General features: G+C 43.5%; 1 long non-coding RNA gene across 3 annotated transcripts; it reads right to left on the bottom strand.

The window, feature by feature from the left end:
* Positions 1-32,675: 32,675 nt before the first annotated feature.
* Positions 32,676-129,544, bottom strand: LOC149870784 (uncharacterized). Of its 3 annotated transcripts, XR_016440492.1 has the most exons (6): positions 129,316-129,544; positions 128,987-129,070; positions 126,751-126,999; positions 103,211-103,405; positions 92,971-93,129; positions 79,924-81,581 (listed from the first exon to the last, which is right to left on the bottom strand). It is a non-coding gene; the product is annotated as an uncharacterized LOC149870784 (long non-coding RNA). The 3 variants fall into 3 exon arrangements; XR_016440494.1 differs by lacking the exons at positions 79,924-81,581; positions 92,971-93,129; positions 128,987-129,070 and adding exons at positions 32,676-34,212; positions 35,475-35,530; XR_016440493.1 differs by lacking the exons at positions 79,924-81,581; positions 92,971-93,129; positions 126,751-126,999; positions 128,987-129,070; positions 129,316-129,544 and adding exons at positions 32,676-34,212; positions 35,475-35,530; positions 114,514-114,796.
* Between the last annotated feature and the right edge of the window lie 14,635 nt (positions 129,545-144,179).

The following is a 144,179-nucleotide window of genomic DNA, read 5'->3' as shown; positions in this document are numbered from 1 at the left end:
TAGTTTGCTTTGATCTTGATTAATTTAAACTATGCTGAACATTTTGTGCTGTTACTGTCACACAAATAAAGAGGAAGTGAGCTTCTCCTAGCAAAATATGGCAAGCTCAGCTGACCACCACCCCCCTCTGGATGCGACACCATTGCCTAGGTTAAACTCTTGATAGGTGGGAGAGATTGCAGTGTGTGTCCACAGAGCACATGTTATAGGATGGCAAAACTGTTCATAATTGCCAAAAATGGCATTTACACAGCTAGGTAAGTGTCATTTGGGTGCATAAAGTGAAGTATGCCTCTTTCCTTAGTGCCCCCAATGAGTTCCAACTGCTTATTAGCTAGAATTATACAAAAACAGTGTGAGCACATCTGGACCTTATGACTACCAGTCTGAAGAGGGAAGGTTCATGGAGCATGGGAGAAAGGGAGCCATGCTATTTTAACTTTACCAATAGAGAGTTTAGGAACTGAGATACTGAGATATGTGCCTGACGTCACACAGGAAGCCTGTGTAAGAGAGAAGTATCTAACCCAGATCTCTTGTACTCAGGCCACAACCTTCACTGGATAACTGTTTCCTCTCCTGAACAATGCCTGGACATTTTATATCAGCTTAGGGGAGAATCCAGATTTCTGTTGACCTCAGGGCCAGACAGGATCATTACAGTTATCTAGTCTGACTTTCTGTGTAATATAGGGCTTACACCCAGTAGTTCTTGTGTCAGGCCCTATCTCTTGTGGGTAGGTGGGAATTCCATTTGTGGAAAAAACCTCTGGTTTGGATTTAAACACATCAAGTCATGCAGAAATCAGGAAATCCTATCTCTGATCAATGAAGGGACAGGCACCACTTGCTTCTAAATGTGTACCCTGTATTTGGAGAACACAGTACAGTAGCAGAATAAGACATAGTGACTTGTTACTAAACATTTATGGGGAATATATGAAGGCTCCTTCACCATGAATCATCTAGTAAATTTGAACAGAAGAAAGAAATCCCTCTGAAAACCCATTTAAGGAAATAATTTTGTCCTTTCAGTGTGTGGAAACTGTAGCACCACTGCAGAGACCTGACATAATTGAAGGGATTTGATACTCAGAGTACAGTATGATCAAATAAAAGATGCAGAAATGAAATACAGCCTTAGGCTTGCTTCAATTTAAACAAACAAATAAGAAATTGTAAGAGCTGATTAGGGAGCTGGATGGGAAAAGCCAAGGAAATGGCCTGGAGAAAAAGGCAAATAGTTGCAAAGGGAATTATAAGGAGCAAAAAGCAGCACAAACTGCATGAACGCAGAGCTCACTGGGAAAGGAACTGCCATTTGCTCTATGTTCATAAAATACATACTGCAATGATGCCCACCCTGTGCATGGCCTCCAAATGCTACTGCAGTATACATAAATAATAATAATAATAATAATAATAATAATAATAATAATAGCTGGCTTGGCTTACACTCTGATCCTATGGATCAGTCCATGAAGGGAACCCCTGCAGAGTCTCAGTTACTTTGCGGTTGCCCATGTGTAATCAGCTATGGATGGGGCAGTCTTCAAATAACTGCAGGGCTGCCAAAAACAGGGAGAATACCCTTTTTCTTCACTGGTAAAACAGTGAGGCAGTGGAATAGAGTGCCTGAAAAAGTTGCAGACTCTTTATCGCTAGCATTTTTCAAGATGAGATGGGATAAGCATTGGGCAGGGATCATCCAGGAGCAGCTATGCATGAAATATGCTGTGAAGAACAAAAATTGGAAGCCTGGGCACTCCATCTTTTCCCTATTTCTGGGAAACAGGAAGAACAACTCTGCAGCCTGTAACAGATGGATATTGGAGAGGACTATGCTCAGCAGCAGGAGAATAAAGCAAAGTTCTACAGCTGGCTTGGTTATGAAAGAACATTAAAGCAACTGGGATAAGCTTATGGAGTGGAAGTTCTGGCCATTCATTTAGAGGATGTGACATAGTATCATTGAATCATAGAACGTTAGGGTTAGAAGGGACCTCAGGAGGTCATGTAGTCCAACCCCCTGCTCAAAGCAGGACCAGCCCCAACTAGATCATCCCAGCCAAAGCCTTGTCTAGCTGGGTCTTGAAAACCTCCAAAGATGGAGATTCCAACACCTCTCTGGGTAACCTGTTCCAGTGTTTACTACCTTCCTAGAGAGGAAATTATTCTTCATATCTCACCTAAAATTCCCTTGCTGCAACTTGAGACCATTCTTCCTTGTTCTGTCATCTGCCACCACAGAGAACAGTCTAGCACTGTTAGAAATATTGTTAGAACTGCATAATGAATAGAGTGTTGTTAGAACTGCACAGTTTGCATCTCATACCTGATAAGCAGAAACACTACCAAGGACCTTTTGTGCTAAGAATCATTCCCTTTTCTTCTCTCCCCCTGACTATTCACATGCAGATTACAGAAGCTGGAATTCAACTGACTGTGTCCTTGAAAGGGGGGGGATTTCAACTCTTGGTGACCTAGAGAGCTTTCTGAGCGTGCGTAATTAGCTGATGCATATATGCCTACCCGCCCCGCATACTTAAGTAGTTAATTATAATATACATGCGACGAATGAAGTGACGTGATCACATATGTGTTTGTATGAACTGGAAATGAGCTGTAAGAGTTCCTGTTTCTGCACACCTGCCCAGGAGGGAGAGCATATAGTATCTGCTGCAGATTTCCTCAGGGGGCGGAGCAATTTGAGATTTTCTGTCTCTGCTCTGACCCGATTTGTAAATACACCTTTTGTGCTGCTAATAGTGTGTGCCTGAGAATTATTTGCGAGCCTCCAAAAGAAACGAACCGCTTTTTGCATCAGCACCATTGTCTTTTGAACCCCTCTTCAGGTAGCTGAAGGCTGCTATTAAGCCCCCTTTCAGTCTCCTTCTCTCTAGACTAAATTAGCCCAGTTCCCTTACTTTTTCCTCATAAGTCATGTCCCCCAACTCCCTCACCATGTCTGTCACTCTCTGCTGGACTCTCTACAATTTGTTCACATCTTTTCTGTAGTGGGGGGACCCACAGTGAACACAGTATTCCAAATGTGGCCTCACCAGTGCGGAATAAACACGAATAATCATACTTACTAGTCTTCCTGCACATCAAGATGGTTTGTTCCTGCACTCTCAGTAAGGATTCCTTAAGGTACAAGTGAGGAGTTATCCTTGTGGTCCTGAGGTTGTACAGAAGAATGGGGTGTTTGATTATTTTTCCCATGCTTCTGCACTTTCCTAATTGCCACATGGAGTGAGGAAGGAATTCCCTCCCTGCCCTGCCCCGTTCTTATAGGGGTCAGGAGTTTTGTTGGCTTCTTTAGAAGCACTGGGGTGTGCCATGCTCTTGCTAGGAATAAAACCTGGAGATTCTATGTTAGGGGATCCTGCTCCTCTCCTTAGGCCAATCACCACATGTGCAATCAGGAAGAAATGTTACCCCATGGTCAGATTGATACTGACTGAGGTGTATTTGGCCTTCATTTGACAAAGGAAAGGGGGAGAAGGGTGGAGGGTAGGCCCTTTTCCTTGCATCTCTTGAATGCATTTAAAAAAATCCTTTTAGTGGTGGAATACTGACAGTCCTTGTCCCCTGCTTTACCTATACCAGGTTAAGGTACACTTGGTGTCTTTGGCCAATATGCTTCGTTGTGGAGCAGGGTTGTAGCAAACCCCCAGTTTTTATTTTTATTTTTTATTATTTATCTTAAAATGCATTCCCTCCCCTTCCCCAACCATTTCTGACCCATCTATAGGGAACAGAGAGGGAGAGAAAATATAAGTGAGCTCAAAATTAGGATAAGCTTTAAACATTTTTATTTTTGGTAGCAAATTTTTGGGTTTGGATATCCATTGTTTTATAATTTTTAGGTTTGTATTAATTTTTACTGTTGTATATTGTATTATTATCATTTTTGTAATGACTTTTATTATTTCATATGGATATTGTATGGTTTAGGCCTGTGTTTCTAAGTGAACCAAAGTCATGTTAAGTTTCCATTTTATATGTCAAGCCTCCATCTTCTGTCCCCTGCCTGGGCATCCCATGTTGCAGCAATATGATTCACTGTACCCCTCCCATGTAAACTGGTTCCTGGATGAATAAGAATGATTGGGCATGATTGAAATACAATGGTAGCAGGCCTCTACTGAATGGCCTGTAATGACTGGGCCATCACCTCACATTGATTCATCCAGGAACTACGGGCCTCACCAAGGAAAAGAGACAAGACCAACATTTGAAAAACAAAAGACCCTGAAGAACCAACAACTCTACCATTGTACCCCACCATTACAGACACTTGAAACTGCACATCCCTGCATAAAGCACACATGCTTAGTACGCTAGGGCTGACCCTTGCCTGGGCATGCCTCTTGTCACTAGGGTCACACATGGTCTGCCCCTATAAAAAGGGGCAGTGAAAACACACCCAGTGGGAACACCATTTCCACCCAGACCAAACCAGCTTCATGTCACCCATCCACCCCAGAGGCCCTGCCAGTGACCCCCTCTGGACAACACTGAGGTGAAGGAGACCCTGACTGGCCATTGAGGATTAACGTCCAGCCCGGGATAGGTAGATATTACCTGCATACCTCCTCCTACAATTTGGACTGTCTCTCCTCCTGGACTTCAGTGGACTTCAACCCCTTCACTAAGCCTCTTTAACCCCTGCTGTCATTGAGGGTGTGGGTGTGGGTGCAAGGGAACCAATTTGGCATTGTGTTACCATCTCCCCTGTTCAATAAAACTACTGTCATTTGCAACCCCGAGTTGGGTCATGTTTCAATGAATCCCAGTCCCTTCCCTGTCTTAAATTCCAGCCTTGTTCTCTCTGTCTCTCTCAGCTCCAGTTCCCAACCTGTCTTCTAGTTTCCCCATCTCCTCCCAATTCCATCTCCCCTTTTCTGCCACCTCTCAGCCTCTCCTTGCTTTCTTGCTGTCCCTGCTGCTTTTCCTGTGATTTTCTGCTGCCCCTCTCTGTTTTCAGGCTTCCCCCCACCCCTGTAATTCTGTAATCTTCCCCACACACACACCTCCTGCAGCTTCTCAGCTCCTATTAGCTGTCCTGCAGTTCTCTCCAGCTTCCAGCACCTACTGCCACTCTCTGCAAGTTCTCTAGCTGCCCCAGAGCCATCCTCTGGCTCCCCACTCCCAGAGCCCCTCTTTAACACCCACACTTTCCTTTAGTCCCATTTTCCCCTCCTTTCCTCATCTGCCTTTTCAGCTCCCCCGTAGCTCTGGCTCCAGTCCCAGACTCTGTGCCGACATGCTTCCCTGTTCTGCAGGCTTTGGGCATTGTCTTTTAACCAATTAAGATCAGTTAACCTAAAGTTACCCCCAAGCCTCAGTTCTTCAGCCCAGGCCCCTGTAGTCTACTGGTTCTAATCCCAGTCCTGGTAACCTTAACCCCTACACTTCTACTTTCTTACCTTAACCTTTCTCCAGGTATCGCAAGTACACCAAGCATATACATACATACATACATATCACAATACCCAACTTAGGAACTCACTTGTGTGTATGTGTTGGTGGGTGGTATGTGTGTAAATTAGCAAATACACACACACATATATAGATATAGATATTGTGTGTGTGTAGTATATAAATTAGTAATGCACATGTGTGTATTGAATGTGCAGGTGTTGGTAACTGGTAACTGATTCTGTCTAAATTTGGTGTGTGTAGTGTGTGTGAACCCAGACTAGTTAGTTTGAATGTGTGTGTATCTGAGTTGCTAGTGTGAGAGCGTGAGTGTATATATATGGCATTGTGTGCATGATATATGAATTAGTGATTTGTGTCTAACTTTTGGGGTGTGTAGTGTATGTGCCTGAGCTGGTAGTGTGAGTGTGTATACCCAATAGGGGTGTATGCACCTAGTGAGTGTGTGCTTAATTGATTTTTATGTGTGCATGTGCAATTGTACACCATACCCTCCTGTCTAACAGTGCACTATTGAGATCCTGAGCTTTGGCCTGACCCCTCAGGACAATAGGGTTGATTTGTACATTTGTAGGAATAGGTTAGACAAGGACTTCTATGTGATCATTTGGATAGGGATCATCATGCCCTGAGCAGGGTATTGGAGTACATGACTTTTGGAGGTCCCTTTTAGACCTATTTTTCCCTGATTCTTAGAGTGTGGTAGATTCTGACGGCATGTCCCAGAACTAAGGCAGAGCTAAACCTCTCACTGCCTTGCTCATGCACAAAAAAGCTGTTGTGCCTTAGAGGGGCACACCTGTACTGGAAGTTCCCTGGTGCATGAGGGAAGCATGCCCCTCGGGCCAGGTGTGATCACCTGCTGCTAGGCCTGGACAGAGCTATCCCCATTAGGATGACTCTTGTTTAAGAGAAATAGAACAGAGTGCCAGGGGCTGGGGATGGAGATTGGGAGGGATCCCACACTAGGCATAAACCAGTCTTATATTTTGTTAAGGTAATAGTTGAAAATTTGGCTCATCTCTGCTATTCCTTTTCTTTACCTTCCTGTGATGACTTTCCTTGCCCACCAACCAGTCTGCAGCAGAATTTCTTTGAGCATAGACAGGAGCTGCATTGTTGAATTAACATCCCAAAACAAACAGTCCCATTCCCTATCCTCCTTCTACCCCACACATGCACATTTTTTTGCAGTTTTTGCTTAAGTCAATTACTCGGAGCGTTTCCAGGAATGGAGAGAAGGCAAAAACTCCTTCAGCTGCTAAATCCCTTCTTTATGCTAGTCAACACTTTCTGTCTTTGTTGTGTAGAGACACGTAAGGCTGGGAATAACAGAAGATTGTTCTCATCAGTTTCTATTTGATCGTTTCTTTTCCATGAAGCCATTAAAGGACTCTCTCTCTCTCTCTCTTTCTCTAGTCTGACTGAATATACAGTTACTGTGCTGTATGTCAGACCTTCCCTTCCATTCCCCACACCTCCTGGAACCTTGCTGCTGGAAACCTGGTTCTTTTAAAGAACCAGACATACCCATTAGTGGATATGTTGTCTGACTGCCAATACCACTCTCCATTTATTTTCCTCAACACCTTGTAATCTGCCCTGACCAAGGAAAAGCCAAGAAGTGATATAGCTCAGAAGCTAGCAAAGACACCCATTTACAACTCACCATATGCTGTAAAGTGAGGCACATGTAGAAGCAGTTGTGAGACGAGGCTCACAAACTATAATTGGATTCATTTTTTTAGTGGCATCTGGGAGGCCTTGGGTGAGAGTAAGCAGTTGTCTACATCATAGCAGATCCTGGCACCAAGAGGCCTGAGTACACCTTCTCACTTGAGTCTGTAAGCACACTCCAAACTTGGAAGTTTGCCACTGAGGATGCTCTCAGGTGTCTACTATGCCTGAGAATTGGCCCTGGGGCTGATCCCAGAGCAAGCTCACCAGTAGGCTTCTGGTTTTGGAGCTTTCTGACAGGCAGAGATGGGCATGGGGAGGCATTGTTGGTTGGGTGTCTCCTGCTCAGAAAATGCTTCTTATGTGAAGTAGACAAGAATTCGATGGCCTCTAAAATGCTGGGAAAGAGCCACACAAAAGGAGGGGCTCTGGTCAGACTCCATGCCAACGAGCTGGTGAACTCAGAGCTCATGGCATGTGCAGAGATCCTGAGGATCTGCATTGACATTTCAGTGAGGTTAGAGGGCTCACTGGCAGCCAGGATTGGGGCTTGTGGCCACCACTCACTTTTCATTATCCTGGATCCACCCGTGCCGCTGCTTCTCCCTGGATTTGAAAAGCTGACCTCTTATTTTTGGTGACTATAGATGCTGAGTGCGTGTTCCAGCAGTGCTTAGCACTGGCCTATCTCTGTCTGCTCTGGGGACAATGGAAGTTTTAACAATGGGAGGAGAGTTACAGGAGTGCTGAGCACCTTTGAAAAACCCACCCAGAGCTGTCTGATTTCAGTCTCCTTGTTTTGCAAATCAGGGCTTTTCACTCCTTGCTATTGTTCTATAAAGCCACATAGTAAATAGAGTTGCACTTTAATTAAGAAGTACTGTGTGAAACAATAAGGCAATTAGCACCGAAGCTTTACTCATATTTTGGAACTTACCTTTTTTTTTGGTCAAATTATCATAATAATGACAATCTACTTACTGTATTGTCATCACAATAATGATTAGCTTTACCCTGTATATTTTTACAAACAAGCTGTTAATCTGGAAAGATGACAAAGCACAATAAATAATTATAACACTGAAAAAAAGAATGCCATTTTATGCATGGTGCCATTTATGTTTTGTATTTCATTTTGCACAAATGGTAAAGGAAGTGGTTTATAGCACTAATTATGCTATGAGATTCAAAATCCCTGAGAAACACCCTAACTCCTTGTGGAGATTTAGTTGAGAGTGAAATATTTACCAGCAGTGCCATGCAATATTGAAAACCATGGTGACTCTTCTTTTGTAATGTATTGCTTCTGGGTGGGTTGTCAGCACTGGGACAAGGATATGCATCCTCCAGATCTAAAAGCCTGAGGTTTTACTATTTGACCTAAAGGACTGTATATTCTTATCCAGGTGCATCAACCTCTGTATATGGACCATCCACCAGCAAGGAGCGAAGCACCACAGAGGGTTGGTTTAGGTTATGTTCAGCTGCTTCCAGAACAGGAAAGAGTGGTACTCTGAGTGGGTGCAAGTTGCATTACTCCTTTAAGGATATCTTGGATCCAGCCCTTCCTGCTGCTAATTCAACATTTGTAAATTCCCCTGGATGACAATAAAAAATGTAATGTAGTGGATGAAATAACTATTTCTTATTTCAGGTACTGAGTTATGCCTCCTCTGAAGACAATACAACAACATTTAAAAAGAGGAGTAAAAAAAAAATCCCTGCCAAGTCCAAAGACCACTGGAAAAAAAATTAGTAAGGAGGCAACACAAAGGATGGCTAAAGACACAGCAAAGAATGGTGAGGTGTGCCCCAAAATAAATGAAACATCTTTTAAAATTGGTCAGAAACTATGTAGCTGGTAACCTGATAAAACCTTATAAAACTTTTAGGGAACTTTAATGCTTGAACCTTAGCTTTATCTTTTCCATTAAGCTTCCCTTACTGAGAGTGGATGATTCACACTGGGACTTCTGCTCTAGAAAACTCATGACCACCGTTGCATAATTTTGCATAATTACTGTTGCAAAAAAATGAGAGTACCAGTCTTCTGCTCAGACTCCAGTTAGAATTGAGAAGCAAAAATCAAGAATTCCAATTCAGATTTGAGCAGGACACTCTTTTATCATTATTTATTATTTCTGATCAATAAAAGCTGTGCTTTTGCCAGACAGCAAAGCAAGCCAAATCCTCAGCTGGTATAAATGAACATAGCTCTACAAACTTCAATAGAGTTATGTCAGTTTGCCCCAGCTGTGGATCTGATCCCTGGTGTCCATCAGAAAAGTTTAGAGTATACACTTCAGATGTGTCCTAATAGGGTGGTGGGAGTGAAGAACAATAGACAGAGGACAGAAAGTAAGAATTCAAGTAAGAACAATGCAATTATCATGTCATATCGTATCAGGCATTGTAAAGGAAGTGTGTTGCTAGTTTGGTGAGATAAAACAGACATGTCATTCTGTATGTAAGGGGCACAGAGATGCTTGTGGGAAAAACGGGGAAGTGGGGCACTAATGCTGATGGTATCAAGTAAGCTGGGTGATGGCACAGGATCCAATCCAGAAGAGACTCAGTGGCAAGTTTGTACTCCCCTGTTTGGCTCACCACACAGAAGCAGCAGCTAGGAACTAATCCTTGAAAAAGGTAGGAAATTCTTCTCTCTGCCCTTGGCAGCCCCTAACCCTCTCTCGCCCTCTTGTCCCATTCCCCCACCCTCACTCACTGCTGCCACCGTCCTTCACTAACCCAGGGACAGAAGGGCTCCACAGCTGCTCCTATCTTGCTCCAGCTGGGCTGCTTGGGGAACTGGACTCAACCACAGACAGCAACAGCAATGGCAACAGCAATGGCAGCAGTGTCAGCAGCAGTAAGCATGTTCCCCTACTTTGCCTACTCCCCCTGAATGTTTCCTGCTAGCCCAGGAATAGGCTCAGAGCTGGGGAACCCACCTGCCACTATTGCCATTATCTCCAGTTGAGTCCAGTTCCTTGGACGGTTGCTCTGTACAGCCCTGACTAGAACAGGGAAGGAGTAGCCAGGACAGTGGTAGTGGTGGTTGGGTCTCTCCAACCCTTTCCTGTGCCTACAGACATAAATAGAAAGGGCAAAAGTGGAAAGAGGAGAGGGCATGCCTCTGAGCATGGGGAGCAGGGGAAAGGATGCTGAAAAAGCAAGGGAAGAAAGAGCAGGTTTTTACCTACACTGGGGACTTTTTAAAATCTGTGCCCATGTTGTGGTCTGCTTCCCCATTACGGTGGAGGCTGGGGGATGTAGTCTCCCCTGCAGCACTGGTTGCTACTTCCATATGCCCCTTTTTTAAAGTCTGTGGGGAAAGCAGAATTATGACAAGCTTTGCAAGTGAGGACAAGATGTTTAAATTTGATGCAATGGAGGAATGGAAGCTCATGAAACAATTTAAACAGGGAGTGAGGTAATATGAATGACAGCAGGCTAAGAAGATCATTTCAGGAGCTGCAGTTTGGATGGATTGGATATCCACCATTTTATAGTGGATATCCAGGAATATGAATAAGAGCATTTACGGTAATTAAAATGGATGTGGAGAAGGGCTTTTTTTTTTCCATTGGGTCAGGAAGGAAGGATCAGATCTGTAAGGAAAGAATGCAGGGAGCCATGTACCGTTTGAATGAGGAGACAGGGGTAATGAGCTAAGGCCCAGCTGGAGCTGATCAGGTCCCAGGCTCAAGCTTGAGGTAATCATCAGATTCAGGGAGAGGCCCCACCTACACTGGCTAGATAAGCTGAGAGGGCTTTTTGGGCAATAGATTGCCTTATTGTTCCTCCTAACCTTTGGGGGCTGTTTCACTAAAACAGGGGCTAGTTGCTTGACCAACTCTAGGGTCAGCAAGTTTCCATTTCTGTTGCTTGCACAACAATTTACAGGATCTTTTGGAATCAGACATTTTTAGGAGCTTGGTTTTAAATCTCATTTGAAACATGATGACTACACAGACTCAATTTCCTCTTGGTACCATCCTATAAAAATGGGAGACATCAGATTGAGTGTTAAAACAATGTGAGAATGCTGACATTTTCATTTGGTTCCAACTGTCTTGTTGAACTAAAGCAAGTACTGTACAGTCAATATTTTATATTTTGCTCTTGTCCTTATTAATTGCACTTTAGAAGAGGTAAGACTGCTACATGTTCTCTGAATCTTTTCTACTCTAATGACACTGCTTCAGAAGAAGGTTTCCCAGAACAGGGAAGTGTTTTAACTAAAAAGGAGAATAATCAATGACAAGAGGCTCTAGAGATTGTAAGAAGCTGTTAAAAAAAGAAAGAAAAAAAAGAAAGAACCGAGATTGAGAAAAGTGACAGCGACTGCGAAGCGAAGGTCTCTGCAATATTTCAAAAGGCAGAAGTCTGCAATTCTCATTCAGAAAGCAAAGCCTGAAGATCCTTTGACTGTGGGAAATAAAGGCAATCAAAGATGACAGTGAATGAAGACAGTGCCTGCCTTTAGTGTAACACAGTCTAATGCAGTGTGTCCCTCTGTCTCCCTCTAGTGATTCCTGCATTTGTTGAGGCTTTAAGAATTGATGCTTTTAAGCCAGGGTTGTCATACTTATGAACTGCAGGGTTCCCTTTAGGTTGGATCTGGACCCTGTGGCAGAGGCATGAGTGGTGAATGGTGCTTTATTGGCACAGCCATCATTTGCTTCCCTGCAACCAAAGGCTGCCCCCAGTTTCATAGTTTCATAGTAGCTAGAGTCGGAAGGGACCTAGGTAGATCATCTAGTCCGACCCCCTGCCTTAGCAGGAAAGAGCACCGGGGTCAGATGACCCCGGCAAGGTGCTCATCTAACTTCCTTTTAAAAATCCCCAGGCTAGGAGCCTGCACCACTTCCCCTGGAAGCTGGTTCCAGGCCCTAGCCGCCCTGACTGTGAAGTAGCGCCTCCTAATATCTAATCTAAACTTACCCTCCGCCAGTTTGTGACCGTTATTCCTGGTCACTCCTGGCAGCGCACGGGGGAACAGGGACTCCCCCAATACCTGCTGATCCCCCCTGACCAGTTTGTAGCAGGCCACAAGGTCCCCCCTTAACCTTCTCTTGTGGAGGCTAAACAGGTTCAGGTCCCGTAGCCTATCCTCATAAGGCCTGCCCTGCTGACCCCTGATCATACGAGTGGCCCTCCTCTGAACTCTTTCCATATTGTCCACGTCCCTCTTGAAGTGTGGCGCCCAGAACTGGACGCAGTACTCCAGCTGCGGCCTGACCAGTGCCGCATAGAGGGGGAGGATCACCTCCCTGGACCTGCTCGAGATGCATCTGTGGATGCATGACAGGGTACGATTGGCCTTCTTGACTGCCTCCCCACACTGCCGGCCCATGTTCATCGTGGAGTCAATGACGACTCCAAGATCCTTTTCCGTCTCCGTGCTGGCAAGAGGGGAGTTCCCCAACCTGTAAGTGTGGTGCCGGTTCTTCCTCCCCATGTGCAACACCTTGCACTTATCAGTGTTAAACCCCATCCTATTCTCATCCGCCCACCGTTGCAACCTGTCAAGGTCAGTTTGTAGCCTATTGCACCCTTCTAGTGCACCCACATCCCCCCACATCTTAGTGTCATCAGCAAACTTGAACAGGGTGCTTTCTACCCCCTCATCCAAGTCACTGATGAAGATGTTGAACAATGCAGGCCCGAGGACCGAGCCCTGCGGAACCCCACTGCCCACATCCTTCCAGGTCGAGAAGAACCCATCCACTACCACCCTCTGGGTGCGGCCCTCCAACCAGTTGGCGACCCATTTGACCGTGTGGGCATCGACACCACAGTCTCCCAGCTTTCTGATGAGGACAGGGTGAGAGACAGTGTCGAAAGCCTTCCGGAAGTCCAAAAAGACTACATCCACAGCAACCCCTGCGTCTAATGATTTGGTGACCTGATCGTAAAAGGCCACCAGGTTGGTCTGACAAGACCTGCCACTGATGAACCCATGTTGGTTGCCCCTGAGCATGCATTCCCCCGCAAGGCCCTCCTGGATGTGTGCCAGGATAATTTTTTCAAAGAGCTTACCCGGGATTGAGGTCAGACTAACTGGCCTGTAATTTCCCGGGTCCTCTTTTTTTCCCTTTTTGAAGATAGGGACCACATTGGCCCTCTTCCAGTCCTCCGGCACCTCACCAGAGCACCACGAGTGCTCATAGAGCCGCGCCAGGGGTCCCGCAATGACCTCGGCCAGTTCCTGTAGAACCCTAGGGTGAAGATCGTCCGGACCAGCGGACTTGAACACGTCCAGCCTCTCCAGAAGTACCCTAACTAACTCCTCGCTAACCCTTGGCCCAGGCGGGTCTCTCTCGGGGCCCGAGGGGGGCCCAGCAGGGAGGTGGCTGAACTGGTCCCTACTTAGGAAGACAGAGGCAAAGAAATCGTTAAATATGTTAGCTTTGTCATCTGGCGTGATGACTAAGTTGCCCATCGTGTCCTGCAGGGGCCCCACATTACCCGGGACCCTCTTTTTACCCCCTATGTATTTGAAGAAGGACTTCTTATTGTCCTTAATCCGGGAAGCTAGTCCTATCTCCAACTCTGCCTTGGCCCTCCTGACTGCCCCCCTACATCCTCGGGCGACTATAACATATAACATATAACATATAACAGTGAGGCACCATAGCCCTGAATTGTGTGGCAGGCCTCACCCCCTGAATTCCTGACACAACCAGGGTCCCCATGGGCCAGAAGGAATGGCTCTGTGGGCTAGATACACCCTGTTGTCCATAGGTTTGACATCCCAACTTCAAGCTAATAAGCCTGCTTACTGAGTTCTAGCAATAGAGGATCATGCTTTTATACCTAAAGGTCTTGTAGTCATTTCACAGAGATGATTCATTCAAATGATAGAATCTTATCTGGATTCTAATATAATAAATAATGTTGAAAAATTAGTTGGTTTTACTTTTTGTGTAACTGATGTTGAATCCCCCCAAAATGTTCTTGCTCTTGGGGTTATTTTTACTTTTTTTTATCTGCTGAATATCTAATGTAAAATATATGAACAGTCCAGGAAAAACGGACTGGAACTCAGGATTCTGCATTGCAAGACATGCTCAAACCATTAGACTATAAAACCATCCTCTCTCTCTCATTTGCACTGTCTCCATGACACTTGCATCCCTGGGTGCTTGGTGACCCAGCTTCACCAGGAAGGGTGGAGGTGCCACATCCACACTATTTTAGGAAGTAAAAGTTCTACCATTGAATCCTATCTGGCTGAAGAGGGTGATAAAGCTCAAGTCTCCCACTTCCTGGGGAAGTGCTGCAATCACTAAGTTATTATGCCAAAGGTGGGCACTAGCACCTCACCGATGAGGTTGAACTGCTATAAACTACTACAAGAGTGTTTCAGGATGAACATAAGGAAGAATTTCTTTAACGTCCGAGCCCCCAAGGTCTGGAACAGCCTGCCATTGAAGGTCGTTCAAGCACCTACATTGAACACCTTCAAGAGTAAATTGGATGCTTATCTTGCTAGGATCCTATGACCCCAGCTGACTTCCTGCCCTTTGGGTGGGGGGCTGGACTCGATCTTCTGAGGTCCCTTCCAGCCCTAATGTCTATGAAATCTATGAAAACCATACCCATGTGGACCCTGATCATTTAGGGGCCTATCCTCAACTGAGAATCTGGAGTAGATGAAATTCCAAAGAGGGGAAGATGGTGGAAACACATTACTATGCTTCATGTTTCATATTGGCTACCACTAGGCAGCTTCCTGCTGACTGCCTGGGTTCTCAAACTGGCCCTTTGACTACATAGGGAGCTGGTACACATCTCCATCCAGCTGTATGGGACACTAGTAAGAGCCAAGTGATCTGGGAAGTGGCATCCTTTGAAATAAAAGCCACAGCAAACAGCCGAGTAGCTTGTTTTTAATCCAGCAACTTGCCACAAGCCAAATGGCTCCCAAACCACCTGGACACAAAAAACATGGGGCTCTACTGTAGAATTGAGGATGTTGTCAGAACAGTCGTGCATGGATGCCACATGAAGAGGTGTTAGACATTTTGAAAAATCAGCTCTTATCAGAGCATGAAGCTGAGTATTAGAAAAGACAAGTGCTTTCCACCTTTGTCTCCTTATGTGTCACTTGGCAAACTGAGAGGTAAGTAGGAAGAAGGACATATAGGGCACATCCACACAAGTAAGCACTTGTGCTTAGCAGCACCTCAAAGGCTTGAATGCATCCTGTGCATATGATTTGGTTCTCCATGCCACATATTTGTAGTGTGGAGTCAAATTTAGATACTGGGAGATCCTGTTATTGAAAAAATGTGTGCTGAAAAAAGCAGGGCAGTGTACATGGTGGCAGTATGTGCTACCTAAAACCAGAGCCTGGCCAGCCAGAGCACCACTCCAGTTGTTTGGCCAGGCTCTGTGTGCACTGATTGCCCCTGCTGCAGGCCTGGAAGGCCCCCAGACCCCAAGGAAGGCTCTTAGAGCAGCCCAGGTGCTGGCCCCAGCCTCCCCTACCACACCCAGGGCAACTTGCCACATGCCAAAGTATGCATGCAGAGGCATTCTCCAGGGACAAGTAGCAGTGGCACAAATATGTACCTCTTGTAGCTGTCCCTGGGGAACACATATTCCCGCTCATGGGGATGCCTTCATAGATGTTAATTGCTCTCACTGGTTGTAGGCAGAACTTCTAACCTGGTTTATAATAAAATGAAATACTGGGAAAGAGTAGGGGTGGGGGGGGCATAAATATTTTCACACATTAAATTATTTTCCCCTATCATAGCTAGCTAAATGGATACAATGGAAACGGAGGCAATTAGTGTAGTGCAGAAGTCCAGGGCTGTAAGCAGTGTTATTAGAGTCAGGTCTGTGAATGCTTTTATGAACCAACCAGGGCACTAAGTTTCTTCCATTTATTTGATCAGTTATGTATCCAGGCAAAGAATAAGGAAGGCAGAATGCCCCACAGCAGCATTTAATTAATACTTTAAAAAAAGTTAATGAAGGAAAATCCCAACTAATTATTATACAAAATAGCTATCAAATTCAGATCCCACTTACAAAAGCACAACCCCATTGGAATCAATAGGGGTTGAATCAACAGCGGTGATAGGAAACCTTACCATTACTTATTTTTAAGCACAGCTAGAGCAGAATCAAATGGTGAAGAGCTAGAAGGGTCTTGGGGTTAAGATGTAGATCAGGAGCTCTAGGTTCAATTCCTAGCACTGTTTGAGACTGGCCATGTGAACTTCTAATTGATCCTTCTGTGCCCCTGTTCTCCCATCATAAAACAGAGGATACAACCAAAAAAAAACCCTTTCTCCATCTTTCCCTTTGTATTATATCAGTTCCTAGACTCTCCAGCCCAGATGAGGGCTTCATAATTCTGGGTACCATGGGAGAGGCTGTGGCAGCTCTGAAAAGTCCATACACAGGTCAGATGAAGGGCAAGAAGAAAAACAGAATCACAGAGATGGGAATGAAATGCCAGAGGCCCTGAGCACAAGCTCTTTCGGGCAGGACCTATTCCCCAGAATGTACCTATATAGCAGTTTGTGAATGGAGTCTTGCATTTTGATGGAGCCTCAAGTCACTTCTTTAGTTTGAATAATAGTAGCTTAAAAGTATTGGCTCTGGGGCATTGTTATTGAAGGGAAAAGAAAGAAGGTATTGGTTAGGGGCCAATGTATATGATGTTTATGTGGGTTGAAAAATTAGCAGGTTTTTACTTGAGTATCTGGTAGAACTGAATAATAATCCATGTAAAAATGATCTTAATATAAAAGGAAAGAAGGGTAGGAAACACCTTATAGATAAGGAGGTGTGTGGGGGTCCTATGATATCTTGCTCAGAAAGATCAAGTTTACTGCCATGAGATAGGGCAGGCAAGACCAGGTAGCCCACGAAGATACTGTGATCTGAATACAGGTAAATGTTTTACTACAGGAAAAAACAGGATTGATATAAACAACTTTCAGATCTTCCAGATTAACCCTCTAAATGCCTGTCAATACAGCCACTGCTTTGAATCCAGCCTGGGCTGTCATTGATCAAAAGGCATCAATAAAGACATGTCTATATGCCTGTCTCTATGCTATCTCTGAGAGCATTGCCAGTCCCTGTCCACTTGCTCCTCTTGGCTTTGTGCATGCCAGCTCCTGGCAATCAAGCTGCCTTACAGCAGTTTTAAGTATGTGCCTGAGACAGAGAGTGACCAAGGGATGCTGAGTGTGCTCAAGGCTGCTCTAAGTTACCTGCATTGTTTCATTTTCAGGAGCTGGCAAGAGTGAGTGGCTGGATCATTTTTCATGTCTGCACTCCTGGATGAGGCATGGAGGCAGTGCTGACATGCCCCAAATATCTGGTGTATGTAAAATGAATTGAAGGTTTATAAAGGACTGTGTGCCTCCATAATAGACACTGCTTTACCAATCAATGCCAGTTGACACCATTTCTTGGCACTTGTATATCACAGCTGGCAATTTTTAGCAAATGCCCCTTTGACTTCTGGACTTCTGAAAGGAGCCATCCCCGTTTGGGTTGCAGATGCATGAAAAGGATTGCCATGGAGAGAAGATGCGTTACCATACTGAAGATACACTAAGGACTTGGGGAAGAAACATTTAAGACTCCCAGTGGTTATCCTGACAAAAGGAGACAGGCTGAGTTGTGTCCTTTAGACAAACTCACCCTTTCTCTCCAGAAGTCACCAAAGAACCTTCCATATATTTTCATTAACTTCTTTTTTCCTTTTAATTAAAAAAATCACAGTTCTCTTGCTTATAGTTTTGGAGAAGGGCTGTTCTGCTCCTTGAATCTTCCCATCATGCATTGTATCTGCTGAGTTTGTTCTCAACCCTACCTATTAGGAATGAAACCCTCATCTCTTGATGCATCCTCCATCTGGTTAAGTGTGTCCCATAAATAACAACATAATACAAAATTGCCTCCTCGACAACACACAGATTGTTTATGTGTCATTTCCTCCATCTTTTGTGTTGCTATAATTTTCTCTGGAAGGAGGATTTATTGGTATAACAACACTTGGGAATGAAAGCAAATCCTACAGGGATATGAAATAAATTTAGCCACACATTTTTGGAATGATATTTTTATTTGCTTTTTACAAAATGTCTCCTTTCTGTGACTGTTTCTTATCTTACAGGAGGGCACACCTTATTTTGCCATACCCTGGGTCTATGTTTCCAAAAACCCTCAGTGTTTTCACTTAGGCACATTAACAAGAAATGGCCAGATTTCTAACTGTGCTCAACACCCAGCGGGTCTTAACGGGTTGTGGAAAATGAAGCAGACAAATTCAAGTAGGAAATAAGCCATGCATTTTTAAGACGTAGGGTGCTTTACCATTGAGGAGGAAAATAAAACATATATTGTGCAAAATAGTGAAATTTCCCTTTTCTTAATGCCTTCTTGAAGATCTGCTCCCGTCAGATGCAAGTTACCAGGGACAAGACAAAGGTAACATGGGGGAAATCCTATGGCCTTCAACAGAGGCCATGCTTGCACATGGTCACTTCTAGCTGCAAGATAGCTGAATCTATTGGCTGCTGGGTGCTGAGCTCTAGATAAAATCTGACTAATGAACTAAGTACATACACGGGAGCTAAGCTGACTTGAGATTCAGGCCCTTGAGATTGTGGGTACCTTAAAATTAATTTCTTTATATTTGTTTTGCATAAAGGGGCAGTAGCATAATTAGGGGGGGGAGGGGGGAGGGAACAGGGCGCCATCTCCAGGCACAGCCCTGCACCCATTAGCATATTGAGGATGGGTGGCAGGGGGACAAATGAACAGGGCAACAGTAGTAGCTCTCAGAGATCTGTGCCATACGGCTACTGCTGCTTGATCTGATATAGCTATAGCACAGCAGCAGCTACAGTACCGCTGCTTTTGGTATGCAGAGAGATGGGACAGTTAGGATTTCCCTTTCCCTGAACACCACCTTTCCCCACCCTGTTTGCAATGGTTTGCATACACAACCTGCCCCAGGCACTGGATAAGCTTGCTAGACCTCTGCAAAGGAGAATAGACCTGCTATTATTTTTTGGAGTGGGGAAGCACATCAGGATTTTTGTCTTAGGTAAAGACAATATAATGCCATTAGCAGTAAAATATAACATAGATGTACCCAGTCAGACTATGGCCAGTTGAGGTAGGTTCTATACGTACATGGTTAAGGGCTAGCCCCTCTGCTGGATAATTTTACTGCAAATTGACAAGACAGATAAGGGACGGGGAAAGAAGCATGTTATTATCCCCAGGTTAAAGATGGAGATCTGAAGCAATGAGTGATTAAGGGATCCATTCAGCTTGGCCTTGGAGGCACCAACACTTAATTGTCCCAATGCATAATCTAGAACCCAGAGTCAAAAAGTCACCTCATAGTGGCAATACTGTACATTGCTTTGCTTAAAACGTGGGTGTGTATGCCTGCAAATGGAATCCAGAAAGGGACAGTATGCTTCGTGTCTTTATACCTGGGATGGAGACACTTAAGCACCTTTGTGTAGGATTCCTTGTTTTCTATGTTATGGGGATGTAGGGACCAATTAATAGGAAGTTCAGAATCCCACGTATCTCCTGGAGCAAGGCTATCTTTATGCTATTCCTTTCTTCCCCAAGCTGTACCTGGAAGTATAGGATTCACAATCTGACACCCTCCCCTCCCTTCCCCTTACAGATAAGTTCACTTACAGGGCCTTATGTAGCCAAAGCCACTTGCTTATTGCAAAAGTCTAGTAATTGGGCAGTTTTCCTGGGGAGTTGGAGACCTGCACTGTAGGCCACAGGGGGTATGAATTTATACCACTCATGCTGCAGGATAAAGAACTTAACTCCAGGCCACAGACTAAGGAGGGATGAGGGCATCTTCCACCCTTTCTGTTGAATCTGGTTCACGGGATAACCAGTGCAAGAGTCATGAGCCAGACAGAGTGAAGCAAGAGGGAGCATGACTCTGTAACCTAGTGGGAAGGGCACTCCTCTCGGAGGGATTGGGTTTGGAATTCCAATGTTGCTCAGGCATTTTGTCCAATAACTATTTAATAAGAAATGTATACGCAGTCCAGGAGGCCATTGCCCGGGGCTTGTGAACATTCCCTCAGATCATAGAGCCAGATTCTATTCCTTCTATTAGATATAAGTGTGATTGTATTCCACCCTGCTTTTTAGGACCTGAGTAAAGTGAAATAGAATTGCACTTAGGCACCTATGTTCACTGAGATGTCCAGTAGATGGATGTCCAGTAGATGGGGTAGAATTTGGCTCTTTGTCTTTAGATATATCATTTGGAAGACAGCTGGCTGCTTATCTATGGAACCAGGCACTGATCCCATGGAAGCTGATGAAGGTCTCTGGCTTGGTCACTCTACTTTTTATGTATTCCATAGGTAGATTTTAAAAGTACTCAGAACTGGCTTATCGCTCACTGGAATTAGTGGTAAAGTTCCTACTACTGACTCCAGGGGGGCAGAGTTAAGGGAAAACCCTGAGCTTTTGAAAATTCCAGCTGTATTTTTATTTATCTGAATCAGAGCTCCCTTGCTTGAATTCAGTATACCTGCTTCTGTTGCTTCTGTGAAGTTGGCAAGCCTATGTGAAGCCATCACTTGCCGAGGAAATGTATAATTATCACAGTAGTCAGTGGGAGTTTTGTTTTTGGATTGCACAGTTATCATTGCAGTCAATAGGAAAACGCGAGAATGAGACCCTATGTGGGAACTACTGGGCATGCATGAATCAGCTTCCAACAAGGAATCTACATTTTTTTCTATAGGGCCTTAGAATGATTTGACTATAGGTCCCTGGATGTGGTTCTGTAGATAGTGGCCACTTGTTCTGCCTCATCCCAAACAAACAAAACCATCATATATCATGCCAAAGATTTCTAAACACAGCTCCCTGCTGAAATGTACTGACACATACTGACATGGCATAACCTTAATTTATTAAAACTACACATGAATCTCCATCATAAATACATTTTCTTCCAAAGAAATGTGCTCACCTATACTAGCAGCTCTTAGCAATGACTACAAAAGACAAGCACGTCATTGCGCAAAGGAACTGTAAAATATTGTGTTCTATTAAGCAATTCAGAACATGTACTCTTAGTGTTAGTCTTTTGTGGGGAAAAAAATCTTTGCTCATTGTGATGCACAATGGGCACTCTTTAAAAATTCCATTTGGGTTTAGAGGTATTGCTAGATCTGGAAGCATTCCTCATTATCAAAGATCACTGTTCCTGGAGGATATCACTACATCTGGAGGGAACTTTTAAGTGCATCCAGTACATACACTGCCTGGATTTTAAGATATTTTTACCAGGTTTTATTTCTACTGCTTGTTTTATGATGTTTTAACAGCACTGTATGTTAAAGTGATTGTGCACAACCCTGTGTCTCATGGCAGCAGGAATGAGCAATGCATTTTATAGTCAGAACAAAACTATTGGGGAACCCCCCCCCGCACTAAAATATAACAAAAGATGTCAAATTGAGCAGTCCAAACGTTCAGAAGACCAGAGTTAAGTTTGCCCATGTAGCTGTAATTCAACCATTTTTGCATTATGCCAAGGTTTTTAATTGCATAACCTCAGGGCTTTGACATAGATTATGTTTACATTGTTGTGATTAGCCTATTCATGGCTTTAAAAATGGGGAAGACACACAGGCTGGGTTCATAGGAATAGGGGTATGCCTTTGCAGCAGCACGAATAGTAGTGGCACAAATTTGTGCTAATACTTTGTGCTGCAATGCGTGCCCCGGGCTGTGTGCTTTGCAGTGGGACATATTATCTTGCTGCAGCAGATGAGGGCTGGCTGGGGCACAGTGTGCCTCAGCAAGGGCTAGCCATCCCCTGTGTTGAGATACCTAGTGCCCTGGCCAGCTGGAGAGTGGCCCATGGAGATAAGGGTAGGCAGCCCATGGCTGCCTGCTCCGCAGTCTCCATGTGCTGCTGAGACCCTTTGCTGAGACACACTGTGCCCTAGCTAGCTGCTGTCTGGCTGGCTGGGGTGCAGTGTGCCTTGAGACTGGGGAGCAAGCAGCTTTGGGCTGGATGTTCCCCTATCTCCATATGCCTCATTTTGTGGGGGCTCCATTGCTGAGACACATGGAGCCCCCGCACTGAGGAACACTGCACCCCATCCAGCCACGGAGCAGCTCGGGATGGGGCGCAGCTTTCCCATCTCAAGGTACACTGCATGCCAGCTGGCTGCTCCATGGCTAGCTGGGCAGCAGTGTACCTCAGCATGGGGGCCCTGCAGTGGAGGCCCTGAGGCTCATGGAAACAGGGGAGCAGCCAGCCTAGGTCTGCCTGCTTCCTGGTCCTGCACCTCAGCTAGCCAGACAGCGGCTGGCTAGGGCACAGGGTACCTCAGCATGGTGGCTCCACAGCATGCACATGCGAGAGCAGGCGACCTGAGCTGGCTGCTGCCCTGTCTCTGCATTTGTCCTGGTGTTTGCCTCTTTGTTGTGGTTTGCACAACTTTTTCCCAGAGTTTTTGGGGGGTTGGTTTCCATTACTGGGAAATCCCAGTAGCAAATTTTGCCCCAGCACTGCAAATTAGCAGTGCCAAGCACTGATTAATGTGCAACTCTTGCGGTTTGTCGTGCTGCAGGGGAGGGGGCACCAGAAACCACACGTGCCTGCATGTCTGGATCCAGCTACGCTGTTCAATTGTACACCAGTCTAAGTGACTTGAATCCAGTCTGGAACTACCCTGGGAAAAACCAGGGGTAAAGCTATACTGACGTACAGGTGTCGTGTTCATAGTTTATCTTGGGATAGCTGTTTGTTCAAGACAAACAGAAGAAAACCTGCTCCCCTGTTACCCATTGACAAGGTGCACTAATAGCTGCCTACTGTGGAATAAAAGCTAGGGAATGATGGCACTTCAGAAACTAATTGAACTCTTATACTATTTCCTACCTTCTGTCTGACTTCAGGCTAACACAGCAAACTTCTTCTCTACTCTGGAGTAGTTACTGTTGGGGAACGGGGCCCCAAGGTCACGGTGGGCCGAGGGTGGTACTGGATCGGAACAGGCGGGATTAGCAGCAAGGAGTCCGAGCGGTACGTGGACTTGTGCGGTTTCAAAGGATGGATTTTATTTTACTTACGCTTCTGGAGCATAGGCAGAGAAGCTTGCTTCGGTTACAGTTAAATAATGAATGACAAAGGGGTCTGTTGGCCCACGGGGTTCTTGAGCTGAGCCCTTACTTTCTATCCAAAGCTAGGTGCAGCTGCCCAACTCGATAGTCCCAGGGCTGGTCAACAGCTCATGAATCGGGAAAACGAACAACGGAACTGTAACGCGAAGAACGATGTGACGCCAGTCCAAAGAGGACGAACCGATGGTCGAAGACGGTGCCAAGGTCGATTATAAGCGATGTCGAAGAGGAGGTAGGCCAGGTTGATCAAAATCGCAGTCAGGGTAGATGCCAAAATTCAGTCAGTAGCCAAAAGCATCAAAACAAAAATGAATCAGATCGATCGATCTGCAAAACTGCAGCGAGGAGGAGACCAGTGGGCCAGGAAGCCCTGCTGAGGAGCAGTCCCTGTGGGAACAGCCTCTGCTCTCAGCTTGGATCTCTCCCAGCGAGACAGGCCCTGCCAAGGCAGCCTCTGTTCGCCGGTCGAGCGGATCTCCCTCCTGAGGAGCAGTCCCTGCGATAGCAGCCTCTGCTCTCAGGTTTGGACAGGAGACCAGTGGGCTTAAAGCCCTCCTGAAGAGCAGTCCCTGCAGCCACAGCCTCTGCTCTCACATGCAGTCTGTAGACTGAGCATGCATCTGGTCAGATTACTTCATCTGCTGAGCGGAACTGAGCATGTGCGCTGCCACAAAACTAGGTTCGGTGTGACTGACAAGCCAAGGGTCGCACAGGGGGCACAGGCTGGGCAGGCTGGGGAATTTTCCATAGGCCTTGTCTGCTTGTCTGCACATGATCAAACTTAACTCTTGTATTACCAGCATACACTTAAAATTTGGTCCAGTCAGTTACTTGTCTATCCACTCTGATCCTGATATAATTTACATCTGCATATAAAATGGATGTGAATTATTCCAGGGTAATATGTTAGTTATCCTGGCCTATTTACTTACTTTTTTTCCCCACAGGACCCTTATTTCTCTCTGTGCACAGGAAAGATAGTGCTTTTAGAATGAGCAATTTGATAGTTTCTTGTATCCTTTTTATTCACTCTGTAGCCTCATAAGTAATTTATTGTGCACCATCCAAACCCTGAACTCAGTATCAGATATTTAATTTCCTTATGACCTTGTCTACCATTTTGTATTATTGGGGTATGTAAAAAATATTAAATATTAATATATTTATTCACAAATTTGAAAGTGACATTGGCTAAATAATTTCCCCATCATAGACATGCACAACAGAGGCAACAAGATATATAGGCCAAAATTAACAAAAGCAACCCCTACTGTTGGTACTTCAAGGATTGTTTGCCTAAGGCCCTGTTCTTTATAGGGGGCCCCCTTGCCCTCCTCGTACCCTTCCTGCCCGCTCTGCCACTGGTACCTCCTACTCCCTGATTCCGTCAGCCTCTCTCTGCCACCCCCCCCAACAATCTCTGCCTCCCACCCCACCTTGTCAGACACTGCTTAGGCTCTTTTTCCTCCTGGAGCACAGCACTTGAGAGCTCAGGCCCTGCACGGCCATGCAGCAGTGTCGGTGCTGCTGACTGGCTGGGCAGGGGATAGTTTCCTTGTGCCCCATGTCTGGGAGGAAACCCAGCTTGAGTGAGAGCTGAGCTGTGCCTGATAGTAAGGTTGGGGGAAGGAGGCAGGAAGAGGGCAGAAACTGCAAGTGGAGGATATGGGGGGGGGGAACATAAGGCTGCTGTGGGCTTGGGGCTGGCTCTGGCCCCAACCTGGGCGCTGCTTTGTACATGAATTTAAGACAAGGGGCTTCCCCCATTTTGATTAGGGGAAAAAACTCATCATGTATTTTAGTAACTACGGCAAATCAAATTGAAACCTTTTGGCTGCCCACCATAGTGTAGGCAGTTCTAGCACTCTACCACATTCACTTGGGATTAAATCTGAGTTCCTGCTTCAAACTCAAGGAATGCTTGCAACATAGCTTGGTTCTTTTTCTCTCTCTTTTCTCTTTTGATGTCCATGGTCACGCATCATTGCAAGGGAATTCCAGAAAAAATTGTAACCTGAAAAAATTTAGGGGGAATCAATTCTGAGCATTTCTCAATGCCAGTAATTAGTAACAGAGATCTATCCAGGAAATCAATGAGAATGTGTTTTTCTTTTATTTGTTTCCATCTGTCATGATCTGAGTGTACAGAGAACCCAGGGTGCAGCAATAAAACATTGCTTCATGTGAAATTTAGACTGCCTGCTCTATTGGAGGCATCCCCACAATGAAGTCTGGTTTCTTTTAGTTGGAATCTCAAACTTGTTAACCCTTACACAAATATGTATGATGACCACTGACTTTATGGATTTCCACATTTAAAAGTCAAGTGACTGTTAGGGAGAGGACTTTATAAAATTAAGGTCTCTCTGTGGGTACATATGTAGACAGCTGGTTCATAGACAACGTGCCATCTACAGGCACATACTCTGTAGCACCCATAGATTAGTAGGTTCAATAAAGCTGTATTATGATTTTGTATTACAAATGGTTTCCAGTGTGCAGCTCTGAACCTCATTTATGGATTGTAATCACAGCAATGGAGCTGTGAAATGGGCAACAAGAAATGTCCTTTGGTCAGGAAGTGTCCTGCTTGATATTTGTTGCTGAATTCTTAGAGAGTGCCATGTTTAAAATGGGAACGCAGAGAAAATGCTGAACTGGTGCTAGGTGTGCAGAAGTGTCTACAGGACAGGGATCCAGGAATGCTCTTGGAACTGGTGTAGCCTTTGGAGTCCCAGCCAGACCTTAAGATATACACTGACCAGCACAAAGGTGGGATCAGTCTGGTGGTCATTAGCAGATTCTGTCCCAGCTCAAAGCACTTCCTTCTTCCTTTCCATTAGGTGGAATTTCTGAACAATATATAGTTCTTTTTTTTAAAGGTTGGGTGCTCAGACCTTTTTTATTGTTAATGAGATCTGAGCACTCTTATGGAGTGTTTTTCAGCAGTACACCTCAAAGCACTTTATAAAGAGGTCAGTAGCCTTCTCTGAAGCACAAAGAGAGGTGGCAACCTGCCCCAGGTCACACAGTAGGCCAGTGGCAAAGTTGGGATGAGATGAAGAGCCACTAGTTGGCATTCAAGAATACATGGTAAAGAGGTCCTCAGTTTTGTAGGAACAGTAAACCTCTTGCTGTCTGGGAATTGCACATGACTTCATTTGTGCAGGTCTTTATATTGTCTCTTACTGATCACTAACAATCACACACTGGCCTGCATTTCAAACACTATGATAAATTATTAACAAAAACAAAATTGTCTGGGAATTTTGCCTAGGAATGATCCTTGCTCATTTAAATTGAGAAGAGGGTATTGAATTAGACCGCACTGTAGGAGCAGTAGCTACAGACATTTTAATGTCCCCAAATGAGGTAGAATTTGCACCCTCCCAGCAAACATTTTCCTTCCCCTCCATTCCCAGCAGCACATCCCCTCCCCTTTCCCCTTCTGCCCTTTCTTTGCCTGCTACTGCCACTGGGGGCAGAGCTGTATTGCTACCCAGAGGATCCACAGGTGGCAGACAGTGGACTGACCTTCAGTGTAGATTGGCTGTGAAATAAGAAAGGTAAGCATCCAAATGCAACTTGAACGTGCCCAGAGTAGATGCTTGCACCACTTCTGCGGGGAGTCTGTTCCAGACTCTGGAGACTCAGAGAGCAAGAAGTTTTTCTTTATGTCCAGTCTAAAATGGTCTTCCCAAAGTTTGTGACCATTGGACATAGCCTTCCCTAGAGGAGCCTTGGTGAACAGATGTTCTCCCAGGTCCTGATGTACACCCCAATGTACCTATAGGCTGCCACCAAGTCAACCTTGAGCCTATGCTTTTCCAGACTGAAGAGTCCTGTGTCTTTCTGCCTCTCCTCATAAGCCCAGCATTGGATGCAGTACTCCAGCTGCGGCCTCACCAAGGCTGAGTAAAGCAGGAGAATGACATCTTGGGTCTTGTTTGATATGCATTGGTAGATGCAAGCCAGGGTTTTATTTGCATCGCCAGCTACAGCATCCCATGGGTGGATCATATTCATTTTGTGGTCAGTCATGACCCCCAAGTCTTTTTCAGACTTGTGCTAGCAAATGAAGCACCGCTGAGTCTATAGGTATGGTGTGGGTTCTTTCTCCTGAGGTGGAGCACCTTCCATTTCTCTATATTGAAGGTCATCAGTTTTTCATCTGCCCACTTTGTGAGCCTGTCTAAGTCAGCTTCAATCCTCAGCCTATCCTCCAGTGTAACAACGCTTCTCCACAGTTTGGTGTCATCTGCAAACTTAACCAGTCTGCTTCTGACACCCCAATCCAGATTGAACTATTCTGGTTTCACTCTCTTGTCCACAAGAAGAAAACAGAAATAAGTGATGAAAAATAAGTTTGACCTCTATTGTTTAGTCAATTTCAATAATCTAGGATGTTGCTAATAATTAGAAATTGCTCAACCATTTACACGATACATTTTACAATGTTTCTTAAATTCATTATTTTTTATTTCCCCTTATTATAATTATTTATATTACAGGAGCACTTAGTTATCAACTGGGATCAGAGTTATTATAAATAAAGTCCTAGCCCAGAGAGTTTACGATCCAAATAGATTAGATAATAGATGTGGAAGGAGAGAAAAGTCATTAACTCAGTGTCATATGACAAATCAGTGACAGAGCTGGAGACCCATTTCTCCAAGGTCTCATATGAGTTAACTATTCCGACAGTTGCAAAATAATTAGAATCTATCTCTCCATCCAAATACGTAGAGATATATGCTGTGCCAATGACATATTAATAGCTCCCCTGTTTATACTGGGAATGCAGGTAAGATGGAAGTTTAGATAGATAAAAGTTATATTACCAGGTTTATAACAGCTAATGATAATGAAGAGAGCAGGATGGGGATATACAGATTCATGTATTGAATTTGAAGCCAGCATCACCATATTGCAGTGCCCATGGGTGGATCATGGGACAGTTCCAGCATGGCATTCTTATGTTTGTAGTTATGTAGGCTTGGGTCTCTGGTAAATGTAAGACCTTTGCATCATCATAATTAAAATAACCATGGGATGGCATAATGGGATGGGATCAGATAGCCATAATGTAACTTCATAGTTACATTAGTCTTCATATGCTTTCTGGCATGTGTTATCATCTTACTTTAATTTATATATACTGTTTGCAATTGTATTTTAAGTTTCTGAGAATTCAATAAATTATGAGATTTAATGATTTCAGTTAAAAGTAATTTTGAAGTAAAATTGCTATTCTCTAGGAACCGTGATCGAAGAATGAAGCGTAATGGAAGCAAGCTATCATTCTTTGGGATGTTTTGACATGCTGTTATTAAAATAAAAACCCCTCTACATTGTAGCTTAATGACAAATGCAGAAAAATAACTCTGATTTTTTTAAGTATTTGGTAGGCTGACTCCAGTTAAATATAAGGCAAAATAAATATGAAGTGAATGTAAACATTCAAAATAGCTCTGGGGTATATGAAGAGAAAACAGTGACAGAGAGAGTTACAGGATGATCTCTAGTATTTCAGAAGAAAATTACAACTGTAGGTAAGGTTGCCCAACATTTTCCATTTCAAGGCTCTACTTTCAGTGGCTCATAATTTTGTTAAGCTTTAAGGGCAGCATTCTGTTTCAATTTAAGACAGTTTCCAAGCTGTGTAAATGGCACATTTGGGCAGTTGTACACAGTTTGCAATTCTGTTACTGCTGCAGAGGGGATGCATAGGGGCGTTGGTTGTAGCTGTGTTGGTCTAAGGATATAGGCAGAGAAGGTGTTTTGGGTAGATGTGATATCTTTTATTAGACCAACTGAAGAAAGGTGTTTGTACCTGAAATCTTGCAAAGAACAATTTTTTCCAACATTTAGTTGGTCTAATAAAAGATATCACATCAACCCAAAGAACCTTGTCTGCCATTGTGGATGCATATATATTCACGCCAATGCCAAGCATTCTCTGGAGATTATATTCTTGGTGGGCAGGTATGTGCATACCCAGACATAAGCTCTTCCCATGTTTCAGCCCAATAGCTGAGTGCTTATGTACTCACCTTTGTTCTAGGCCCCCTGCCCCCTTACTCAGAAGGGATAGGATCCAATTTTCCACATCCTTTTCAACAGAGGATGTGTCTACACATGCAATAATGTGCTTTGCTACTGCACATTAAATAAGTACCTCTAACACGAGTTACTACATAAATGTGCATTAGGTTGCACTAATGTGCAGTACCAAAAGTACAAGCCTTTTTAGTGATGCTTAAGGCACAGTAGCCTATTTCTACTGCACATTAATGTATTAGTGCTGTTTTTGACACGGCACTTTAATGTGCTCTGCATGTTAAACAAATATGTAGACATGCCCAAAATGTTCTAACCACTGCACTAAAGGTTAAATATTATTCAGTTGCATTCTTCAGTGCTCCTTTTGAAGCAGAGACACTGAACCTTGAATTTCACATGCATTGGATTAAATAAATGGAGAGCAGGGCACTGGGGAAGTTTGTACCCCAATTGGGAGTAGGAGTCCTAGCTAGAACCCAAAATCTGCTCCCTTTTACAACACCATTCATCTTATTGAACCACATACTGCCTGGTTTGTGCTCTCTCTCTTAGCCACAACATGTCTTCCTCATTTGGCTGTCCAGAAGGCAACTTCAACAGAAGGGTTGAAACAAGAAGAGCCTAGAGAATGCCTAAGCTGTGGCCTCCTGGCTTGAACCCTGTACTGAGAAAAAGGTGATGCAGGTTCAAACCTAGGGGGAGGGAATCTTCCATTTCTTGTGCAAGTGCCCAAACCATTCAGCTCATGAGGCTGAAACATAGAAAGTATACCCACATATGCAATCACCTACCTGTAGCCTCTTTGTTGGTAGACTAATGTTCTCAAGGAACTTGAGGGAAGCAAGGACAAGGATAGGGATCTCAGAGCCTCTGGGCAATGTTGTGGAGAACAATTTCCTCACTGAGGAGCCAAATACTTCCCAATTTGTGTATGAGTAGGAGCAGAACCTGGCCAGTAAACTGCAGGAATACAAGCACTTCTCTACACCCACTACAACTGATAGTAGAAAGATTGTGTAAAACAATACCACCACCTCCTCCTCTTAGCAGGTTATTTGGTCACCAAACCTCACAACAAAAATACTTCAGTGAGCTTAAGCCCTTTCTTATGGCACCTGGGTTCTCTACCTAGGTTTCATTGCTTCCTGCAGTCCAATCACGTCAGGGAGATTAGCTGAACAGGTATGCTCTTTGTCACCCTGAAGGAAATACAGGTCATGTGGGGAATATGCTAATGAAATGATGTCATTCTAGGGTTGCTAGGCAGTTTGGCCATGAATCAGGACACATGTGGCTCCTTGATGGTTCCCAGGTTACACATGAATAAGAAACCTTGGAGCAGTTTTTAAGTCTGTTTATTTTCAATGCAGCATTATTGATGCATGAAATTATTGAAAGGATTTCAGGAGATTCCTAAGGAGAATGCAACTATTGTTAGGGCCTAGTACTTAAAAAAATTATAAAAAATCACATGACAGTTGAGGTGGTAGGGGCTAATTACTGACCAATTAAGGTTTATGGGAGAATGCAGAATGCAGTCTGACAAGTATTATGAAAAGAACATAAAACAATCATTTCTGGACTGAGGTTTCTGTGACAGAAAGCATGTTGAGTGAGTTACTGTGGTTTTTTTAAGAGTACCGAAATTGCTTATTGAGAATAACCAGGATAGCTGAGGACAGTAAAGCAAACAATGTAGTGGATAGGACTTTTTGGTCTAGCAGTCAGCTGGGGAGTGGGGTTGTGTGCACATACACTTAATTGCACAAAGATTGATTTCTAACCTAATATTTTCTAAGTATTTCTCATGCTCTCTCTCTCCCTTTCTCTCTCTCTCTCTTTCTGTCCCCCTCCCTCCCTCACATGCACACCGCAAAACATTTTGACTCCAGAGGATGCTATAAACTGTATATTAGGTTCTGATCATTAGCACAGCCATTTGAGATAAGTGACATAAACTAAAATCAGTGTTGATAATATGAAAGTATCAGACTCCATTTAGATGAGTTAAACAGCAGAAACAGTTTAATTATAGATCTCACCAAACCCATTCATTCAACAAAACACATGCTAAAATCCATTTCTATCCATCACAGAACTTAAGCATGTGCCTGACTTTAGGCACATTCTGGGATCCTACGCAGGGGTCTGAGTTCTGTGCTGAACAGGGTATGGTTTGCTGAAGGACTGAGTTAGCTTAGCATGCTACATTGTGGCTTATACGCCTTTTCTTCTTTTCCATGTGGTATTTTGCTATATGCGGTGTTAGGTTAATGTAACTAGTGGCACAAGCAGAGCTATCAAGATGTTGCCAGAGACTGAATTTGCTGTCTCTGACAGTTAGTTTTCACATACAGACAGATACCTCACGGCTTATTCTGAATGCAAACCAAATCCCCTTTTTGTTTTTAAAGGTTGTTCAGCTAGGATGTGCCCTGAAGCTAGATCTGGTCATTTGTTATCTATTTCACTGAATGTTAGAGAAGCACATACTCATTTGGATCCTTCTGCTGCCTGGGGAGGGGTGGAGGGATTGCTTTTTAAGCATATTGATCCAAGTATGAATGCTGAAGGTGAGTTTGAATAGCTCCACATTTTAGTCATTCCAACGCATAACATAATGCAATACAAATAATGATCATAATCATCCTTGCAGCTCTGTAGAGAAGATTTTTGGTGACTTTTGTGCCATTGTGAAATTTGTTTTGAAGCTGCTCCTGTGTAGATGATTCATTTTATTTCTAGAGCTCTTTGTTTTGTCCTTGTCCCTAACCTGAATCACATGATGGCAAATTCCATAAACGACAGTAAGATTCAGAACACAAATGGAATTATTTGTATGTTAACTAAGATTAAAGAACCGGGTACGGTAGTTTTTTCAAGGGGAAGAAAGGCACGTGCACACATACACAGAGATTAAAGGGCAGATGGAAGAAGAGAATAATAAGAGCAAGAAAGAAAGAAATGCAAGTTGTTTTTCAATGAACATGAGTTGGAGAAATAAGGAAGAGGCAAGGAGTTTTTTGGATGATCTATTTTATTGGACCAATGGTATAGTTGGGACTGATCTTAGACAAGCTTTTGAGCACAAGGTACCTTTTCTCAGGTCTGGGAAAGAAGCAGGCTCTGCTTGAGCTTAGGTACTGATAGAATAATAGCCTGTTTTAACTCCTCTTATAAATCAAAACAGACTGCTTGAAGGAATGGAGGATTGATGGAAAATAGCTACAAGACAAGAAAGGCTATGCAGTAGAAAGGATAACTTGAGTATTGGTAGAGGAAGACCATTGAAGAGGGAAGAAGATCATTAGCACCTGTGGAGTTAAAAGAGATTAGCAGAGATCACAGGTAGATTGTAGTGAGCCATAAAAGTCAAGGTCAATCTTCTGTCCTTGGTTTTAGTATCCAGTAAGATTACAAATTTCCATTTTCAGTCCAGTCTCCTCAAGTTGTTCTGGAGATTACCCCTGAGCATGAGGATTGTGAGGTCAGAAAGGGAGTGGTTGTTCTGTGAAAAATGTTCTCTTACATATGTTCATGTGTCTCTCTCATTTGACTTTTCATGTGATTTTTTTCCTTTTGGAACATTTTTTTGGGGGTTTAGTTTCACCCACATAGTTTCCATGAGGGCATTTGGTGTACTGGATGAGATACTAGGAACCAACCAAATTCACAGCAGAAGTAGTGTGCACAGCAGCTCCTTTAATTTTGCACGTGCCTCCACGTGCACCTCAGCCCTTGCTTCCTCACCTCCCCCCGCTGCTGATCAGCGGAGGACCCTGCTGTTCTCTCCTTATCAGCAGGGAAGCTAAAGCTGTGGTTTTAACCATAGCACCATTTTTTGTCTACCCGTCAGTCATCAGCAAACAGCAGAGCCGTCCAGGGCCCCTCAGCCAATCAGTGGTGGGAGGCAAAAATGGCACTGTATTTAAAACCACAGTTTTCACCTACCCACTGATCAGGAGCGAGCCTCAAGCAGGTCCCCTCCACCAATCAGTGGGAGTTGGTAAGTCACTAGATATACCATATTTTGAGATAGATGATTCAGATCTATGGATTCTTATGGTTTCCTCAGAGCAGATGCGGTGTTATCTGAGGACCATGCTATAGATTGAAGATTTTTTTTGGTGTGTTTGGGATGGTTGCTGATTTGGGGAATACAGATATGATGGTTCATGAATTTTTTTGTATATGGGGATTTGTAGGGTGCCATTCCAGACTGGATTGTGGTACCTAGAAGGTTGATGTTAGTGTAGGACTCTTTCAGAGTGCATTTAATGAAATGGTGGTAGTTGTAAACTTGTGGTGGAAGTCAATAAGGAAGTCCAGGTGTTCAGTCCAGATGATGAAAAAAAAATCAACATAGTGCAGGTTTGGTGGTGCAGTTTTCTAAAGATTTCTCTTCCTGGTGGCTTATAAAAAAGTTGGCCTTCTGGGGGCCATCTTTGGGACCATAGCTGTGCCCACAGTTTGGAAGAATTGTCTGCTGGTGAAAGTGGAGTTCCTGTGGGTGACAGTGACAAGGACAATTTATGTAATCTGTTGTGGTTCCTAATCTGAGTGTAGTCTGTGTTCCTGAAAACATTTCAGACAGGTAGCTGTGCCTTTATGGTTAGTGTACAGGCTAGTAATAGCTATGGTTAGAAGGTTGGCCTTCTCAGGGAGGTGTTTGATGTTCCAAGTATGTTGTGTCTTGTAGAAAACTTGTGCTTTAGTGTCCCCTAGAAACATATTCATACCCTTGGAAGCTACTGGCAGTTGGGATCCATGGAGGCAATTCTGGTTATGGGTCAGTTGCATGAGTGAAAACATTTCCAGTTGAACACTCTTGTCCTTCTCCTGCAAGACACAAGCATGGTTTGAACTTGACTTAAGTGTGTGCCATACACTAATTAGTATGGGGCATGGAGCTCCTTCCTGCCCACTCTGTTACGGATATGCATCTCTGATAATCCCAGATAAGAAGACGGAGTTCATGCTCATAGTCTTGAAGATTCACAGTTAAATCCCCTGTGGGTTGGCCAAGGTGGCAGCTGTCACATGCAGTTCCACTATAGAATTACTCATGCATTCAAACATGAGTGTGGAACTAAGGGTTTTGCTGGAGTCAGGCCAGGTGGTTCAGCATCTCGCATGATCCAGCACTGTATATAATAATAATAATAATAATAATAATACATTTGACTTGAAAAGCAGAATAATTAAGATACCTATCTGACCTCATGAGGCCATTACAACACAGAAATGTTGAACAGGAGCCATTATAGTGAGAGTAATTAACCACTGCAACAATCTACCAAGGACTGTGAGTGATTCTCTGTCACTAGAAAAATTTAAATCAATATTGGATGCTTTTTTAAAAGACATACTTTGGTTAAAATGGGAATTAATTTGGGGAAGTCCTGGTGCCTGTATACTACAGGAGGTCAGATTAGATAGTCACAGTAGTCCCTTCTAGCTTAAAAATCTTTGACTCTATGAATATTTAACTCAAAATCTTTAAAGGAACCAGGGCATGCCAAATGCAAAGAAACCAGAAAGATGCAAAGCTTTGTATTAACATAAATAATTGTGTGGTTGCTTTGGTAGGGTGCCCTGTGCTAGAAGACACTGAAAAGTACAAATGACTGGTCCTCCAACTGTCATACTTATATGTACTTGATACTGTAACATATTCATACTATAACATATAGCCTTTGCTTTTCAGTTGCTACAGAAAAAAAAGACTTTTAAGACTAAAACACATTTTGCAAATGAGCAGGCAGCAGAAAGTCTCAATCCCTAACAGCCAATAAAATGGCCAAACATCTGCATTGTGTGCACACTGATGACCCTAGCATAATGTATATGACATTTCTACCTATGAAACTGATGTGAGAAAACTGATTCAGGAATTACAAGTCACTTTGGAAATTATACAAGAGTGTACACATATTTTTCAAGGAAAATCAAAGATGCCTGGTAAACATTTTGCATGTATAAAGATCTGATTTGAAAATGAGTCTGGATGAGAAACAGGCCCATTTTTTGAAATAATGGTACATCTTCCATCAATTTCAGTGTGCCTAGGATTTCATCCTTCCCTCCCACATATCACTCACCTTATAGAGGGAATCACAGACATGGAACCTTCACTGTATAGCTGAAAATCTAAGCCCTATTCAAACAGAAGAAGAGAATAAAAGAAAACATTTTACTTTCCTCTCCTAGATTGCTGTATAATTCTTCATATAGATGCAAGGAGAGATGGTGTTAATTTAATTGACACACATTGCCTTTGGGTTTGTGTCTCCTCCATCACTCATTCTCATGATTTTATGGCAAACGTGACATAAAATGTGATGTCATGACAAATCTCTGTGAGTCTATTCGTGCTAAGGCTGGGAGTTATGTTTGCCCAATGGGTGGGCATCTCTATGTCAGCTTTTATTTACCAACCACAGGTAACAACAGGAATGAAGAGGTGATGGCATGGCCTAGCAACCTAAGTACATAGCTAAGACTGAGTATTCACTGCTACTGTTACCAATGTTAGCTGAATTAATGTTATCTTTGGTCTGCCAATGAAGAATGCAGTCAGACCATTTGACTGCAGGGTGGACATATCCTACACAGCATAGCACAGCACATGCAGCCCTGGGACAGGAAGAGAATGGTAGCTCTGAGTCAGAGCTAGCCTAAGAAATGCACAGTGTGGGCAACCACCCAGGGTCCAGCGGTCAAGGGGGCACTGGCATGGTGCATCTCTGCAAGCAGAGGCAGGGGCAGGGTGGCATCGTGCAGCCCTGCTAGTACTACTTAGGCAGCTAAGGGAGCTAATGAAGATGATTGCTAACACTTGTGAAGTAAACAATGTGTCATTAATGGTCCATTAACTCTCTTAGAGCCTAAATAGTAATACACACTAGAGCTTCACCACCCAGGGGAGGAGGGTGGTTGCTCAGCCATGGCACAGGAGCAAGGACAGAGCTGGGATGCTCATTTTAATTTTCACTGGCTGTGACCCTTGCAAGAATGTGCAAATGTGTGCAAGCATATGCCAGGTTGATCAGGCATGTGCAAGTTCTTTCAAGTGTGTGCAAGATGTACTGGAATGCTCATTTTAATTTTCACCAGCCACAAAACTTGGAAGAAAACAAAATGTTGCAAGTACCTAAGAGGATGATATCAGGGGTGCAGAACAGGAAATGGCAAGCTCAATTAATGACTACAATGAAAAAAGATGCAAACACAGTAAAAAAATACTTGACATGTTCATGACAACCAATGCAGTAGTAGCGAGATGGTCAAAGTGGAGATATCAGAAAAATGCATGGATGATCCACAATTCAACTTCAAAGAATCATTGCAAGAGAAACAAAGAGACCCAAATGAAAAATAAATTCTTTATCTGGACCACAATAATTATGATGCCACTAGTGATAAAGATTAAATGATTCCCATTCTAGGCACTGGTGATGCCATTTCTGATTCTGCTTTACAGTTTCATAGTTTCATAGATGTTAGGGTTGAAAGGGACCTATTAGATCTCTGAGTCCGACCCCCTGCCCTGGGCAGGAATGAGTACTGGGGTCAGATGACCCTAGTAGGTGTCTGTCCAATCTTCTTCTAAACACCTCCAAAGCAGGGGATAGCACTACCTCCCTTGGAAGCATATTCCATATTTTGGCAGCCCTCACTGTAAAGGACTTTTTCCTGATGTCCAATCTGAATTTGCTGTTTTCCAGTTTGTGGCCATTATTTCTACTTTCCCTGACAGGCACCCTGGTAAACATAGTATCTCCTATTTCTTGCTGCCCTCTCCCCCTCCCCCCCAATAAGTTTGTAAGCAGCCACAAGATCACCTCTCAGACTCCTTTTGCAGAGGCAGAAGAGGTTCAGGTCTCCCAATCGGTCCACATAGGGTTTTTCCTGTAGGCCTTTAACCAGACAAGTGGCCTTCCTCTGAACCCTCTCCAGGCCATATCCCTCCCGAAGTGCGGCGCCCAAAACTGGACACAGTACTCCAGCTGTGGCCTGACCAATGCTGCATAGAGGGGAAGTATCACCTCCCTAGACCTGATTGTGATGCACCTACTTATGCAAGAAAAGTAGGTGGCCCAACTTAATGTTCATAATTTGAGATCTGCTAGTGACTAACAGTCCAAAAGTAAATGACATGGATTTTTCTCTGGATGAGCAGAATCAGCATTTTTCTACGTTTTCTATGTTTTTATATAGAAATCTTGAAAATGGTAACGTTCTCAAGTGGCACTGGCTGCTTTACTTAGAGTACGCTGACAACATTTTCTGCTTCTGCTGCAAGCTCTTTGAACCTTGAATCCAAAATCATTCATAGCATTTGAGGGGTTGAATGACTGGAAGCATGTCTCAGATTCTTGTGCATCATGAAAAGTCGCCTAGTCATTTCAAATCCTGCTGAATGTGGGTTGAAGCAGAGCAAAGAATAAAACAGTATAATTGCATTGACATGGAGTTTCAATGTGTGATTAAACAAGAAACAAGACATTGGAAGAATACTCTAGAGAGGCTCATGACAATAACACTATCTTTCTAAAATAACATGGCTTTTTGAGACTCATCTGACAGGCTCTTCATTGTGAACAGCAGCAACCTCCTGGGCTTGGTGGAGTTACAAGGAAAGTACATTTAAATAATGAAGGAACATTTGTGACACATACTTTCCAGCAAGGTGATGGATCACTACTGTGGAAAAACAATCCAGAATGAGATAATTGAATTATTAGTAGGCCTGTGTGAATAGGCAGCTATTCAATTCTGCTTCAGATCTGGCCAATTTGGATGCCAGTTATCCGATTTGGAGCTCCGGATTGGTTTTCTGCTTCGATTCAGCTGAATCGGCTCCAAAGCTTCAGAGCTGCTTCAGAGATCCGGCCATAGGGTATAATGGGGAATCAATGAAATATCTATAACTTTGTTGTTTTTTGATTGATTCAGATGAATCTTGCAGGTTTTACAGGGGTGGTAGACTCTCCTGAGAGCATGAAGCCTACCAAGTTTCAAGGAGATAGGTGCAAGGGTTTGGGGGAAACTGCACCCCAAATTCTTGAAAGCAAAACTCATGTCATGTGTGTATGTTAAGCCACAGTGGGGTCCAAACTGCAGGGATAGTAGCCCCTGCAGAGGCCACAAAGCCTGCCAAGTTTCAAGGAGATAAGTGCAGGGGTTTGGGGGAAACTGCACCTCAAGCTGCGGACAAGCAAAACTCATGACATGGGTGATACTGTGTATGTTAAGGCACAGCAGGGTGAAAGCTGCAGGCCTGCTAGCTGCTGCTGAGACCATGAAGTCTGCCAGCTGTTAAGAAGATAGGTACAGGGGTTCTGGGGCCCTGCACCCTGGCTGTTGACAGACAAAACGCGTGACTTGGGTGCTTGTGCAGTTGACTGTCTGTCTTGGGGCAGTTGATTGTTTGTATTGATTATTTCTTTTCCTTAGTCTGTGGTTTTGTAGGTGTTACTCCTTGCTCATTAACTCATTACATTAGCTAGTTACTGTGAGCTGGTCCCTGAGTGAATCATAATTTATTGGTAACTGGTAACGCTGTAGCTTAACAGCCAGTCCTGCAATAATTCCTCCCCCCAACCTCAAGACAGACACAGTTGCACAAGCACCCATGACATGAGTTTTGCCTGTTAGCAGCTAGAGGTGCAGGTCCCCAGAACCCAGAACGCCTGCACCTATCTCTTTGAAAGCTGGCAGGCTTTGTGGCATCAGCAAGGGCTACCATCCCTGCAGCTTTTACCCTGCTGCGCCTTAACACGCACAGCATGTCACCCATATCATGAGGTGCAGTTTTCCCCAAATCTCTGAACCTATCTCCTTGAAACTTGGCAGGCTTTGTGGCCCCAGCAGGGGCTACCATCCCCACACTGTGGCTTAACACACACGACATGTGTTTTGCTTTCAGGAGTTTGAGGTGCAATTTCCCAGAAATCCCTACACCTATCACCTTGAAACTTGGCACAGATCATGTTCTCAGCAGAGGCTATCATCCCTGCAAGTTTAATTCAAGTCAGCCAAAAAACCCCCAAAGTTATAGATATTTCATTGTTTCCCCATTATATTCTATGGCCGAATTGGCTCCAAATCTTTCCCGAAATGATTTGGAAAGCCTAAAGCTTCTAGCACTTTAATTTGGATGCGTATATTCAGCCTCTGAATAATCTGAATCATCTCTGAATCTGAATCATGATCCAAAGCTTTGCACAGCACTAATTATTATTGAAGAAAGTGCTGCAAGACATTCTTAAAAGGCTGAAGAGTGTCAAGTACTATTCCATGATATTGGACTGCACTCCATATATGAGCCTTTCTGAAAGTTGTCTTTCATTGTTAGGTTCCTTCATACTTTGGATGGCACAGAGACCTTTAAGGAGCACTTTGTAGATTTAAAACAGTGGATGAGTCTACTCTGAAGGAATGTGACATGCTGTGGGAGGCATAGGGGGATACACGTCCCCCCATGGATTAGCCACTGCTGAAGCCACCTCCAGCTTCTGTGGGCGGTCTCTGCCCCCCCCCCCACTGCTGATATGGCCACCAGCGACAGCCAGTGGTCCCTGCTTGCTGCTACTGACAGCATGGATGGCTGCTGTGGGCAGTTCCCGCTCTCCACCCACCTCTTGCCACCCCCACCACTTGCCGCGGCCACCTGTGGGCAATCCCCAGTTGGCCTGCCCTTGTTGCTGATGTCACCATGGCCTCCTGTGGGTGGTCCCTGCTTGCCGCTGCCACACCCCTGTCACTGAGACCATCGCCGCCACCTGTGGGTGGTCACCATGCCCCCCCAGCGTAAGGAGGCACATATTGCTCATGGCTGTATTAAAGCACGCAGACACTGGTATCTATCATGCAGTGCTCACCCTGGCATGTCAATTCAGGTTTCCTGTCTCCACTATGGTGTGGTACAATATCCTTTTTCAAGGAGCAAAAAGCAAAAGCATACAAAGCAGGAAAAACTCTGAAAATGTTGCAGCTGGAAACTTGTTAAGTGCCTGTCATGACTATATTTTAAACTAAAGGCAAGTCAGGTATGAATGAGATCTGACAACCGCTAAGAAAATAGCTGAAAATCTTGGTGTTGATCTAGTGTTTAAACCAGCCCCAAATTTTGATCCTAAAAAGCATCAATTTAGCTACAAATGTGAAAATGAAACAGTAAACAATCCAGAAGTCAAGTTCAAACTTGAATTTTTCAGCTGACTTACAGACATGGTGAGAGTGTCCGTGGAAGAACAGTTTCAGTAAATGAATCAATATGTGAACCTTTGTGGCTTTCTATATAACATGATGTGACTCCCTGACAAATAAACTTTGAAGAAGCATTGTAAGGACCTTTATTGTGTGTTGACATATGGAGAAAGCTCTGACATTAACGGTATTGACCTCTGGGAAGAACTTGGCTATCTCCTAAGCCTACTTCCAATGGACTGTAGTACTCCTCAAAAAGTTATACAATTTATTTACAACACTGAACTTCATGGCAATTTCCCAAACACATGGATAATACTCAGGATTCTGTTAATCATACTTCTCAAAGTTGAAGCTTATAAAAACATATTTGTGATCAACCATGGGAAACGACAGGATATCTTTGCTGGCCATCCAGTCTATCGAGAATGCTGTGGCTCAAAATATAGGTCTGTCACAAGCAATATCAGAGTCTGCAGCAGCAAAGGCACACAGAGTAATTTTCTGAATCTTAGAATCTTGGTGAACAAATTTACTAATCTAATGTTTAATTGAATGTTTAGGTTATTTGTCACTTAGCTATAATGTCATTTTTATGACATGGCATTTATTTAAATAAAATTGAATTGAATTGAATTTTGCGTCATTTCCTCTTTTGTATTTTTTTCTTTAGTAAATTGTAAAAACAACCCCATTTTGAGATTACAGCTCTATTTCTGAAACAAGGGGAGGGGGAGGAGGAGGAGTGGGGGGAAGCACCAAAATACAAGTTCTCCCAGGGTCAGCTCCTAAAGTCAGCTCTGCTCTGAATTACCTTTGTACTGCCTTGATTGTGAACTGTTCAAGGGTCCATGCAGACCTCTTGGATAACATGGATAGCTCTAAGGATGTGTCTATATTACAAGCAGTCTTCCAAGGATTGCTTTACAGAATGAAGTACTGCTCAAAACCTCCATAGCACTACATGGTATAGTTCCATCTGTTTACATCTCCACTCTTTCAAACCCCTTTAACTGGGGGCTTACAAAGATGTCTTTGTTACCAGCTTTTTAGCTGTCTTGTGAAGTGACTGTATTGAAGGAATCCTCTTTCATACTATCAAAGTGCTTCTAGGGCTCCTTCAGCATGAGATAAAGAGGCCTGAGAAGGGGTGAGAATCCTACTCTTAGTGTTTTTTCTTAAAGCCCTATCCCCTAGAATCATAAGAGGAGGACAGACTTTTCTTTAATTGTTTAAAAGTCTTTTTCTAGCCTTCATGGTTGCAAAAGCCCTTTGGGATATATGTGGATAAAGGCCCAAAATATTATTATTGTTAAATACACCCCCCCACCCCCACTTATTTTTTCATGCACTCTGAGCCTTTGGGCATAGGAACTACTCATGTGCTTGATGCTGAACAGCAACTGAATGCTTCAACAAATTGGAAGTCAAAGTTTGGTCATTTCATTTACTTTAATGTAGTGAGTTTGTTTATTGTTCAATCACTTCTGGTTTGTAATGAAGTCATTTTATAACAAAAAATAAGAAAGAGCTGTATCAAAAAACCCCAAACAGCACCCCCTGCCACCTAACATCAAGCAAGGACCAATAGATGCTCCCTGCAAAACAAAGCCAAACAAACAAGGAAACAACCACTCTTTCAAAAAGTGAAAAATGTTGTCTTAATAGTAAAGGTGTATGGAATATGAAATCTGTCTTCTGTGAAGCTCTGGAAACCTTGTCATGAAAGTCCTTGCAACTTTTGACTTGACAAACTGCTAAACAGACTATTTAGCCAAATATATTCAATATGGAGTAGATGTATATTTCAATATTCATCTATTACTTTGTCAAATTTTCTTTGCTAGAGCTTCAGATCATTACCTTTTCCAAAGCAATTCTAGACGGTTAAATACTTATCATGTTTTAATGTCAAAAAAGATCAAAGGTTAACCCAGATCTTTAGCCTAACATGGTGAAGACTCACCAGTTTCTGTAGCCAATGGCAATGATGTTCTTACATTGCACCAGGCCGTTTTTGACTCCCCAGCCTAACTGACCAAGTATTATGTATAGTCTGGTTGGCCGAAGACAGACTTTACCATGAGTCCAAATCAAGGCTCAAATTCATGCCTTTGAAGTCACAGCAAGACATTTAACCAGGCTGCCACCAAATGGTATTTCTACATACAGTGTATATTTGGGAAAGCCATGGAGGCTGGGAGCAAGCTAAGAGAGTAGTGGTTGAGTAAGAAAAGGAAAAGGTAGTTTTTACAGGGTTAATAGGTTAATAGGACACTGGGTTTGGAGTCAGGAGGCATCAAACCCCACCTTTTTTTTTACCTCTGCAACGGTATTGCATTACCATGGGGATGTTGCTTCACTTCACTTCCTTGTTCTCCTCTCCCTCCTTCTCCATCTTGTCTTTTTATATTGTGAGCTCTTTAGGGCAGAGATGGCTTGCAGGAAAAATGAGGCCTCAACATACTGCTGTAATGCAAACACCAGCAGCAAAAGTCTACCTTACAGTCAAAATGTTCTAATACAGGCTTCTAAAACTAGCTATCTGCATCTGTACTTAGAAACCTATGTAAGAGGCCTGGTTTTCAAAAACACAAACATCTGATGCTAAATCTGCATCTAGAGATGTTATGCTATAGCTGCAAGCCTCCTTGGAGATGGTTTTAGGGCTGAAACACTGGGAATGAAGCTACCATCCTTAATGTCATTCATGATAAAGAATTGATTTTCTTTTACTTCTGTGGTTCCTCATTTTTCTCCTTGGCTCTTTACTTTTTCCTAAGGATCAAAAAAATACTTTGATGGTGTGGGGAGAGAAAATATCATCCTCCATATTTAAAATCACAACACATCGAAATAAGTCCTGCAATGGAAAGATATCAGATGTACTTTGTTTGTGAACTATTAGAGAAGCTGCCCTTTCCTTGTATGTTCTGTGATTAGTACTGAATAAAGTATTCTGCATCACTCATAAAGTTTACACACACCATTTGGCTATGATTAAACCCTTTCTAACACTGAGTTTGATCTATTTAATTCTTAATTGAATAAGCAAGTACCATCTATTATTATAACAGTTCCTGATTCTCTAGTGTCTTTACTGCCCTGTTTTCCCAGCACTGTTGCTTTAATCTAGAGACTAAGATTTAAATTAGAGGAGTAAGACCAGATCCTCAGTTGGTGAAACTAGCAGAACTCTATTCTAGTCATTGGATCTGGGCTCATTTTTTTTTGCTAAAGATCTAGTTGGTAATTTCTGGAACCCGGAAACACGCAACAAATAATTTTTCATGACTATGCACCAAATTTTACAACTGTATGAAACCTCCTACTTCAAGCTGAAGGAACCCAATGGTTTCTAGAGAACAGGGCCCACAGATGTGATTGAAGGCCTGATTCTACTCTTCTTCAAATCCTTGCAAACCCCAAGGAACAGATGGAGATGTGGGGTTGGCATTTAAAACAAACAAACACCAACTAATGGGGGAAAAAAATGACATTTTCATTTAAAATGCAGAGAATATGCATTTAATCAGTATATTTTAAATGATAAAATGGTTTATTGTTGAAAAGGATCAGTCTGACAAAGTATGTTTTATATGTGTTGATGTATTTATTTGCATGTTTATTTTATAGTCACAGAGTCCATGCACAAAGTAAGAACTTACTCTCTCAGTATATGTGATAAGCTTCTATACTAGGAAGCAGATACAGGGAAGGCCTTAAGAGGACTTTACATGCCTAAGTCAAACATTGTGATTGAAAAAGACTGTCTACTCTTGTCAATTAAACTCACTAGGCACCTTTCTTCTTGACTGCAAAGTTCCCTGGGCACTTTCAGTTCACCTTGGAGTTGATTGGCTTATGCTGTGAGATGGGAAGGTCATTTACTCACATCATTGTCTTAACTCCCCGAATTGCCAACATTAATGATAATGAAGAATCACAGACATGTATAGATTGGTTGGTGTGTGTCATGTGGGAGATGCTCTTGGCTTGGCTTAGAGAGCTGCAGATTGTAACGATGGTATGTATTGACTACATTGCAAATTAAAAAAATATAACAAACCCCACACTGGGAATTAAATGGCACTGCTTTTGAAACTGTAAATAACAATACATATTTTTGCTCATCTGGGACAGCTGAAATTAAAAGAACCTCTGCTGCACAGATAGTACACTGATGTAATCATTAGGAGCATAGTAATGAAAATCTTTTGATTTCACTGGGAGTTTTGGCTCCGTGGATGGCAGAAAATGGGTCTTTATTAAAGACAGTAATAGCTAGTAAAGTGGTGAGCAGAATTTAAAAGACTCACCCTACCAAAGAAAGGGTTAACAGGAGCCAACTAATTCAATTAGATCTCATGGATGCACCTGAAGGCAGGTATCTGAGTCAGGATGCATACCTGTGGAACATCCACCTTTCCTTTATACAAAGGAGAAGGCTGAAAGTTAGACATCTTGGAGAGTCTGGCATTGAAAGCAGCATAGTGTTTGCTTGGGCCTCTGGCTGTAGTGTTCTGAAGTCCTGAGCACAACCTGCACCCTGGTAGGGGTGACCCTAACCAAGACCTTGCTGGAAATCTAAGTCATGGGAGGGCAGACCATACCATGATCTAGAATGGAAGCTAACAAAGACTGATAGAAAACAGAAGCCTATCAGACCATGCCTGACCTAAAAGGGTCCACCAGATGGTACATCGCTGCTTTGGAAGGGTGCTTTCTGCTGAACCTTTTTTTAAGCTCCAACACTGTGCCCATTGCTTCTGTATCTGAACATAAGCGTGTGCTGGTTTTACTACTCTAAAGTTTCTAGTCTTCTCCTTGCTGTGACACCACAGAGAATATAAACTGGATGTCTGGGTTAATTCCTTATTTGCCCTGAGTTAATACAAGCCTTTATAGTGATATGAGTAGATTTGGATCATATCCTGTGTGAATTAATAGATTTCATAAACATTTGGGCTGGAAGGAACCCTGGAGGATCATCGAGTCCCGCCCCCTGCCCCAGGGGCAGGAAGTCAGCAGGGATCGTAGGATCCCAGCAAGATAAGCATCCAAATGTGTCTTGAAGGTGTTCAAAGTGGGTGCTTGAACCGCCTGAGGTGGCAGTCTGTTCCAAACCTTGGGGGCTCAGACAGTGAAGAAGTTCTTTCTTATGATCAGCCTGAATTGGTCACAGTGGAGTTTGTGACCATTCGATCTTGTCATCCCTTGAGGGGCTCTGGTGAACAGACATTCCCCCAGATCCTGATGAGCACCCCTGATAAACTTATAAGTGGCCATCAGATCACCCCTGAGCCTGCGCTTTTCCAGGCTGAATAGCCCCATTGCTCTCAGCCTGTCATTATAAGGTCTGTTTTCCTGACATCTGATCACATGCGTGGCTCTCCTCTGCACTCTCTCAAGCTTCTCCACATCCTTTTTGAATTGTGGAGCCCAAAACTGGACACAGTACTCCAGCTGTGGCCTCACCAAGGCTGAGTACAGCGGGAGAATGATGTTCTGGGATCTGCTTGAGAAGCATCTATGGATGCAAGCCAGCGTTTTGGTCGCTTTACTAGCCGCAGCATCACACTGAAGGCTCATATTCATCTTGTGGTCAACCATGACCCCCAAGTCCCTTTCATCTGTAGTGCTAACCAGCATAGCACTACTGAGTCTATAATCATGGTGCAGGTTTTTCTTCCTAAGGTGGAAAACCTTGCATTTTTCGGTGTTGAACACCCATTTCATGCGTCTGTCCAGATCTGCCTGGATCCCTCTCCTATCCTCAGGTGTGGATGCTTTACCCCAGAATTTGGTGTCAACGGCGAACTTGGCCAGTCTGCTTCTGACACCAATGTCCACATCATTGATGAAGATGTTAAAAAGTATAGGCCCTAGGACAGAGCCTTGTGGTCACAGCGCACCAAGACGATTGACTCCCATCGACATCACCCTCTGGGTCCTACCGTGGAGCCAGTTCCCCAGCCAGCAGATCATGGTGATGTCAAGGCTGTAGTTAGCTGGTTTAGCCAAGAGGTGATTGTGGGATAACCGATCAAAGGCTTTTTTAAAGTTGAGATATACAAGATCTCTTCCCCCTTGTCCAGGTAAGTCACTTGGTCATAAAAGGAAATGAGATTGGTCGAGCAAGACCTACCTGCAACAAACCCATGCTGGGTATCCCTCAGGATATTGCCTTCAGCTAGTCTGTTAAGGATGGCCTCCTTGATCATCTTTTCCAAGACCTTCCCCAGTCTAGAGGTCAGGCTGATGGGCCTGTAGTTTGCCGGATCTACTTTCCTCCCTTTCTTGAAGATAGGCACGACATTGGCACTGCAGCACTGTTGCTTGTTCCTGGTTATTCCCTTCCTCCTTTCAGTCTCGCTGCATGTGCTGAGCTGCTCACTTTTGCTCTCAGTTCCAGTGATGCAGAAACAAAGCTCTTGTCTTGTACCATTACAGGAAATGCTGTGGTTAGTAGTCTGCTCAGGAATGATCCATATGCCAGTTAGTAGCTTTGCAATACCACTGTCAGTTGGAGGAACAGGCCATCCCAAGGAACAGGCCATCCCAAGGAGTAGACTACAGTGGTTCTTGCTGCCTCCTATAAGGTACTTTGAGATCTAGTGATGTAAAAGTGCAATATAAGAGGCATTAACTAATTTATGAGGCATCTGAAGGTCTTTATACCATGCGATGCTTAACAATGTGTTGTTGTTATGAAGGGTTAGTCTGCAAGAACTGCTAATATTTAATACTCAAGTCCTTTCAAACACGGATAAACTGTTTGGATCAGTAGCCTGCACATCGCTGACACCTCCGGAAAGCCAGAGCCTAAGATGTACCTTTTCTGTTTGTCCAAGGAATTAATAAATAAATAACTCCAGCCATAAGTGTTGGAAAGAGCACTTCCAGACTGGTAGCCGCCAACTTTGTACAGATAAAGTAAAAGTGGAATAAATTAGGATTAGCAGATTCAACAGAGAGTAACTTTAAATTCACACATGCAGAGTCAATACATTTGCATATCTCACACTGTCCTAACTAAGCAATTTCTAATACAGGCTAACAGTACCCCAGTGTTGCTAATAAGAAGTAGGCTGGATGGCCTCTGCTTATATGTGTTCGATCAAACTGCTTAGCAATAGCCTTCCCTATTATAGATGAGCATGGGCCTCAGTTCCTTGGAATGCTCCCTGCAAGGCAATGTCAGCGCTGCTCAGTGCATGTCTGAGCTTCCAGTGCTGCTAGCATACAGGACTACAGGCCAGCAGTGGCTTCCATTATGTTAATTAAAAGAATAAGTACGTGTCTATGAAGTTCAAATAAAACTACACAAGGTGCATCTACACAAGATGTTTACTGTGCAGTTGACTAATTAACTGTGCTGTAAATTATTCAGCGTCTACACATACATCCCCATTAGGGTGCAAAAAACTAATAAACTCTGCAGCAAGGTAGTACGCGTATTTACAAGTACTACCTTGCTGCAGAGTTTTTTTCATGTGCAGCAGTGCGCATGTAGATGCTGACTGGCTGGCTGGGGCATGAAGGTGCTTCAATACCAGGGCTGCCTACTGGAGCATCCTTCCCCTGCTGCAGAGCTCTGTGCCCTCTGCAGCCAATTGAGCCTGGTTGAAGCAGCTGTGGGCTGGGAGACTGACCTCTTGGACTTCCTGCCAGCTGGGACTGCTCTTACCCAGCTCCATGTGCTACAGTCCAGCTACATGTGTAAATGATGTGCCTGGGAGTTTACTGGGAGCACTAAACCATGGAGCAATAAGCTCTGCAGTTTATTGCTACCCCCTAATGGCATGTGTAGACATGCCCAAGAATAGTGCAAACAATATGCTCATATAGCACTGTAAATACTGTGCAGGAGTATAGCACTTGCAACAAAGTATGCCCAAGGGCCTGGTGGTACTCAGGGAAAGGGTACTAGAAAGAAAGGCAGAACTCAATGCCCGCCTTTATTTCTTTTAAATCCAGTCTGCTATGCTGACTACAGAATAAGTATCCTTGGTGGGAAGCTGGTGTGCCCTGACCAGTTTTTTTCCAGGGTGAGAAGTACTGTCTCCATATTCCAGCTGTATACACTATTGTAGCCCCCATTGTCTCTGGGCTTTTATTAGCTCCTCTGGGGCAGTGTGTCTCCTGTACAGATGTAGATTTTCATGCAATAAGTTTTTGGCCCATGACTGGGGCTCATAGGTTCTTTTGCAATATAAACATAGCAGGGTGCCCTACATGATGTCTGAGTCCTTTGCATTTTTCTAAGTATAGAACAGACTGAGTGATGCAGGTATAGTTCAGTGCCGTTCTTCTGTGCATGGAGCCATAGGCCAAGCCCATCAAAGGCAAATGGATTCTCACTGATTTCCAGTGGTTCCAATATATTGGCAGCACAACCTGGCTCCCATTACACAGCTTCCAGGGACAACCCTGGAATGGTTCTGTCCAACCTGGACATACCTTAACTGGAAAGGTCTCCAAAGCATAAAGGGAGAGGTAACCGCCTTTCCAATCTCATTTCTTGGTGCAGGTCAGTTATCTGAAGAACGTGGGCAGTCTCATTTTCTCATTTTGTGGTCAGCTCTCCATTGCAGCATTAACAAACCACATGTGTTCCCTTTTCTTTTTGAGCCCTGGAGGACTGCATAGGATCAATATACTGTCTGGATAAGGGAGCAGCCAACTGGTTAATCCTGAACTTTCACCTCTTGTTTATTGCCCACTTTTTCTTCTGGTATTATTCGTTCCTAGCAAATAAAATCAACAGCACTATACTCGGCAGCTTATTTTTAGCCTGGGGATAAGAAGCCTGAAGTACAAATAAACTCAATATTGTGAGAGCCAAAAGGTTTTTGTTCTCTAGACAACAGAGTCTAAGTTCTACTTGAATTTAAATAAAATAACACAGTCTCTTTGTTCCTTCACAGCACTACCAACTGTATTGTCCACTGCGGAGCTGCAAGGAGCTCACTAAAGCTTTTTTTTCCCAGTTACCATACAGTAGAATTGCCCCTGATTGCAAACAGTCATCACATAAGTGCTTTAGAGTGTTCCAAAAGGTTTTGGGAGAATGTGCTAACAAAGGTCTCCATTTTGCGAGCGCTGTGTGCCTCCCATCACTTTCAAATTGAGGACAACAGAGGAAATTGCTGGCTATTTCCTTCTTTCTAAATGTGTCTATTTCCAAGATGATTCAGCCCTAGTCTCAAAGTGATGACAACTGTTGGGAACTATTGGTGTGCAAAGTTGGGGGGGGGGAGGAGTAGGATGGAACCCTTAAACACCTATATATGTTTCCTTCCAGTTTCTTGAAAAATCTGAATTGTTCAAAAACCAAAAAAGCCCTTCTTTCCACCACTGTTTAGGGAAGTGTTTCCAATACAACAGCTTACTTTCACAACAGAAAGACTTTGCCTCTGATGGGGAAGTCTGAAAGGATGAAATGAACCCCCACTAGGCCAAACACGGGGTTAGTTTCCTCAGCTCATCTGCTCTGTCCCAAACATTGAACAACTAAAAAGAGAAGGAGAAATTGTGTGTGTCGGGGGGTGGGGGGCAGACTTCAAGGACATTTTTTTCCCCTATGGAAAGGAGGGGAAGGAGAGGAGAGGGGGACAGAAAAATTACACTATGTCACAGGTGTCAATCACGTGACTTACTGACCTGTTAGAAGGTGCTCATCCTCTGATGAATGGATGCAAGCAAAATCATGTTCTAAAAAAATTCCACAGCATTGACTCCTAATTCTGTGGCCATGTTGTGTAGTTGCTTGTTTCGGGGTTATTTTTGCCCATTGCCCATCGCTGAGACCTGCAGAGGATTGTTCTTCACAGTGATTCATCTTGAGGTTGGAAGCTTGTAGTTAAGGCTCCTGCAGTTCAGGCAGCAAGTCTAACTCTGTTCCAGGACAGATTGTGCTACTCTCAGAGGCTCTAATATCTAGCTTTCTGGGTCTAGACTTCTGCATTGTTGTTCTGCCAACCCACATCTCTGAGGCTGCTAGCTGCCTGGCTGCAAACTGCATTCCCACTTTGGCTTCCTGAGTCTTTTGATTCTATTGAATTCAGCCATGCAATGGAAATCTGGGAAGCAGTGGTAAAACTCCAGATAGGTCCCAACAGGGCAGAGAGATAAAATGGCTGGAACAAAATGCCAAATTCTAGGCTTGGGGGGTGGGGTTTGAATACTGAAGAAACTTGAGAAATTCTGTGGTTTTGAAATTGGCAGAGAAGGCATTTCATGGGTCCCATGGTTGTTTTGGGCTCCTTGCTCACTTGGGCACATTGGTGCTGGGGGTCACTCTGAGAAAGTGAAAAAATTAAAAGGCAGAATCATAAGAAGTTGAAATTCAATTTCACTTAGTTCAAATGAAAGTTGATATTCTAGATTAAACCATAGCATGTGAAGAACCATGTCCCCAGTCACAGCAAAGGTGTGAGGTAGAGATTATGGTTCTCTTATTTGTAAACTGAATTTGGCAGAGGAATGGGCTCAGTGATGGAAAAGGACAGTGGGTGTGGCATTGAGGGAGATGCTGACCTGTTTCCTGAAGAGCTGATCCAACTCCCTCAAAGACCTTGTGAAGACTCCTCTTGTCCTTGACGTTGTTACTATTACAATAGCTCTCTTCTTTTTAGGTACTGTAAATAGATGTTGTAAAAATGAGGAGAAAGGAAAAAAGAATAGAAATGGGCAAGAAGGGAGGACAGGAGAAGGGAAGGGGGTGTATACAGAGAGATCGTGGGGGAGGGGAAGAAAAGATGATGATGAGTGGAATAGAGAGGATGGAAGGAGGGAAAGGGTCAGTGGAAACTTGGGATGGTGAGAAAGGAGGAATAGGGGAAGGGACAACGGAGGTGAGAAGGGTTATGGAAAAGGATAGGAGTTGGAGGAAGAAGAGAGAAGAGGAAAAAGGATGATGATATAGATTTCATTTCATAGATTTCATAGATTTCATAGACATTAGGGCTGGAAGGGACCTCAGAAGATCGAGTCCAGCCCCCCACCCAAAGGGCAGGAAGTCAGCTGGGGTCATAGGATCCCAGCAAGATAAGCATCCAATTTACTCTTGAAGGTGTTCAATGTAGGTGCTTGAACCACCTCCGCTGGCAGACTGTTCCAGACCTTGGGGGCTCGGACAGTAAAGAAATTCTTCCTTATGTCCAGCCTGAAACGGTCTTGCAGGAGTTTGTGACCGTTCGACCTCGTCATCCCATGGGGCGCTCTGGTGAACAGATGTTCTCCCAGATCCTGGTGGTCACCCCTGATAAACTTGTAGGTGGCCATCAGATCACCCCTGAGCCTGCGCTTTTCCAGGCTAAAGAGTCCCATGGCTCTCAGCCTGTCATCGTAAGATCTGTTTTCCTGACCTCTGATCATGTGCGTGGCTCTCCTCTGGACTCTCTCAAGCTTCTCCACATTCTTTTTGAATTGTGGAGCCCAAAACTGGACGCAGTACTCCAGCTGCGGCCTCACCAAGGCCGAGTACAAGGGGAGAATGATGTCCCGGGATTTGCTCAAGAAGCATCTATGGATGCATGCCAGCATTTTGGTCGCTTTACTAGCCGCAGCATCGCATTGGAGGCTCATGTTCATCTTGTGGTCAATGATGACCCCCAAGTCTTCTTCTTCTGTAGTGCTAACCAACGTAGCACTGCCGAGCCTATAAGGGTGCTGCAGGTTTTTCCTCCCAAGGTGGAGAACCTTGCATTTTTCGGTGTTAAACACCATCAGGTTCTCGTCTGCCCATTTGCTGAGCTTGTCCAGGTCAGCCTGGATCACCCGCCTATCTTCTGGCGTGGATGCTTTGCCCCAAAGTTTGGTGTCATCGGCGAACTTGGCCAGTCCACTCCTGACTCCAATGTCCACATCGTTAATGAAGATGTTGAACAGTATGGGTCCCAGGACAGAGCCTTGAGGGACCCCATTGGTCACAGGGCACCACGATGAGTGACTGCCATCAATCACAACCCTCTGGGTCCGACCACGAAGACAATTTCCCAGCCAGCGGATCGTGGTGGAGCCAAGGCCACAACTGGGCAGTTTGGCCAAGAGGTGATCATGGGATACCAGATCAAAAGCTTTTTTGAAGTCAAGATATATGACATCAATCTCTTCTCCCTTGTCCAGGTGATAGGTCACCTGGTCATAGAAGGAAATGAGATTGGTCAAACAAGACCTACCCGCAACAAACCCATGCTGGCTGTCCCTTAGAATGTTAGCCTGGGCCAGTCCCTCAAGGATGGCCTCCTTAATAAACTTTTCTAAGATCTTCCCCAGGATAGAAGTCAGGCTAATGGGCCTGTAGTTAGCCGGATCCACTCTCCTCCCTTTCTTGAAGATCGGCACCACATTGGCCTTCTTCCAGTCTTCGGGCACTACACCAGAGCACCAGGAGTTTTCAAAGATCCGTGCCAGGGCTGGGCTATGACGCTCGCCAGCTCCTTGAGTACCCTGGGGTGCAGGTTGTCAGGGCCGGCTGACTTGAAGGTATCCAGCTTCTCAAGGTGTTCCTTCATGAGGTCAGCATTGATGGAGGGTAGGGGATCCCCCTCACCCAGATTTTCCTGTCCCATAGTAGGCATGGGCATCCCGTGGGACTGATGAAAGACTGACGCAAAGTACCTATTTAATAGGTTGGCTTTTTCCTGGGCGTCAGTTGTCAGTTGCCCCATCTGGTTTAGCAGGGGTCCAACATTGCCCTTGCTTTTCCTCCGGCTCCCCACATATCTGAAAAAGGACTTTTTGTTGTCCTTGATGCCTGAAGCTAGTTGGAGTTCAGTTGCAGCCTTGGCTTTCCTGGTTTGCTCCCTGCAGGACCGGACCAGTGTGGAGTAATCTTCCTTGGAGGTGAATCCCGTCCTCCATCCTTTGTAGGCTTTCCTTTTTAGCCACAGTAGGTCCGCTAGGTCTCTGGAGAGCCAGGGGGGCTGCTGTGCCTTCTTGCTGCCTTTCCTCCGTGTTGGAATAGATTTAGCTTGTGCACTGAGGATCGCTTCCTTGAGAAGCAACCACTCTTCTTGAACTCCCAACTCCCTGGGGTCATGGTCCCTGAGGGCCTGACTGACTAGCCTCTTGAGCTTGTCAAAGTCGGCTTTTCTGAAGTCAAGGACTTCTGTGTTGCTGACTGACTTGCCAGCTTTACGGCGGATGGTGAAGGTGATCAGCTCGTGGTCGCTGTCACCCAACATCCCATCAATCACTAGGTCGCCGATTAGGTCGTCCCCCGTAGCCAGTACCAGGTCAAGCAGCGCTTTGCCTCTCGTTGGCCCATAGAGTGGTCTGGAAGATGTTTGAAGCAGAAACCGGAGTGGCAGGTGTTTGAAAGGAAGTGGAGACACAAGAGGGAAGGAAAGGAGATGAAAGAACAATAAGAGACTCCCTTTAAGTTCCCCCATCCCCCCTTCCATCCTACTACTAACCCTAAGACTCACAGGTTTGTAGAAAAATACAAAGTTTGTTGCATGCCATGGACATGGTGAAAAGAGAAGTCAGAGGAAGAATAACACGAGAAGGAAGGATTGGTTTTGAGTATGGAATCAGAAGTGGAGTCATGCCAGACTTAGAACACATCCAATCTATGTACTGAGGAGGGTGGTGGGTAATATCTTGGATAAATATGATTATTGTGCTAATATCAATTCATATAAGGAGTATTCACAGACATATGCAAAGGATGGGGATGGGCCAGTATTTGATATACCTGCAGGAATGTGGGAACCCAGAACAGAAGGAGAAAAATACTTTATAGGAAGATGGAAGCATGGCTCATCCATGTGGTCAAGCAGTAAGAAGAACAGGGTGGTGGATGTGGTAGTACTAATTAAAGATCCATAGCTGTGACTAATAACCTATCAGGAGATAATTGGCAGAGTCCTACAGGTAAATGGGGAGAAGGGAGGGGAAAGGTTTACAATACTAACGTTTACACACCAGCAGAGTGGGAGGCTTACTGAACCCCCTTAGAGGAACTGACAATCCTTCTACTAGGAGCACTGACCCTAATACTGGTTGGAGATGTTAATTATATATTGGAGGAAGGGGGTAAGATAGGAAGTGATAGTTCAGGATTAGGTAGGTCCTCATGGATACTGGCAAGAATAATAGTGGAGCATAAACTATAGGACACTCAAAAGACGGTGCCTGGAGTTGGGAGGAGGTTTACTAGAATGGATGAGATGAGCCAGTCATGGTCCTGAATAGACTTGTTTTTGGGTCTGTACACTTGAAAATTCAAGTGGCAGAGAGAATAGCAGTCTTCTTCTCTGACCACCTGCTGCTGGAGGCGGTGTTGCAAATGGGAAAACAAGGAATACTAGGTAGAGGTCAGTGGAAGTTAAATACAAGACTGTTGGAAGACAAACAAGTATGCAGATAGTATAGAAGCTACTATGAAGATTGGAGAGCAATAAAAAGAATGTATGTAAGTAGAGTGAGTTGGTGGGAAAATGTTGAAGAAAGAACATGAGGGTTTTTTTTCAGAATTTGGGGAAAAGAAGGACCTGGGAGAAGTGGAAGAGGTCTATGAGATTGCAATGGATACAGCAGCCTCTCTTATGACAGGCAGAGAATGGACTCCCAGTAGTGGAGAAAATTAAGGACACAAAGAATCTACTGAAGGAATGGTTTAGAGAGAAAGGACAGAAGAACACCTTCCTTGTGAAGGCCACCTGGGTGGAAGAAGAAGAAGAATAGTCTTCTTATTTTGCCTGAAGGAGAGAGGGAAAAATATTACAGCAGTGCAGGATGAGAGGGGAGCACAGCTAACAAAGACAGAAGAGATACTGAGTGTGGGGAAAGAAGTTTACCAAAATTTATACTCCATAAATGTTGCATCAGGGAGGCCTTGACTCCTTTTTAGCAGAGTTAGAGGTGAGCTTGGTGGACAGTGAGAGGCATCAGCTGGAGAAGGCATGAACATTGGAAGAACTATGGGAGGCAACCCAGACCTTCAAGACAGGGAAGGCTCTAGGGAATGACAGGCTCCCAACAGAATTTTACAAGACTTTTGGGGACATACTAAGCTCAGACTTATTAGCGATGTTCCAGGAGTTTCTGGAGAGGGAGCAGCTAGGTGCAGATATGGACACAGGAATAATAATGCTACTGTGCAAGAAAGGGGGGTAGGAAAAGTTGGAGAACTGGAGGCCAATCACTTTACTGAACCCAGATTATAAGTTAATAACCAATGTGTTAGCAATTCAAAAGTCATGGGAAAGGTGGTCCAGAGTGACCATGCTTGTGCAGTTCCTGGTAGAGTAGTAACTATAACACTGCTACTAATAAGAGATGCGATTTGGGATGGTCAAGAGTGAGGATTGAATGTGGCACACCTGAATCTTGATTTAGAGAACAAAGACTGACTAGGTGGAGCATGAATTCCTCTTTGGCTCTCTAAACAAGATAGGGGTCCCACCAAAGCTTGTAAGTTGGATAGAGACTTTTTACAAAGGAGCCTGATGTAGGGTAGAAGTGAAAGGTCATTTAATAGAGGAAGTCAGCATCAGATCGGGGTGCCCCTTGTTGCCACTCCTATGCATTTGCCTCATTGAGCCATTGGCACAGAGAATCAGGACAGATCACACAGTTGAGGGTGTGCCAATTCCTGGAGGAAAGGGCATGGAAGCAAAATGCATGCATGGACAATGTTAATATCTTGCAAGAGATAGCAAGTCCCTAGAATGGGTAATAAGACATACAAATGAATATGAAAAGGTGTCAGGGCAAAACTAAGTGCACAAAAAAGTAAGTGTCTGGTGGCGGGGGAGATGGAAGGAATGGGAAAACTGGGGTTATGAGTCACAATAGACCAAATCAAGTTATTGGGAGTGGAGATAGACACACGATTGACAGGGGAAGTGGCTTGGGAAAAGGTGAAAGGGAAGGTAAAAAAAAAATCCGAGGAACTAGTACAGCTGCAAGCTGTTGACGGCAGGATGAGTAAATGTAATTAAGTGCATGGTACTCCCAGTAGTACTTTCTGTAGGTGTGGTGTTCCCTTTGTCATGTGCCAGATTGAACGGGACCTGGCTGTTCTTTTGGAAAGCCAAAAGGGAAAGGCTTAGGAGAACAACATTAAACAAGGAGAAAATGAAGGGAGGATGGGGCTTTTCAGATGTGTTCTTGTTTGTTTATGCAAAGTATGTTAGTCTGTTCTGCACAGAAGGGATAAAAGATGCACAAAATGGGTTGGATTTGTCTAGTGGTATGCAGGGGCATTATTGCATATGTATAATGTATGAAAAAGGTCACTCTCATGACCCTAGGCCTGGATAAAGTTGCCATATATAAAAAGATTGTAAATTTTCTTAGTCCATATGAGAGGCAGACAATAGCGACAACACAGTTTGTCAACCATAAAAAAGAATCAAGGCCTGGGTCAGGGAAAAGGAGACTGTATTCCCATTGGGGAGGTTCCTAGGGGGAAAAGCACAAACCATTTGGAAGGGTGTGTTTGAAAAAAAACTTACAGAAGCAGTACTGGAACTGCTAGTACATCAGACTATATGAGTATGGGTGCTCCATTACAGTTGGGTACTGTGTAGAAGACCCAAATGCCCCAGGCAAACATGTCACGGAGCATATAGCCTGTGACATGGGAGTGTCAGTTTGCCAGAACAATCTGGGGAAAGCAGAGAAACTCCTACAGTGGCTAGATGTCAAGAGCCAACTCATGCTAGAAGCGGTTCTGTGCAAAGTTTGGGCTGTGGTCCAGAAGAAGGATGGAGGAAAAGTGAGCTTTTGCATAGCACTGTGGAAAGGAAGACACTTACTCCTCATACAACAACTGGAACTCTTGGTAGAAGATACCTTGAGTTTGAGCTTGAGCAAACTGGGGTGGTATTGCTGGTGGGACACGAGAACTAGGTAAGACGCAAGCTATGGATTTATGGAAAAGAGAAAAACTGAGACACCTATTAGGTCTAGGAGGATGAAAAGATGATGAGGCCTGAAAAATGGTGGAGCTATAGCTGTAGGCTAAGGAAAGGCATTATAGGGGCTAAGATGACACAAGTATGGGATAATAGAATCATAGAAAATTAGGGCTGGAAAGAACCTCAGGAGGTCATCTAGTCCAACCCCCTGCTTAAACCAGGACCACGATAAAGGGTGATAGACATTAATAAACAAGGTTGGAAGACGACAGGGAAAAATGCAGTATTAAAAAACAAAAATGTTCATGCCCCTGGATTAATGGAAATTTGGGGAAGGAGAGAATGATTGGAAAAATGCATAAATGTTTTATGTTTGTTGTTGGTCTTGTTTGTTGAGGTTTTGGAAATTGATGTTTTAAGTTTTGACACCTTATTGTTTTGTTTTCTTCTTAGTTGATGTAGTTCTGTTAACTGATGGGAGCATGCTTTAAGTTTTGATACTTCATTGTTTTCTTGCTTTGTAATTGATTTTTTTTTTTTGTAATGCAATGTTAGCTGATAGAAGCAGCTTTTAACGTTTTTGATACTTTCATAATAATGCAAAAAAGGTTCCCATTAGTATGTTTGCCCAATATGAGCCATGTGTTTTATAATCATGCTCAGTGTTGGTTGTATTTAATCAACTTCATAGTCAGTCTTCATTACTGAGCACATGCTGCTCATGGCAGTTTAATGATAGACAATGTATTTAATGAGGTTTTCTTGTATGTGTATATGGGCTGGCAAGCTGGTCAATTGATTGGTCAAATATTGTCAACAGACTGCATATTTTTGACCTGTCAAAGATTATAGCAATATTACAAAAAGTCTACATTTTTTGTAGTTTTTTGAAAAAAATATGATTTTTTAAAATTCTTTTTGGATATGTTTAATGTAAAAAATGTGCTTTTTCTGTGTATTATTTGGACATTGGCATTTATTTTTTTGTACAATTTTTGACTGATATTTTGGCCAGTCAATTTACCACACTTTATTTGACTGGTCAAGCACTCAACCCTAAGATGAGAAGCTTCCTCCCCCCCAACTCTGCCTCCATGCTGATTGGGGAAAAAGCCTTATCTTATATTTGAGTAAATATGGTATTTATCAAATTACAGACCAATTCATTGCACGCTGGGTAATGCAGCCATTGTGAGGGGAGAGAAAGCATTAAAGCGTTCTGCTGTGATCCCATTTATTTAACAAGCATATAGACTACTATTTCCTTCTATGTTTTACAATCATGTAAACAGCAGTTGCACAGTATAATGTAACCTATCCACACAGTGCAGTGCTAATTTCAAGTGCATCATTGTGCACAGTACTGTTAGCTCTCTAAAATTAACCCACTGCTAATTTTCAGTTGCAGGATGCCTTAAAGCAGCCCTGTCAGTCCCAGAGCTGCATAATCTAGCCAGGTTCTTAAGACAGCCTTTATGCTGACATCAATTGTAGGTTCCCTCCAAAGAATAGTGGACTGTAAAAATCACAAACCATAGTTCTGCATAATATGCTGGTACATGGAGTCTTAGAATTTAAACAATCATATTGCTAAGACCAATCCAAGATAAAAATGTTCATGGAGCCACTCTAATTTAAGCTGCCCAACCCCCACCCCTGGAGCACGTGTAAAGACATCCTTATGAAGTGGCCTGTGCCCATATCTGATGCTGTGGGAAGCAATGCTGGATGGCCCGTTGTTTTGATAGACCCTTTGGAACATTTACTGCTCACCTTGCATCCAATTAGTCAGAGCACAATTCCACCCTTCAGTTTGTGTTTCTCAGAATAGTAGCTTTTCAACCTATACCCCCTTGCATCATATGTGTCCCCCCTCACTTCTTCTGCAATTAGCAATTAACTGGCATAAAGGTAAAGGTGGTCTGCTTACAGGCATTGAGGAAGCATTCCACTGTTTCTTTAACCTCAGTACAAGAAGGAGATGATGTGGTCAGCACACTGCTCCAGCTACCTTTAGTCCCAGCTAGCTCCTGCTACCCACTGGGCAGGAGACTGGGTGGGCAGGGCTGTGATGGAAACAGAATCCCACCACCCTTACCTGGGATTAATCCCAGGTTCTTCTAGTCTGTAGCTAGTCACCCTATAGATTGAGCTATGTACACATACTATTTTTTAAATTCAGTTAATGAAAGAGCTCCTCCAAATATCTCAGTCATCAAATGAAATTTAAAAATCTCCATTTGCTAAACACACATACTATTTGCTGAAGCAAATTTGCCTGCTACTGTATGTTGCCTGAGTGACCCCTTTCTTTTGTGAATATATATAAAAAATAGATTTGTTATCCAGTGTACAGTGCAGTCAGTAGCTTGGGAACAATCAGTGATCAGAAAGGAAGGAGGTTATAAATGACTATGCTTAAGGACTTGTCGAAGTCTAGGATTGCAATCACACTGAGTGCTTTTCATGCCAGTTTTTCACCTACAAACATCTCAGTAATGTCTCCCTGAGCTATGTGTACAGTGATCAGGAAATGCTGGTCCTTTCAGTCAAAGGACTGTTAATACCTGTGGCTGGAGGGAAGTGTGCTAATCTGAGTGAAACCAGGTTGGATACGGAGGTATGTGCTATGTTTTCATCTGTGAAACAGCAGCATGCATCAAAAAATGGTCATGCCTCCTATTAGAAGAATTATGATGAAAATTATGACTGACATCCTGCAGCTGCTCTGAGCTAAAAGAATCCATTTGCTTTATGATAAAATGTATTAAGATGTCAATACTTTTTCTGTGTGTGCATTTGTTAGCAGTGAGTACAGGCACAGACCCCTTGCTCTGGGTAGACTGAGGCATGTCTCCATTTTGGAGTTGTGCATTAGCAGTAATTATCATTATTAGCCATTATGACCCTATTACCCTTCTATAATGCCCAAGGAGATCTTTGTGCTGGATTTGCTGTGATGATAATTACACTTCCCGTGGATATATGAGACTATTATGACTCTTCTGCATAGTAATGATATTAGACTATGAGTCTCCATGTTTGAAATATTTTTCCCACTGCTCAGATTTAATTTAATTAAAAAGAAACTCATCCAGGGGCTGTCATGACCTGAAGCAATTCCCATCCAGAGGTGGCCTCAGGGTGTAGTCTCTTGCTTTAGTGTTCACTAAACAAACCTGAGAACACAAATGCCACCACTGAGCAGTGCTGTTGGCAGTCTCTGCAGAGAGGCCAGGCACTAAACTGCCAAGGAATTCAAGGTGTCTACCACCCTGCTACCACCATTTGGTTGGGGCTGCTGCCAGCTCTCAGTGAGGGCTACACAGAATCTGGCCTTTATTTCCCTGATCTGTTACAGCTTTCCTCTGTGACCTCAGCCAAATCAATCAGCTTCACTGTATCTTAGCTTCCCTACTCTAAAATGGGAATATTAACCTGGCCCTGCCTCACAAAGGTATGTGGAGTAAATGCATCCAAGATTGTGAAGTGTTCATACAGTAAGGAATGGGGGATGGGGGGAAACAATTATCTAGAACACTTTTTGCCTACTCCCATTATTATTTTGATAGGGCCCAGTAATCCAAACCAGTGCTATAATACCATTGTGCTTCTATAAAATTCAGGTCACATTCTTTTTTAACTTAAAAATGGTAATGTTCCGTTCCCTGTGTTCCACAAATAGCACTGCAAATTTAAGCCTTGATTTACCTTTTCTTTGTATGAGTGTTACACAGCACCTGCAGACTGATTTTCTGCTCCCATCAGTATAAATGACGCCTTATAAATCAAGCTATAAATATAAGCCTTTTATCTGTGCATGCAGTTCATTTGCAGTGGAAGGAAGAGACTTCAGGAAGCATAACTTCTGTCACTTGAGCCCTGTTTGCCTTGTGGGTTCATTTTGCAAAAGACACTTCAACAATGTTGAGCAGAGGTGGGCATAGGAAAGGCATTACTCTGGTGTATGATTTGTTTATGGATTTGTTTGATGCGAACTTGCAAGATATTGCACTGAGGCCCCTGCCCCCCCCCCCACAATCTCATAATTACCTGATTAATTGTGCAATAAATATTAACTGGCCACACATGCAAAGTAATTAGCACTCCATAAAACTGTCCATCTGGCTAGGAAATGAGCCAATCAGCTACAAAGTTATTGCTTAAAGATGTGTAACAACTTTAGAGCTGGTTCCTATCCACTTTAATTTGAATGTGTGGCAGGGTGCTGAGTAAGGGCACTGACAGTTAGCTTAGTCTTGAGTTGCATTAAAGAGAGCTTTTTCTTGAACACAGGAGACAGGAAGCCAATTCCTTACTCCACCACAGATATGTACTGTGACCTTGGATAAGTTACTAGGCATGTATTTACCTGAGGAAAGCACTATACAGGAAGATAGGGCATAAATTGATGGTTGTGCCATGTTACCTCACCAAGGAGACAGTGCACATTAAGGGTGTCTGCCCAGGGCATTGGTGTGGAACAGCTAGTGCACTGAAAATTCACACTTGAGCTTATTCTGCACTAGTGGCACTATGATGAGTCCCCAGTCTCCAAGGGTATTTATACACTCCAGGAGTGGGGGCGGTAGAGGGGGTGTTTCAATTAAAATGGCTCTGAGAGTTGCTGTAATTAAAGCGCTTGAAGCGTCTCATGTACCAACAGCCCCACACTTCAAAATGGTGGTGGGGCAATTTATGTAAAGCTCATGAAACAAGTGTTAAGTGCCCCTGCCACCACTTTCAAGTGTGGGGATGCTGATACATGAGACATGGGTAAAAGCTGAACTGATGTAATTACCACACTCCAGCAGACTTGATTAATCAAGTCTTCCCTGATGCGCTGGAAATACAGTGTGTGGGAGCAGTCTCTCTGCTTGTGTATAGGCACCCTGTATGCCTCAGTTGTGTAATTGGGACAATAGTACTGTCTTGCTTTGTAATAAACACATTGCAAATCAGTGGGTGTTTTGTGAGTATAGCAGAGAGATAGGGAAGCTATAAACCTCATAAGCAGACTCTTCTTTGCCACATTGTTACTGGTAGCATAAATGCCCACTGCCGTCCCATTGCCTCCCATGCTTGATCTTGGTCAACTGGGAGAAGCCTTTGTTAAGAGTTCAGAGCAGAGATGCAAGTTCACAGTTCAGGAATTGGAGTGACACACTAACTGTTCTAGCACTTGCTACTAAGTGTTGCTGTGAAATCAGTGTGGAAACTTGAGTCCTTGTCTTATTCAGGGGAGTAAGGGCAAATAACTCCCTCCATCTAGATGTTTAATCAGCTTATTTGTGCTGCCTTTATCTAGGTCTGATATAGGGCGGAGTATGAGTGGACCTGGGGTGAGTGGGTGGACCTGCCTGATTTCCTTCCAACTTACACTTACCTTGGCAACCCACTTGTTGGACTGTAGCAGATCACAGGTACCTGGGAGCCCTAGATCTGAGAAGCAAGGTATTATTTGTGTGGCTGAATCTAGCTGGTCATTGAAAGCAGATGCTGCTTTGTTCTAATACATGGCTTTTTTAAATTTCTGGCCCTTAGATAATGGATGTATTTATTTCTCATGGATATTTTTTAATCTAGTCTGCTTTAAGACATAGATCACATGGGTAATGTGGCATTCTGAATAAGGGAGGAAAACTGATATGGATAATTTTTCAGCAGTGACATCTTCCCAACCAATTTACTTGGTTTCAAGAGAATAAATGAGGCTGGTCTATCTCTCAGGCAATTGGCTGATATTTCATACATCCATCTCAGCCTTTCTCTTAAGTTTAACCAAGGCAGAGGTAGAAAAAGAGGCATAGTTCCAGGGAGTTAATGAATTCATCACACATATATGCTAGCAAGGAATGGTGTGGTTCAGCTCAGTTTGAATTTTGATTAGTAAAGGTCAAACCAGTGTCCAGAGTGGCAAAGTGTGTGGGGTTGTAGTAGGAAAACAGCTAAGCTCACAAAAGGCACAGGAGTGTCCACATATATATTTGGTGGATGGTTCTACAGGGCTTCTGCTGTTGGGGGAGGTGGGGTAACACCATTAGCAGAAAAGAGGGATTGTGCCACCTTTGATATACTTTGTGTCTAAATGCATGCAAACGTCTGCTGCCAAAATTTGAGTTCTGCCAGCAGATTCTATGCTGTAGACAAGGGCTGAGTGTTTGCTAATGACCTTTGGCTTCAAATAAGGCATGCTCACAAACCTCATTGAATTTTGTAGCAAAATACATGTGTTGAGTTGGGCATGTGCCTTCTGTTGCAGCAGGAAAGAGGAAAATGACATCAGACCATAATTTTGAGCATAGTTTCATAGTTTGTAGGGTTGGAAGGGACCTGAGCAGATCATCTAGTCCGACCCCCTGCCATGGCAGGAAAAAGTACTGGGGTCAAATGACCCCAGCTAGATGTTCATCTAACCTCCTCTTAAACACCCCCAGGGTAGGAGCCTGCACCACTTCTCTTGGAAGCTGGTTCCAGACCTTAGCCGCCCTGACTGTGAAGTAGCGCCTTCTGATATCTAACCTAAACCTACCCTCTGCCAGCTTGTTACCATTATTCCTGGTCACTCCTGGCGGTGCTTGGGGGAACAGGGACTCCCCCAATGCCTGCTGATCCCCCCTGATTAGTTTATAACAGGCCACAAGATCCCCCCTCAGCCTTCTCTTTTGGAGGCTGAACAGGTTCAGGTCCCGCAGCCTGTCCTCATAGGGCTTGCCCTGTTGTCCCCTGATCATACGAGTGGCCCCCCTCTGGACCCTCTCGATGCCGTCGACATCCCTCTTGAAGTGCGGCGCCCAGAACTGGACGCAGTACTCAAGCTGCGGCCTGACCAATGCCGCATAGAGGGGAAGGATCACCTCCTTGGACCTGCTCAAGATGCATCTGTGGATGCATGCCAAGGTGCGATTGGCCTTCCTTACTGCCTCTCCACACTGCTGGCCCATGTTCATCTTGGAGTCAATGATCACTCCTAGATTCCTTTCTGCCTCCGTGCTGACAAGAGGGGAGTTCCCCAACCTGTAGGTATGGTGCCGGTTGTTCCTCCCGAGGTGCATCACCTTGCACTTGTCTGTGTTGAAACCCATCCTATTCTCATCCGCCCACCCTTGTAACCTGTCTAGGTCAGATTGTAGCCTGTTGCATCCTTCCACTGTTCCCAATTCCCCCCACATCTTAGTGTCATCAGCAAACTTGAACAGGGTGCTTTTTACCCCCTCGTCCAAATTGCTGATGAAGATGTTGAACAGTGCGGGCCCAAGGACCGAGACCTGCAGAACCCCACTGCCCACGTCCTTCCAGGTTGAGAAGGACCCATCTACTACCACCCTCTGGGTGCGGCCCTCCAGCCAGTTGGCAACCCATTTGACTGTGTGGGTGTCTACACCACAGCCCCCCAGTTTCTTAACGGGAATGGGGTGAGAGACAATGTCAAAAGCCTTCCGGAAGTCCAGGAAGACTATATCCACTGCTACCCTTCCATCCAATGATCTGGTGATCTAATCGCAAAAGGCCACCAGGTTGGTCTGACAGGACCTGCCACTGATGAACCCATGTTGGTTGCCCCTAAGCATGCAGTCTCCTGCTGGCCCCTTCCAGATGTGTGCCAGCATAATTTTTTCGATCAGCTTGCCTAGGATCGAGGTGAGACTAACCGGCCTATAGTTTCCCGGGTCTTCCTTCCTGCCTTTTTTGAAGATAGGGACCACGTTGGCCCTCTTCCAGTCCTTCGGTACCTCACCAGAGCACCACAAGTGCTCATAAAGCCGTGCCAGGGGACTTGCAATGACCTCAGCCAGTTCCTTTAGAACTCTAGGGTGGAGATCATCCGGGCCGACTGACTTGAATACATCCAACCCCTCCAGAAGCTCCCTGACTAAATCCTCGCTAACCCGTGGCCCAGGTGTGCCTTCCCCAGGGCCTGAGGGGGGCCCAGCAGGGAGGTGGCTGTTTTGGTCCCTACTTAGGAAGACGGAGGCAAAGAAATAGTTAAACATGTTAGCTTTGCCGTCTGGTGTGATGACCACATTACCCATGTCATCCTGCAAGGGCCCCATATTACCCGGGACCTTCTTTTTACCCCCTACGCATTTAAAAAAAGACTTCTTATTGTCCTTAATCTGGGAAGCCAGTCCCAGTTCCATCTCTGCCTTGGCCTTCCTAACTGCCCCCCTACATCCCCGAGCAACTACAGAATAGTCCTCCCTGGTGATGACCCCTTCTTTCCACTGGGTATAAGCCTCCTTTTTAGCAAGGAGACCTTCCCAGATTCTTTTGGTGAGCCACAGAGGCACATTAGCATGTTTTTAAATGCAAAAACACATAGGTTGGTTCCAGTCAGACCCAACAAAGAATGTCTTATATTTTCCACTCAAAGCTTCCGTATCTTTGGCCATTCCCTAATTTTATCAATGAAACCATATGAACATTTTCAATTAAAATTCTATTTAAACCACAAAGCAGTGGTTTTTTACTCCTCCCCTTTTTTTTGATCCTTCTTCACCCTTTGGTCAGGAAAGAATAAGAAAGAAAATTCTGTGAATTTTTAACCTTTTAACATTTTACTCTCTCCTGTTTTTCCCCATGGGAAATGGGTACCATTTGGGGACTAGCACTGAGCCTGGACCATGTGAATGGCACATACCATGTTTTGCTCTAAGTTCAGTGTGAATTTGCCCTGGCTCTTCTCTTGACCTTATTTTCAAGGGATATATTGTAATTCCTAATCCCTTTAGTGAAGCCAAGTAAAAAGTTCAATAGGCTTCAGTGCTATGACTTGTGTTCATATTCAGCTTTCCTTGGTCTCCTGTCTGCTAGTCACTCTGTCTCTTTCACCTGATGATGCCTTCTTTCTCCTTTCTATTCATTCTCTCTCCTCTTTGAAATCTGTCCCCTGCCTGTCTCTCTCTTCCATTCCATCCTTTTCTTGGGATTCATTGCTTCCTCCCTCAATGATGGGGCTGCAGCTCTGGAGCAAGAGGAAAATCTGGGTGTACTTTTCCACTGCTACCTTTGTAGGACCTCTGTTTTACTCCCAGTAGGAGGCACTACTGTTACTTTTTGAGTGCTGCTGGAGCCAGGGTGCCTACTTCCACTCTTTGCTTTACCTCTTCTCTATGGGTATACCTGTACTGTCACCTTAGCCCATGCTCCTAAATATATTATTGTTTTCTATCCACAGACAAACCCATCAAAACCAAAAATTGTTTCCATAATTGGAGACATAGGTTCAGGTCCATGGTGTGCTTTAGTTCAGGCTCTGATATGGCTACTTTCTTTTGAACATATAAGGAAGTTCACTCAAGTGCTGCCTACCCTGGGATATTGGAGGGGAAGGGGTGGAAGGGAGAAAGAGAGTAGTGGTGGGGATATGGAGGTAGAGAGGGCTGAGGCCATGTTTTGGCCCATTTTTCAAACCTGTGATGGCATTTTTGGATGAAAAATCATTTCACTGAAAAGAATCCAAGGCAGCAGTACTCAGGTGATTAAAAAGCAGGAAAGAGAGATGAAGGAGAAAACAAACTCCCTATGATGAGCTTTAATACTGTTTCTAACAGAGAACTTCCTGACATGAAAGGCATCCATTACATGTCCTGTCCTCTTTCCTCAACTTTTGTTGAACTTCTCTAGCTCTGCTAGTAAAATAGCAACTCTCATTTTCTGAGGCCCAGCTCCATCCTTGCCAACAATATCCTTCCTCCTCTTGTGTAGCCTATAGGGAAAGTGGGTAACAGCACAGAGTGTGCAACTGGAAGGAGTGGAAATAGGTATAACAGGAACCCCAAATGATTCTGTTCTTAGGTTTTATTGTAGGCAAATATTTAACCCCCTTGAATGCTAGGCCTCTTTGAAACTGATCTGGCAAGGGAGAGAGATCTTTAGTAGGATGCCCATGCTTTGAGTCCTGGGTAAAGATTCATACTGCAGAAGGTGCTGCTTCTAATGAGATTTAGTTTGCTTATGCTTAAGGGTGTTTGATAAGCAGTATTCATCATGTTGTTCAAAAATAGTAGGGTATGGCTAGGAAAACCAGCATACAGTAGGATGATTTGAGGACACAGAGCAGCAATGTGAGACTGTTCCAAAGAAAAACAAGTCCAAAGGAAAAGAGGAATAACAGAGAAGTCTAGAACACATGGCCTATAAGGGGAATTTGTTTAGTCTAGAAGAAAGTGAGGATATAACTATTTAGAAAGAGGAGGGTGGTCAATCATTTTCCACATCCCCTAGAAGAAATGGTTGAGAAGAAATCACTTTACTTTGTACCAAATATGAGATAAGGCAGATGTAAAGAAGACCTTTTTAACTATAAGAGTGGTTGTCCACTGACACAGTTTATGTAGGGAGGTTATGGAATCTCCTTCATGGGAGGTTTCTAAGAATATGTTAGACCATTCAGGAAATGATCTACATATATGTGATCTTACCTCAGAGCAAGAGGTTGGACTAGATAAGCTTGAAGTCCCTTCCAGCCCTACATCTTCATCATTTTTGGATTTCTATGACAATGAAAGGGTTATTCTTCCTCACTTGTCAAGTCCGTGAGTACAACTGATTTGAAAGCTATGATTCCTTGCTCATTTCCACACAGTTCATCAAATCAGTGGGACTATATTTGTCAAATTGATCACAGTTCAATAAATATATAAACACACTTTACAGTTCATAGTTTAATCAATGGTTTATGTATTGGAAAAACTACACATTTCACAGCTCCTGGTAAACTGAGATCTACAGCTAAATGAGATCAGCCGCAAACAAGAACTGTACTCCTGGTAATCGCATTTTACATGTTTATGTGCTGTACCATCTGTGGCTTGTTAGCTATGCACTTGGTGGGAATGTGGGAGGCCTGTGAGATTTAAAACTAGCATTATATCTTTGTAAACTCTGAAGGTTTTCTCTTAGATTTTACAGTGCATTGGGGAGCTCTCTAAAAAGCCTCAGTGGCCACCTTAAAATCTAATTTGCCTCTAATTTTACATGTGCTAAATATATAAAGATAAAGAAGCCTGGATTTGGGTGGTGATAAAATGCAAGTGCTTAGCTCAAAGGCAGAATGCTGAAGAAAGGACCCATGAACCATTGGTCCTTTGTGTTTTACGCAGGAGACCCAGATGCTTTTGACAGTCAGTCATGGAGGCCCAATTCTGCTGTGATGTCAGTGTATATCAGGAGTATCTAATGAATATAGTGCATTTAAGCCAATGTGAAACTGATGCAGGAGAGAAGACACAGTCCTGGCATTGCCTATAATTTTGATACTTCAGGAAAAAAATCAAAGACTTCTATTTTACCATGTCAGTGTGTGGGTCCAAACTGATACCTGCTATTCATAGTGTGTGATGGGAAACTAGAGACCCAAGAATTTCATAGCAGATAGTAGTGGGTGGGTGTCTGAAAAGCAAGTGAACATAAAAATGCCATATTTGCTTACCTACAAAGTACCCTCCCCCTACATTCACCTGCAGGAAATTAGAATGCACATTATAATTGAGGAAATATAGCACAAACAGTTTATGCCACTTCTACCTCTGGCAGGGGAAAGCAAAATTAAAGTTGCATGGACTGAATGAAGTGCTCCCTAGCTCTTGGAAGTGAATATGTTGTCTCTCTGCCCTGGAAGAGGCTTTCAAGGAAAGATCTTTTTAAACTACGTTTTACCTTTCAGAAAAAATGGTGCATGTTTTATTGGTGGGGTGAGGGGACATGTTGTATGAGAGAAAATACAGTATACCCTAAGGGTCTTTTTCCTGTTACCTGCACTCCCTCTGGTATATTTCTAATGCTAACCAACCTATGTTTATCCATGAATTGGCTGAATTTCAGTTTATGAACCAGCACAACCAATGCTGTCCTGAAGGTTACAAAGACCATGAGAGAGCTGGGAACAATATTCTCAGTTCAGGGCTTCAGCTTAGAAAAGAGCAGATGGCCCTCTTTGAAATCCCACTGCAAATCTTTACTTACAACAGTTACATAAGGTGCTACCCTGCCTTGCCTTCTGCCTAACGGTTACATATGTAATACATGTTTCATGACTGGAATATTGTTCAAAAAACTTCTCTACACTTCTGGTATTTTGAGGATTCTCAAAATGCTATACACCCTTCAATAAATCAAATGGAAAGCATGGCTGTAATCATATTCAGCATTGTAATAAATGGACTTATGTCTCCTGTATATGTATATATCTAACACTAACTCCTTCCCTAGTTGTTGCACATAAAGTTTTCAAAGGTGCTTACATGCAGGGGCAGATTTTCCAAACTGCTCAATTCCCATATAGCCAGTGACGTGGCTTGATCTAAAGAGGTCCTCAGCACACAAAAGGCTCCTATTATTTTATTAGGATGGGAACACTGAGGACTTCTCCATTGAGAATTAAGGGTGTGTCTGAGTCTTTCTCATTGATTCTGTTCTACTTTATATAAATAATTACACATTCATTGGAGTGCAGATTAGGATGCATATGTCCAAACTGCAAGGTAAATGTCCTACTCACCAAGCGAAGGAATTGCACTCTCTCTCTCTGGCCCAGAGAATATTTACATGTCTTGTATAATAACTGAAACAGGCCCAAAATGAGGGGTGAAGGACAATCCATCTCAAAACACTTGTAAGAAAAACCAAACCAAACAAACCAAAACAAAAAAATGACTGAGTTGGCTACTCAACCAAAAAGTCCACAATAGTTTATACGGCCCTAATACAAAGCAGACTTGAAAACTTTTCCCTCAGTGCATGTTGAAGCCAAAGGAAGAATTCTTAAGTCTGACATGAGCTTGAACTGGCCCTTGGATGAAAGGTTTGGTAAGTAGAAATGAGACAGTTAGTATTATCCTCTCCCTTTACGCGCACGTGTGCGTGCGTGTGTCCGAAGGGTCAACTGTTTAGCATATAATTGAAGTGGAAAATATAATCAGAAATCCAAATCTTTACTCATTCAGCACTGTTGGAATTCATTTTTGAGCCAGGCAAGGAGACTTGGAAAGCATATGATGATTTTTTCTCTATAGAATTCACGTGTTCAGGTTACATGTTCTGAAGCAAATCAAAACTTTCAATGGAGTAGGATTTGAGGTAATCTGGTGCTTCTCATATCCTCCACATGGGCCATGTCTACATGAGATGCTGACTGTGCAGTAGCCCAAAACTATTGCGCAGTAGTGTTGTGTGGCAGCAACCATGATGACATCACACTACCATGCACTAGTCTCTGGCTACTGCGCAGTCGGCATCACAAAACAAAAATTGGTGTAACTCAGGTTACTGCACAGTCACTTAGTACTTATTTATACAAGTGCTAAATGACTGTGCAATAATGATTGCACAGGCAGTGGCTGGTATACATGTGGCCATTGCAGGAAAGAGAAAAGCCTAAGGAAAAGTACAAGGCCACCATCTGATGTCAGTCACATCTTTGACTCCAGAACTGCTCTGTTAACTTTATTGCATCGTGTTTCTCCTTGCAACCTCCAGGAGAGATCCCTGTTGTGAGATGTGTTTCAATTGGAAACATTATCCTGTATCCATCAGAACTGTTAATAGGATGAGCTAACTGCATCATTCTCTTTTCTAATAAAAGCAGTGTGCCAGCAACCTGCTATAGCAGAGTATTGTGACACTGTTTATTCCATGAGCTCTTATGTGGCTAAACATTTAGTACTCTGCATCTTGTCTGAGACTGGTCCATAAGAAAGGCCGATTTAAAACCCAGTGGCAACTGGATGGGGCGGGAACCACTGAAAGCACCTCTAGAAGAATGGTGAGAACAATATTTTGTGAAAACAAGCATCACTGTGCTGAGCTTGTTTCTGCTTAACCCCAACTCACCACAGTTCAATTTATAAACCTGACTTGTGAACCAGGGATTAGGTTGACTTCTCTGGCAGACTAACATCCGAGTGACTAAACAGCAGCTACTAGCATTATCTGTCTCTTTCCATGAGCACAAAATCCATCACAAAAAGAGCAAGCAATTTCTGATGCTTTTTTAATGAACTGTCTCAGGGAGAGGGAAAAAAATTGTCTGTTCCTGAGTTACATAGTAAAAAGTCTGCTGCAGAAAGCTCCCGGTTTCTTTTGTACTAGCTTCATAGCATGTAATATCACTGGGATTCCACTCTGAGGCTCTCTAGCTAATAACACAGCCTCTTAAACACAAACACTGAATGCAGAAGCATTTTTATTGGAAACACTCAGAAAAAGAGAGCAAGGAGATAAATGCAAGGAAATTGTTTCAGTATTTTCACAATCAGGTTTGAGAGTTATTACACATCGACTCTGACAGCTCAGAGTGGGATAAAACCAGAACAGAATGGAAGAAGGAAAAAGAAAAGCAGGCAAATCCCCGTATAATATAAAACTAAGAGCAGACAGGGAAGATCAAATCTTCCAAGAAATTGAAGGAAGGAAAGAAAATACACCACTCTTGTGGTCAGAATTCACCCAGTCTTCCGCACAGATGCTCATGAATGTCATTACTAACAAACCAATGGTGCATCCAATGAAATGCAACATCAGCTGTTGAATATCATCCTGGGAACTATAAAAGCAGGATGCTAATTTCCCTACATCTGTCTTTACTTCTTTGCATATTATCCCAAATCATGGTCTTTATTCTTTGGCATGACCTTTACTTAGGTCAGAGTTAATTTGTTCACATGCATCCTGGAGACTATTAAAGGCTCAAAATTGAAGTTTTTGAAAATTACAATCTTGGTACCACTAGATTAAATGTTACATCTGTACCATTTAGTATTTTTGGGAAGTACTGTATCCTTTTCTTCTTTGGCTGCCATTCATTTTCTTTAGTTTCAAGAAAATCTCAACCCTAACCGCAGCTACAATTTCCTTAATTTACATTTTTGCTGTATATTTTCCCCCTGTTACAGGACAATAGCTCCTAGTTACTATGGGAGGCATTTTCAAAGATTTTCAAACCACCTGTGCCCAAAATTGAGACTGGATTTTTAGAAGAGATCTACTCTTACTTGAGCATCCAAGTAAATGGCTAAATTTTTAGTAGGTCTGATCAATCAATATATATAGCTCTGCCCAGAACTTGACCTCAGTTGTTAATGAAGAAAACTTTTTGGAATTTGGCCCTGTGATCATTTATCTATTATATTTTGTGGAGATGGGAGTGATGCTGTAATGGGACTCCCCACTAAAGGTGTGTGTGGTGCCTGCTAGTGGCCACTCTTAACCTCTCTCTCCTCTGCTTCACCTGGCACTCATCTGCCACATCTTTGATGTAAAATATGGAATTCTGGGAGCCTGCCTCAGTCCACCAGAGTGTTTTCTTTAGATGCATCTAAGGTCAGCTTAGTCTCTTGGTTTCTTGCACTTTATCTCAGACCTTCATTCTGGACACTTTGCAGCACCTTCCCTCAGTGACCTCCTTCCTCCCCTTTAGCCACCTCTATGCCTCACAGTGAAATATAAAACATAAGCAAACAGAGAATGTAAAGTTTAGCTTTCATATCAGTTCTGCTCCCTGTTGAGCCTCCTGTTCCCTTAGACCTACAGAGTTCCTTCTCTCAGCCTAGTAGGGGCCAGTCTGAGGCTCCATCCAAGGATCCAGGCTTATATGGCCTTTGCTTCTCCCCTGTTCAGTCACCTGACCTGTAATTCTCATACTAGGCTAAAAGAATTCATCCCTGATGTTATCAGCAGTGCCTTCAGTTGTGCCTTCAGTCACTATTCAGTTATTGGCCTGATGATTATCCCCTGGGGCCCTGAAACTTTGCAACTCTGCTGCCTGGCCCCACACTTGGCAACATGGGTTGGGGCCTTTTGTTACAGATGGATATTATTATTACTGTCTCTTTTTGTCTTACCTTCAAGAAACAAATACTGACCATGATTTGCTGAGTACATAACGGAGAGCAGGAGTGGCTCTGTGGCAGGGTCTTTTTCCTGTGTAATGATTCACTCTGTTCATTTGAATTAAACCCAAGAGAACAGTGACCAAGAGTGGTTGTGACCTGATGCATATTGGCATGAATTGGTCCCAGTAGGTGCTATTGTTATTGAAGAAAAAGGCAGTTATTGCACTTTTATGCGCATTTATGTTTTATTGCTGAGATGCATTCCTGGAACATAAATGGAAACCAGAACTGGCCACAGAGCTGCAGCTGTTAGAGAGAACAAAGGTGCCTTTGTGGCCTTTGAAACTAACTCAGTGTGCTTGTGTAACCCTTCTCCACTCAGTGAAGTATGATGTTCTTCTATAGTGGTGAATGAGTGTGATCCCCACTCATCTAGTATGGTGCTGCATCATCCTTGTATACTGGGTAGGCCACACACTGAGGTTGATGAGCCTATAAAAGATTTGGCTAACAGTATTGAACCTTAATTTCAGATATTAGGGGCTCATGCTTTAAGATCCAGAGCTACCAAGTTCAGTCTTTACACCAGACAGTCTCTTTAAGGGTGCTGAGCTTCATTAACAGAGGAATGTGTCCTACTTAGTTCCAGCCCAAAAGCACCAAGTTGATGGATCTGTTCATAAAACCTATGAAAGAGATCTCTTCCAGGTCAGGTGGAGACATGTGATGGAAAGACAGTTACAAAACTGCCTCTGCTTATTCAGTGTGGTACCAACCTTGGACTACATTCACAGAGAAAGCACCATAGCATAGGTGTCTGATCCAAGCAGACGGAGATAGAGGGGTGAGCAAGATTAGGCACACCCTCAAAAATAAAATTACAATCTCTCGCTTTTGATGGACTGAGTAATCTTCTTTATTTCTCACCTGCCACAACTTTGATGAAAAAATGTATAAAGATAAATGGTCCTGAGCGACGAGGTTGATATTGTATATGTGGTTCAGAAGACTGACTCCTCTTTATAGTGCTCTGCTATCCCCTACCCTGCCCTTACCACACCTGATGTTACAGCTTCATATTTAGTATGTCTCCCCTTAGGGAATTAACACTCTCAAAATACTTTGTTCTGTCTATTGTTTGAAACACTCTTGCTCACGGTTGCTTGCCCTGTTATTCCCTGCATGGGTCCCAAGCAGACTGTTGCTCCGTTCACCCCTATCCTTATCTAACAGTATCTGGATATGATGGGTTGCCTGTCCTGGCTCACCTCCCCAATTGGTTTTGTCACTTTCTTTTTTTTGGGTTACCTTGAATGGACCCAGTCTGCACTGGAGTCAGACTCACCGACATGGCTGTCTCTGCTACCTTGTCTCTCTGGCTTCATAGGTAAGTCTCTTTTTGGGACTCTTCTTCTAGTCCCTTCTCTTGGCTGTATGCTGTTCCCTTCCCGTGTTACCATGGATCTTCTTCTGGGTGTTTTTCTTCTCTTTTCAGGAACTGACTACATGTCCAGTTCCACTTTAATTCTTCCCAGCTGTCTGCTGCATCCCCCACAGCTCCTTTTTTCCCACTCTGTTTGCCCCTGAAGCTCCTTGTTTTTGTTTTCATCCAGATCTCTCTCCTCCCTGCTTCGCTTTAGGTCCGCTGCATCATCCTTTTTATTCCAGGCGTATTGCCAAGGTAAGTTTTTTCCTTTGCTCCTTTGGAGCTCTGTGACAGAGCAAGTTTTCTGCCCTGTCACAAGGGGCAATAGGGGCAACTGCATGATTTACTCTTCAGTCTAGCTCAGCTCTTTAAATTGTCTGACTTTTGGGAACCTTGCCAACAAGGGCATGATCTAGCACCAGTAAAGTCAATAGTATTCTTTCCATTTATTTCAATGGAATTCAGAGTATTAGCTTCAAGGTATTAGCTTCTCTATACAAGCTCAACTATTTAGCTCACTTCCTGTCATGCCCCCCTCACTCCCCTGTGTCTTTATCACATATTACAGAAGTATGTTTTAATGTAAATTTTGCAGTCTCTTTGCAAGGCATGAGCCTTATTGGGGAAAATGACCATTGTTACACCAACCACAGCAAGAAAAAAAAAAGACCCTCTTAGTAACTGACAACAAACTGTCCCAAATGCTCTTAATATAATTTAATGATGGAAAACTAGAAATAACTATCAGTGGTTGTCACAGGTTTGAATTTAGACCTGATTAGTCATGCTGCCAAATTATTTGTCAGATGGCTTTTATACAGCAAGTGGGTAGTCTCAGACCATCTTCTGATCAACAAGTGAGTCATACTCAGTGTGAAGTGGTGGTGCCTGGTGGGCTGCACGTTACAGCTTGCAAATCAGGATAAAAAAGGTAAGTTGAAATGACTAGGACTGTACACTTAATCTCTGCATGTGAGGCCTCCAAGGCATATTACAAATGTTGCTTTTTTGGGCTTTCAGATCACCTTGGGAACTACAGAACTTATTTTATACTGATTTAATAGTTTTGTGGTAGATTATAACTACGGGCCATGGTGAACCCCAAGTGGCTGTGTGTGAAGCTCTAGAATATAGAGGTATTCTGGACTGACAGAACAATAAGATGACCTTTCTATTGTGTTGTGCTGTCATCCTACCAGGACCCTACCAGGGTTCTAGGTCTAGTGAAACCAAACCCAGACAAATTCTGGTCTTGTCCAGTAAGCAAGAAAGTGACTTTTTGGTGCAAATTCTGATTCCATAATGCCTCCACCTTTAATTGTTTATTACACCCATAATTGGAAGTGCATTGTCTTTGTACAGAACATATTTTCCAGCCACAATTTTCCATTGGTAAAGGGAAGCTGTTGTGCAATTAAACTGATATGTACAGTGGCTTGTGGGAGGAAATACTGTCTTCTTGTAAGAACAAGTGAATAGTAGCATAAGTAGGGACAAACAAGCACCAGCCCTAGATGCTGACTTAAAGTGTACACCAGTATGAGCCCACCTACCCCCAAGGAGTCTTTGCTATGGCAGGCACAGATGACCGTTGCTGGGCAAGGGCAAGGGCAAGGGCAAGGGCAAGGGCAAGGGGATGGAATGATGCCTCTCTCTCCCACGAGGCTTTGCCATGGCTGGCATAACTCTGCAAAAGGGGAATGGAGAGAGCAAACAGGGGATGAGGAGCAGCTGCCATGGAGTCCACACTGCTGGCTGTCCCTCAGCTGCTGTATCCTGAACCCATGCTGCTAAAGAACAGGGGGTACATCTACACATACACTTTAATGTGCATAAACCTATTTAAATGCATATTAAAGCATCACAAAAAACTGTGCGCTTTTGCTAATGTGCATTAAAATAGGCTATTGTGCCCTTTTCTAGTACCTTACAATGGAGGTACTAAATTTAATGTGCATTAGCAAAAGCACATTAAATGAATGTGTAGGCGTGTCCAGTAGCAGCTGCTGTTTGAGTAAGGAGAATTAAAACTCTGTTTCTCCTTTGCTAGTCCTCTCCCTGTCCCTCTCCTCCCCTCCCAACCCCCTTCCCTCCTTCCCACAGTGGTTGTCATAATCCTTCCCCTCTCACTTCTACCTCCAGCACTGAAACATCTTGCTAGGCCTCTGCAAGTGAGATAACCTGCTATCACCAATATGTAAAAAGAGCTTTCATTTAAATTAAAAAGCTAGATTGTTCCTCAAGGCAGAGTCTGCAAAATGACTGCAAAAATGCCTTTGAATTTCCCCTAGAGATGCTGAGACTCACCCACCAAGTGAGTTCCTAAATCCACTGGCTTCTTGGGGTTGGGATTTCATTCATAGTAAGAAACTGCCCTGCCTTAATAAGCCAACAGTTTTTATAATTCTGTCTTCATTGTCCTTGAAATTCTATTTGGCCATCAGTTTGGAGAATGAACTGACGTAAAACAGAGTTGTAGCAGCATTTGCTAGCCAAAAGGAGGACAGATTATATTCATTTGCATGAGGATCAGGCTGAAGAGAAGTAGGCATATAAAGAGGGTTGAGGAAGAGTAGACTAGGGTATGTCCACCACTCAAAGCTGCTATGTAAAAGTAGCTAGAACTACAAAAATATCCAGGTTGGGGTGATTTTTCTGGATGCTGTTATTGCTGGATTAATGGGCCACTCACTCATCCATCCATACTTCTCCTTGGATAATTAATAGGAAATGAAACATATCTGTACCTGTGACTTCAATAAGGAAGACTAGAATGAACTTGACTGAGTTTAATACTCCCACTGGAGTCATTTCAGGTGAGGGGCAGGGAGTGCCAAGGGAAAAGGGTGTGTTGAACCTGAGAGCTGTTAATACAATCATGATAGTACTGTTGGTTTTGGCCAGTGTAGTGAATGTAACTATATTATAAGGTTAATTATTACAGCATAGGAAATATAGTCCATGTAATTCCATGCCCCAGAGGAAGATGAAGTATCCATGAGTGAAGGACTAAGTATACTAAAAAAAATTTTTCTCAGAGATTGTAGAAGACTCTTGAAGGCTCTATGGACAGAACTGTTATGGAATATCATCTGTACATTTGCATATCCTGTTATCTGTGCATTGAAATAATTAGTCTGGGACCCTGAGGATGAATTATTAGCTGGATTATAGAAAGCAGGAAAAGGCGCCTTGGATATACAACAGCTGTCACTTGAATCCACTGAACCTTAACAAAGACTTTATATCTTAAAAAGATCTTCCCAAGGATTGCATTTTCTATTTATTTTCCTCACAGTGGGCTGAGTTTTTAAGCACCTTGAGATGCAAAATTGCTAGCTGTTTTTGAAAATATTATGTTGCCGAGGGGCATGAGAAGCTTTGCCATCATAAAATAAATAGCTCTGCACTTGATTGTCTTAATACTTCCTCATTGCAAAACTGCTTCCCTGCAAAACTGCTGTTACTTCCCCAGCTCAGATTCTGGCTTGTAACCTACTCTTGTTTTTTCAGCTCTCATACATAATTTCCCTCATCAGCCAACACATAGGCAACTACCTCCAACCTGCTGCACACACATCAGATTTATTTCTCCAGAGAGCTGATTCTTGCTCCTTCTAGGATTAAAATTGCTAATTTCTATGGATTGGTCATGTCTAATGATATTTTGTGAGTTTCTTAAATTCCCAGCTCCTGGAGTCAGGTTATTACACAAGAATCTCAGCTCCCATTTAAAAATAGAAGTTTTAGACCTCATGACTGTTACAAAGGAATCTAGAAAGATCAACTTGTGAAGGCCAGGACATCAGAAGACAAATACAAAATAATCCAATACTCGTTATTTTCTTTTCTGGTTCTTGGGGCAAGATATAAGGTTTTTGAAAACTTGGGTTTATAAGTTGTCAAGGTCTTTTTCTTGCTTATATATCTACACTGTCTACACTGTCAGCATGGATTCAGAAGCATTGCCAGGGAAATATGCCCTTCTCCTTCCTCCTGCTCTGTACATGCCAAAGGCTTAAAAAAAAAAAAAAATCTAAAGCCTTCTGGTGTGTGACCAAGGACTTTGTCGAGCTACTCTTAGTATTGGGCATACTTACTGAAGCATCCCTGATGTGCTCAATGCTATTCTAACATGGCTACATGACGGTTTTTTTGGCCACTGGACTTCATAGAACAGGAATGACTGGACTTGGTATGTTTTCACAGTGCCACTCCTTGGTACAGCCCAATGTAGTGTAGAAGTGCACACAGTTCTCTACTAGCAGATACTTGGGAGAGACCCCTGTCTCTCACATAACAAAGTGTTCTCTACCCTATTTCTTTCAGCTTATTCAAGGGTGGTGGCCTTGCAAAGTCCAGCATATTCATTATGCTTTGACTTGCAGTTAAGATATTCTTTCCATAAAGATTAAACCAAAAATCAGTATATTCTGAGACTAGATTAAGACTCAGATGCTGCCAATAACGAATTAGTGAGACAGTACATTTTCTGCTTGGGAACTGATTAGAAGGCAATAAAATTACTTACAGGGTTTGATTTCAAATATTAGTTTTCTCCTCTTTAAATTGCATTAGTTATGTCTAATTGTAGGTACAGTTAGTGGTAATCAATTTAAAGCGTCATGCCGTGAGTTGCCTGTATACATAAAGACTCAAAATATTAGGGGGGGTTTCGAATGCCATGTGATTTTCATTTATGATTTGATTATATAGGTAATTCAAATGTGACAGACTCTGATACCGTTTTGTTGGAACAAATTGGTGACTTTAACTTGTTTCCCTATTTTTGCCTTCAGGAAGGCAACAGAAATAGAGTTCTGATCTTCTTGCCACACAGTTTCATGAAGCATTTCATCCCTTTGAACTGGGATTTAGGTTTCTCTCTCTCTATTCTGATGTCCATTGGAAGCCAAGAACATTGCCAAACCTGCTGCTGTCAAACAGCTGAATGAAAAAAAAACGAAAAAAAAGCAGGCATAGGTATGCTGGTAGATTATAATAGAATAACTTAAAACTCCAAAGTGTGTCACAGAAGCTATGAAATACTAGTATGTAATACTATTTTTATTAATAATTGAGTTGTTACTTAATTACAGTAAAACACTAAACTAGTTACTATATAAAATCTTATGCTATTTAGTATTTAATAAGAATCAATACAAATATTACAATTTTTATCCCTCATAGAAATTAAAGACTTGACCTTAAGTACCGTATCTATTCCAACTACGAAACAACAAAAAATAAGATGCACAAAAGAAACTTGTTAATTTGAAATTATGCTCTTCAGAAGTTTTACATGATGTATAAGAGCCACTAAGCTTTAGAGGATTGTGCATAGATGAGTTTCCTTTAGAAAACCCTGATTTAGACTGCAATCATGGAAACAACAAGCCTTGGTTTATACATGAGTATTCTCATGAACTTTAATAGGAATATTCATGTACAATAAAGTAAAGCATGTTACATAAACATTGGCAAGATGGGGGCTTTAGTAGGTTGAGGCAAATTCTTTTTCTGGAGATGGTGTAATTAAAGCTCATCAGGGACTGGATTTTTATGTGGAATTTTAAGTTTGTTAAGAAATGTTCATTATGAATCAGAAGTAAAAGCAGATTTTTTTTAATTTTCCCAAAATGAAAAATGTAAAATGTAAAGATTAAGAATGACTTATGTTTTGATAGAGTTGAAAATCTAATTTCGATTTCACCATTTTTACACTGCGTTTGCATTAATTTAATGATATAGTCTGTATTGTTTAAAATATTTTACACATATTTAGATATAAGGTACACAATATACACTATGAAACATCATATCTCATTATAGCAAATCACAGAATCATGGAAAAGTGGGATCTCAGGAGGTCACCTTGTCTAACCTCCTTCTCAAGGCAGGATCATTGTCTAAAGTATTTCAGACAAGCATCTATCTAATTTAGTCTTAAAAGCTTCCGGGGAGGGAGATTCCATAACCTCTCTAAGTAACCTGTTCCATTGTTTAATTATCTGCACAGTGAGAAAATTCTGCCTTGTATCCAATTTAAATGATCCTTGCTGCAATTTAAGGCTGTTAGTCCTTCTTCCTGACCCCTGAGGCCATAGAACTGAGTCTAATTACCACCCTCTTTATAAGTACCCAGAGGCACACCAAGCTCATTCAGTGCCTGGAGTGATGGGGGAGGAGGTATGCTGATCATTGTAGTGGGAAGGGAGGGAAAGGAAGTCTTACCTGTCTTGGGCTCTTTGAACACTGAAGGCAGAAGCTGCTGCTGCTGCTGTAGCAGCATTGGCTCTGGAGGTAGCAGCCCCATTGTGCGGGTTTCCTGGGAGCTTTGCTTGGTGCCCTATTGGCTCCCCACCAACCTCAGATATTCTGTTGAACACAGAAGCAAGGATTATACCCTACTATGGCAAGGCCTCCTGGGGCAAGGGAGAAGCACCATTCCACTTGCCTTCCACTCCTCTAGATATGCTGCTGGGTGCAAGCTTGTGCTGTCTGTATAACGTGGTTGAGCAGCATGGGGATACCCTTGCCATGGCAAAGACTCATGGGAACGGGCTGAGATTCTGATGCCTCCCCTTAGTTTGCATCTGCTGCTGGTGTCCTGCTCACCTGTCCTACCCACACTCCCAAGTTACACTACTGTAACTACCTTTTGGTTATGTGAAGGCTCTTATCAGGACCCTTCTTTATTGTCTCTTCTCCAGACTAAATAATACCAGTTCTTCCAACATTTAGTCAGGTGTCAGGTGTCTCATTAGTCAGGTGTCTTACACCTCGAGTCATTTTTGTCGCTCTCCTCTGGACTATTTTGAGGTTGTTCATCTCTTTCTTGAAGTATGGTGCCCAAAACTGTATTTTCATGCAATAAAAAAATCAAAATGGAATGCTGTGATACTGTCACAATAGAGCATACTTTGACACTATTGAAACAAAATATTTCAACTTTCTCACTGAACTATGCAATCAAAATCAATTTCTTTTGCAAAATGTTTTGATGAAATGCCCTTATTCTCCAGCAGAGAACTGTAAACTGAAAATGATTTGACAACTCTAGTGCGAGAACTGATTTAGATATTATGTTTCTAACACTGAACTATAGTAGTATTTCAAAACCAGAGAACTGTTTACAGAAACACACATAAATTTCCTTTGGTTTGTTGGCTGGTTTATGGACTGACATAGCTAAAATTTTGTATTTTTGTTGGTGAAGAGGAGACCATAGGAAATATATTTCTCTGGTGCTCAGCATGAGAGAGGGCTTTCTAAGAAACCTACTAACAACAGACTAATTATTTTTACCTGTTCACACACAAAAGGAATAGTACGTGATCATACTGCTTTAAACACAGTAGACCAAATTCAGAAATGAGGATCCCTTTATTGCCTTTACTGTGGTTCCACATCTTTAAACCAGGTCTTGGTTTGATCAAATATTAAACATTACAACTTAGTAATATTATGCCAGTGTTGTAAACTATGACCAATTAAAGTATGAATCTCACCACATCCAGTATTTTTTAAATTTTCTCATGATGACATGATGTTTGCCTTCACGTCTGTTTTCATGAATTTTATTTTATTGAAAATGTCCACTATCTCCCAATGCTTTTGATTGTCCTGAGGCCATGCAAAATGGTTATCATTTCCCAGTAACCCCTGCATGTGGTAGTAAAGCTTATCCTAACAAAAGGACAACTTCTTTCCCATTAAGGCTGAAGCCAAACTGCCCTCAGGGAAGATATCTGTCACTTCATGATTAGGGCTCTCTTTCCATAAGATGAGGGGACAAGAAAGCATGAGAAATACAATATTGCCAAATCTGAAAGTTCAAAAGCCATGAATACAACCCTGTAAAAAAAAAAAAAAATCAAGGCTGGCCAAGAAATCATGTGCTAGAAAAATTAAATCAAGTTTGGGGGACTGCTTCCTGATTTGCAACATCACTACCTGTACTATGATCCACTCACTCAAATTAATTATGAATGGAATCACTTAGTAGGAGGTCTTTTCAGCAGTTCCAACCAATATCAGATCCCCATTGTGATAGGTAATATAAACACAATGGTCACATCTACACGTGCAGATTAATATAACACAAACTCTGGAGCTTATCGTACTGGAGTTTATTGCTCCTGGGTGCCGAGTATACATGGGTGCCTGGGACCACAGCATGTTGAGCCATGTCAGAGCAGCCCCGTCTGGCAGGGAGCCTAGGGGATCAGCCTTCCAGCCCAGAAGGACAGCTCTGACCAGTCTCAGTGTGCTGCAGAGCCAGTAGGCAACCCCCACTTTGAAGCACCCTCATGCCCCAGCCAGCCAGGTTACCATCTACGTGTGCACCGCTGCACTGTAAAACATTTCTCAGCAGGATAAGTACTTGTAAATACAAGTACTTACCCTGCTGTGGAGTTCAGTAGTTTACTGCAGCCTAATAGCCCTGTACATGTAGATGCTAAGACATTTACTATGGTGCTAATTAGGCAACTCCACAGTAAACATCCCATGTAGACACATCCAATGAGAAATACTCATTATACTGAAGAGTTCACAGTTTAGTACAACACAAGGTGAGTTTGTGACATAGGGACTAAGGTAGGGAACCTACAAAAACATTGATTCTAATGCTTATCTGACATCCACTGTCCACGAACATCTTTTAATCTCTGCTGAGCTTGGCTGAATCCAAATTGGTAACTAATAGATCTACAATTCGCTAGTCATCAGCCAAGGCATCAAGTGCACCAATAAACACAGCTGTCACTCCTCCAAGGCTTTCTGGAAAAATAAGCTTATTAAATCAAATTCTAATGTTTTCATAGCTCACACAGGTAGGATATCTTCTGCCTGGACACAACAAAATCACCTGAACATTGGTTTCAGTCTGAATCCCATTCCTTTAAATAAAAAGGCTCTTTCCCAAGTTTTTCAAGGGAAAGCTCCTACTAACCAGAACAGAAACAGCAGCAAAATAATAAGAACAACAACAACATCTAAGCTAATTTCTATGTTTTGTCATACAAAACCATGGATTAATGACAGTAGAGAGCAAGATGACAAAAGATGATCTCATAGTTAAAGCAGATGAATGCTGCCCTGGAAAATTAGATTTTCTCTCTGCCTCTGACAAGGAGTTTGTATGTGGCACTGGGTAAATCACTTATATTCTGCTTTTTAAAGCATATCACTAATTGTGTGCTCCTCATTTTCTGAGTGCCCAGGAGCCCCTAGGGCCTTATTTACAGAAATGTTGAGTGCTCCTAGCATTTTTCGTGTTAGTGGGAGCTGGGCTTTAAATGCAAAGTGATCGTGTTCTGTACTCTGAATATTCAGGCAGATATATGACTGTGCTGACAATGATGGAAAAGCCCAGGAATTAAATTATTCATTCTTTCTTTAGAGGGGGATTGTGGGTTAGGGTAGTGTGCAGTTAGTGAAATCTGAGGGTCACATATTGAACAATGAGGCGGGGGAAATATCAAATCTCTGCTTATTAAGTAAGCCCTATCCATCTTGTATGTGGACTGAGGCAGGAGTCTTATGGAAAAAAAATAGTAGGTAACACATAATTAAAGACTCTGTCATAATGCACAGATGCAATGAAGCCAAATTAAGTTTGCTCAGGCAACCTTAATTTTGCATTTCCTAACTTGACTTTGCAAACTTTGTGTGTGGGTTTTTTTTTTTTTATATAGGGATTTTTTTTTGTGAGTTACATGTATGTTTTAGGTCTCCCACGTGCTACAAACCTTTGAAATCTAAAGTTCAAGTTCAACTTAAAAGAAATCCAAACATGTTACGTTATGAAAATGCAGAATTAGGGCACTCAAATAAACTTAACTATACCCTGTTGTGAAACCATCTGTTATGATTAAGGAATTTTAGAGTCTCTGCTCTCATATTATTTTAGCCTGGTTTTTAAAGGCACATTATATATTTTTTATTTTTATATTTTTTTTTAATTTTTCCCTCATGGCATCAGTCCCTGATTAAGAAGCAAGGCTCCATTATGGAGAATATAATGGGGGGAGGGAAGGGACAGGGAAGGATGGGGAGAAGATAGTTAATCTAATATTGTCAGATGGGGATTTTGCATATGGCTAAGAGAATTAAGTTCACAGCTTTTTGCGGGAGAATTTCAGCATACAAATCTTATTGAATCTCAATGGAAATTATCTGCCTGACTTTCTTGGGTGTATTTCAGGATACTCTTTAAAGTTTATCTGCATTGGCAAGGTTTGTGCATGCAACCTCTTTCCCCTCTCTTGATTTTACTTCTTTCTGTCACTATCAGGCTACCCGATCCTAACTTCATATTGACTTCCCACGCTATCAACTTTGGAAAGCACAACTACACACTGAATATTGCCTATGAAATATGCATGTTAGAACACAGGGAAGATAGAACAGTACTCCTCCAACTCTTTGTTAGTATGTCCACTCAGCTCTTCTAGAATAGGGAAAAAGCTGGATGTAAGGATGGCATTGTAATAATTTCTTCCCTCACCAGTTCCCTTTTCAGTGTAGCTTAAACTTAAAAGTGACAGGAAGAACCAGAGAGACAGCAAAATAGCTTCAGAGAACACTCCATCAGTCTGGTATGTATTATTAGATTAGATGAACATCTCTGTGAAGATAAACAGAACTGAAAAGTGCTATTCAAATGCCAGACAATACCAAAGGAACCCAACCTGTAACAATATCTCACAAGGATAATTAGGAAAGCCAGACACCTGTATACTGTACTTACCTACATGGGGACAAAGAAGTGGAAGACTTTTATTATGTTAGGGCAGAAGGGGGCGGGAAGTATTAAAGCTTAATTCCAACCTTTCAACTTTACTTTCAACAGCATTTTGGTTTCTTCAGCCTGACAATGAAACCAGTCCATTGCCAGTCTCAATGAAGCTTATGCTTCATTTATTTTAATCATAGACACTTAGTATCTTTTAATTGCTTTATTTTTGTTGTTGTTTCTTGCAATGAATTTGAAAGGCTTTCATTATTTTGATGAGCTTTGTGCTCTCCCCTAGGGCCCTCCGTACCACGCCAAACATTCGCTAAACACCCTCGGAATCCCGCCTGCCATGTCTTTGATGTTATGTAATTATTCTAGGGAGGCTGCCCTTCGTTCCCTTGGCTACAGTTCTGCTTCTACCCTGTGTCTCAGTTCTATAATGGGGTTCTGGGCACCCCAGCCTTGTGGGCTATACGTGGCTCTGACCGTCTCTATACCACGCCCCAAGCCTCACAGATATCCCGGACATTGTTCGGGCTTGTCTCACAACCGGCTTTCTGCCACCTTTTGCTCTAGGGCTTCACGCTGCCTCTTCTTGCTCTGGGGTTTCTCGCTGCCCTCTTTTGTCCTGGGGCATCTCACTGCCCTCTCTCTGGGGCTTCCCACTCACCCTGAGCCTCGCTAGCGCTCAGGCTTTCTTGCAGCCTTGTCTCACCCTGCCCACTCTCTGGGGCTTCCTGTATTGCCCATACTGGGGCATCTCACACTGCCCCCTTTTCTCCGAGGTTACCGCAGCCTTGGGGCTCAGGTGGCCGTAGTCATGCCTGGCTGCAAGTCTTCTCCTCGGGGTTTCAAACCTCCTGCAGGGCTCAGGCAGCCTCGGCCTTACCTGGCCTCCGATTCACCGCTCCCCTTCTCGGGGCTGGGGTCTGTGCACCCCCGAATGCTGAGACCTCTCTGGCGCTGGGGTCCTCATGCTACTGTGGAGCCCCCTATGAGGCCTCCTCCAACCCCTAACAGCCTCACCCGGTCCTCCAGTGTAACAACAACAAAAACACAAGCCAATCAGCTATAACACAAATCTATGACTCATGGCTAAATGTCCTCCAAACCACACCACAGGTGTTCCATCTCTCACCTATGTCACTAGCTGCTTGCACATCCAGGCACATCCAGGCCTTTTTCTCTTTCACACATTCAGGGCCAAACTCCTTCCTCCTTGACTGCAGGCTTCCCTTCCCTGGGCTTTGGCCTGCGATTTATATCTGAGCCAGGCCCTGCCCCTTCTGTTCAGCTGACTAAACAGGTGTGTGTCCTTAAGTCCCTCCGGTTGCCCCTAGCAACCAGCACCTGAGCCCCTACTCTGGCTTTCCAAGTAGCAGGCACCTTAGTGCCCTGCTACAAGCTTTATAAAGTATTACATAGCTACATGCAGGATAAAAATAAGATTTTGGGACAGGATCAACTCTGTCTGCACCTCCTAACTTGTATAAGGAATTAACAATGTAGAGAAGGAGAGGAAACTCCAACAGAGACACCAGAGGAGGAGGTAAGTAGTCAGGAGGTAAGTACCCACAGCTGTAGGAAGGGAAGCCAGGTGGTGGGGGGGGGACAACCCCCTCCTGAGAGGCATAGAGGGACCTATCTGCCATCCGGACCCCTTGGTCCAAGAAGTCTGTTGCCTTCCTGGGGCCTGCATCCAGGGCATTCTGGAGAGGATCCCCAGGCTCATCTGTCCCTCCAACTACTACCCCATGCTCCTTATCCATGTGGGCATGAATGACATGGGCAGGAGTAATATGGACCAGCTCATGAATGACTACAGGGCTCTGGGCTCAAGAGACTGGGGCTCAAATAATTTTTTCTTCTGTGCTCCCTGTTGCAGGCCATGGACCCAGGAGGGAAGGGTGTGTGGAAGAAGTAAACAGACACCTCTGACAGTGGTGCTACCGCAAGGGCTTCAGTTTCTTTGACCATAGCACGCACTTCAGGGAGAGAGGACTCCCGGGATGAGATGGCATCCACCTCACGTGGAGAGGTAAGTCCCTGTTCTCAGCCAGAATGGCCGATCTACTAGACAGGGCTTTAAACTGACTTTGCTGGGGGATGGGGAAACTCAAAGTGGAGCATGCCTGGGTACTAGCATACAGGAAAGCTTCCACATGAAGAACACTAAAATAGCATTTTCAAAAACAGTTAATGGAACGGTTCTCCCACAGAATCTCAGGAAATCGAAGGTGTTAGTCAGGGGCCTCAGCTTCCTGTACACCAATGCCAAGAGCATGGGGAACAAGCAGAAGAAGCTAGCCCTCCTGCTTTCTGGTGGACAATATGACCATGTAGGGATTACGGAGTCCTGGTGGAATTCCTTGCATGATTGGAGCATAGCTGTAGAGGGTTACACCCAGCACAGAAGGGACCAAGCTGGCAGAAAAGGTGGAGGGGCAGCTCTCTATGTGAGGGAGCAGTACACCTCTCTGGAGGTTGACATTGGCTCCAAAGATAAGCAGCTTGAAACTCTCTGGGTCAAGCTTTGGGAGAGGGTGGGCAAAGTGAGAGAGGTCTAACTGTGGGCATTTACTACAGGACACCAAACCAAGGGAAGGAGCTTGATCTGGAGTTTTTGCAGGAACTCAGAGTGTCCGTGCATGCAGGGGACTTGGTTGTGATGGGCAACTTCAATTACCTGAACATAGATTGGGAGGAATGCTCGGCTAGGTCAGATCAGTCATGTAGCGTCTTAACTGTAATTGAGGAGCTCTTTCTGACCCAGGAAGTGCAAGGGCCAACCAGAGGTACAGCTCTCCTAGACTTGGTCTTGGCCAAAGGAGATGATCTGGTATGTGGCTTGAACATTAAGGGTAGCCTGAGCGACAGCGACCATGACCTCATCAGGTTCACTGTCTGCCACAAGTTTGACAAATCAGCTAGCAGGATTGAAGTCTTCAACAGCTAGCAAGCCCTCTGGCTCAGTAGGGACATTGCAGTTCTCTTGAAAAAGAAAAAAGAGGCATATACACAGTGGAAGCTAGGGACAGTCCTCAAGGATGACTATACAACAGTGGTCTGCACTTGTAGGGAAATGATTAGGAAATCTAAGGCAACGACTAAGTTTAAGTTAGCCAAGGGAGTCAAGGACAATAAGAAGTCCTTCTTTAGGTATGTAGGCAGCAGAGGGAAAACAAATGGAAGTATGGGGCTCTTGCTTAATACCTCGGGACAACTGGTAATGGACACTCAGGAAAAAAAACTGAACTCTTGAATGGCCACTTTGGTTTTGTATTTCACTGGACCCAGGGGAAAGACAAACAAGATAAGGATCACAGGGTACGTAGTGGGAATGATAGCCTTCCCACTGTGGATGCTGAGCAGGTGCAAAACCAACTAGAAAAGCTAGACATTTATAAGTCAGCAGGACTGGATGGACTTCATCCAAAAGTGCTGATGGAGCTGGCTGAGGTCATTGTAGAACCCCTAGCAAAACTCTTCCAGAAATCGTGGAGATCTCTGAGAATTGGAAGAGGGCCAACATTATGCCCATCTTAAAGAAGGGGAAGAGGGAGGACCTGGGCAACAATAGGCCAATCAACCTAACCTCCATCCCAGGGAAAATCTTAGAAAAACTCATTAAAGAATCTATGTGCAATAATCTCATTGAGGGTAAGATTCTGAATGACAGCAAGCATGGCTTCATTGTGGGTGGGTCTTGTCTTACCAATCTCATCTCCTTTTGTGAACAGGTCTTTCACCACCTGGACATGGGAGAGAAGGTCAAGATTATATACCTAGACTTCCAAAAGGCTTTTGATCTAGTATCCCACAATATCCTTGCGGAAAAAGTGGAAGATTGTGGGCTTAACTACTCAAGAGTTCAGTGGGTGGAAAACTGGCTGCATGGTAGGACCCAGAGAGTTCTCATGAATGGGTCTGTGTCATCCTGGCAAGAAGTGGTTAGTGGTGTCCCTCAGGGGTCTGTGCTTTGACTGGTGCTTTTCAACATCTTTATCCATGATTTGGATGTGGGGGTGAAAAGTTCACTGGACAAGTTTGCAAATGACACCAAGTTATGGGGAAGTGTGGAAATGCCAGAGGATAGGTTGCAGATACAGGCAGACCTGGACAGGCTGGAGAGTTGGGTGGACCGGAGCCAGATGAAGTTCAACACTCAGAAGTGTAAGGTGCTCCATCAGGGGCCAAACAATCCCCAACATACCTACAGGCTCGGTGGTGACAATTTGACTTGCACCATGACTGAAAGGGACCTAGGGGTAGTGATCGACCATCACATGAACATGAGCCAGCAGTGTGATGCTGTGGCCAGTAGGGCAAACAACATGCTGGCATGCATTAACTGTTGCCTCTCATGCAAAACTAAGGAAGTGATACTCCCACTGTACTCAGCACTGATGAGACCACAGCTGGAGTACTGCATCCAGTTCTGGGTGCTGTACTTCAACAAGGATGTGGAAAAACTTGAGAGGGATCAGAGAAGAGCAACCTGAATGATAGGGACTTGCAAGAGAAGCCATACGAGGAAAGGCTGAGGGACTTGGGCCTCTTCAGCCTACAGAAGAGAAGGCTGAGAGGGGACTTGGTAGCGGCTCACCGCTACATAAGGGGAGTACATCAAGAACTCGGTGAACACCTGTTCACCAGGGCACCCCTGGGGAAGACTAGGAGCAATGGATACAAGCTCCTGGAAGACCACTTCAGGCTCAATTCCAGGAAAAACTTCTTCACAGTCAGGGTGTCCAGACTGTGGTATAAACTCCCTCCAGTGGTGGTGCAGTCACCTACCCTGGAAATCTTGAAAAGGAGACTGGACAGTCATTTCGCTGGAGTCACTTGACCCCAGTTGTCTTTTTTTGTCTAGTGCAGAGGGGCTGGACCTGCTGCTCTACAAGGTCCTTTCCAACCCCTAACAATCTATGAAGCAGCTGTATATGTGAGAGAAGTATGCTTTTCCTTTCACCTACCTATCCAAGCACTTATGTAAGAGGGATGGGTATCTAGGTTTAGCTCTAATCATAAATCAGTATATATGCCTGTCTGTTTACGGCCTGATCCGACTGCCACTGAAGAGAATGGAAAGATTCACAGACTCACAGAAGTTTAGTGCTGGAAGGGAGCATATGAGATCATCTAGGCCCCCTGCTCTAAGCAGGAAAGACTGCTGGGGTGAAGTAACCCCAGCAAGGTGTAAGTCCAGTCTTTTGAAGATCTCCAAGGTAGGTGCCTGCACCACCCCAGCTGGGAGTATATTCCAGTGTCTGGTCACACAAACTGTGAAGAAGGTTTTCCTTATATCTAGTCAGAAACCTTCTTTTAGGAGTTTATGACCATTGCTCCTGGTTTTCCTCTGAGGAGCTTTGGTGAATAGTTGTTCACCTAGCCCCTGATGCTCTCCCCTGATATATTTGTAAGCTGCCACCAAATCCCCACAAAGTCTTGTCTTTTCTAGGCTGAAAAGTCCCATATCTGTCAGCTTTTCCTCATATGACTTGCTCTTTACGCCTCTAATCATACGAGTGGCTCTTCTCTGGACTCTCTCAAGCTTCTCCACATCCTTCTTGAAGTGTGGTACCCAGAACTGGATGCAGTACTCCAGCTGTGGCCTCACCAATGCCAGGTAGATCAGGAGAATAACTTCCTTAGTTTTGCTAGAGATGCATTGGTTGATGCATGCCGGCGTATTGTTTGTTCTGCTAACTGTAGCATCACACTGGTGGCTCATACTCATTTTATGATTAATTATGACCCTCAGCTCCCTTTGGACACAGTGCTAGCTAGTGTAGCACCACTGAGTCTGTAAGTTTGTTGTAGATTTTTCCTCCCCAGATGGAGCACTTTACACTTGTCAGTGTTGAACAGTATCTGGTTCTGGTCCGCCCATCTAACTAATCTATCTAGGTCTGCCTAGATAGTCAGTCTACCCTGATGTGTGGCTGTACTTTCCCACAGCTGAGTGTCATGGATGAACTTTGCTAGTGTGCTTTTAACCCCCACTTCCAGATTATTGATAAAGATGTTGAAAAGCACTGGTCCAAGTACCAAACCCTGGGGGATCCCACTCTCAACTGAATGAGCTTAGTTCAGGCCTTCAGTTTGCATTTTGGAATAAGTATTGTTGCCAAGTAATAGTACATTATAGAATTTTACAATATTATAATTTACATTTTATTGTATTTACTTCAATTTTAGGAATGTTTTCTGTCTTTTGTCAGGAGCTGAAACAATCACTTTTTGAGATGTTTAGGTGGCCTTGGAGTTAGCAGAGAATGTCTCAAGCTTTCTGTCACAAAATGGCAGCCAGATCCAGCCAATTAATTATTTATTTGTGTATATGTGCACATAAATAATATATCTGCTGAAAACAGAATTTCAGGAGATATTAAACTTCTTGAAAGTTTGAATCAAATTTGATGAATTGTTTCATCCAAAAAAAGAAAAAAAAAGAAAAAAAATTTTTGGGAACGTTAAGGTAGTCAATTTTAGCAGGGTTCTGAGGAGAAAGGGTTGAACCAATTGATAAAATTTTCAGATTGAATGCAGAATGTTTGGAGCACTGTGTTGTACAATCTGACAAATGTTGGATGTCAAAGTTCAACATTTGGCAATATGCACAAGCCCTGCTTCAGAAGTTGGGAAAGCAGCCTTTGTTTCTTGCAACAAAAAGGCCTGACCTGCTTACCAGGGGGCACACTGCCTTTTGACCTATTACTTATACATCTCTGTTTATAGTACAGTAGAATTGATCCTTGCTGAACTCAAACAGCCTATTTGATAGGCTAATGGTTATGTTGTGAATAGTGTATTATTATATTGTTAGAATAGACACACATATATAATAATAAAAATATATGGAACTCTACAGCAGTTACTTCCTCCCTGAAGTTTTGCATTAATATATATGGTGCTTACGCCCCTTACTTCTCTTCCTTGTAAGGAAGCCATAGAAATTTTAATTGGATATTAAGCTCCTCAGGGCCTCATTCATCAAAAACCTACTTACTCAAGAGTGTCTTCATTTTTCTTAAGATCCGCTGCAATGATCCTCCTGCCCCTTTGTGATTAATGGTGTAGACAGAAAAGCTGCTAGAGCAGCTGAAGGCAAACAGTTTGGGTAGCTTGCAGGTATATCCCATATTCAGGGCACAGGGGAAAAGTTTGATTTTAGGAAGTGTGCAATAGTCTAAGGTAGGGGTTCTCAAACTTTGTCATAGTGAGACTCACTAACTATAAAAAAAAAATGACTGCGCCTCCCCATAGTTTGCTAAAACAATGCAACAAATTGAGAATATTAGGCCTATATGCTGCACAAAATGAATAAAAAAGTTGATGGGATTTGATCAATAAAGATTAGTTTGAGTATCAAAAGTATTTGTTTTAAGTCAAAGGGCAGTATAAATAGAAGCAATTAAATTAAAACTTCACTTCAACACTTTAGGAAACATGATACCAAACAATGATAGGTTAAGTCAATATAAAATCCACCAGTCCTACCATATCAATGGGAGGGGTGTGTTTGTTTCCTCACTGCACCAAGTAGTGGAATTTGCAGTTCCAGTATAGAAAGGAAGGGATGTAAGTCATCTTCGTCAGAAATAGGGCACCTCACTTTGTTCTGATTGCAGTTAATATCAAGAAGCCTGACTCACACAGCTGGTAGAAGAAAAAGGAACGAGCACTTTAAGAGATATGTTAACTCAGGAAACTCAGATTCCATCAGTAACCAAAAGTCCGTGGCTGGCATTTGTGATAATTTGTGCTGCAGTTCCTCTCTTGACAGGTCAGTAAGGCTTTCCTCTTCTTTTGAGGACAACATATTTGTGGGATCGGCTTAAAGGTGAATGGGTTCCTGACCCACTGATTACATTTGGTTTTGGCCGTTTTAGGAAAGTATCCATGAAACTGCTCCCGGAGCTCCCCTAAGTGCTGAATAATTACATCCTGGATACTATCAACTTAGAGATTGCTGCACTGTTGTATAATGTCCTCCAGTGTTGAAAACATGCAAACAGATCCCTGATGCACATGTGAAGACCACAGTTCAAGTTTGTTAATGAATGCTGCTATCCAATCAATAGGAATGAACACATTTGCATCTCATCCCTGAAGTGACACATTCAGAGAATTCAGTCACTCAAATATATCAGCTAGATATGACAACAAAGATACACCATGAGTGTCACTGATATACTGTAGAAGTCGAGAGTTACTATTAGCAAGAAAAATACGGACTTTGTTCCATAGTTCACATAGTCTTGTTAGTACTTTGCCCCTGGACAGCCAAGAGTGGGCAGAGCACCACCTTCCTTAGAAGCCCATTTCAAATTTTGGCCTCCGTTTCTGTGAATTTTTTCCTGATACCTAGCCTAAATTTGCTGTCTGTCAGTTTGTGAGCATTGTTCCTTGTTACCCCAAAAGGCACTCTGGTGAACAGAGGATCTCCAAGTCACAGTGATGGAGGAGAAATGCCATGGCTATCTTCCCTGATCCCTAGTAGGCCTGTGAGAATAGGGAAGTATTTGATTCAGATTTAGCCAGTTTGGAGGACAGTGATTTGATTCAGTGATTCGAATCACTGTCCCCATTCGATTTGGCCAAATCAGAATTGGAGATAATGCACAGATTCAGAGATTAGGATCAGCCGGGGAGAGGCAGGCACAGCTGGGAGGCTGCAGGTTCTCCTGTGGCTCCTCCAGCTATGCCTGCCTCTCTTTGGGTGGGAGAGCTGCGGGTGAAACCCCCATGGCTCCCCTTCTTGGCTCCAGCCCCCACCCAGCCCCAGCCTCCTGGCACAAAAAAAAAAAATCCCCGCACTCACTGGCTGTATCAGCGGCAATCAGGGCCTCTGACAGTTCACGGCAGAGCCCCCCACACAGTGTGGGGCATTGGGGAGCAGTGGGGATCAGCTGCCTGACACCTGTGCAGCAGCTGCCACATGGCACAGGTGCAGTGCAGCTCAGCAGAGTGCCCCATGCTGTCTGGGAGATGGGCCTGAATGGTGCCTCAGCTCCCAGACAGCGCACAGTGCTCTGCCAAACCATGCTGCACCTGCACAACCAGATAGCTGCCACATGGATGCCAAGCAGGGCAGGTGGGAAGATCCTCACTGCCTTGTACTGTGCAGGGGGGGGCTCTGATATGAGCTCTCAGGGGCTGCTGCAGCCAGTGAGTGCAGGGCTTTTTTTTTTTTTAAAGTGCCAGTAGGCTGCGGCCTGGCAGGGGATGAGGCCAGGCAGGACAGCCAAGGGAGCTTCTCCTGCAGCTCCCCCTGCCAAGGGAAAGGCAGACACAGCTGAAGGAGTCAAGGGAGAACAGGTAGCTGCTCAGCTGTGCCTGCCTCTCCCCGTCCAATCTGAATTTCTGAGTCTCTCTGAATCTTTTCCAAAACAATTCAGAGGCTTTGGATTTGATTTGAACTTTTTAATCAGGTCTCCTGATTCAATGCGGATTTGGAGATTTGGTTGCCAAATTGGGTCAAATCTCTTCCTAATCGAATTGGTGACTGAAGCTTTGCACAGCCCTAATCCGACTCTTTCCTCATGGAACCAAAGAGACTTACCTGATGCTAATAAATTAATCCAGCTGATCTTAACTGCTGCTACATGAGCTGCAGAGGAATCATTCCCAGTCATCATTTTACAGGCTTTAGGGACCATGAGAACAGTCTTTCCCTCAGAGTCTGTGTGAGAACATGGATTGTCCCAAGCCATGTTCTGATTGGCTGTATGAGTTGTATGATTTCACTGCCACATGCCAGCTCCCAACAATGCCAAACCAGGGCTACATCCCACATGCTTCTTTTTGTTGAAATGGGAATATTAAAGATGGCAGGTGAAGGATAACGAAGCCTTGTGTGGAGATGTACTGAACAACTGATTTTAGGTCTATTGTGTATTGGTGATTGTACAGAAAGCAGTGGCATCCTGCAGGTATCATACCAGAATTTGGCACTGTGCTGCCAAACATAATTGCTCTGTAACACTGTCCCAGAAAACCTGTCCTGTATTCCATTTTCCATATTACCTTTCAGAAAATTCCAAGAGCCCTTTTACAGACTTTATCACCTTCCCCATTTGAAACATATACAAAGAAACATGAAATGTGATGATCTATGGATAACAATTTAAAACAAGGGTGCTCAGCCTGTGAGCTAGATCAAGCCCTACCACCTTGTTTTCAGCCCAGAGGGTCCATAGGGAGCCTTGTAAGCTGTGGCCCTATGCACTACATTGGGCATGCAGGGCCAGGAAGTGGGGGTGGTCCTAGTAAAGGCAACATGGGCCTCTTGGGTCCTGATCCTAGTGCACAGAGCCCAGTGGAAATGGCATGTGGTCTGGGGCCCCAGTTCTGGCACATGGGAGTGGTGTGGGGTCCTTGGGCCCCAATCCCAGAAAGCAGGACTGGAAGGAGGCAGCATGTGGCCCCAGGAGAATCTCTCTCCTGGAGATCCATCTTCCTCAACATGCCCTGCACTGATTTATGATATGCAGCTATAAGAAAAGATCTAGCTAGTGAATGGACATGGTTACTGCTGTTCCACTGCTTGTGCTTTAGAAGGGAATCCTATATCAGTGTACAAGAGTGATTCCAAGCTTTCTATTTTGTGACCTTAGGTCAAATTATGAAGTAGATAAATGTGTTAGATAACAAGGCCAGATCTAGTTTGGCCCCATACGCATCCAAAAGGGACACATATTGAATTTAAGTAGTTAAATTCTAGAGAATGATTGCCGGGGCATGACAGGGGGACATAGGTGGTTGGGGCCTTAACCTAAAAGGTCACAACCAAGGGATCAGGAACAGATAAGGTCAAGAAACAGAGGGTCCCTATTAGAGTGAGTGGGTCAGAAAGTCAAGGTATTTAATGGACCAGGATATAGGCAGTCACCTTGGGTGGAACCATGAACCAGGAGACATTCAGGAACAGGAGGCAAGGAGCCAGACTGGAGTCACTAGCCAGGGGATCCTGAGCAGGCAGCTGTAGATATATGGGGATGTGGGCAGTCACCACATCCCAGCAGCTGGCTGTCAGAGGACAAGACATCTGGACCACAGTGGGTCAAGGAGCTGGCAGGGTAGTTTGGAGCACAAGGATCTGAGCTGGAATTTGGAACAAGAAACCAATGGAAACAGAATGAAGCCAGGAAGCCAGCAAGCAAGATCCAAGGAACAGGAAACTAGGAAAAAGCAAGCAAGACCCAGGCATTAGGAACAAACATGAAGGACTCAGTGGCTAGAAAACTGGGAATTAAGGGGAGGAACCAGGAAACTAAAGAAGTCAAAAGTCCAAGACTAGACAAAGAGGAATCAAGAACTGCAAAAGCTGCTTTTTACAAGCAGGCAGCTATGTTCACGCAGGCAGCTGAGACCAGCACAAGCTAGTTTGGCCACTGGCAGCCAGGTCTACTTGGTAACCAGAGACAGCTGCGGGTAATTTTTCATTCTTATTGCTCTGACTCCTGGCAGTTTGACTCTTCTGCATGACCCACAAAACTCTGGAGGCACCAAATTTGGGTAGTGCCTCCATTTTTGGACTTTAAAATTCCATAGATTTAGATTCTTGGGCTTGTGGGTTTGCTTATAAGTGGTTCAATATGTTTAGAGGCATTCCAGTTTGATTACTCTGTCACCTAATTCCCATGAAAGCACTGTTGTGATCTAGCTTGGGTCAAGGAAGGTGCCTAAATACCTAATGCAGTAGTTCTCAACCTTTTTAGTCTCAAGGCATCAATCCATAATTGTTGCAAATTGAGCAGCGCCCCATTTCAAAAACGAATGTATTTATTAGAGTGCTTAACTCCTTGCAGAGAAGTTTGGCAGTGGGGGGCAGGGAAATAGCCAGACAAGGTCGAGCTAAGACTTCCCCTATCTGCTTTTCTCCCAACACTTCCTGCAACATCCTTCAAAGGAACTCACAGCATCTCATTGTGCCCTGGAACCCTGGTCGACAACCACTGATTTAGAGCACACACGATTTTAATCAAAAGCATTTAGTTCAGTTAAGAAATGATCATGATGATAGTGGGGCTAGTATCCCCTTTTCACCCAACAACCTAGTGATTAGAGCACTCACCCAAGCAATGATAGATTTGGGTTATTGGCCATCTTCACCATGAAGGGATTTGAACTTCCTGTGAAAGTGCCCTTGTGGCGGGCCAGTAGGGGGTGCTCCTGTGTTGAGCCACCCACCTCCCTGCGCCCGCCCACCTGCCAGGCTCTGAATGCCTCCCTAGGGGCGCCTTATGTCCGGCCCGACCCCTTCCTGGAGCACATACACTAGCCTGGAGGTAACGTCGCCGCCACCACCCCAAGAAGAGACTGTCTCAGCCCTGTGTCCTCGGGGAAACACAGGCCTAAGAGTCCTACGGGTACTCGACCCAGTACAGGCACTTGGGGCACTTTCCCAAGTCAGGGGGTAAAAAGTAAAGTTCCCCTTAGTCTGCAGACCTAAGGGGTCTCTTAGGCATAATTTAGACCCACCCCTCAATAAGTCTCCCACACCAGTCACAAAGGAAGACTTTATTGGTAGGGTGAAAATAGGGTACAAGATTGAGCAATATCCTAGAAATCCTAAAGAGCAAACAGTCTGGCTGAGGTAGCCTTTTGATCAAGCATCTGAGTTACTGCCAGCTAGATATCTAATCAGATCTTGAGTAGCTTACTCACAAGCATCTTCCAGAGGCTGGTGAGGTTTCCTCTCTGGAGGCAGGTGGTTTCTAGCTCGTGAGTTTGGGGGAGAGAGCCAATTTTAGATGGTAAAGCTCCTCTGTGTCCCCCGCATGGCTGCTGCTTCACCTCATGGCTGAAGAGACCATCTCCTTGCCCGTCCTAACTTATACAGACCCTGTGACCTCATTCACCTGGTCCAGTGGAGCTCAGCCCCAACTGACTGTCAGCCAACCAATTTGAAATACATCATCTGTTACCGGGCAGATTCCAGCTCCCCAGGTAGAAACCCCTCACCCAGGTAACTGATACCAGTCACGTCGGCAGAGGGAGCAGGTTTCCCCCCTCCCTCAGGAATGCAGCCAGCTCAGGTTACCTAAAGAGACAGGCTGAGGTGTGAATCCTTTGTGCTGGCCCATCTAATCACGTTGTCACAGGGCAGAGATTTTGGGGAGAAACCAAGGTGGCTTTCTGCCACAGCCCTAACCTCCAGGATGTAAAACGGTTGGGTAGGGCCCTGATCCACCACTCCAACTGAATCTAGGCCACTGTGCAAACAAGAGTACTGGAGTGACAGGATTCAGTGGACAGCAACGAAGACTTGGTATCCTAGCTGTTACATCACTCCCCTGGGGGAGGCACGTCCTAGGTTTCTGTTTTTTTAAACAATGTCTGTCAAATGTAGAATGCATGAAGAATCCTGAAGGTAGGGACAAGACCCAAGACTTCTGTCAGGGAAGTGCTGTAACCACTGGGCTATGGAACCAGGCTATCTCTTACTTCTCCTTCTGGTCCAGTGATTCTTGCACTTTTGGTCACTCAGTGGCCCACTTCAATTTAAGGAGAGGATAGAGTCTTTATGCAACTTCATTTATATCCTGGAGGTTTGGGCAGTTTGCTGTGAAGTAGAAGCCAACAGAAGTGTCTTAAGTTCAGCCTGACTTCATTCCTGAAAGAGATGGGAGTTCAGACATACCCCTGTGTTCAGCATCTCCCATTAGCTACCTTTAGCTTTCTAGACTGTCCTTTGCAGGGGGACAAGGGCCTACCTTTCCCTGTTCTCCCCCTGGAGCACCTAGGAGCCTGTCTTTGACCACCTAAGCACCTAATTCCCACCAAAGCCCTGTCACAATCCTGTTCGGGGTCGGGAATATATATACTGAGAGCCTACCTAATGGTAATCAACAGAACTGAGTTCACTCCAATGCCGTGGTCCAGAGTGGTTCAGCTGGTTCACTGTTCTGAGGTACCTACATCTCCCCATTGAGTGTATAGGGATTCTAGACACCTGAACTTAGTTGAATTGCATTGCTCTCCTGTACAAAACAAAAAAGATCGCTCTAAAAAGAAAAACACACTTTATCTTCCGTGTCTGAAACAGATGTATAAGTGCATCAAAGGGAACTGTTCAGTGGAGTAGTTGCTAGGGGCTGAATCAAATAATAAGTAACTGAATAATACATTTGCTTAGCTGCACACAAAGTTGTTAACTTTCCTCTACTTTCAGAGCAGTTTTATATGTTGCCTTGAGACTCCTGTGCTATTTACAATTTACTCCATGCTGAATTATTTCATTTGCTCATTATTCTAAATGGAGCTTTCTGCATGTCTGTATTGCAGGTGAAGAAATCTAAATAAATTAAGCACATCTGCAAACAGAGTGGCTGCTGTATTTCAAATGAACAAATAGACAAATGGCATGAAAATGTTCTCGGCTTGCTGCTGTGTCAATGTGTCAAATCTCGCCAGGATTAACTTCAGCCCCTGGGTATCTGTTTATCTTTCTTCACAAACATTTATGATTTTCTGGCACTGGTTACCTAGCTCATACCGAGAAAGAGAGAGAGACTTTTATGTAAAGATGAGCTGAACAGATTGAGCAGGAAAGCCAGTGTTGTAATTCTGAACAATTGATATGTACAGCATCTTATCCACAAAGCCAGTTAATTTGAAACTTTTGACAAGGCAATTTAACTACATAAAATTGCTGATAGTGGTCAGCAGAGATTACAGGGGTTTATATATATATAGGGTGGGATTTTCAAAAGGACCTAAACTATTTAAGGCTGCAAGTCTCTCTAAAATCAATGTGACTTCTGATTTTAAATCACTTAGGATCCTGAATAACTTAGGAATTCTGGAAATTTTACCACTAAAAAGCAGTTTCAGGGGAGGCACAATACTGTAAATTCCATTATATTCTCCCATATTTATTTACAGGATTTCTATGGGTAAGATTTTCCTATTTGCCTGAATAATGGTGATAATATAATGAAAGTTAGGTGCCTACATTCATTTCACACTCTGGACAAACAATTTTAAAAGTGGCATTTAGGCTCCTAAATCACTTACGTGTTTTTGAAAAAAATTATTTCAGGTTGTGATTCAAATCTATAGGTTTTCTTGGAAGGGGAAGTCAATCAAAAACAAAACATATTTTTCCAGTTAAAGGGAATGTTATACTACATGTTAAAGATAGAAAAGCACTCCTCACATGGTAAGCTTTTGCTCCATAGAATGGAGCTCAGTGGTTGGTCATCCTTGGTGGTGCTTTGATGCTCTGATGATGAAAGGCAGCTATAGATTCTATTTAGTGTCCAGGCAAGATGGTCTATAATCGTCTTGCTTTACCATAGCAGCACAAGGCTGCCAGAGTGCGCTGATAACTCCAGCCCTTTTTCTTTTGCTTTCTTTTCCCACAGTCTCTTTTAGGGACAATACTAATGCAATATAGTTAGGGTCAGATCCTATTCTGGTTACTTAAGTTTATACAGATTTTCACAGATTTCATAGATTTCATAGACATTAGGGCTAGAAGGGACCTCGGGAGATTATCGAGTCCAGCCCCCTGCCCAAAGGGCAGGAAGTCAGCTGGGGTCATAGGATCCCAGCAAGATAAGCATCCAATTTACTCATTTACAGGTTCTTGTCCCTGACACAAGGGTTGCATCCACTTGAGCATGACATTTGTTTCCCTGGGGATAAGTAGCACCGGCACACTTTGTGCCTCTGTTAGTTGTCTCCAGGGAACAGCTGTGCCATGCACCCTCTGGTGAGGCAGGTTACCCCAGGTAGGGTAGGGGGGGTTGGGGCCAGAACTGGGCTGGTCCCAGCAGCCTTACTTGGGGTCCTGGGGGCCTCCAAGGGATGTAGCCATGGCAATCCTGCCACTCAGAGCTTGGCCAGCAGCTGGAATGTGGCTCTGGCTGGCCAAGCTCCAGTTTTGGGTGGCACATACTGCCCCTGGGATCTCACGGGATCAACCCCCTGCCCCTGCCCTCTTCCCCCACACTGCTATCTTGCAGCACATAGAACAGTTGAATGTTCAGTATGTAGCTCTGCAGACATGTGTGTAGTGTCATATACCATATGGCCATGCTTTTCTGGATATGGTTATGATGCTCCTCCTTGCTGCTTTATGTGGTCATGTTTATAATGTGATCGTGATATCACCTGGCCAGGATAGTGAGCTTGTCCTGCCTAATTACATGCTCCAAACCCCAAAACACATTGGTGAGACTGCTCTGGATCTTCCTTGTCTAGAGAAGAGATTATATTTGCTTTCTGCCAACTTCTTCCAGGTTTACAGCTTAGTGCTGTTCTTCAACCCCAGTAACTCGCAGCTGGCACTTGTGCCCACTAGACCCTGTTTTCAGTTGGTAAGACACCTCTGATTAAAAAAGGGCAAAGTTGCTTAATTTTGTTTTTGCAGGACCTCACTGCTTATTTTTGCAAAGCCAGAACCAGAAGCCATTAATACTGAGGTGCCATTTTAATCAGAAACATGATTTTTGGAAATGGGGGAGTAGTTAGAAAAGATATTGCTTTGGCCTATCAAAGGGATTGGCAACACTGTCCCCCACTTCCTGAGAAGCCAGGTGCCGGGTACCTGACCCCACTGCAGAAAGAGTAAGTTCACATAGTGCAGAGCAGCAGGCTGTATAGTAGAGAGGAATTCTATGGAGGGGATGGGTGGCACCATGAAACTTCTTGACACCAATATCCCACGCTGGATTAGACTTCCATGGGCCAGATTGGAGGTCTTGGCTACAGTTCATGGGCTGTAGGTTTCTGACTCCTGGCAAGGGACTCCTTCCTTCAGGTGACATGCTTTGCTGCTGCCTAGATAGGATCATTGTGATTTACTCTGCTTGAAATACAAATGATGCAGAACAAGGCTACCTCAGTTGCTAATAGGGGTTACCTGCTGAAACAACATGGGCACGACTATACGTGCACTTGAATGTGAAGTAGCTAGCACAACTGTTTGGGATTTTTTTTTCTTACCCATTAGAATTTTATAGGGGATCATACATTTGTATATGAGGCTAGAGATACTAAGGGACAGAAGCTTTTCTGTTAATAAAAAAATAGCCTTACATCTTCTCCTGGGGTTATGTCCACCACCTGAAACTTATTTCTCCTCTCCTTTCCTTCCTTTCTCTCATCACTGTTGGTGTCTGTACTAGTTTCTTTCTTTTCCGACTCAGTGGCAGATGTGACTCCTTCCCTCCTTTCTCTCTTTATATCATTCCCTATTAGTATTTATTGCATTATTGAAGTGCCCCAAGGTTTCATCCAAACTCAAGCCCCAACTGCATTGGCATTAGGTACTGTAGAAACACATACAGGAGACAGTTTTTACCCTAAAGAGCTTACTGTTTCATGACAGAAAAGGCTGGAGAGGTAACAAAGGCATCAAGAGGTGAAATAACTTCCCTGAAACCAGGTATCAGGAATAGAACATGTCTCACCTAAGAGGCATATCCCATCTGAATCTATGCCCCTGCCACTAAGCGTGCTATCACTCTTTTATAAAGTCATCCAAACCTACCTTTCCCTCCTGTCACCCTATGTCAAAGCCCTGATGAATACCATCTGTGGCTTCAGTGTCAAAATCCAACTGCTCAGGAACCTCTGCATCTTACTGATGCTGTGCCCACATATCCAGAACATTGTTGCAGAAGTTCTCCCTCTTTGCCATTGCACCTGCCAGGCCATATATTCCAAAGATAATTCCTCCCCTGCTTTCCTGTTTACTTCAGTGATTTCCAGCTCTTACTCTCACCTTCAGGATCCAAGCTGCCTTACAGGTTGCATTAGGGTTGCCAGTGCTCATCGTGAAAAAAGGAGTCCAGCCACACACACCACTCAGCAATGCTAGAGTAGTACTTCACGTTCCTTATGCACTTTGGGCCTGTGTGAATAATGGGGTAAAGCCCTCTGATCCTTATTTGGCTTCAGATCCCTCCCATGTTTTCATCTTGCAAAAGAAAGAAAAAAAATCAAATTAGTTTCTCTAATCAATCAAATTGGAGCTATCTAGTTTCTAACAGAAATCTGGCTTCTTTAAAACAGCATCTGTCTTATCAGGACTGCTATGCAAGTAGGCATGAAGAGGTCTGTGTTCTCCTAAATGTTTATGGTAAGCAAGTTATTTTCCTCCTAGAATTTACATGCAGTTACAGGGATATAAATCACTCAGCCTTTCTGGATGTGAACCAAAGGTTCAGAATTCATCTTGTGTAAAACAGATTAAAACAATTACAATTACCCCAGTCCTTCAGCAGCTTAATGACACTATCATAAAATAACATGACTTCAGGAGCTGGAGCTTTAAGAGAAAAAAAATTACCAAATAATCTAAGACTTCTTACAAAAAACATGAGAGTTACCATCACTGCAGGCTTGGAAGTGATGAAAGCCTATAGTGGTACCTTATTGGGCTTTTTGGCATTGGCAAATATTTCTGACAAGGGAAAGGGCTGTCAGAACATTAAAAGGTCAATGATATTGGCCTCATGGAGCCTGGAAGTCATGATGACTTTTCTGTGTCATTTTGAGAAACATTAGAAGAAGCTCTTGCCTCCAAAACAATTGTGTATATCTCTTCATATTCCCAGGTCCTACCTGCAGGGACACTTCCAAAGCATGGCCTCCATCACACATATCCTTTGCATGATTATTTTCATTTTGATAAGCATCTACTATTTCCAAGATTCGCCATAGGTCTGCCATGGAAATAACCTGCCACACAGACATCTAGGCTCGATTACCTGAACCAAAGTCATTTCAGAAAGGGTGCAAATTCATTGCACTACAGATAGAACACCAGGACATAAAAACATAAGAACTGCCATTTACCGGGTCAAACCAAAGGTCCATCAAGCCCGGTATCTTGTCTTACAGTGGCACAGAGCAAATACTGAGGAGAGGAGTAAATAGGGCATGTCCAAAATTTTCCACTCTAAGAAAATAATATGTCTTGCTTTATGGAACACTAAAGGTGGGATTTTCTTAAAGGGCCTGCTTCTCTTCCCACTGAAATCAATGGGAGTTTTTCACTGACTTAAGCAAGAGAAGTAAGACAGCATCAGCAATGCTGAAAAGCCCCACTCTAAAAGCAGTTTTAAAATACTGCTAGCTATAGTGGAGAATGGTTTCCCCTTTCTCTGAAATGCCCATCACTTGCCCAAGGAAAGACAAACTCATTCAGTATGGTAAAATCCATGTACCAGTCTGTTATAGACCTAATTACAAGAGTAGCAAATCCTATTTTTTTTCATCTTGGAAAATCACCTAAAAACTGTCTTGAAAATCATCACTTTCTTTATTCTCATAACAAGATAAGAGGCAATGTGCAGACAATATGCCATAGATTATTTTGCTAGGTGATAATGAAAAGCAAGATGTTCAGAAGATGTATTACTTAATTAAAAGAGAGTTTACTATATAAATCTTTTTTACACAATTTTACCTGAATGGTCCAATTTAGGAATTTATCATGCAAAAGTATTTAATTTCACAACTCTTCCCCCCCACCATGCTTTACCGTTTTTTAAGTTGGAGACTAATGCCCAATTAGAACATCTCACCATCCTGGAGAAATAGCCAATTAAAAGAAATCTTTAGTAGACAGGAACATGTCAAGTTGGAAATACTGCTGCTGCTGCTTGCTTTCTGGACTTTAAACCAAACTTTGACACCTGAACCATTTGTAGATTCTAGGAATAATTACAGTGCATTTGTAAAGGCTGGTATTGAATGCTTAGCAAAAGAAATGTGGAAAAGGTTTAGTATTCTCATTCACAAAGAGACCCTTCTTATTCTAGGCTAGATTCGTGAAATAATTCTGTCCAGAACTTTTTATGGGTTAGCTTTATTATTATAGAGTATTTCCCAGTTTGGAATTTCTTGCTCATCTTAGGTAGACAATTTCAATAGATTTAAAGGTATACAATTTTCTTATAAAGGATTTAAGCCAGAGCAAAACCAGCTTATTAAGTGAATATTGGCACAGCTGCATTTTAAAAAAAGACCTTAGAAACATGTGTGCACACATGTGTACACATCATTGTTTCTTTGCACCTGTGCCAAATGAAACCAAATATCCATACAGTTTAAGATGCTAATATCTACCAGGCCCATGAACAATCTAGCTGGCTTATTATTATTGTTACTTATTGTGTATTGCAGTAATGGACACAAATCCCAGCCGAGATCAGCCTCCATTGTGCTGTATCCCATGCATACATGGAATAAGTTGAAGTCCCTCACCTAAAAGGGTATACATGCTATGTTGGGAGCAGACAGAATGACATAGGAACAGAAGTACAGAGCAGAGAAATGATTTGCCCAGCTGGTCACAGGCCCAACAGGAACTTGGAGAGAACAGTCTTGAGGGCACAGCATTGGCAGAGGTATGCTCCATGCCAGCTAGATAGTACTTCATGCTTCATCTCCTAGTACTTGATGTAATCACCTTTTGACTGTTGCAGGTAGTGGTGACACTGGTGCTTGCCTAGATAGTTATTTTTTAATATCCCTGTTTCTGTGGGAGCTATTTCTGCTGCCCAGCTTCTGCTTTTCCCCTTTCAAAATGTAATTTAATCACTCCTAACTACCCCCATGTATCAAGTGATTCCTCTTTGTCACTGAGGCTACCACCCTCTTGTCAGAGATAGGCCTTCACTCCATAGGGCCAGAAGTGTCATTAAGACCACTAACAGATGTGAAAAAACAAAACAAAACAGCTCTTCACTGGAGGGGGCATTGCATCGTTCTGACCCAGCTCACCCAGTGTCTATATAGATTGTGCACTTCAGCAGGGTTTTTTGACACTTTTAATTGAATCAGCTTGTATCTAATAACTGACTGAATCTGTTATTAGATAAAAGCACCACAAAGCCCTGCTGAAGCATGTGATCTATACAGCTATTGGGCAAGCTGGGTCAAACTAATGCAATGCCTCTTATGGGCATGCACAGCGCTCAATGTGGCAGTGTACTGAGCTGACAGTAAAGCTGTTTTTTTTTCCAAGTCTGCAAGCAGCCTGAGTGACCCAGACAGCCAGAGGTTTATATGAATGATATGATGTCGCTTCTAATGTCAGATAAGTGCCCCTGGGTACCACACACTGGACACATCTACACGTATGCTTTACTGAAGATTTGACTAATTAGCTTTGCAGTAAAGTGTCACAGTCTACATGTGCTCCAGCATTAGGGTGCAGTAAATTAAGTAACTCTACCATAGGATAGTACTATCATGGACACTACTGTTTTATGGTGGAGTACTTTACTATGCTGAAACACACATGTAGACTCTAACCAGGTACATTAATTGTGCCCGGTCATTCCAGCTAGCTGGGGGCTTAGTCCACCACACCTCAAATTGTTGCTGTCCCAAGCACACATGTAGATGCTGCACTTGTTGGTGCATCCACTGGGAAGCAGGCATTGTTCTCTGGTGGTTCCCTTAAGCATAAGAAGTATGAGAAATAAAGAATATTTTACTAGCATTGCCTGGGCACAAGCTGGAGAATGCAGTGGGGATGGTACATGGGGCATGGGACCAACTGGGCAGGCTGCTAGTTCCTTGAGCCCACCTGGGCTTCTAGCACCCTGTGCACCAACCCCATCATCTTCTCCAGCTGCCAGCACACCCAGTGGCCCTCCTGCAGCTTCCCCATGCTACCCCAGGGGCAAGCCAGCACATTCTTGAGTGGCCTCAGACATCCTGCCAACCAGAGCGAGCTGACAGATTAATGCCCCCCCACTCCCCCGCAGCTGAAGGAGAGCTGGGCAGGCTCCACTGGAAATTTAAAAAAAAATGAATGGGCCCCTCGCTGCATCTGCCTTCAGTAGGCATCTGCAGCCACCAAGACAATAACCCACCATTTCAACTAAAAACTCACCATTTCAATTTAGGGGGTCTAGAATGAAACCCTAAGGACTAAACCCCCATCACGCCCGGGGACAGAAGTTAAACATAAACCAGTTTAAGTGATCAGAAATGGATTTAAACCTGAAACAGAACAGAAGCTCAGTGCACATAAACCAGTTTCAAAATGGCCAAAACTGGTTTAAGATAAACATGGTTGAATGTAGTATCAGACTTAACTGATTTGAGTCAAACCAGTTTATGAAAATTTTGTCCCAGATCCCTTCCTGGTTCAAGTTAAATCAGAGACCCCAGCATGCTTTTCAGCCCTAGGCTGTGCTGTCTGCTCCACCCCTCTGTCCCCTAGCTGGAGCAATGAGGTCTGGCTGACAAGGGGCTGGGGGGGAGGGGGGAGTCCACTCTATAGGGGCTGCAAACCATAGCGAGGGTCTGGGGTTGAAGAGGGGGATTAAACACCCCTTCCCCTGCTCAAACTTACTGCTGACTGCAACTGTGGACTACAAATCCCAAAGGCACCTGGTAGCAGGAAGAGAAAGTGATAAGAAACCCTGCAGAGTCCTGCTGCTGTAATTTTGTAAATCAAATCCCAGAGACCTTGAGGGCAGCAGGAAGAGGAAGTGAACACATAGCTCTTTGTTCTAGTGCCCTGCCCCCAGCTTCTGGCCTGAGCCACTGCAGACATGTGGCTGCATTTCCTAAATTAAAGGTAAATGTCTGTTTGCTTCTGTTTCAATTGAATATGTGCAGTTTAGACTAACCTGAAAAGACTGAATTGATTCAGCCTTAGGCTTTTTGACTGTCTGCACGGCCAGCCATGCTCCTGCCTCCTTCCTGTGGTGCCACAGAGGTAAGCCAGCCAATTCCCAGGTGGCCCCAGGTGTCCTGCTAGCTGTAGGAGCCTGATCAAGGCAGAAATGATGAGGGGCTTGATCTTTTTTGCTGCAGGACCTGCCTGCCTCCCGTAATCAAGGGGCAAGCTGAGTAATGGCCATAATATTCCAAGTTGCAATGTTGCAAACTAAACTACATTGGGATAGTTTAGTTTGCAATAGTGTAAACTCATGTTAACCCCCCAAAACTCATGTACATATCATGTGTGATGCCATTAAGCCACACACAGGGAAATTTTTGTCATGTGCACATTGTGACATCATTGCATGTACAAGTGCCTTTACATTTCATTGTCATCTTAAGTTATGGTGAAAAATCAAGTCACTGTTCCCAAGACCAGGAGTAGGCATGAGTATAGCTTTTTCACTGTAATGTGTGCCGAGCATGGCATGCGAGGCAAATTTGCTCGGCACACCACGGCCAGCCCTGGGTCTGGGTAGCTGCTGCCAGCAATGGAGCTTGGGCTGCTCCCAGCAGGGCCTTCAGCGTCCCAGCTGCCTGCTGGGAGCAGCCCAGGCTCCCGCTTGCCAGCCGCTACCAAGAGCCGGGGTTGGTTGCAGCCAGAAGGCTCCAAACAGCTGTACTGGGCTCCGGCATTAGCTCCGTACTGGCATGTGCACCCATGCGTCAGAGTGGGCGGTGGGGGAGGGGGTGCAGAGCATGCATCAGTATGGAGCTGGAGTCCGGCACAGCTGTTTGGAGCCTCCCAGCTGCAGCCAGCCCTGGCTCCGTGTAGCTGCTGCCAGCTGGGAGCCCGGGCTGCTCCCAGCAGGCAGCTGGGATGTTGCAAGCCCTGCTGGGAGCAGCTCAGGCTCCAGCAGCTACTAAGAGCTGGGGTAGCTGCTGAAAGCCACAGAGCCTGGGCTGGGGGCACAAGCAGGGCATCCTGCCATGTACCCTTTTGCCTCATTTTGTTTTTCTGGCATGATGGCACTCCAGCACCTTCCAGGGTAGACATTTTGGTGTTTTTCGGCACTGTGGCCAAAAAATGTTGCCTACCCCTGCTATACACCATTCTGCCAGTTGTCTTAATGAAGTATCCTCTAGTGGTTACTGTTGCTCTCTGCCAGCAACAGGCTGGATCTCCTCTTGGCTGCCTGTCATCTGACCTTTCCTTTGCACATTGCTCTCAGAAGCTGCTTTTCCAATTCACAGGCTGCCTTACTCTCTTTACGTACAGCTTTCTGAGGTGAGGTTGTCTCATCCTTTGCCTATTCTCAATGAGCCCCATACTGTTTAGCAGACAAGCTAGAAAACACACCACCCAAGATCCTTTACCTCCTGCTCACTGTGGTGGAGGGAAGAAAAGGTTTGCTGCAATACTTAATAGTGTTTATCTTTTGAAGGGCTTGAATGCTTCTACAGATTTCTGCAGCCTGTGGGGGTAGATCCAGCTTCTAACTTTGAAGCCATTGAAGAATCTTTCTAAACTTTTGCAAGGAACAGGAGTGCTCTGTGGAAGTTATAGAGAGGTGGCTGTTTTTTTCAGCAGCATCCAAAGTAATTTTACAGTGTATAGTAGCTGTTGAAGAACTTGTGGATGAGGGTGAGGTGCTCTTGGTCACCTACAAACTCAATTATATAAAATCTTAATTGCTTGGGAAAAAATATGAGAGAGCCATCTTTACAACTGAAAAAGTCTGAGTTAATTAGCATCCTCAGCTCTCCAGGAAAGGAATGCAAGCCTTGACTCAGATGGTAAATTCAATTCTCTTTTAGTTATTAGGGCTCATTATTTATCCTGTAAAGGAGGCTGCATTGCATAATGGAAACAGGCAGTTATACACATACCTTTTTGTCCCGTAACATGCCAGAGAGCTGCTGCTTCAGAGCAGTCTCGATTAATTGAGTCACTCCACATGCAAGCTGATTCAAAAGACCTAGCTCTGTTTCCAGCTCTGCCACTGGGGGGCTTAGTGACCTTATGTAGGCCACTTCATTTTTCTGTTTTCCAGTGTATATCTAGGGTGCATTCTAGTTATCATTATTTCCCACTAAAATAGACCAAAAGTCAGGTCATATTCTAATGCATAATGCAATTGCAGCAGTTCATTTCTTGTACTGCCAAGGGAGCCATAATGTGGGCTGAGAAGCACTTATCACTTCTCATTCAGTTAGCAGCATTCCCTTCTAGGCACTGAAATAGCACCTTAACTGAGGTAAAGGTCCTTATTGCATTGTCCAAGTGAGACATTAAAATCTAAAAGGGACTTAAATAGTCCTGATTGGAGCAGTTACTCTCTTTTTCAGTGTCAGGTTTAAATCATTAAAGATTTTTTTGAACCTGCAAATTGAAGAGGTTTTTTAGATGAGTGGTTGGGTTTACAAAAGTGCTCTCATCAGCTTTCAGTAAGAACAATAGGGAAGGACTCCCCCAGTGAGAACAAAGGGAATGGCTGGATACTGAGCACTTGAAAATCCAACTGTAAAACTTTAGACCTATGTATTTTATCAAGGGGGTTGTCTGAAAGTTTGAGTAGAAAGACTTGCATCTAGGCAGCCATTTATACCTTTGGGCATGAGTGATTTAATTTCTGCCCAGGTGTTCAGGCCTGGGTATGTGGAGAAACAGATGGTTGTGCATAGGGCTCCACTACGTTCAGCTCTCAGATGTTTGGCTCTTTGAATTTATTCCCTAGACACAGCAGCAATTGGCAAATACTCTTAGGATGTCCTGATTGAACATTTAAAGGTTCAGCCATGCCTTTAACTTAGCTATGGGATGATTTTGTCTTTCACTGGAGAACTTGAGTGACCAGTTCTCAGCTATCATGAAGTAAAATCTTGGAGGAATCTTTTCTCTTCAAGTATGCAGATTAATTTGCCACTTGCTAATGACTACTTTAGCAGTATTGCATTTATACCTGTTACTTTCAGCCTCACTCCTTCACTCGCATCATTTTTTCTTCTTCTTTATATTCTCGTCTTCTTTGGCAGGGTTAAGTCTCTGCATTCTTTCTGACAAAGCCCAATTTTCAGCTTCTCTTAGTCTCTGTCTGCTTCTAGGAATCTCTCTTCAGACAAGTTTCTTGAGCTGACTTTTCAAAAAGTAAATCTTTTCTTCTTTCAATCGACTTTCCCACAAACACTATCTTATGCCAAACTAAAGAGGCCTTTTCAACACTTTTTTTTTCCTGTGAGAGAGTCAGTGATGGCCTTAGTTGGAAAACAGTCAACTTTCTCTACTTAAATGATGCCTAGTATCATAGGCTGCTTGCAGATGTGGAAAAAAACCTCTGGCACTTTACTTTAAACTCAGCGCGCTCCCCTGTCAAGCCCAGCATATGTGCGGAAGAGGCATTGTGTTAGTTGGACCCACCTTTCCCAATGTCTGTATAGACTGGGCACATTAGTGGGATTTTGACACTTTTATCTGTCAGCTAATAGATAAATCAGCTATTAGATAAAAGTGCCAAAAATCCCCACTGAAGTGTCTAATCTATACAGACGCTGCAGAACTGGGTTGAAGTAATGCACTACTGCTTCATGTGCAGCACATTTTTGGTTTGTTTTTTTTTTACATGTCTGTCAGTGCCCATAATGTCTGAACACTTCTTAGGCAGGGTGATGACATCCCTATGAGAGAGCGGGGTTGCTGGCAATAATTTTCCTATTCAAGGATAATCTTTACCACAGTTCAATGATGGGTCTTGAGGTGACTTAAGAGTCCAATCCCTGAGCCACAGATCTGCCTGCAGAAGTTGCAGGTCTTTCTGCATGTGAGAGTAAGCTGTAGGTTAGAATTTATTTATTTTCCTTCCTCCATTCTCTCTTCTCTGCTTCAAAGGCATAATGCTTTTACCGTGAAACAGGCTGCTACTTAGCTGAGACTGCAGCACCACTGGAATTGGTTGACAGCCAGCTCCTCCCAGCTCCTGATGTTGGCATCTACTTGCTTGAGGTATGCCATCAATATGTCCTTGTAGCATTTCCTCTGGCTACCATGAGATCTTAAGCCATTACTAAGCTGGGGGTAGAGCACTTGTATTTGGGAGTCATGAGTTGGGTATCTGAACACAATGTCCAGTCCAGCAAAGTTGGTGCTTGAATATCACCAACTCAATGCTGGCATAGCTGAGGCATAAAGGAGGAAAGCATTTGCTAACAGACAAGAAATCTGTGGCACAACAATGAATTCAATTAGAGTCTCCTGAGGACACATGGGGAAGTCTAAGTCCAGCAGTAAAGGACAACAACAAGGAATATTTAAAGTATATTGGAAACAAAAAAATTGGCACAATAGTACTGCTACCTGAAAATGGCAGAATTGTCATGAATAGTACAAAGAAAGCAGCAGAATTCAATAACTATTTTATATGTTTTGTATTTCAGACAAAAGAGAGGTAATTAGCTGCATTATTTTAAAGGCAGGCAGAAGGCAGGGTCGAAATTTACCTTATAGATTAACTAAATAAGAGAAAAGCTTTCATGAGCCTGAGTTCACTTAATCAAACACTGTGACAGGATATACATAGAGCATGAGAAAAAACCATTTCAAGTGGTCATATCCTATGAAGATGAAATATTTCTATTTTAATGGGAACTCAGAAAGTTGTTAAACAGCAGCTGCTAAAGGGGAAATTTTAAAATTAGTACATCCAGTAGAGTTGGATTCCAACATTTTAAAAGAGCTGGCTGAGGAGCTTTCTGTATACCCAATGATGATTTTCAATACATCTTAGATTTATGGGAAAGTTTGAAAGTTCAAAACAGAGGAAGAAAGCTAATGTTGTGCTAACATTTAAGATGGGTAAATGTAATGATCAAAATAAATATAGGCATATAGTCTGGCATCAGTCCCAGGGAAAAATAATGGAATAGCTGATATACAACTCTCTTAACAAGTAATTAAAGATGGATAATATAACCAATGCCTATCAGCACAGGATTATAGAAAATAGATCTTGTCAAATGAATTTGGTGGGTTTTTTTAATGAGGTTATAAGTGTGGTTGTTAAAGGTGATACAGCAGGCTTCTGTAAAGCATTTGGCATACTGATTAAGGTTTAACATAGTACAAACTCAACATAGCACACATTAAATTAATGAAAAAATAGCATACTGATAGATTTCAAAATGTAATTGGGGAATCATCCTTGTGTTACTAACAGAAGCCCTTGGGGATTGGTTTTTGACCTGATGTTTCCTAAGGGCCTTGTTACACTTTATACTGTGAGCTGCACAAATGTTGATTGGTATTAGTGCTACTTGAGTTTGGAGTAGTTACATGTTCAGGCAGGCAGGTGCATGGAGAACTAAAAGTTCCCCTTTCCTAGCATTCTTCTGGCCGGGATAGAGTAAATCGACAAATTCTCCCCCTCAGGGGCTTTCCTGCCATGCCTTGGATGCTGAGAGAATAAAGAGAGATGTTAAACCCTGAAGGATCATGCAATTGATCACCCTGCTCTTAAACAAAATGAAAATTGGTTTTATTTAGTTTCCCAGTTACAAACATGGCTGCAGCCATTTTTCTCACAGCACGGGAATCCACTTCTCCTTTTTTTCCAATACCATAAGAGGTTATATTCTGACCTCTCCTCCTGTTTCTCCTTTTGTTCACAGGCCTTTGCTGTCTATCCCAGTCCTCCTCTGAACTACCTGCTTCCGACTCACTAGGTAAATGCCTGACACTCATTTCTCTGTGAGCGCAAGGATTGTGCTAAGGTTCATCTTATCCAGCGTGAGAGGCTCCGTTGCTCTTGCTTTGAGTCTCAGCTGTGCTCAGTGGTGCTGGCCTCTCTTTCCTCCTCTGCTTCTTCATGTGCCCCCAGGGGCAATCTGCCACCCCAAAGTTCTCCCCTTTTGTAGCCCCCCTAGAATCTAATCTACTGTGCCCATGTCCCCAGTGTGAAACAAGGCACAGCTGTGCCTCATACCACCATCTGTGCCCTTTCTGTGACCTGGCTCCTGCCCTCCTACTTGGGGAAGAAGCCTAGCTAAGGAACAGGGTCGAATATCACCCTGTTACAATCCTCCACCAGCTCAGGAGCAGGTACAGTGGGAAGACACCAGCTCACTGCCCCCCAGTGTTTCTAGCTAAGTCCAACTTCCCACATAGCTGTTTCCTACAGTCCCAACTAGAATGAAGCAGGAATGGCTGGGACAGCAGTGGACAGGTCTTCTCAACCTCTTCCTAAGGCCAGAGGCAAAAGTAGAGATAATAGAGGGGGAACAGGAAGGCAGGGGACCCGCAGCTGAGCAGGAAGAGGAAGGGAAGGGATCTTGATGGGGGAAGGAGGAGCAGGGTGGGGTGGGGCGGGGCGGAGTGGCGGGGGCAGAAGGGATAGGGGTTCTTACCTGATTCAGGGACTTAAGTCCTTAGTTTCTGCTCCTGTGGCGTGATGTGCGGACTGGGAGGGTATATGACTGGGAGCAGGGCTTCAGCAACCACAGCAGTACTGCTCACTGCTCCTATACTCTCCTTTTTAAAATCCTGGATTTGCCATGAACAAACTCAGTTTCAGTTCTGGGCCACAAAGCACAAATACTGTGCAAAGCTTATTTTTTTTAGAATAATCATATGGCAATCTTCTATGCCTACAAAACTGTGCATTTTTTTTAAATACTACCCAGAGGGGTCCATTTCCTCCAGTTTTTAATTTAAAAAAAAAAAAAATCTTAAGTGCTTTACTGGGCAGTATAGTTATTATAATGCTTGAAAACTCACAAGCTGTAAGGGACATATTCACATATGCCAGCTGCTGGCTTGAACTGCTCAGTGCAACTGTAGTAACGAGGTCCAATAATGTGCACATTGATGAGAAAACTGTAGTGCAAACAGAAGTGCAGCAGCCCTTTTTACTTGGAATTCTTCAGAAACACAAAGCTGAAAGTGCCTCTTTTGCTTTGACATTATCTAAAGGCTCAATCTACAATATGCTGATTCTATCATAATACAGAAAATTGGTTAATTCCCTCTGGAAATTTACAATAAAAATAATTCTCCACCTTGAACTGCTCTTGCTTTTTCCTTTGATTGGATGATGCTATCTCCTTTTTTCTTAAGCGAGGGACAAAGAAAACATTTCATAGTGGAGCACATACATTTCTATAAAATCTACACATTTTATGTGCATACTTTACACTGCGTCTATAAATATTGACATCTGAAAATAATTAGAGTTGGGCCCTGTTCCAATTCCAAGCTGCCAATACCTGGACAGACCATTCTTGTCTGAAAATGTCTAGTAAAATTATTTTGAATTCCACTCCCTCATGCCAGAACTGTGGTTCCTTTTCTGGCCTTTTCATTCCCCAGAGTGCAATGCTCAGAAAGAGGACTTGACTGTAATTCCAGGAGTGAGATCATAATATTGGCTCTGATTTCAGTATCCCTCTCATATCTGCACCTAGGGGGCATTATTAACTAAAGTGACCCACCACTGCGCTCTATATGCCTAGCTAGGAAGAAGGTTCCTGATAGCACAGGGAAGACCCAATTACTGAAAACTGAAGCTAGTTAAATTCTGATTAGAAAAGATATATTTATTAAAGGAAAGGTGAGACAATTTACTAAGGAGTGTGTGGTTGATTCCCTAGGTCAAGACATGATGTCTTTCTGAAAGAGATAAGATAACTTCAATAGTGGATTGGGGCATGTTGCAGAAACTACTGTCTGCAGTGCGATGGTATGAAAGAGGTCAGAATGTACCTTAAAATCAATGAGTCTGTGAACTTCCCAGATTTCAGCACACCTGATGGTAACAGTCATCTAAAAGTCATGTAGGTGACAATATATCCATTAACAGTGCACCAACAATTCCCTACATCTACTATATTTTATTTGCCCCACCTCAGAGAGAGGGAAAAGTTGTAAAATGATTGCATCCTCCCCGTTTTAGATAGGTAGGGGCAGAAACACCCCATGGTGAAACTTGTTGCTTAAATATATGTTAAACTTTTGGGAGTTGTGACACAAGCTAGAAAGACCACAGCAAAAACAGTCAACAGTAGGACTGGGCAAAAGTTCAGTACCCAATTCGATTTGGAGGAGATTTGGCCTGATTTGATGCCTGAATCTCTGAATCTGAACTGAGTCGGGAGACCCATTAAAAGGTCCAAATCAGATTGGCAGCCTCAAAATTGATTCAGAGAGATTCAGTGCTGATTCAGAGATCCAGCCATAGACTATACAGGCAGCAGTCCTCGATGATACTGGACACAGCTGCCTCCAGCAGGTAGGTCTGTTGTGGTGGGCGGGGGGGGGGCATGGGGGGCAGATCATTGCCCCCACAATAAGGGAGGGATTGGGGCTGGCGCTGGGGCACTTTGCTCAGCTGGGGCGGGGAGGGGTTTCCCACCACTGTGTGCCGCCGCATGTCTCTGGTCCAGGAGCTACTATTTTGGTGATTCCTCTGGCAGTTCCTGCCACTGGTCTGAGAAGGCATGGGAGTGGGCATGTGCCCCCAGATCTGCATGGGGTGGGCTGGGCCAGGCTGCGCTTTGGGAGGCTAGCTCCAGCTGCCCATTGCCAGAGCACAGCCCTGGCTCCACCCACACCACAGAGCACAGCCCAACAGTGGGGGCTTGCCACCCAGAACACAGCACTGGCTCCACCTGCCCTGCAGAGACCAGTGGCGGGGGGGGGGGGCTATGCAGGGGGGCTGCAGCCACCTTAAAATTCCCCAAGGTCCCTGCTGCTGGCCCATCCCCGATCTGGGTGCACACGCCCATCCCGATGCCCTACCAATGCTCGCCAAGCCGGGGCATGGTGGGGCAAAGCTGCGGTTTGTCCAGGAGGTACAGGGAGCCTGGTAAGTCTGTTATGGTGGGTGGAGGGAGGAGAGAAGAGGCATGGGGGTGCAGCACAGCTGCACTGTCCCGCACCTCCTCACCCCAGCTGGGTGAGTGGCAGGAGGGCATAGCCCCTGATCCCAGTGCCTTCAACCACCCATCTGGAGTGCAGCCCGGTCCAGCCCACCCCACGCAGATCCAGAGGCACATGCCTGGTCCCATGGCCTCTTGGACTGGCAGGAAGAGTCACCGGAGGAGCCACCGGAACAACAACTCCCGGACTGGCAGTGCACAGTGGTGGGAGTCCCCCACCCCTCCACCCCGGTTTTGCAGCTTCTCAGAGCTCCAGCTCCAATCCCTCCCTTGCTGTGGGGCATTGATCTGTGCCTCCCTGCCCCTTCCCTCCCCCCTTTGCCCACCACAACAGACTTACCAGCTAGAGGCAGTTGTGTCCAGCACCAATGCAGGCTGCTGCCTGTAGAGTCTATGGCCAAATCTCCACTAAATCTGCAGATCTGAATTGGCTGAATCAAATCAGGACTGTGATCCAAGTCACTGAATCAAATCACTGTCCCTCTGAATTGGCCAAATCCAAATCCAGAGCAAACACTTGATGCTAACCACAAGCCTAGTCAACAGGTCAACAAGTCTTGACTTGAACTAGTATGCAGTAAGGGCTAGATGCAGAAGAAGAGTCCCTTCTGGAAGTGACCTTGTAGGTGTTACCTTCTTGGTTGTTGTTGTTCTCCAGAGAACATACTTGGAAATGGTGGAACAGCTTCACAGCTGGTGTAAATGCCTGCAACTCCACTGAAGTCAATGAAGTACGAATCTGGCTCAGCACTGGACACCATTGTGTCACACAATGCTTACAGGCTGATGCAAGGAAAACCATTATGGAATACTTTTCATGAAGATTTATTACTACAGGAAATTAGTTCTGGAGGCTGAGAGCAAAATTATCTGGACTGTAACTCTGAATGTAGTGATGTGCACTGGGATGTACTGGCACCACATAGCTTCAGAAAATATTGTTTTGTCATTTAGCTTGGTTTCTAAGCGCTTTGCAGGACTTGCAAGAATTGCACCACACAAGGATGCTTTTGTTGCAATTGTAAGAACTGTGATTCTTGGAAAGTTGATTTCTTCTGAGAATTTGAAACATTATTCTATTAATACTCTAGTCATTTATTTAATTTTCAGTAAAACAGATTTTTGCAAAGCCCAAAGGAAGTTGCTCTTCTGAATTTTTTTTTGCCACTTTATGAGCAATTAGTTTTCTTTGCCTCCAGAGGAACAATTGTTGTTGCTGATTGTCCTCATTATTAATGCGACTAAATAATAAAACACTGACTTTATGTTAGCATACATAAAAATAACAGGCCAGACAAAGACCATGCTTGTCAAAGTAAGGCATGCAATTAGTCTGGCTGTCAATTTTATGCAAGCTTTATAAATGTGTGGGGAAGCGCTGTGTTTGTGCCTGGAGTGCGCGCACGCACACACACATGCAGAAGGAACTGAGACTAAGACTAATGATGTCTAGTCTCATTGTTCTAGGTCATCCATTCCTAATTGCAATATAGTCCATAGTATTCTGTCACCCTCCCAGAAAGGAAGGGTAGCTCATTTCCACTAGGAGAGAAAAGGTCAGAATTGTATTCCCATACTTCTGTTCTGTGCTTTGGATCCTTCCCTTGTAAAATGGGGCTGAAAGTTCCTACCTTCTATCTTGGTGAACTTAGGTTTTAGTTCAATTCATGATAGGATGTGCTTGAAACATTAGGCTAGTCACCTCCCCTGTCTGTGCCTTTGTTGTCTTGTCTATGCAAGGGAGATTAATATTAGAGGTTGGCAACATTTTTTTTTGGATGGGCAGTAAATTCACCAAAAATAGACTGAAAGTGCTTACAAAACTAAGTCAAATTGAATAATTACTTCCAGCTGAAAAATACGGATCAAATTTTGGAAATGTTGAGTTGTTACATTTTGACATTTTCATTGAGAAATGTTTCATTTGCAAAATACTGGAACATGCCATGTAGCATTTGAAATGAAAGTTTTAACTTTTCATTTTGAAACAGCATTTTTTATTTAAAAAACACTACAAATGTTTTTTAAATGGAAAAAAAATAGGAGAAAGGTTTTGGAAATGGTTAATCTATCCCCTAGTGAAAAAATGCTTTGGGGAAATAAAACATTTTGGGATCACCATAAATTAACTTTTTAGTTTTCTATCTATCTATCTAGTAAAAAAACCCCCAACCCTGAACCAATTTGTCTCTATTTTTTTTCCTTCAGTCACTGAACTAAAAAAATCCATTATTCATCCAGCTTGAGCAAAGATGCTTAACTCCTTTATAAAGCATTCTGTGAGATATATATAAAAGATACTCTAGGAGGTAGATATTATAATCTGTAAAGTGCTTTCTGATCCTCAGGTGTAAGGTGCTACAGGCATGCATATTTTGTTACAAATCTAATTGAGTGATGGTGAGCAATTCAGCTGAAGTCCTATTATTTCATTCATGTAATACCATTTAGGCATTATAGGGGTAATCAACTACAACATTATCTACCATATGTGTGTATAATGAGATGCTCTTTACAAATAGCTTGGTCCTTAATTCTGCATTCTTATTGTGTCAGGATTTTATATTAAAAATGATATTTCAATTTTTATATTCGAATCTTAAAACAACTAATTTTTGGAGGTTGATTTTTTTTCTTTCTGTTTAGGCAGCATTAAAAAAAACCCTTCAGAACTTGACCTCCCTGTCAAATGAATCAAAAGCAACTCCACTGAAGTCAATATGGTGACCTATGTTCAAATAAGGGCAGAAGCAGCACGGTTAATTTATGTATTAAGGTGATCCTTCCCAACTACACAATAGTTCAATGACAGCTTTTAATGAAAGTACATATAGTGCATTATTTTTGTTAGTCAGTCCTAGGTGGTGTTTTAAGGACAGAATTTGTTAAATTGGAAACACTTGGGGCCAGTTCTTAATCATGCTCAGAGGCATTCATCTGAGGTATAGGTAGAATTCAAGTGCCTAATTCCCAAAAACTTATTCAGATTGGTCCTGCTCCAGTACTTACAAAGCCACTTAGGCTGTAGAATTATTAGTTGCCTCTGTTTGGCCTTCATATTTCCCTGAGGTGATTAGACTTGTGTGTATGCTCAGAAATAATCCAGATTAAACTCCCCAGGTGCTAATTCCTGCCTAGACTCTGATGCAATCCACACAGATGTCAGGAAGCACCTAGAATCCATTTGTGTCCCTGATCTGTTAGGCTTCTGCAAAGCATGCTATATACCTGATCAAATCTGAATGCGTTGAACTGAATACAAAGTACAGCATCAGCCATTGTTCTTGCTTGGGAATATTGCCCAGCCCTTGTATAACAGCCTAGTGTTTAGTGTTGGTGGTGACCACATTTTAAATAATAGTCTAGTGGTTACAGTGTTTTTTCAGGAAATGAAAAATCTGGGTCTTAAGTGATGCTTAGCCTGAGAGTACTCAATTTACATCTTCCACTAACCACCACCAGAGTGCCTTAACCGCTAAACTATATAATAATTCTGGTGGAGGAAACTTCTATTTCTCCTGTTGATGCTAGGTCACAGGGCAGCCAGAAATATAAAACTTAGTGGGCCAGAAAAAGAACGAATGAGAGAGAGCCTAATTCTACCCCCCAGTGATGAGGTCAGCCCCTGGGAAGGGATACATACAATTGTGTTCCCATTCTTGGAGCACTTGATGCATTTTCCATAAAGCAGTCCTTGGACAGAAAACAGAAATTTGCCTGGCAGCAAGGATTAGAACATAGGACTGCTCCTTCAAAGGAAACACCCATCTTATAGGGCTACAAAGTCAATTCACTTGCTTTCCTCCTGGGCCTGTGATTCTTAATTTTCCAGTGGCCCAGCGTCAAAAGAAAATTTGGGAGGTGCTTCCACCTAGATTATTCTATGGCCTTCTGGTTAGGGCACCTTCCTAAGAAGTGGGATATGTGTTATTGAACCCCTTGCATGCTGAAGAGAGACAACATGCCAGGGCTCCCATTTCTTGTGTAAATGATCTAACCGCTGGTGACTGGGATAAAGGTGTGTGATATCATCACCACCCCTAGCCACACAGCATAATGAGACTAGCTGTGTGTGCTACACGTTGTACTGAATTCAACACACTCCATATGCACTAAGCTTCCTGGCCAAGTTGGTACCTTCCCTTCGGGGCCTTTGAATCCCAGGACAAGGGCAGTGGGATAGGTGTAGTCCCATGCAGCAAGCTGAACTCATAAGTGTGTTTGTGCAAGTTCAGAGACATGGCATATGGCCCCCAAACAAGATTTTCCCTCAGAATAGAAAGAGCACTATATTTCTCTTTTTTTCTTGAGGATGCTATAAAGTAGGGTTTGGCAGTTATTTGGGCTGGAGGGCCTCTTAGGGAGTTTTGGTGAGCTGTTGCAGGTGACATCAGCATCACCATTTCTGATGACTCGGGTACCCTAGATCTGAGGGGAAGCAGGAGGTCAGACACACCCTATAGCCTAGTATTTCCTATTTCATAACTGTAGATGCCTTCCTGCTGAGAATTAGGGCTCTGGGCTATCCTCTGGAGCTTGCTAACTGTCCCCATTGTATCTATTTGGAGCGTAGGTGCCTAACTCTATCAAATAGAATTATCTTCTTGGGGCAGGGCACCTACTATTTCAGTATCACAACACCTAAAGAGAGCCACCTTCAAAAATAATTTGGATTTGTTACTTATCCAGCATTCTAGATCATGCATGGCCTTCCTTTGGAGTAGTAACATAACTGGGGGGAGTAGGCAGGGCACCAGCCCGAGGTACCAACTTTGTGGGGGCACCAGAATACCTCCACCCTCCCTTCCTCAGGAATCTTTGCTATGGTAGAAGCAGACCTGCACTGCCTGACCATAGGAGCCAGGCAGAGCAGTCCCATACCCAGTACTGTATTTGGGGGTAGGGCACGATGTGAGCAGAATGCTGCTCCCCAACTGGGGAGTCTTTGCCACAGCAGACACAACCCTGCACCCAACAGCTTATCTAGGGGAAGGAGGTGGAGTAAAAGGGACACCAGGGGCATCTCCCAAGTAATCCATGCTCCAGGACAGCTGTTGCCTGAGCCAGTGCTGCTACAGAAGGAGCAGCAGCAGTGGTGGTGGCAGTGACAGCAGCAGCAGTAGCAGCAGCCGCAACAGCTGTCTTCAGTGTGCAGACAGGAAGGTCAGGTAAGACTTCTCTTCCCCTCCCACACCACTCTACAGTCATGTGCATACCACACTCCCTCTCTTCTCCCTCCTCTCCTCCCTTTCCCCACCCTGGGCAGTAAAATCAGCTTTCTGCACCTCTGTGTTGGAGTTCCTACATCTTGTTGTTACTCTCATGTTTTCATGCTTGCTTTATAGCAAGGGAGGGGAAAATACAGCCTGTGGGACAGATCAGATCTGGCTCACCAAGGGATTTTATCTAGCCTGTGGCAGGTTCCTCACCCGTGCCCAGCCCAGGTGCGGGGAGGGTAGCCCAGGCTGTGGTCCATGTGGCCAGTCCCACTGCACCCAGGTGCACAGCGGGGCTGGGGTGGCATGGCACCTGGACTCCACTTCTTGGCATCCCCAGTGGTAACAGCTCCTTCTGGCTGCTGCTGTCGATGTTGCTGCCACCACTGGACCTGACCCTGCTGCCTGGGCTCTCCAGTCCATCTGCCCTACACTCGCTGCTGGGGGTGCTGGATGGAATGGGTGGGGAGGTCTCCATGGAGACCATCATGGACCTCAGAGGGCAGGGGATGTTCAACTGGGTGGATAGGATGGGGCCATGGGTGGGCTGGGAGTTGTGTCTGGGAGCAGGATGGGAAGGCAGGAAGTGGTATCCAGGAGTAGGATGGGCAAGCAGGGCCGGGGCTGGGGTAACAAGGTCCCTTCTAGTCCTAATGTCTATAAAATCTATGAAATGGCATGAGTCCATGAACAATAGAGGAGAAACAAGGAAGCTCAACTTCAGATTCATGAGAGAGCTTCCAAACTTCGGAATAAATTACCTTGTAATTCCACTCTTAAATTGCCCATGGGGAAATTTTGGACTCACTGAACATCTCTATATGAGATACCCTACTATGCAGCAGACTAATTTGTTGTGCAGCAAAGTGTCACTGTCTACACATGTGTGGCAAGTTAGGCTCAGTAGACTAATTTATTGCACTACTGAATAGTCCTGTCAGGCACGAGTGGTATCCAGCAATGCAATAAATTACTGTGCCTAAATGAATGTGCAGATGGTGACAGCAGGATTAGTTTATTCTGGCTTAAATTGAGCTGCAGTATATTCAGGCACATTAATTACACATGTAGATGCACCCACTGATCCTTAAAAGTGTACCTTGGAGTGACATGGCTGGATTCAGCCAGCTCAGAGTTCTTAATATAATTATTTGTCAAAGGGAAGGAGCCACACAGTAACTAGAAATTTGAAAGTGTTGATAATGAATCACACACCACTGTTCATGACATATCACCCCTCCCTCAAACCTATATGGAATATCCTCAAAAAACTGCAACCCATACTAGAAGGAGATCCAGTTCTTAAAGAGATCTTCTCAGAACCACCCATCCTAGCCTTCAAACAAGCACTGAACCTTGCTAATCTCATCACCAGAGGCAAACTCCCTACAGCCCAAAACCCACTGAATGGATCCAGACCATGCCAAGACAAGAAATGTAAAATCTGTCAACATATCTCCACCCCTACCCCACAATTACTACACCCCACAACAGAACCGTCAGCATTCCTGGATCTTACAGCTGCATCTCCAGAAATGTAATATATCTCATCTAATGCAGAAAATGCCCTGATGGAAAATATGTATGAGAGACCAAACAATAACTATGCCCCAGAATGAATGCGCACCAGAAATCTATTAAAGATAAGAATACCCAATTACCTGTGGGGACACATTTCTTGCAAGAAAAACACTCTCTCCCCAATCTCTTGCTTCTAATCCTCAAAGGGAATTTACAAAACACTTTTCATAGACAAGTCTATGAACTTCACTTCATCAACCTCCTGGATACCAAAAATCATGGACTAAATATAGATATTTGATTGATAACACATTACAACCTCGTTTACATCTTAGTCACCAATACCTTTCCACTATTTACCAGCCACATTCATTCCCCTCCTCCCACCTCCAGCCTGCCTTACCCACTGACTCCTCTATTTACATCTTCACTGACTGGCTTTCTCGCATGTATACCAGCCTCTGATGTCTTTACTATTCATTCCATCCAGGAAGAGCACACACCAACTGCAGATGCTTCCTCAGCCTAACAGAGGGTATTTAAACCCTAAAGCTTGCTAAGGAGAATTTTTCCAACTATCTGAGTTGGTCTAATAAAAGATATCAGATTTACCCAAAGAACCTTGTCTGCCTAAGTCCTTAGACCAACGTGGCTACAACCTGCACCCCTGATAATGATTTGTGGATTTTAAGGCCAGAAGGGACCATTATGATCACCTTGTATGACCTCCTGCATACTGCAGGTTATAGAACCTCTGCCAATAATTATTCCACTAGCTGGCAAGTTGTGGTACAACTGCAAAACCAGTCACAGCCCCTGGCATAGCTGCTCCTATAGTCAGTACAATATGAAAAGTATCTTCATGGTTTTGGTTTTCATTACAAATTCAATTTTCTTTCCCAAGTTTCTTAAGTTTTGAGAAGATTGGACTTCCATATTAAGAGTACCTGACAGTAACATTTTAAAACTTATTCCATTTTGAAGTCCTAAGCCAAAGCCTATTGAGTTTGTAAGTTTCCTTAGGCATGTATTCACTTGTATTTTACAGGAAATGATACAAAATAAACACACAAAAATATATTTATGCAAAACATTCTTTAGCAAAGCTCAAAGCTCCTGGCCAGGGCCAACTGGTACAGCTGGAGAAGGCTCTGCATTTAGGAGTATTCCCCTAAGGGCTGTGGTTGGGACTGGTTAACAGGACCTGGGAGCACCCGCAGATGGGGTGAGGGATTAGGGAAGGTCCAGGGAGAAAACCATATTGGGCCTTCTTGGGGACTGATTAGGGGGTTGTGAGAGGCATTCCCTGTAAGGCAATCTACAAAAAGCAAACTTGCCAAAAATCAACTTGCAAAAACTGCATCCAGAGCAGCTGAGACTCCAGAGCAGCAAGTTGCAAGACAAGAAACAAACAAAGCAGCAACAGCTACATCCAGAGCAACTGAGACTCCTGCACAGCAGGTTACAAGATGAGAAACAAACAGAGCAGCAATGGCTGCATCCAGAGCAACTGAAACTCTGCACAGCAAGTTGCAAACAGAGCAGCAATGGCTGCAGCCAGGAACTGGTCCTTGAGGGAAAAAGCAAACTCTGCATTCTTCTACAATCCAGCCTTGAATTATGGTTCTGATCCATTAGTTGCCATTGGCTCAGTGGCAACTTCTTGCAGCCACTGCCTTGCAATTAGATGGAAAGGAGAAGCTCTAGGGATATGCTGCAACAGTGCCAAGGTTCAACTGCCCCAAATGAATGATCTTCCTGAGCCCCTTCATACGTTGTTGACAGGCAACACTCCAGATGCATGTCATTTCCAAAGCAACATTAGAAGATACAATTCATGCTTCCAAATGACATCTTTTGGCACCACAAAAGATATCAGAGAATCTGGCTACATGCCCACATTTGAAGTGCAGGGCCAGGTTTATCAGCGGATTGGAAGGCTGATGCCACTTCCAAATGAAGAGTCCAGATTCCTGCAGATCTACTTCATGGGTGACGATAACAAGAAATAATGGCCATAAGTTTACGGAGAATAGATTCAGGCTAGATATCAGGAGGCACTACTTCACAAACAGAAGAGATTTGACTGGTTTCCTCAACTGTTTCATATTTGAGGCCCTGCTAGAAGCTGTAAATTTAACATGGAAAATGTCCAGCCCTCCTTAAGTCCTGGGTTTTCATTAACAATGTGTATTACAGAGACTTTTATAGATAGGCTTATGTTTGAAATCCATAAAATTTCCAAGATATTATTTGCCCCCCCCACTGAAAATGGCATTTACAGATGCTTGTTCTTGTGATAAAAAAGCAGCAAGAGCTAATGCTGAATTGTTATCCATCAACCATAAGAGAAAGAAAATATGCCAGCAAGGCTATTATTGGTGGAATGCCCTAGCAGGGGCCAAATAACTTTGAGCAGCCTTGACTTAGAACTCTGCACAGGCTAATATCCATAGTGCTGCTGATCCCAACACATCCTCTTCTGCATCCCCTGCTCCCTTGGGTAGGCTACATCTCAGACCTCTTGGGGAATCTTTTTGGAGATGTACAGCTTTCTCTGAGGTACAAGGACTTAAGTTAAAAATGACCCAGAGGAGGTACAGACACCACTTCCCTGCTGCTGCTTGAACAAAAGGAATTGCACCACTGAAAATGGGGGCTGGGGTGGTGTGGGCACCAAGGCAAATGGTTGACATTCTAGAGGTTGCAAATTTGAGGCTGTAGCAGAAGCACTTACAGTGCAGCCGTGTCAGATTCCAGCAAATCTGTGAATTCTGGTAAATACCTGTTCACACAAGGCCACTGAAGGTCCCTTCTTCACAATTACTGGAGCGGGTTTTCTGGCTACATGGGTTTAATATTTTGAAGTCTGTGCAGGCTCTATATTCATTAGTAGAGTGTGCTGTGCTGAGGGAAGGGACTGAATCTGCATTCTTGCCTTAAGAGAGAGTAAGAGAACATATAGCCTTACCCCTACCACAAAGTCCCTTCTTGACCTGGTACAGCTCCATGAATCCTCACTGCTGGTTTCAAACTGTTCCCATGCTTGTTGGCCAGAAGCCACTAGGGTAGGAGGAGGCAGTCAGATTGAGGGGTGAATACTGACTGGCATCAAGCACAGAGTAGAGAACAGCAACAGGAGACTTGGTACATATGGGTGGGCAAGGAGTGGTCCATTCTCTTACTGTGTGTTACTGAGATGGTTCTATCCTCCGATACCCTGTAGAGGGAGGAAATAGATGAGAGTGAGACATAAAATAAGGATAATGGGGGACAGGAAGAAGGAAGGAAGCAGAAGTGGAAGAGATTTGAGGAGGAGGAAGAGGAACAGGGAAAGATGGAAATTGAAATTTCTCAGCTGCCACTACTCTGGCAAAGTGGTTACTCATTGGGCTCTCACTGCATTTGTCCTGCATTTTGCCTTCCTGAACAGTTTGCCTATGGTAAATATTGTCACAAGCTGATTGTAGGGCTAAACTTTTCTAAACTCGGAGGATAAAGTTAGTTTCCTACATCCCTATTCAGGCATCTGGATACCAAGCTTGACTCAACCTTTTCCAGAGCTTATCTGGAGTTTTTGCATCCTCGACAATAGGCACGTCTACACTTGCATTAATGCACTGGGGTTTCTGTGCATTAATTTTAGTACCTGCAACTGGCGCTACTGTGCAGTAGTGCTGGCACATATTTTAAGTAAAGCTACCGTGTAGACTAATTCTACTGTGCATTAGCATGATACCACGGCTTTCACTAGGCCATGCTAATGTAAAATAGAAGTAATCTACTATGCATTTAACATCTCATGTAGACGTGCCCAGCTATGATAATAAGCTTACTTCTCAAGAAAGCAAAAAAGAGAGTTAGGCCCTGAGCTCCCATTTCATTGGGAGTTGGGGGAATATCTTTCATGTCTTTGACAGCCTCCCACCAAAAGCCAATTTATGCTGCTACTTTTGAAAAAAATTGACCAGGTCTGTTGTGCTTTATGTTCAGTATTGTGGTGCAACTTAGGACAACATTGCAGCTGAAAAATTCTTATCATCATTGATGCAGGACTGATGTAGATGGCTGTGTGTAGCATTTACCTTACAAAGACATGTTATGTTCCGGCTGTGAGGGAACGCCACTGAGCTACGTTCTGAAAACAGGTTTGGGAATAGAATGGCTCTAGTAGCGTAAGAGTCAATCCATTACACCTGTGTGAGATTAACGCAATGGATCCCCACCAATTACCCAAGTGTTCTCCACAGACAAGCAGAAAATACAGGAACCAAAGTGCAGCTGCTCTTCAGGCTCTCCAGGGTCTGTGAATGGGAGAGAACAGCAGCAAGGGAGAAGAGCATCTTATGTTACTATATTTGTACCATAGAGTATTTAGTGGGCAAAACTCCTAAATATAATGCTATTTTGGGTTTGAACAGCTAGAACTAGATCTTCTAAAGTTCTAAGTCCTCATGTAATTTGGGACATCTATAATTTTATGAAAGTCATACAGATTAGAAAATTACTTTTATTCTATTTATTTTCTATTCTATTCTATTCCAGACCTGCTAGAGCAATGGAGACCAACCCTTTTGACAGACATGCCACACATTAGCTCTAAATGCTCCTTTGATCCTCTTTCCCTGCCCAATCTGGTGCTCTGCTTTCTGCTCCCTGCCCAATCTACTGTTCTGCTTCCTTTCTTATCTGCTGTTTGGCCTACTTCTTTCTGCCTTTTTACCACTGCGCTACTAGATCCCTCCCTGGTCTGCTGTATTCCATACACAGAGGCTGCCCATGCCACTCATGGTACACATGCCATGGGTTGGCCACTCCTGCAATAGAAGATAATCCCTTTCAGGTTATTATGGCAAAGAAAGTTAATTACCATCAGGTCATGGTTTTCAATTAATTGATCTTCATGGCTTACGCCAGCTAGTGTTATAAAGAAGCATTTGATGCCAACTACACAGGTTCCAAACATTAAATAGAAGTATATCAGTGAAAAATGCCTGACTGAAAGGAATACAGTAAGTATCCTGTAGTTCTTTCTTGTGCTGTTAATAGCTGCTATTCAGAGAAAGAAAGAAAGATAAGAAGGAAAGTATAGCAATGATATACTCACCTCCCTCTCCTTGACACTTTTGATTTTTGTCAAATCAGACTGGTATGGCTTCATGTGCCTACTTCAGTCCCATATCTCTACTGAAAAATAGAAAACTTACCAAATATTTCCTTGAAACACATTGGGCAAGATCACCAGCTGTTATAACTCCATGCCAGTTGACATCAGATCAAACAGAGAAATCCTGAACAGCCATAGTTGTAAAGATGTTTAGGTATTAAAATATGCTGATGGGCACATAGTAAGAATTTCAAAATCACTTAAGCACCTGGGATTGGGAGCTTGTGAAAGTCCTTCTAGGTCTCTATCTGCAACTCTGGGGGTCTAGATACCGTTAAATACTTCACCCACTGTCCCAACTCAGTGAAATACTTTAAAGCAGGTCAATGGGAGATTTTGGTTGAATCACGATTGGGTAAAACCACATACCTGAGGATTTAGCAGGATATTCATTCAAGGGTCTGCCCAAGCCTAGATGGATTTCTGTAGGCAGCAATTCACAGGAGTGATGTGGCTGGTATTGTATTTACCTTCCTTTGATTCTTGAGGCCAAATGATCAAGTATAAGTTACAGCTGACTGGAAACAGATTTTTGCATGAAGCTAGAGTTCAGTTTAAACTCTCTCTTCTGGATTCATAGCAAGACTTAACTGCTCTTCTATAACTCCCCTTTCCCTTTACTAGAGATGTATTTAAAAGAAACCTTCTCTAAAATGAAGTGTATAAATCATATTACATGTCACTAAACAGATTGACCTACATAAGTCCTGGTCCTGACTTGGGTATTTCCAAATATAAAGCATCAACTAAAAGGTATTTTAAAAAGCAATGGAAACCACAGTTTATTCCATTACCATTTATTTTTCTTTATTAATGACCACATGGAAAAGGCTCATTTTTAATGGTGATTACCAGAAAACTGAAAACTCGCCAGTCATGCCTGTGTTTATTCTTTATGAAAGAAGTATTTGGAATATACATAGGCTACACAGGTGACTGTGATTTGTATCCAGACGTGTGTCAGCATCTATGCATGTTAAAATAATTTACATAAGCTTGATTAAGAGCATTCTTGCAAACAAGAGTGAATGGTTGCCACTGTGATTAATGACACTTGCTCTGACTACGTTTCTTCTTTTAGTGCAAAGGACCATGTAAAGTTTCTCAATGTATATAGAGTTCTTAGTGTTAGAAATGTCCTCTGATTTTTCTGCCTTTGAGGCTGTAGTGTGTTCATATTTAGTTTACCTGATTCAGGCAGAATGAAATCATCTATTCAAAAATTCACTGAGGACAGGCTGGGCTGTAAGTGGCTATGTAGTTTTAAAAAGCATTTATGTACCTTTGCTTCCCCATTCTTTACAATCCTTTTTCATCCTATAAAGGTTTAACTTCTTTATCAACATTCTTGTCAGTTTATCTCTTGCTTTTATATATTTTAAAGACGGTTTTCCAAAAAAAATCATCTCATTGCAGGTTTTGCTTTTTTCTAAGCTTGACATTCAGAATCACAAAAATCTAAAAATGTCAGTGCTGCTGCTGTGCTGAAAATGGATATAATGCATGTTAATGTAGACTTCAAAGGAGAACCAGGTTTTTATTATTTTAGTTTTAAAATGACAGAGCAGGTCTGTTTTCTTGAGTTAATCTGGAAAGCACATTTGAGTTGGATCAACTCATGGAGAAAATGGAAGGAAATATTCCTTTGCAAGCTGAGCATGACTGTTTCTTGTCATATTATTTTCTGCGAGTATATGAACCCCAGCAACTTTTGCTGGCCATTTTCTTTGGAACAGACTCAAACTCCTGGTGTTTGAAAGTTTCTGTATTCAGAACCATGCCGTCTCACTTTTGCCTTCATGTTTTATGGAGTCTGGAATGAAACTGCTGGCACTGTAAACAAATTGCAAGCACCGTGTAAAATGTAAATATGAACTTTTAAGCTTAGGTGACAATGCAATAAAAGCTCTAACAGTGCAAATAAAGATAAATCCAGTTACAGACACCTTTTAGCTTCTGCCTTAGAATTCCTGATGCGTTGTTTGAGAAAGTGAGGACAAATCCAGTTTTTCTATCTTCACTGACACCTGTCTTCCTTCTACTTGTTTGTATAAGAAAAGGTTTTCTTTTGCTACATTTTACTTCCTTAGATGGTCTTGATATTAGAAACCTTGTTTTTGTTTTTTGCCAGTTACCCACATTAGTACCTTTGTTCAGATGCTCTCCAGAGACATTTCTCTACACAAGTATGATGCCATTATATTGCTATGGAAAAGAAAGGGAGTGATTTTAACAATCAAATTTGCAGCCTTTCAGCCAGGCCAGGTAATAATAGGCAGTCCATAGCTAATCTGCCTCAGAAACAAGGCAAGAAATTAAACATATACATTGCTATGTGTATCCCTTAGTCCGTGGAGAAAGCAAGCTCTTTTCTTGATTCAGTTTACTTTGCTCTCCATCCCAGCCAAGACTCTGCCCCTTATCTGCATTCCCTGTTCCTGTAAGTCTGACATCTGCATTCCTGCTGCACATGATCTGCCAGTGCGGATTACTATTATAGGCTGTTAAAGGAACTCCCAGTATGTTTACTCCAGAGCTATGTATCTTGGTTCAGAAGTGAGCCTTAAATATTTAGCATAGCTGACTTACAGTCTTATTAGCAGGGTGTGTCTACACATGCATTTACTCCAGCCTAGATTTACAGCGCAATAAGCTATTGCACAGTGGCTGCATCTATATGTGATGCTATTTACACTTTAGCAACATGCTACAGTAATATAGTACCTAAAAAGAAATGTGTACAGTGCACACAGTGCAGTATGAGCTGTTCCTGCACAATCATTTAGTACTTCCAAAAGAAAGTACTAAATAATGGCACAGTAACAATGGTGCTGTAGTAGCATGGGTAGATTCACCCAGAGTGTGGAGTTTTTAGGTGGGTGGTTTTTGGGTAGGTGTTTCACATGCAGGGCCAGCCCCCTACCATGCCACCAGTGCACCCTGAGCATTACCCTGCTGTTTGTGCCCCAGGCAGTGTGCGATGAGCTGTTTGAACAGGCCAGAGGGGTCAGGGTGGGGCAATGGGCTTGGGCAGGCCACCTGTGCTGGTATACACTGCACGACTACAGCCTGGGTCCCAGGGCAACAAAATGTGAGTCAGTTGATACATAAAGGGCATGGTCTTGTGGGCATGGCTGAACTGATGATTGTGGTCAGTCATGGCCATTCACTCTCACTCTGCCCGCAGGGCCTTGACATTTCTGCAGCACTGATGCACCAACTAGCTGTCCCCTTACTCCTGCATCCCACCTGACAGGGCCTCATAAATATAGGTGTTTGAGTGCCTGCCCTGCTCAAACTGGTGGTGCAGCATCTCCACATTGCCCCAGAGTTCCACGAGGCTGACAACCTCCTCCTGGCTCCAGTTGGGCCCTGGGTGGAGGGCACAAATCTGTGCATGCCAGTGGTCCCAGGCCTGGACAGGGAGGATTAAGCCATGCTGGGTCCCGTACCAGCTCTTTGAGCCCCCGTGTAGCTGTCTCTGTGTTGCTGGCCCTGGGCAGCTATCAGTGGCACCCAGCACAGGGGCATGGCAAGGGACTGGCAGCCACAGAGCAGAGGCTATGCCCCGCATCACCTGCAGGCACAGGGCAGCAGGCTGGTGGTGCTGGCCCTGCTTCATTGAGCTGGCTGGCAGGCCTGGAAAGAGGCTGCAGCAGGCTGATGGCTCCAATGACAGTGGTCTGGAAGCAGTGCAGCTGGGTGGGGCCAAGGAGCACTGTTGGGGGGGTGGGAGGCAGGCACAGCAGAACTGTGGCCTGCCCAGGGGAACACACAGAACCTGCAGTGCCCTCAGGCTCCCTGGTGCATGTGCCCTAGGGCATACAATGTCTGCAGGCTTTTATAGCCTGAAGTCAGGGGCTTCCATAGAGGCAACCCAGCCTTGGAGCCAGACAGGCTCCCAGGCTAAAGCCCTGGGCCTGGCGTCAGACCAGCCCCTTAGTGGCTGGGCAGATCTGACAGCAAATTTGCTGCTGGGTCATGTCTACATGTGTGTTAGTGCATAGTTACTAGTCACACTTAACTTTGCTACCTGCATTTGTAGGTAGCAGATTTAATTGCTGCACAGTAAGCACACAGTTTTTACTGCACGTTAAGTGCACGCGCGCACACACACACACACGTGTAAATGTGCAAGCTTGCTGCGCAGTAAACTAGGCAACTGTGCAGTAACACACCTTGTGTAGACATGCTGACATTGTAGAGTTGCTCTGTGCATTTATAATTTTTAATTTAAAATTAATCTTAAATTAAGCTTTCTCTGGTATTCCTTTCCATGGCACTGTATCTTTCCATAAGGCCTCTGCTTCGATGACAAGTTTAACTCTTCTAGTTTGTTAAGCAATGTTCTTGTAGGATTTTTGTAGCACTCTGTTCAGTTTATAGGAGTTGGAGAGTGGAGGTGATAGGCTCAAAATCCTACCATCTCCCCACACCCACAATTGCTTGAAATTCAGAACTGTCAACCTCTGATTTCTATTTATCAGTGGTCTCACAGTAGCCTTCCCTCCCCCCTCCAGCCAAGATTAACATCCTACCGTGACAGGCGCCAGGCATATGCCCATTGAGAACATATGCTCTGAAGGTTCTAAGCACTAAAAAGTTAAGTGAAGTGGAAAGGAAACACAAACATGAAAAAAACCCAGTGATTTGCTATGGTAGTGGAGTGGGTAAGTTGTCTTGTTACAGCTTAACAGGGCTAAGTGCAAACCTGCTTTGGACTTTTCTCAAAGATGGCCATGAGTTGATCCAAACGTGTGGGGAAATGGTCGCTTGGATCTAGGGAGTCAAAGTGGCCAATTTTTTTCCACAAATTCAGAATAGGAACTAAATGTCCATGCAGCAACACTTCTGAGAAGGATCTTGGGGTTTTGGTGCATTGCAGATTCAGTAATATGATGCAGATACACACACAAAATTATCATTTGGATTGCATCAACAAGAATATTAGGTGTAATATATGGAAAGTGATAGTACCAATCTACTTGGCAAGGGTTAGGCATCATCTATAGCTATTAAGGACAGTTCTGAGCTCTACATTTTAAGAAGGAAGTGATGAGATGGAGACAGTGAGTGACCAGTATTATAAAAGGTTGGAAGGCAAGCTCTGTGAGGAAAGGTTGAGGTATGTTTAGCTCAGATAAAAGGTGATAAAGGGGGCATACGATAGAAGTTTTCAAATATTTGAAAAGCTGTCATAAAGAAATGGGCACTGAATAGCTTGTAGCAAAGCAGATTTTAGATTAGATACTAGGGAACTCTTCTTTATTGTTACAGCACTAAGGCAGTGGAATAGACTGATACATTGTAGAATTGTCTTACTGAGTGTTTTCAAGAGGAACCTGCATATGTATCCGACAAGTTTAGGAGTAGCAGTTTTGGACTTGTGCACGGGCATTGGACCAAATTACCATGAAGGTCCCATCCAACCCTATGATTCAATGGTTGCTTCTATATGATGCTGGCTGTATTGTTTCCTTGCGTGGTGCTGGCTAAAAGAGTGGTATGTCTGAATTATGGTAGCTCAATGGGCTACTAGGTTCAGATGGACTTGCCTTTCCTATGGACCCTACTGCCACTCCAATACATTATGGCTTCTTTCATTGTTTATCAGATTCCTTATGAAGTTTTCACAAATCCTTATAAATGCTAAATGTATTTCCTCTGTTTGGCTGATTGTTTTAGTTTTTAAATGTCTATTCCATGTTACAGCCAGCAATGGGATCCTCTCCTGGGAAGGGATGAAAAAAAAAGAATGATAAACAGTGGGGAAAAAAGCAATACGTAAATGCAGAAGTTTTATCCTCTGAAAATTACTGAGACATACCAGTCCCTGAATGAATAAAAACAGAACATGCCAACATTTCATCACAAACTTGCATCAGAACTTCAAATAGAATTTTTACATCCATCCACTAGCATGAAGTATTTATAATTATTGTGCCAGGAAATTTAGCCAGTGATTCTCAGAAATCAAAGGATTAAAAATAAAAGAAACATAAATGAATAACTAATTAAAGATTCTCTCAGTGCATTCTCTAAACCTACAATGTCAAACTCATTCAGTTGCAAGGGCTGACTGATGTTTTCAATTGGGTTCCCAAGGAGAAGTAAAAAATGTGCTGGCAGAGAGAGGGGTGATGTAGTGTGGAGAGCTCCTACTGATGTCAATAGGGAATTGAGGGGAAATAGATGTCAAAATACCTTTAAAAATTGGCCCTTAGTCAAGGTTACTACAGTATTCAACTATAGCATTTAGAAACCATAGCTTAATTCCCAAGTGTCCTGCTGGCTAGTGAATGCCTTTGTCCTTAGTTTACAGCCCAGACTCCCCACACAATGCATGAGGTGGGATTACGTACCTGAGGAAAGGATTGACAGAAACTAGCTGCGTGGGGAGCTGACCCAGCTAGGCAAGCAGGAGACACAAAGAAAAAGGGTGAGGTTGAAATGGAGAGCTTTTGGCCAGGTCCTGCTAATCAATTTTCTGAGATTTGACTTTCTCTCTTTCCCTTGCACAAGCCAAGTAAGCATTTAATTACTTATACAAGGTGGAGAAAATAGACAAATTCTCACATGGGCTGTGGAGAACATGAATTTTAATCCAGGTTTCCCACATTCCAAATGAGTACTCCCATTGTATAGTTATTTAAGAAGCAGGGATTCATGTACAGCAGTTAACTAAAGGAATGGAGTCCTCAGGTTAGAGAGAAGGGAGAACACCCATTTTGAGAAAACCACGTAGGACTTCAGGGCCTTGATTTGTGTTGGGTCTGCCAGCGGAGTATTAGCTGTTGGGTGACATCAGTACATAGACAAATTTGTCTGGACCTTGGAGAGGCCTTATCATCTGGAATCAGGGCATTGGAACAGCTAATTTGACCCCAGCTGGATCTTGTTACACAAGCGGGCCTGACTGCCAGTGGACCAACTGCTTCTAGCTGGGCTACTTGACTGCAAAGAGGTGGTTGCCTGCTTGCAAGCAGCAGTTCTGTCAGTGCACATCAGGCTGGTCAAAAAGACAGATGTATTTTGGTCTAGCCTTGGGCTTTTGACTCCTTGTCCCTAGTTTCCTGGTTCCTATGAAAAGGTGGCTGCATACATATTTGACAGGGATAGTCTAGGAATAGCAGTCCTGCACTTGAGTATGGGGGGCGGTTTCCTTGTTCCTACCTACTGATTCCTTATTCCATACCTTTGCTGGGACCCCTTTTCTCCAAACTTCCTGGCTTCTGACTCTCCCCGTCCTCTTTACTCTGGCTGAGATCTACCTTCCTGGCTGTGGCTTTAGTCTGGTGATTGCTCAGATTGTTCCTCCCTATAGCTACATCTGCATGATCCAGACCAGTGACTTTTGTCTGGATTCCTGTTTTGTGCTCCTGAATTTCTAGCTTGTAGTTCTGCTGTGGTGACCATTCACCTCTTGGTCTTTTAGAAACCTCTCAGCTCATTTGCCCCTGATCCCCTGACTCATGACTAAGCTGGACCTTGTCTGATTCTGTTCCCTTCAGTTATGACCATCTAGAGTCATGTGCCAATATCCTGGTCATCCCCTGTCACTTAGGCACTGGGGGAATTTAAAGACTTACTGAGGTCAGTCAGAAGCTGAGGCTGTCTTTGGTACCTATATGGTGGACTGAGGTGCCTAAGGAAGCAGATGGGTGTCTAGGTATTTTTCAGAATCTTAGAATTCTTCAGCTGAACCAGCATAAGGAAATCAAGAGGGAAAATTACAAAGACACCTAGCAAAAATGACTAAGTCTAGTGTACGATTTTATACTGCTGCCTGTGACGGGGAAGATCACATGGTCAGTCTCAGTGTTGGCCCACCCCTCTGTCTAGGGCAGCCCATCCTGTCTCTCCTGCCACAACTTGCAGTTCAATAATACAAGATGAAATAAGTGGGAGGCTGCCCATTTAATGCCCTGATGCCATGGGCTCTACACATGGCTCTGATCTACCCTTACTGTGTCCCATGCCTCACAGATGGCATCTAGATTTTTATTACACTCTGGCTCCAGGCTGGGCCAAACTCAGTCCACTGTTGGGCCTCTCACACACTGCGCTGTTCTAGGCCTCACTCATACTGCCCCCCTTTCACTGGGGCCTCTTTCACTCCACACTCTCTCACCATTGTCTGCAGAAATGTTCTGTATTTTTCAATCATGCACTCTGGGTTTCACACCCCTTTTGCAAGAAGTTTTAAACAGAAGATATTTCTGTCAGTAAATGGAAATTGTACAACAGAGTCTTTTGATGATATAATACACTGGTGGATGTGAGTTTACATGTTGCTTCTGTGGCAGATACAGAGTCTGTATGGGCATGAGTATATTGCTTTCCTGATGAGCCCAGGGCTGCTAAGAATCAAGTGCCACTCCATCTATGGCATGCCTAAACACCTTTAGAGCACACCAGACACTGAGGTCTCAAGAATGACCACAGAGAGATGCTCCTGCAATGGCTTCACTTTGTGTTTCCAGATTTGGTGCTTATGAGTGAGAACTGGTAGCCAAACCATGATTGGGAGTGATCCTGAGAGGACAGACTGGGGAAGTGGTATAGAGTCATCTTAAATGGTAGTAACAGGCAGCACAAGCTCTGTTATCCCGTTGGAGAACTAGGTGGACATAAGAATTAATGTGGGTTTACAATTACCTCAATGTAGAGCTACTTTTCCTTTTATGAGATCTGGGGCATGCCTCTTTTCTAAAGCCAAAGATAATATAGTGCCCCCTCTTTACAAGTGTACCATAATATTGCACATATAAGGTTTTATCCTGTGAAATGCTGACCACTTACCATAAGGACTTTTAAGCCCCTGACCCAAAGCACTTGGTTTTGCTGCCTTCAGCTCCCATTAAAATCAATGGTAGCTAAAGGCAGCATATGTGAGCAAAGCAACACATCTAAGGTTTTGAAAAGGAAATAGATAGCATTGGATATCACCATTCCTTGCATGCCCAACTTGAGACACATTTAAAAAGGCGGATTTTGAAAAAGTGGCAGGCATCTCCTGGGTTGTTTTAAAAGGAGAATTCTGGGTTGTAACAGGAGTTTTACTTGCAAATCAAGGGAAGTGATTATTTTGCTCTATTCAGCACTTGTGAATCCTTGAAGTCCTGTGTCTAGTTTTAGGCCCCACACTTCAAGAAGGACATGGACAGTTTGGACAGAGTCCAGCACAGGGCAACAAAAATGAACAGGGGCCTGGGGGAAAAGGCAATGGCTCAAACTGTAGCAGGGGGAAATTAGGTTAGAGGTTAGGAGGAACTTTTCTGACTATGAGGGCAGTCAGGCATTGAAACAGTCTACCTAGGGAAGTTGTGGTATCTCTATGCCTGAAAGATTTCAGAAGCTGGTTAGACAGACATTTGTCTTAGATGGTTTAGTCGAGGCTGATTCTGCCTTAAGCAGGGAGCTGGTCTAGATGACCTTATGAGGTTCCTTCCAGCCCTACTTTCCTATGATCTCATATTGGCTATCCAGATGATGAGCCATTGTAAAACACTAGGCATCTTTTAAAATCTTTATCCATGGAAGTTGAGGAAATTAGGGGTCAATCCTACAGGATAAGCCCTTTCATCTCTTAAAACATCATGTTATATAGCCTTCCTTTATATCCTTCAGGTGGTGGTAATACTCTAATAAGTATTCAGTTATTTTACTGCCAACTGCAAAACTGAATCAATCTTGGTGCCACTGTTAAATACCGTGTGATTTAGTGTGTCATCAAAAACTGCATAAGCTACCTATTAGAAATGTATTCAAGCTTCAGCTAGAAATTGACTGCTTGCAGCTCTCCTTGCAGTAAGAGTGCAGAAATAATTTATACAGTCTTTACTGAATTATCTAAACATACTTAATTGCACAAGATAGCCCTATTGACAGTTGTAATCAATAGATTCTAAATGGAAAGTGTGGTTAAGATACATCAAAATATGGGTTTGGACTGTCATATCAAAATGATAGGAAAATTGTCCATGATAATATTACATAGATACCTTTCTATTCAGAAACCCAGTTCTACAACTTTTTTTCATAGCGAATAGTACGTGATGCCATGAATAGTGCTGTTGATTTCAATGAGACAAGTTGTGGTAGGTCATGAGCAAAAGTAGTTAAACCCATCCCTTAGTTATTTACTTTGATTGCCAGATTTATGACAGGAAGATAAAGTTTTACAAATCAGAGAATTTTGAAGACGTTTTCATTAAAAAAGATCTGAAAGAATCTTTCAGTTTTGAGGTGGTGATACTGACAGTGTTACAGCCTGCCTTATTATTGAATATATTGTACCGAAGCCTGCAACCCCAAGAACTGGCATAGAGAACCATCAAGGAAAGTTTCCACTTTTATTTAGGGTATGCTGGGGATTAGGGTCTCAAGCCAACAGGCTAAGGAGATTGGGAAAAGCACAGATAAATAAACATTAGGGTACATACTCTTAGGTTATATATAACAGGTAATAAACAGTGTCATAGTGGTGAAACCTCCTAAGAACAGATAACAGGTAACAGAGAGGATGGCAAATACACTTGAACAGCATTGACCCTCCCCCCCAACAAAACTCTGGAGGGGCTCCAAAACAGTCCCTGGTCCTAAAACGCTTAATTTCTGTCTGTCTGGGCTCCACATCTGAGCCCCACTGCTGCAGCTCACAGTTCTAGCTGCTTCCCAGTCTCACACCATGCCTTCTGTATCTGCTGCACTATTCTGCACCCACATGCTGCTCCTTCTGCTTCCTCTTATTTCCTGCAGACTTCTGAGAGTTGTACTGTATGCTACAGTTCATTCTCCTAGTTCTCTGGGGGCTTCTGGAATTTCAGTCCATATTACAGGTCTTTCCTTCAGTCCCCTGGAGGCTTCTCAGAGCTGTAGTTCACATCGCAACATTACAGTACATTACAATATTTTACAAGTTAGTTCATACTCATAAATAATAGTGGAAAATGTTATTGTTTAATCTATATATTTCTGTCATACTGTTAGCTTATTAGGTTTCATTTTGAATTGGTCCATACGATGACACTTTATAGGATGCCATAAGGTAAGATATTACAATTTGTCAGAACATTTTAACACATACCTATTCCATTTTCTATATAGACGAAATTCAAATATAGGTTACTGTAGAGGAGGGAAATTACCTTCCAATCTAAAATAGGAAAATAATTTAATGAGTAAATATAAAAAATCCTCAAACGTTTACTGGAGAGATTCTCAGGATTTCTTTTTTCCCAAGATTCATAATTGTTAAGGCCAGAAGATACCATTGTTATTATCTAGTCAGACCTCTGGCACCTCATTAATTACTTGTTAATCCTTTCACCAGGCTCATATGTTAGAAAGAATAAAGTGTGTTTCAGCAGAGGAGATGCAGAGGGTATTGAAATGAATAAACACACACATAGCACATCAAACTATGTGATGCCAAGAGAGAAAATATGAATTCAGAGCATCTTAAAGAGGAAGTGGGACTTACATTATTTAATGCGGGCTGGACTTGATGATCTTCGAGGTCCCTTCCAGCCCTAACTTCTATGAAATCTATGCACTCATGGAAACCACCTCTTCCAACAACCTCATATTTCCATGCATCTTGTTACATCAGACTGCTTGCTACTGGTGGGGATGTTGGCTGTAATTTACAGACAAACTCTCCATACCACTGAATTTGCATTGAGGAGAATACCTGCAATCATCACCTCACAAATCTCAAAAGAGCTTTCACACAACAAGGACACTCCTCCAAAGAAGGCACCAGAAACGTGGGGCACCTGCAAGACAGGCTTGGCAATCTGGTGATTGCAGCTAGTGAAAAAGCTGACCTCTGTAATGAATTCTTTGCCTCCATATTCCTGAACAGGGACTGGGACAGTTCCCCCACTAGGGTTATGGATGGACCCAGGGGAGGCACCACCATGCCTAGGGTCAGAGATGACCTAGTTAGGGAGGGGCTATTGGAGGGGCTGGACATGTTTAAATCAGTAGGTCCAGATACTCTTCACCCAAGGGTACTGAGGGTACTGAGGGAATTGGCAGGGGTCATAGCCCCTGGCATGGCTATATGACTACTCGTGGGTCTTTGGCCAGGTACCAGGGGGTTGGAAAAGGGTCAATGTGGTCCCCATTTACAAGAAGGGGAGAAAGGAGGACCCGGGTAACTATAGGCCAGTTAGTCTCACCTTGGTCCTTGGGAAGACCTTAAGGAAAATTATCAAGGAGCACATCTACAAGGGCCCGGCCTGGGAGGTAATGCTAAGGGGCAACTAACATGGTTCATTGAGGGCAGATCCTGCTTGACAAACCTGGTTTCCTTTTATGAGCAGGTCACAAAATCCCTGGACGAGGGTGTCAAGGTGGATGTCATCTTCCTGGACTTTAAGAAGGCCTTTGACAGTGTTTCCCACCACTAGAAAACTAGGTGACTGTGGCATTGATGCCTACACAGTCAGATGGGTGGCAAATTGGCTAAATGGTCGTACCAAGAGAGTGGTGGTGGATGGGTCATTTTTGACCAGGAGAGATGTGGGCAGTGGAGTCCCCAAGGGCTCTGCCCTGGGGTCTGTACTGTTTAACGTCTTTATCAGCAATCTGGATGTGGGTGTGGAAAGCACGCTGTCCAAATTCACTGACGACACCAAATTGAGGGGCGAGGTGGACACGCTGGAGGGGAGGGACAGACTCCAGCTAGATGTGGACAGGTTACAGAGGTGGACAGATGAGAATAGGATGGAATTAATTCCAGACAAGTGCAGGGTGCTGCATCTAGGGAGAAGGAACCAGCAACATGCCTGTAGGCTGGGGAACACCTTTCTTGTCTACACGGTAGCAGAAAGGGATCTTGGAATCATTGTTGACTCCAGGATGAACACGAGCCGCCAATGTGAGGAAGTGGTCAGTAAGGCTAGCTGCACCTTGTTGTGAAGCTACAGATGCATCACAAGAAGCTCCAGGAAGGTGATCCTTCCCCTCAGTGTGGCATTGGTTAGGCCAACATTGGAGTACTGCATCCAGTTCTGGGCACCGCACTTCAAGAGGAATGTGGCTAGCATTGAAAGAGTCCAGAGGAGGGCCACTCGCATGGTCAAGGGGCAGCGGGGCAGGCCCTGTGAAGAGAGGCTGAAGGGCCTGAATGTATTCAGCTTCCACAAGAGAAGGCTGAGAGGGGATCTGGTGGCAATTTACAAACTCACCAGGGGGGACCAGCAGGAATTGGGTGAGGCTCTGTTCCCCCGGGCACCACTGGGGGTTTCTAGGAATAACAGCCACAAATTGTTAGAGAAAAGGTTCAGGCTGGACATCATGAGTCATTACTTTACAGTTAGAGCTGCCAGGCTCTGTTATGGGCTCCCAAGTGAGACGGTACTCTCTCCTACCTTCAAAAGGAGGCTGGACAGATATTTGATGGGGATGTTATGACCCTGCACTCGTTCCTGCCTGGGGCAGGGGGTCAGACCTGATGATCTGTTTAGGTCCTTTCTGACCCTAAGCACTATGAAACAATGAAAGAGATAGATTGCATTTTTGAAAAAGCCACCCAAATACCACGTGAAGAATTGCTGCAATACAAAAAGGAAATCCCCATGAATCACACACCATTAGTTACGACATACCATCCTTCCCTGGAACCTCTATGCAAAATCCCCGTTTCAACCCATATGACAATAGACCCAATTCTTAAAGAGATCTTTCCAGAACCACCCATCCTAGCCTTTAAACACACACCGAACCTCCCAAACCTCATCACCAGAAGCAAAGTTCTTATGACCCAAACCACACCAACTGGATCCAGAACATGCCAGGACAAGAAATGTAAAACCTTCCAACACATTTTTATCAATCAGTTCCATAATAATTACACCCCACAGCAGAACCATCACTATTCCTGGATCTTATACCTCCACTTCCAGAAATGTAATCTATCTCATCCAGTTCACCAAATGCCCTGATGGAAAATATGTAGGAGAAACCAAACAATAACTGCATACCAGAATAACCGCACACCAAAATTCCACCAAAGACAAAAATATCCAATTATCTGTACGCATACACTTCTGACAAGACAATCAATCCCTCTCCAATCTCTCAGTTGTAATCCTCAAAGCGAACTTACCAAACACTTCATAGATGAGCCCATGAACTTCACTTCATACATCTACTGGATACAAAAAATCATGGACTTAATATAGACATTGGATTTATGACACATTACAGCCTTCCTGTCATCTGATACACCAGTTAACCTGTCTCAAGCTGATCACTTGCATTCCTTCACATATTTCCCTGCCTTCCCTCCTCCCCTCCTATCTTTACCCATTGTTTTCCAAACTTCCACTAATTTGCATTTTCCCAGACTTCTTTTTAGACTTCAGCTTCTTTTCTACCTTAGAGAACACATAATAGCAGCAGAGTCTCCCAAGGCCTGAAGAAGGGTGTTTGTGCTCAAAAGCTTGCAAAGAACCTTTTTTCCAACTATTTAGTTTGTGTAATAACAGATATCACATCTACCCAAAGAACCTTGCCTACTGCTGGTGGTGGTCTTTTTGCTAGATACAGTTTCCCAATTGTTTAGTTTTGGACACTAAAAAGCTCCTAGTGGCATTTTGCTTCATTAAGTGTCACTTAGTGTCCTTAAAATACTTATTTGGACAACTACACTCCCTCTTCCCATGCCCTAGCTCCCTAAAAAGAAGCTGCTTGGGTATTGCTGTATCATCTACCCATCTTATTTGTCCAATCCTGTGCAGCTGAGTCTTCACCATTAATGCATTGATATTCATACAGCTGGTATACTGCAAAATCTCAGCATTCAGCACTGCATCATGCCTGTTAACCCACAGCAATATATGCAGGTATCTTTGGTGTAAAGATGGGTGGATGTCTAATTGGTGGACATACCTTCCATGTATCATCCAAACCCAATGTCTGTACAACAGTCTTTAGCATCACTACTCAGTAGCCCATCATTTTAGCTAGGAATATGATCAGCTATTTTCCTTATATGTGCTTCGTGAAGCTTGCAAAGGACACACTACCTTTCTGGATACAAAAGATGAACTAACCATCAGTACAGACATGGGCAGGAAGAACACTTCTGAGATGGGTGAATTTGTGAACAACGGGCAGTTTATTTCTACCAATGATTATAGAAGGCTTGCCATAATTTTTTTCCTGGAGTTGCTTGGTACATAACTTCAGCTTTCTTTAATAAGCTTATGGTTAGTCCC

This window comes from Crocodylus siamensis, chromosome 2 (genome assembly GCF_052110815.1).
Source record: "Crocodylus siamensis isolate JL-2025a chromosome 2, ASM5211081v1, whole genome shotgun sequence".
NCBI classification, from domain to species: domain Eukaryota; kingdom Metazoa; phylum Chordata; order Crocodylia; family Crocodylidae; genus Crocodylus; species Crocodylus siamensis.
The sequence above is the reverse complement of the archived record's forward strand: the minus strand, read 5'-3'. Positions and strand labels throughout refer to the sequence as shown.